The following is a 144179-nucleotide window of genomic DNA, read 5'->3' as shown; positions in this document are numbered from 1 at the left end:
TTAGGCCCCATTTAGATTATGCCGTGCTATAGAATGGATATAAATTCACTTGAACGTGTCCAGCATAAGATGACAAAGTTAATTCCCCAGATTAGAAATTTTTTATATGAAGAAAGATTAAGGAAGCTGATATTGCATTCACTGTAAAGGCGAAGCTAGACGTGACATGATAGAGGTTTACAAGTGGATGAATAGATATAACAAAGGATATTAATAAGGTTAAAAGTATCAACACAAGACAGATCACGAAACAATGGGTATAAATTGGATAAGTTTAGATTTAGGAAAGACTTGGGGTAAATACTGGTTCGGTAACAGGGTTGTTGATTTGTGGAACCAATTACCGCTTAACGTGGTGGAAGTGGGGTCCCTGGATTGTTTCTAACGTGGGTTGGACATGTATCTGAGTAGGACTGGGTGGATATAAATAGCAGTTGCCTCGTATGGGCCAAAAGACCTTCTGCAGTTTCTGCAGTTTTCTAATATTCTTAAGTATGTATTTCATTAGCGTGTGATATGAACATTGCTCCCCTTGTAAAAGGAAGAAAGTATATACGAGTCCGGATAGATGAAAGTAATGTATGATTGATAAGTAGAAAAATACCCAAATTAAAACTTTCGATGTTTGTTGTGATGGCTCGGTAACAAAGGACGGAAAGCCAGGATGTGGAGTCATGATTAAGGAGTACACTGACATTTTCACCGTAGTGGAAACAACATAATGGTGGACGATGTTAGTGGACACAACATAATTGTGTCAATTAAGTTTTGTGTAAATTAGATTCAGGACAGCCATTGAACTAGTTAGGAGCAAGGGAGGAATCCCGATCATATGTGGCATTCTTCCAAGAAAGGGAGTGGGAAATGAATGGATGTCGAGGGACAATTGGTGTCAATTGCCGGCTGGAAAGATATTGCAAATCAAATGCGAACTCGTTGGAAGAAGTGGTTAGAGGTGTTTGTTTGGGTTTAAACTGTTAGTAGATAGAGGTATGGGAATTGATTTGGAGGAAGGAGGTAATAAAAGTATGTGTTTGTGGGAGAAAGGAATTGGCAAAATGATCAGGGAAAGAGCAGGGCCTCAAAATAACAATTCACTTAGGGTATATTACACTAACAGTAGAAGTCTAAGAAATAAAATTAACGAATTAAATGCTCTTGTCTGCACATAAAAAATAGATATTATTGCACTTACCGAAACGTGGATGAATGTAGAAAATAGAGAACTATTAGCTGAATATCAAATAAATGGATTTAAACTATTTCACACAGATAGATATATTAGACGAGGAGAACATAAGAACATAAGAACAAAGGTAACTGCAGAAGGCCTATTGGCCCATTCGAGGCAGCTCCTATTCTATAACCACCCAATCCCACTCATATACTTGTCCAATCCGCGCTTGAAACAATCGAGGGACCCCACCTCCACCACGTTACGCGGCAATTGGTTCCACTAATCAACAACCCTGTTACTGAACCAGTATTTAGCCAAGTCTTTCCTAAATCTAAACTTATCCAATTTATACCCATTGTTTCGTGTTTTGTCCTGTGTTGATACTTTTAATACCCTATTAATATCCCCCTTGTTATGTCCATTCACCCACTTGTAAACCTCTATCATGTCACCCCTAACTCTTCGCCTTTCCAGTGAATGCAACTTAAGCTTTGTTAATCTTTCTTCATATGAAAGATTTCTAATTTGGGGAATTAACTTAGTCATCCTACGCTGGACACGTTCAAGTGAATTTATATCCATTCTATAATATGGCGACCAAAACTGAACTGCATAATCTAAATGGGGCCTAACTAGAGCAAGATATAGCTTGAGAACCACACCAGGTGTCTTGTTACTAACGCTGCGATTAATAAATCCAAGTGTCCGATTTGCCTTATTACGAACATTTATGCATTGATCCTTTTGTTTTAAATTCTTACTAATCATAACTCCCAGATCCCTTTCGCAATCCGACTTTGCAATCACAACACCATCTAGCTCGTATCTTGTAACTCTATCATCATTACCTAACCTCAGAACTTTACATTTATCAGCATTAAACTGCATCTGCCAATCCTTTGACCATTTCAAAACCCTATCTAGATCAACTTGAAGTGATAGTGAGTCCTCCTCCGAATTAATTTCCCTACCGATTTTCGTATCATCGGCAAATTTGCAAATGTTGCTACTCAAACCTGAATCTAAATCATTTATATATATTATAAACAACAGAGGTCCCAGGACAGAGCCTTGAGGCACTCCACTTACAACATTTTCCCACTCTGACTTGATTCCATTTATACTAACTCTCTGTTTCCTTTGGTATAGCCATGCCCTAATCCAGCTTAATATAGCACCCCCAATACCATGAGACTCTATTTTTTTAATCAGTCTTTCATGTGGCACTGTATCAAAAGCTTTGCTAAAGTCAAGGTATACAACATCGTAATCCTTACCACTATCAACTGCCTCAACAATGCTAGAATAAAAAGATAACAAATTTGTTAAACATGAACGGCCATTTATAAAACCATGTTGCGACTCAATTATTAATTTATGTTTTTCAAGATGAAGACGAATTTTATTTGCTATTATAGATTCGAGTAACTTTCCCACAATAGACGTTAGGCTAATTGGTCGATAGTTAGACGCAAGTGATCTATCTCCTTTCTTAAAAACTGGTATCACGTTAGCAACTTTCCAAAACTCTGGCACTCTGCCTGACTCTATTGATTTATTAAATATGGTTGACAGTGGGTCACAAAGCTCCTCTTTGCATTCTTTAAGCACCCTAGCAAACACTTCATCCGGCCCTGGGGATTTGTTTGGTTTGAGTTTTACTATTTGTTTAAGAACATCCTCCCTGGTAACTGCTAAACTCGTCAACCTGTCCTCGTCCCCACCCACATAGACTTGTTCGGCTGAAGGCATATTGTTAAGTTCCTCTTTAGTAAATACAGATACAAAATATTTATTAAAAATACTACTCATCACTTCATCACTATCTGTTATTTGACCTGTCTCAGTTTTTAGTGGACCTATCCTTTCCCTAGTCTTAGTACGATATAACTGAAAAAACCCTTTAGGATTTGTCTTTGCTTGCCCTGCTATGCGAACTTCATAGTTTCTTTTTGCTTTCCTTATCTCTTTTTTAACATTTCTAACCAGTTGTACGAATTCCTGTTCTAAAGTGACCTCCCCATTTTTAATCCTTTTGTACCAAGCTCTCTTTTTACCTATAAGGTTCTTCAAATTCTTTGTTATCCACTTTGGGTCATTAGTATTCGATCTATTCAATTTGTATGGTATACTACGTTCCTGTGCTTTGTTTAGAATATTCTTAAATAAGTTATATATTGAATCCACATCGAAATCCCCATTTAAGTCACCTATCGCTGGGTTCATGTCTCGCTCCAAGACCGGCCCCCACCCCATACCCAAGACTTTCCAATCAATTTGACCCAAAAAATTTCTTAGGCTATTAAAATCAGCTTTTCGAAAATCTGGCACTTTAACAGAATTTTCTCCTACTGGTCTATTCCATTCTATGCTAAATCTGATTTCTTTGTGATCACTGCTCCCTAGCTCACTCCCTATTTCGATGTCATTAATTTGCGTTTCCCTGTTAGTTAACACTAAATCTAAAATATTATTTTCCCGTGTTGGTTCCTTAATGTGTTGCGTAAGAAAGCAATCGTCAATTAATTCTAGAAAATCTTCTGCTTCACTATTCCCTGTTTTGTTCAACCAGTTTATTCCGCTAAAATTAAAGTCACCCATGACATAAATACTGTTAGATCTAGATGCTCTAGATATTTCATCCCATAGATGCTTTGCTTCCATTCTGTCTAAATTTGGTGGCCTATATATTACTCCTATTATAATATTATTAGCTTTTTCGTTTAATTCAATCCAAATAGTTTCTGTGTGTGGCTCTGTTTTGATTCCCTCTTTGAGACTACATTTCAAATTGTCCCTAACATATATGGCTACTCCACCTCCTCGTCTAATATATCTATCTGTGTGAAATAGTTTAAATCCATATATTTGATATTCAGCTAATAGTTCTCTATTTTCTACATTCATCCACGTTTCGGTAAGTGCAATAATATCTATTTTTTCTGTGCAGACAAGAGCATTTAATTCGTTAATTTTATTTCTTAGACTTCTACTGTTAGTGTAATATACCCTAAGTGAATTGTTATTTTGCGGACCTTCTCTTTCCCTGATCGTTTTGCCAATTCCTTTCTCCCACAAACACATACTTTTATTACCTCCTTCCTCCAAATCAATTCCCATACCTCTATCTACTAACAGTTTAAACCCAAACAAACACCTCTAACCACTACTTCTAGCGAGTTCGCAACAGCAACAACCCCAGCTCTCGATAGATGCACCCCATCACGAGCATACATTTCATTTCTTCCATAGAAGTGTTCCCAGTTGTCTATGAAAGATATTGCATTTGATTTGCAATATCTTTCCAGCCGGCAATTGACACCAAGTGCCCTCGATATCCATTCATTTCCCACTCCCTTTCTTGGAAGAATGCCACATATGATCGGGATTCCTCCCTTGCTCCTAACTAACTCTATGGCTGTTTTATACCTCTGAATCAGTTCCTCACTCCTGACTCGACCAACATCATTTCCTCCCACGCTAATGCAAATAATGGGATTGTTCCCATTACCAGCCATAATATCATTCATGTTGTTTATAATATCACCAATGCCAGCTCCGGGATAGCAAACCCTTAACCTGTTCCCCCTATCTCTAGCACAAAACGTTCTATCCAAATACCTTATCTGGGAATCTCCCACAACTAATGTTTGCTTAGGTACTTCCTTTACTTTCTGAGGGGCCTGCGCTTCCTTTCTCTTCGTTGCTTTCCCTTTTGCGCGATCCACAGTCTCTCCACAGCACTCGTCCTCCAAAACGTCAAATGAATTTGAAGTTGCTATGGCGTTTGAAGGCGGCTTTATCAAAGTCTTCTTAAGGCCCCTGTCTTTCGCAACTCTCCAAGACGAGGTCCCTTTACTGCTGGTCTCCTCCTTCGTTACTTCTCGTTGTTTTTTAAGCTGACGCACCTCCTCCCGCAGAGAGTCCAACTCTGTCCTCAGGGCTCCCACTAGAGTCACCAGGTCCTTCACTACAACTTCCATATTGCTATGATAATATAACAACACTCAGGAGCTCCGGTTAACACAACCTCTCACTGTGACTTCACCTGACCGACTGGTTCATGTTTAACAAATTTGTTATCTTTTTATTCTAGCATAGTTGAGGCAGTTGATAGTGGTAAGGATTGTGATGTTGTGTACCTTGACTTTAGCAAAGCTTTTGATACAGTGCCACATGAAAGACTGATTAAAAAGATAGAGGCTCATGGTATTGGGGGTGCTATATTAAGCTGGATTAGGGCATGGCTATACCAAAGGAAACAGAGAGTTAGTATAAATGGAGTCAAGTCCATGAGTCGCAACATGGCCATTTGTAAAACCATGTTGCGACTCATTTATTAATATATGTTTTTCAAGATGGAGACGAATTGTATTTGCAATTATTGATTCAAGTAACTTTCCCACAATGGACGTTAGGCTAATTGGCCGATAGTGTGACGCAAGTGATCTATCTCCTTTCTTAAAAATTGGTACCACATTAGCTACCTTCCATGACTCTGGCACTCTGCCTAACTCTATTGATATATTAAATATGGTAGACAGTGGCTCGGAAAGCTCCTCTTTGCATTCTTTAAGCACTCTGGCAAACACTTCATCCGGCCCTGGGGATTTGTTTGGTTTTAGTTTTTCTAATTGTTTAATTATATGAAGAAAGATTAACAAAGCTTAAGTTGCATTCACTGGAAAGGCGAAGAGTTAGGGGTGACATGACAGAGGTTTACAAGTGGGTGAATAGACATAACAAAGGGGATAATAATAGGGTATTAAAAGTATCAACACAAGACAGAACACGAAACAATGGGTATAAATATGATAAGTTTAGATTTAGGAAAGACTTGGGTAAATACTGGTTCAGTAACAGGGTTGCTGATTTGTGGAACCAATTACCGCGTAACGTGCTGGAGGTGGGGTCCCTCGATTGTTTCAAGCCCTGGTTGGACAAGTATATGAGTGGGATTGGGTGGTTATAAATAGGAGCTGCCTCGTATGGGCCAATAGGCCTTCTGCAGTTGACTGTGGATCGCGCAAAAGGGAAAGCAACGAAGAGAAAGGAAGCGCAGGCCCCTCAGAGGGTAAAGGAAGTACCTAAGCAAACATTAGTTGTGGGAGATTCCCAGATAAGGTATTTGGATAGAACGTTTTGTGCTAGAGATAGGGGGAACAGGTTAAGGATTTGCTATCCCGGAGCTGGCATTGGTGATATTATAAACAACATGAATGATATTATGGCTGGTAATGGGAACAATCCCATTATTTGCATTAGCGTGGGAGGAAATGATGTTGGTCGAGTTAGGAGTGAGGAACTGATTCAGAGGTATAAAACAGCCATAGAGTTAGTTAGGAGCAAGGGAGGAATCCCGATCATATGTGGCATTCTTCCAAGAAAGGGAGTGGGAAATGAATGGATATCGAGGGCACTTGGTGTCAATTGCCGGCTGGAAAGATATTGCAAATCAAATGCAATATCTTTCATAGACAACTGGGAACACTTCTATGGAAGAAATGAAATGTATGCTCGTGATGGGGTGCATCTATCGAGAGCTGGGGTTGTTGCTGTTGCGAACTCGTTAGAAGAAGTGGTTAGAGGTGTTTGTTTGGGTTTAAACTGTTAGTAGATAGAGGTATGGGAATTGATTTGGAGGAAGGAGGTAATAAAAGTATGTGTTTGTGGGAGAAAGGAATTGGCAAAACGACCAGGGAAAGAGAAGGTCCGCAAAATAACAATTCACTTAGGGTATATTACACTAACAGTAGAAGTCTAAGAAATAAAATTAACGAATTAAATGCTCTTGTCTGCACAGAAAAAATAGATATTATTGCACTTACCGAAACGTGGATGAATGTAGAAAATAGAGAACTATTAGCTGAATATCAAATATATGGATTTAAACTATTTCACACAGATAGATATATTAGACGAGGAGGTGGAGTAGCCATATATGTTAGGGACAATTTGAAATGTAGTCTCAAAGAGGGAATCAAAACAGAGCCACACACAGAAACTATTTGGATTGAATTAAACGAAAAAGCTAATAATATTATAATAGGAGTAATATATAGGCCACCAAATTTAGACAGAATGGAAGCAAAGCATCTATGGGATGAAATATCTAGAGCATCTAGATCTAACAGTATTTATGTCATGGGTGACTTTAATTTTAGCGGAATAAACTGGTTGAACAAAACAGGGAATAGTGAAGCAGAAGATTTTCTAGAATTAATTGACGATTGCTTTCTTGCGCAACACATTAAGGAACCAACACGGGAAAATAATATTTTAGATTTAGTGTTAACTAACAGGGAAACGCAAATTAATGACATCGAAATAGGGAGTGAGCTAGGGAGCAGTGATCACAAAGAAATCAGATTTAGCATAGAATGGAATAGACCAGTAGGAGAAAATTCTGTTAAAGTGCCAGATTTTCGAAAAGCTGATTTTAATAGCCTAAGAAATTTTTTGGGTCAAATTGATTGGAAAGTCTTGGGTATGGGGTGTGGGCCGGTCTTGGAGCGAGACATGAACCCAGCGATAGGTGACTTAAATGGGGATTTCGATGTGGATTCAATATATAACTTATTTAAGAATATTCTAAACAAAGCACAGGAACGTAGTATACCATACAAATTGAATAGATCGAATACTAATGACCCAAAGTGGATAACAAAGAATTTGAAGAACCTTATAGGTAAAAAGAGAGCTTGGTACAAAAGGATTAAAAATGGGGAGGTCACTTTAGAACAGGAATTCGTACAACTGGTTAGAAATGTTAAAAAAGAGATAAGGAAAGCAAAAAGAAACTATGAAGTTCGCATAGCAGGGCAAGCAAAGACAAATCCTAAAGGGTTTTTTCAGTTATATCGTACTAAGACTAGGGAAAGGATAGGTCCATTAAAAACTGAGACAGGTCAAATAACAGATAGTGATGAAGAGATGAGTAGTATTTTTAATAAATATTTTGTATCTGTATTTACTAAAGAGGAACTTAACAATATGCCTTCAGCCGAACAAGTCTATGTGGGTGGGGACGAGGACAGGTTGACGAGTTTAACAGTTACCAGGGAGGATGTTCTTAAACAAATAGTAAAACTCAAACCAAACAAATCCCCAGGGCCGGATGAAGTGTTTGCCAGGGTGCTTAAAGAATGCAAAGAGGAGCTTTGTGACCCACTGTCAACCATATTTAATAAATCAATAGAGTCAGGCAGAGTGCCGGAGTTTTGGAAAGTTGCTAATGTGATACCAGTTTTTAAGAAAGGAGATAGATCACTTGCGTCTAACTATCGACCAATTAGCCTAACGTCTATTGTGGGAAAGTTACTCGAATCTATAATAGCAAATAAAATTCGTCTTCATCTTGAAAAACATAAATTAATAATTGAGTCGCAACATGGTTTTATAAATGGCCGTTCATGTTTAACAAATTTGTTATCTTTTTATTCTAGCATTGTTGAGGCAGTTGATAGTGGTAAGGATTGCGATGTTGTATACCTTGACTTTAGCAAAGCTTTTGATACAGTGCCACATGAAAGACTGATTAAAAAGATAGAGTCTCATGGTATTGGGGGTGCTATATTAAGCTGGATTAGGGCATGGCTATACCAAAGGAAACAGAGAGTTAGTATAAATGGAATCAAGTCAGAGTGGGAAAATGTTGTAAGTGGAGTGCCTCAAGGCTCTGTCCTGGGACCTCTGTTGTTTATAATATATATAAATGATTTAGATTCAGGTTTGAGTAGCAACATTTGCAAATTTGCCGATGATACGAAAATCGGTAGGGAAATTAATTCGGAGGAGGACTCACTATCACTTCAAGTTGATCTAGATAGGGTTTTGAAATGGTCAAAGGATTGGCAGATGCAGTTTAATGCTGATAAATGTAAAGTTCTGAGGTTAGGTAATGATGATAGAGTTACAAGATACGAGCTAGATGGTGTTGTGATTGCGAAGTCGGATTGCGAAAGGGATCTGGGAGTTATGATTAGTAAGAATTTAAAACAAAAGAATCAATGCATAAATGTTCGTAATAAGGCAAATCGCACACTTGGATTTATTAATCGCAGCGTTAGTAACAAGACACCTGGTGTGGTTCTCAAGCTATATCTTGCTCTAGTTAGGCCCCATTTAGATTATGCAGTTCAGTTTTGGTCGCCATATTATAGAATGGATATAAATTCACTTGAACGTGTCCAGCGTAGGATGACTAAGTTAATTCCCCAAATTAGAAATCTTTCATATGAAGAAAGATTAACAAAGCTTAAGTTGCATTCACTGGAAAGGCGAAGAGTTAGGGGTGACATGATAGAGGTTTACAAGTGGATGAATGGACATAACCGGGGGGATATTAATAGGGTATTAAAAGTATCAACACAGGACAGAACACGAAACAATGGGTATAAATTGGATAAGTTTAGATTTAGGAAAGACTTGGGTAAATACTGGTTCAGTAACAGGGTTGTTGATTTGTGGAACCAATTGCCGCGTAACATTGTGGAGGTGGGGTCCCTCGATTGTTTCAAGCACGGGTTGGACAAGTATATGAGTGGGATTGGGTGGTTATAGAATAGGAGCTGCCTCGCATGGGCCAATAGGCCTTCTGCAGTTACCTTTGTTCTTATGTTCTTATGTTCTTATGTTCTTTGTTCTTATTGTGGAGGTGGGGTCCCTCGATTGTTTCAAGCATGGGTTGGACATGTATGTGAGTGGGATTGGGTGGTTATAAATAGGAGCTGCCTCGTATGGGCCAATAGGCCTTCTGCAGTTGCCTTTGTTCTTATGTTCTTAAGATATAGCTTAAGAACCACACCAGGTGACTTGTTACTAACGCTTCGATTAATAAATCCCAGTGACCTATTCGCCTTATTACGAACATTCATGCATTGATCCTTTTGTTTTAAATTCTTACTAATCATAACTCCCAGATCCCTTTCGCAATCCGACTTCGCAATCTCAACACCATCTAGCTCGTATCTTGTAACTCTATCATCATTACCTAGCCTCAGAACTTTACATTTATCAGCATTAAACTGCATTTGCCAATCCTTTGACCATTTCAAAACCCTATCTAGATCAACTTGAAGTGATAGTGAGTCCTCCTCCGAATTAATTTCCCTACCGATTTTCGTATCATCGGCAAATTTGCAAATGTTGCTACTCAAACCTGAATATAAATCATTTATATATACATTATATACAACAGAGGTCCCAGGACAGATCCTTGAGGCACTCCACTTATAACATTTTCCCTTTCTGGTGAGTGGAAAGTTAACTCTCTGTTTCCTTTGGTATAGCTATACCCTATTCCAACTTAATGTAGCACCCCAACACCATGAGTCTCTATCTTTTTAATCAGCCTTTCATGTGGCACTGTATCAAAAACTTTGCTAAAGTTAAGGTACACAACATCACTACTATCAACCACTTACCACTATCAACTGCCTCGACTGTGCTGGAATAAAATGATAGCAAATTTTTTAAACATGAACGGTAATTAGTAAAACCATGTTGCTAATCATTTATTAATTTATGTTTTTATAGATGAAGACTGAGTTGTATTTGCAATTATCGATTTATGTAACTTTCCCACAATAGACGTTACACTTTTATTAGTGGGAACCGCTATTATATACTTATATTAGTGTTAATATATTATTTTTCTTTATCTGGGTGTCACTTTTAGTTTTCCTTCACTGGGTACCACCAATATTTTTTTCCTTTACTGGGTACCGCTATTATTTTTTGTTTCTTGGTTGGAACTGAGAAAATCATTCACGAGTGAGGAGTCTGCAAATATTGCAGTCTGTGTGTGGTTTGGTCAACAGAGTTCGTAATATTTGCTTTTTTGTGATTGACACTGAAGATTTTTATCCATATATCAAGGTAAATACACATTTAATGATAATTATATTTTACATATTTAAAACTGGTTTTAAACTTTTTAACAGATATAATAATAAGCATTTGCATAACATATTTGCCTATAATATAAGCAAATATTACACATTTATATATAATGTACATATGTGTTTTTCATATTTTTGTACATAATAATATTGTAACCTTACTCTATTAGGAAGGAAAGTGTCAATATAAACAACAAGCATCTGGTGCTAAAGTGACTGGCTTTGTTCATATTCGCGAGGGAAGTGAAGATGCACTGAAGAAAGCTGTTGCCACAGTTGGACCAGTATCTGTTGCCATTGATGCCTCACACGGGTCAATCCAGTTTTACCATCATAAGAACATAAGAACAAAGGCAACTGCAGAAGGCCTATTGGCCCATACGAGGCAGCTCCTATTCTATAACCACCCAATCCCACTCATATACTTGTCCAACCCGTGCTTGAAACAATCGAGGGACCCCACCTCCACAATGTTACGCGGCAATTGGTTCCACAAATCAACAACCCTGTTACTGAACCAGTATTTACCCAAGTCTTTCCTAAATCTAAACTTATCCAATTTATACCCATTGTTTCGTGTTCTGTCCTGTGTTGATACTTTTAATACCCTATTAATATCCCCCCGGTTATGTCCATTCATCCACTTGTAAACCTCTATCATGTCACCCCTAACTCTTCGCCTTTCCAGTGAATGCAACTTAAGCTTTGTTAATCTTTCTTCATATGAAAGATTTCTAATTTGGGGAATTAACTTAGTCATCCTACGCTGGACACGTTCAAGTGAATTTATATCCATTCTATAATATGGCGACCAAAACTGAACTGCATAATCTAAATGGGGCCTAACTAAACTAAATGGGGCCTAACTAATCTAAATGGGGCCTAACTAATCTAAATGGGGCCTAACTAATCATGGTAAGTTTTTTTTATTGTAAATGTATACATAGATCACATTTTACTGCAGGTGATCAGTATATTTCTGCATGCTCATATAAACGTGAAATGTGCATCATGTGTGTATATAAATTGCTTTTATTGTATGAGACCTTTATTGTTCAACGATTCTCAGGTCTTTCTTAGATCTGCTGTGTTTTCTAAAGTCTTTGAATATATATCATACTTTCTTTCTCATGGTGCGTTAAGTATTCATCATGTTTTCTACCAGAAAGTGTCATGTTCACACACTGTCATGTCCACGTATACACACAATCATGTCAATGGGGTGGTGCGTCTCACTCACCATATCGACAATTCCCACGTTGTAGCACAGTATTTATTCTTCCATTTAATTTAATGCCTTTAAATTCGGAATCTTATTTATTTTGTAGGAATTATGAGTTTCGGAACAAATAATTTGTTAAATATTGTATTATTGAAGGATGAATATATATATAACAGGTGTTTATGACGAGCCAGAATGTAGTTCAACGAATCTTGGCCACGGTGTTCTGGTTGTGGGTTATGGCACTACGGAGGACGGAACTGACTACTGGCTGGTGAAGAACTCTTGGGGCACAACTCTGGGTGATGAAGGCTACATCAAGATGATGAGGAACCGTAGTAACCAGTGTGGCATTGCTACTGAGGCCTCTTTCCCCCTTGTATAAACTCGTGGGGGAACCAGCGTGGCATTGTTACTGCTGCCTCCTTCCCTCTTGTATCGTGGAGACCCAGCGTGGCATGATTACTGTTGCAACACTCGAGGAGTTGTAACACTCGAGGAGTTGTTGTAACACTCGAGGAGACCCAGTGTGCCAGTCTTGCTGCTCACTACTAACTTCCAGCATTAATTATGTGTCCACTTAGAACTGACATTTTATCTGCTGTCTAATTTTGTTGTTTTTCATCTGATTAATTTGAGAGATGTAATAAATTGAATCACTTTTGCCTCATGAAGGCAGAAATTAGGTAAATTAGGAAATTAGGTAATTTAACTCAGAGGACTCAGTTGGTGAAGTGAAATTTTCTGAGGTCATGTATTACTTTATATTCTTTCGTAATAAAAATAAGCCAAACATTTTTTATCATTATGAACCAATTCCTAAATCAATTATCGGAAATTCGGACACCAATTACTACTAACATTGATTTGCAATAGTTAGCCATACAAAATGGCTATTGTAAATGGTTACAATTATCTTGAGATGATTTCGGGGCTTTAGTGTCCCCGCGGCCTGGTCCTCGACCAGGCCTCCACCCCCAGGAAGCAGCCCGTGATAGCTGATTAACACCCAGGTACCTATTTTACTGCTAGGTAACAGGGGCATAGGGTGAAAGAAACTCTGCCCATTGTTTATCGCCGGTGCCTGGGATCGAACCCAGGACCACAGGATCACAAGGCCAGCGTGCTGTCCGCTCGACCGACCGGCTCCTGAAGTACTGAAATGAGGTCTTAACTATTGAAATGTTCCTACGTCACCTAATTTCTCTAACCCTGTAAAATTTATATCCAATAATTTTTAAAAACCAAAATGGTCAGGAGACCAAAATGGATAAAAAATGATTCTCCAGGACTGAATATAATTAAATCACAAATAAACCCAAGGTCTCCTTCACATTGTTGATAAAAGACTGTCAAAACCATTTCTTAGCGACGCATCCCCTGGAGCGTGAGAGAAGAGACTCCTTTAGCTTTGATGTCCATAGGGATTGGAAAGGATGGAGAGTTGAAATTCAGGAAGAGGATGCGGGTGTAGAGAGAGAGGAGGTTTGAAAGTTCGGTGGCCTGTCCACCATGGGTTGATATTTGTGTATGTTTGTTTGCGTATGTGTTATGTTGGGTTGTCAGTACATTGGCTGGGGGGCTAGTGTTTGTGACCTTGTTGGTGTCCTAAAGCACTAGAGCCGATGGAGCTGGCTGAAGGAGGTTAATCTTAGCAACATCAGGGTAGTTACACTTCTGATGCCACGACAAACGGTTTTTTTGGTTTTGTATTTTTTTTTGTAGGAGTTTTATTTTTTTTTCTTTATTTATTTCTTTTTCTTTATTCTTCATTTGGTGTAGATCGGGTCCGGGATGGGCCACTCATCTGGGTCGTCTGGCAGGCCGCTTAGTATTTGAGGTCTTGGGAAGGCCTCATCATGGATGTGTCTGATCACTTTTTGTAGGAGAGTGATTCTTCTGGTGCTGTGTGGTGGTTCGTGGATCTCGTAGCCGCTGGTGGTGTTTTCTGCTACGTAGGGATCTTCGGGGTCTGGGACATACATGTTCTTCATTCGGTACAGCTGTCTTCTGGCCAGGTAGCTGAGCCTGATGTTCATTGGCTTCATGTTGAGCGTCTCATGGATTTGGTCAGTTCTTACCCTGTCCATCAGAGTCGGGCCCTCCGCAAAGCGAAGTGCTTTGTTTTGTACTCGTTGGATCTTCAGAATGTTGGATTTGTTGGTGAGGTTCAGGGGGACATAAGGGTATTCCAGGCTATGAGACTCCGTTAATTATGTACATCAAGTGTTCTATGCGTGTTATATACTATTATGCTATATACTCAAATATAGACTATATTTATTATAAATGGCTTTATTTAGTTTATTATGTCAAGTGGTTAGAACGCATGGCAAGCCACCTGGAACGGATAAACTTTAATAACTAAATGAATTCTCCATAATATCTTGTCTTAACTATATCCGTTATATACTGGTCGCAGTTTATTACTGTTTATTACAGCCGTCATATATTGGTTGCAGTTTATTACCATTTAACTCGTATCTTGTAACTCTATCATCACTACCTAACATTAAAACTTAACTAAACTAACTTTAAAAAACTACATTTGTCTGCAGTAAACTGAATCTACCAGTCTTTTGACCACTTCAAACGCTGTGTAGATCGTCATGAAGTGATAGTGAATCTCTTCCGTGTTTATTTTGCCGATGAATAAAAAATCCCGATTTTTTTATTCATCAGGCAAATTTGCAAATATTGCTGCTCAAACCTAAATCTAAATCATTTATATATATTATGAATAATAGAGGTCCCAGACCAAAGTCTTGAGGTACTCCACTTACAACAATTTCCCACTCTGACAAAAATGACTCCAATTATAATTACTTTATTTCCTTTGGTATAGCCATGCTGTGATCCAACTTAATAGAACCCCCAATACCGTGAACCTCTTTCTTTTTAATCAGTATTTCATGTGGCACTGTATCAAAAGCTTTGCTAAAGTCAAGTTACTCAACATCTCAAACTTTACTATAATCAACTGGTCAACTATGCTGGAATAAAATGATAGCAATTTGTTTGCTATCATTAAAAACATTAAAAGCAATTTGCAAAACCATGTTGTGGATCATTTATTAATTTATATTTTTCAAGATGAAGATGAATGGTATTTGCAATTCAATTAACTTTCCCAAAAGACATTAAGCTAATTAGCCGATAGGATCACACTATCGTTTATAGTTTGTTTATTGTCTATAGTCTATAGTTATTCTATATTGTTAGACTATATATTATAGTCTATTGATTATTGACACTTTGACACAAGTGATCTATCTCCCTTAAAAATTGGTAATACATTAGCAACCTTCTACGGCTCTGGCACTCTGCCTGACTCTAATGATCTATTAAATATGGTAGATAATGGTTCGCAATGCTCCTCTTTGCATTCCTTAAGCACTCTGGCAAGCACTTCTTCAGGCCCTGGGGATTTGTTTGGCTTGAGTTTCACCAGTAGTAGGCATTTTTCAGTCTATTGACTATGGAGTCAATAGCCTGGGTGGGTAGGTATGGAGGAGAAGCTGTTACCCATGCAGCAGGTCCCCCCTCTCCACGTTCCTGAAATTATCCAATAGAAAGGCAAATGCCAATGCACATGGTTCCAGCAACGTCGCAGGAGCTGCCAGAACGAGGTCGACGTCAACAACGAACTGCCTTAGGGGCTCCAACTCCGGATTTTTCCTCGAGGTTGACTCCTGAAGCCTTTCCCCTAAAAAAGGAGTTTCACTATTTATTTAATAACATTCATCCTGGTAAAAGCTAAACTAGTCAACCTGTCCTTTTTCTCTACCCACACAGACCTATTCAGCTGAAGGCATAATGTCCTCTTTAGTATGTACAGAAATAAAATATTTATTCAAAATTCTACTCATCTCTTTGCCATTATCAGTTATCTGACCTATCTCAGTTTTTACTGGACCTATTTTTCCATAATACTTGTTCGATATAGCTGAAGAAAAAACTTTAGGATTTGTCTTTGCTTGCCCTGCCATGAAAACTTCATAGTTTCTTTTTGCACTCTTTACCTCTTTTTTTAACATTGCCTACGAGTTAAACGAATTCCTGTTCTAAACTGACTTCCCCTATTCTTAGACCTTTTGTACGAAGCTCCCTTTTTGCTTGTAAGGTTCTTCAGATCCTTTGTTATACATTTCCGGTCATTCTCATTCGATCTATTTAATTTATATTTCTACGTTCCTGCCATTTGCTTAAAATATTTTATAATAAGTTATATGTTGAATCCACATCAAAATCCCTTTTCACACCACTCATTGCTGGGTTCATGTATCGCTCCAATTCCGGTACCCCCCCCCCTCAACGCCTAGGACTTTCCAATCTATTTCAAAAACATTCCTTAGGCCATTAAAATCAGTTTTTAAAAAATTTGGTACAGAATTTTCTTCTACAATTCTATTACATTCTATGTTAAATCTGATTTCATTGTGATCACTGTTCCCTAGCTCATTTCCTATTTCGATGTTATTAATTTGCGTAACACTAAGTCTAAAATATTTTTTTCACGCATTGGTTCCTTAATGTTATCCATTATTATCAATTGTTATCAATTATTGTGCATTGTTATCCAGCCAGTACAGAAATAATATACAACTCATTATAGAAATCCACAATATATGACAAGAAGCACACAATTTAGGGCTGTCAATCTTCCCTAAATTGGATATCAAATCACACTGGCATGAATGGATTAATTCATGAATGTTCGTAATAAGGCAAATAGGACACAGGGATTTACTAATCGAAGTGGATGAATGAACATAACATAGGGGATATTAATAGGATATTAAAAGTATCAATACAAGACAGAACACGAAACAATGGATATAAATCGGATAAGTTTAGATATAGGAAAGACTTGGGTAAATACTAGTTCGGTAACAGGGTTGTTGATTTGTGGAACCAATTACCGCGTAACGTGGTGGAAGTAGGGTCCCTCGATTGTTTCAAGCGTAGGTAGGACATGTATATGAGTGGGATTGGGGGGTTATAAATGGGAGCTGCCTCGTAGGGCCAATAGGCCTTCTGCATTTACCTTCTTTCCAATGTTCTTATATCTTGCTCTGGTTAGGCCCCATTTAGATTATGCCGTGCTATAGAATGGTGTAGATCGGGTCCGGGATGGGCCACTCATCTGGGTCGTCTGGCAGGTCGCTTAGTATTTGAGGTCTTGGGAAGGCCTCATCATGGATGTGTCTGATCACTTTTTGTAGGAGAGTGATTCTTCTGGCTCTGTGTGGTGGTTCGTGGATCTCGTAGCCGCTGGTGGTGTTTTCTGCTACGTAGGGATCTTCGGGGCCTGGGACATACATATTCTTCATTCGGTACAGCTGTCTTCTGGCCAGGTAGCTGAGCCTGATGTTCATTGGCTTCATGTTGAGCGTCTCATGGATTTGGTCAGTTCTTACCCTGTCCATCAGAGTCGGGCCCTCCGCAAAGCGAAGTGCTTGTTTTGTACTCGTTGGATCTTCAGCATGTTGAATTTGTTGGTGAGGTTCAGGGGGACATAAGGGTATTCCAGGCTAAGAGACTCCGTTAATTATGGACATCAAGTGTTCTATGTCTGTTATATACTATTATGCTATATACTCAAATATAGACTATATTTATTATAAATGGCTTTATTTAGTATATTATGTCAAGTGGTTAGAACGCATGGCAAGCCACCTGGAACGGATAAACTTTAATAACTAAATGAATTCTCCATAATATCTTGTCTTAACTATATCCGTTATATACTGGTCGCAGTTTATTACTGTTTATTACAGCCGTCATATATTGGTTGCAGTTTATTACCATTTAACTCGTATCTTGTAACTCTATCATCACTACCTAACATTAAAACTTAACTAAACTAACTTTAAAAAACTACATTTGTCTGCAGTAAACTGAATCTACCAGTCTTTTGACCACTTCAAACGCTGTGTAGATCGTCATGAAGTGATAGTGAATCTTCTTCCGTGTTTATTTTGCCGATGAATAAAAAATCCCGATTTTTTCTATTCATCAGCAAATTTGCAAATATTGCTGCTCACACCTAAATCTAAATCAGTTTATATATATTATGAATAATAGAGGTCCCAGACCAAAGTCTTGAGGTACTCCACTTACAACAATTTCCCACTCTGACAAAAATGACTCCAATTATAATTACTTTATTTCCTTTGGTATAGCCATGCTGTGATCCAACTTAATAGAACCCCCAATACCGTGAACCTCTATCTTTTTAATCAGTATTTCATGTGGCACTGTATCAAAAGCTTTGCTAAAGTCAAGTTACTCAACATCTCAAACTTTACTATAATCAACTGGTCAACTATGCTGGAATAAAATGATAGCAATTTGTTTGCTATCATTAAAATCATTAAAAGCAATTTGCAAAACCATGTTGTGGATTATTTAATAATTTATATTTTTCAAGATGAAGATGAATGGTATTTGCAATTCAATTAACTTTCCCAAAAAAACATTAAGGTAATTAGCCGATAGGATCACACTATCGTTTATAGTTTGTTTATTGTCTATGGTGTATAGTTATTCTATATTGTTAGACTATATATTATAGTCTATTGATTATTGACACTTTGACACAAGTGATCTATCTCCTCCCTTAAAAATTGGTAATACATTAGCAACATTCTACGACTCTGGCACTCTGCCTGACTCTAATGATCTATTAAATATGGTTGATAATGGTTCGCAATGCTCCTCTTTGCATTCCTTAAGCACTCTGGCAAGTACTTCTTCAGGCCCTGGGGATGTCGGAAAGTCCGACACCATTTAATAATAATATCATACAGATAATAGCTGTATTGTATAAATAAGTTACCCATAGAAAACGTAACTTGTAGTGGAATTACCGTCTAAAGAAAACGGGATATCATCACCACATACTATTATAATTCACCAGCTATTCTGCTGGGAATTATTCTTAAATACATTAGTCTTTGGACTTTACCATCATAAAAACATCTTATATAAATTAACTTAATTATCAATATTAAAGTAGAGTAAATGTGACCCTTCTATCACTTTCTGAAATCTGGACAAAGTAGGCCAGGCGTCAGTGGGGAAGGAGGGCAGCCATTGTTATACGAGACCAGAGGCTCACACGGGAGCAAATTCGGCTCCTGTTAATTTTACTTGGACGTAGTGTTATGGATACCAAAGGTGTACCATCTGTCAACACGCTGTCAACAAATCAAGTTAAGTGTTCTTTCCGAAACCCATTATTTATCATTAGTGGCCATTAATGTCATTATATAGGGTGACCCGGTTAGATCACATGGAAGCCTCAAACTAAAGGTAATTAAGCCAGGTCTTCATGTTCCATGTACTGTTTTCTCTGATATACTTGTCATATATAGGTATCTGGCTTCACAGCTAGCGCACTTTTGACAGGTCAAGACGAGGAAGGAAGATTTGTGCACCAGTTACTGGGTGATATGGAAGCTACCTCAAAGAGGATAATTTAGTGTCTACACCCTAGTTATACCTGGTGGACTAACCTGCTGTACTATAAGATAAGGAACCTTTTCAATGTATGTAGTTACTGTAGTTTGATTGGCTGCATATATATAAATATAAACCCCCCCTAATGTGTAGAGGATCGATTTGTGAGATTATGAGATTATTGCAGAAATACAGTCCACTTATCATTATACAAATTGCTATCGAAGTATATAAATTAACGTAAATATAAATCCATATAAATTAAATAAATATAAATCTCACAGGTCGGTTCCCACAGGGGATTTGTTTGGCTTGAGTTTCACCAGTAGTAGGCATTTTTCAGTCTATTGACTATGGAGTCAATAGCCTGGGTGGGTAGGTATGGAGGAGAAGCTGTTACCCATGCAGCAGGTCCCCCCTCTCCACGTTCCTGAAATTATCCAATAGAAAGGCAAATGCCAATGCACATGGTTCCAGCAACGTCGCAGGAGCTGCCAGAACGAGGTCGACGTCAACAACAAACTGCCTTAGGGGCTCCAACTCCGGATTTTTCCTCGAGGTTGACTCCTGAAGCCATTCCCGTAAAAAAGGAGTTTCACTATTTATTTAATAACATTCATCCTGGTAAAAGCTATACTAGTCAACCTGTCCTTTTCTCTACCCACATAGACCTATTCAGCTGAAGGCATAATGTCCTCTTTAGTATGTACAGAAATAAAATATTTATTCAAAATTCTACTCATCTCTTTGCCATTATCAGTTATCTGACCTGTCTCAGTTTTTACTGGACCTATTTTTCCATAATACTTGTTCGATATAGCTGAAAAAAAAACTTTAGGATTTGTCTTTGCTTGCCCTGCCATGAAAACTTCATAGTTTCATTTGCACTCTTTACGTCTTTTTTTAACATTGCCTACGAGTTAAACGAATTCCTGTTCTAAACTGAATTCCCCTATTCTTAGACCTTTTGTACGAAGCTCCCTTTTTGCTTGTAAGGTTCTTCAGATCCTTTGTTATACATTTCCGGTCATTCTCATTCGATCTATTTAATTTATATTTCTACGTTCCTGCCATTTGCTTAAACTATTTTATAATAAGTTATATGTTGAATCCACATCAAAATCCCTTTTCACACCACCCATTGCTGGGTTCATGTATCGCTCCAATTCCGGTCCCTTCCCCCCCCCCCCTCAATGCCTAGGACTTTCCAATCTATTTCAAAAACATTCCTTAGGCCATTAAAATCAGTTTTTAAAAAATCTGGTACAGAATTTTCTTCTACAATTCTATTTCATTCTATGTTAAATCTGATTTCATTGTGATCACTGTTCCCTAGCTCATTTCCTATTTCGATGTTATTAATTTGCGTAACACTAAGTCTAAATTTTTTTTTTCACGCGTTGGTTCCTTAATGTTATCCATTATTATCAATTGTTATCAATTATTGTGCATTGTTATCCAGCCAGTACTGAAATAATATACAACTCATTATAGAAATCCAACATATATGACAAGAAGCACACAATTTAGGGCTGTCAATCTCCCTAAATTGGATATCAAATCACACTGGCATGAATGGATTAATTCATGAATGTTCGTAATAAGGCAAATAGGACACAGGGATTTACTAATCGAAGTGGATGAATGAACATAACATAGGGGATATTAATAGGATATTAAAAGTATCAATACAAGACAGAACACGAAACAATGGATATAAATCGGATAAGTTTAGATATAGGAAAGACTTGGGTAAATACTAGTTCGGTAACAGGGTTGTTGATTTGTGGAACCAATTACCGCGTAACGTGGTGGAAGTAGGGTCCCTCGATTGTTTCAAGCGGGGGTAGGACATGTATATGAGTGGGATTGGGGGGTTATAAATGGGAGCTGCCTCGTAGGGCCAATAGGCCTTCTGCATTTACCTTCTTTCCAATGTTCTTATATATTGCTCTGGTTAGGGCCATTTAGATTATGCCGTGCTATAGAATGGATATAAATTCACTTGAACGTGTCCAGTGTAAGATAACAAAGTTAATTCCCCAGATTAGAAATTTTTTATATGAAGAAAGATTAAGGAAGCTGATATTGCATTCACTGTAAAGGCGAAGCTAGACGTGACATGATAGAGGTTTACAAGTGGATGAATAGATATAACAAAGGATATTAATAAGGTATTAAAAGTATCAACACAAGACAGATCACGAAACAATGGGTATAAATTGGATAAGTTTAGATTTAGGAAAGACTTGGGGTAAATACTGGTTCGGTAACAGGGTTGTTGATTTGTGGAACCAATTACCGCTTAACGTGGTGGAAGTGGGGTCCCTGGATTGTTTCAAACGTGGGTTGGACATGTATCTGAGTAGGATTGGGTGGATATAAATAGCAGTTGCCTCGTATGGGCCAATAGACCTTCTGCAGTTTCCTTTGTTCTAATATTCTTAAGTATGTATTTCATTAGCGTGTGATATGAACATTGCTCCCATTGTAAAAGGAAGAAAGTATATACGAGTCCGGATAGATGAAAGTAATGTATGATTGATAAGTAGAAAAATACCCAAATTAAAACTTTCGATGTTTGTTGTGATGGCTCGGTAACAAAGGACGGAAAGCCAGGATGTGGAGTCATGATTAAGGAGTACACTGACATTTTCACCGTAGTGGAAACAACATAATGGTGGACGATGTTAGTGGACACAACATAATTGTGTCAATTAAGTTTTGTGTAAATTAGATTCAGGACAGCCATTGAACTAGTTAGGAGCAAGGGAGGAATCCCGATCATATGTGGCATTCTTCCAAGAAAGGGAGTGGGAAATGAATGGATGTCGAGGGCAATTGGTGTCAATTGCCGGCTGGAAAGATATTGCAAATCAAATGCAAACATAAGAACAAAGGCAACTGCAGAAGGCCTATTGGCCCATACGAGGCAGCTCCTATTTATAACAACCCAATCCCACTCATATACTTGTCCAACCCGCGCTTGAAACAATCGAGGGACCCCACCTCCAGCACATTACGCGGTAATTGGTTCCACAAATCAGCAACCCTGTTACTGAACCAGTATTTACCCAAGTCTTTCCTAAATCTAAACTTATCCAATTTATACCCATTGTTTCGTGTTCTGTCTTGTGTTGATACTTTTAATACCCTATTAATATCCCCTTTGTTACGTCCATTCACCCACTTGTAAACCTCTATCATGTCACACCTAAATCTTCGCCTTTCCAGTGAATGCAACTTAAGCTTTGTTAATCTTTCTTCATATGAAAGATTTCTAATTTGGGGAATTAACTTAGTCATTCTACGCTGGACACGTTCAAGTGAATTTATATCCATTCTGTAATATGGCGACCAAAACTGAACTGCATAATCTAAATGGGGCCTAAGATATAGCTTGAGAACCACACCAGGTGTCTTGTTACTAACGCTTCGATTAATAAATCCAAGTGTCCGATTTGCCTTATTACGAACATTCATGCATTGATCCTTTTGTTTTAAATTCTTACTAATCATAACTCCCAGATCCCTTTCGCAATCCGACTTCGCAATCTCAACACCATCTAGCTCGTATCTTGTAACTCTATCATCATTACCTAGCCTCAGAACTTTACATTTATCAGCATTAAACTGCATTTGCCAATCCTTTGACCATTTCAAAACCCTATCTAGATCAACTTGAATTTATAGTGAGTCCTCCTCCGAATTAATTTCCCTACTGATTTTCGTATTATCGGCAAATTTGCAAATGTTGCTACTCAAATCTGAATCTAAATCATTTATATATATATTATATACAACAGAGGTCCCAGGACAGATCCTTGAGGCACTCCACTTATAACATTTTCCCTTTCTGGTGAGTGGAAACTTAACTCTCTGTTTCCTTTGGTATAGCTTTACCCTATTCCAACTTAATATAGCACCCCAACACCATGAGTCTCTATCTTTTTAATCAGTCTTTCATGTGGCACTGTATCAAAAACTTTGCTAAAGTTAAGGTACACAACATCACTACTATCAACCACTTACCACTATCAACTGCCTCGACTGTGCTGGAATAAAATGATAGCAAATTTTTTAAACATGAACGGTAATTAGTAAAACCATGTTGCTAATCATTTATTAATTTGTTTTTATAGATGAAGACGAGTTGTATTTGCAATTATCGATTTATGTAACTTTCCCACAATAGACGTTACACTTTTATTAGTGGGAACCGCTATTATATACTTATATTAGTGTTAATATATTATTTTTCTTTATCTGGGTGTCACTTTTATTTTTCCTTCACTGGGTACCACCAATATTTTGCCTTTACTGGGTACCGCTATTATTTTTTGTTTCTTGGTTGGAACTGAGAAAATCATTCCCTGCACATTCACTAGTGTACTCTTCTACAGTGTACCATTCAATTGGGTACCATTCACTTGGGTACCTTTCACTATTGTACTATTCTACAGTATACCATACAATTGGGTACCATTCACTTGGGTACCATTCACTAGTGTACCATTCATTAGTGAACCATTCTCTTGTACATTCACTAGTGTACCAATTAGTGAACCATTCTCTACTACAGTCACTAGTAAACCATTTAACAGCGTACAACTAAAGAGTATACCCACTACATATTGTACCATCCTGTACAAGAATATTACATTCCATATTGAGAAAAAATATATTGATAAATTAGAACGTATTCAAAGTACAGCGGCAAAACTAACGCCACGAGAGCAATAAATTCTGGGATGGTTTCATAGAGCGAGAAACACCACTTTTCAGTTGCTCACCTCTGACCCTCATCCATCTCACCTCTGCCCCGCCTGCGCGTCCTCACTAAGTGTATATGTTTGTCATTATCGAGCAGCAGTGTTAGTCATTCAATCAACGTCGGCCAGAATTCCAGGCAAGGTAAGTGGAGGATTGAGTATTAACATGTTCCCAGATATATCATTAATGGGATTTACGTTCTCACATTTAAATTATTATACTGATTTATGGTCTATATCATAGCAATTATAATAATAATTACAATTGTTTAACATCAAATTGCATTCAAAACAAAATCGAAAATTAGAAAACGTGCTTCTGTTGAAAAAAAATATTAATATTTTTGGTTCTAGATTACTATTCACTTGTGAAAATTACTATTCACTTGTGAAAGTCTTTGAAAATTTATCTGTCATTTCCAACGTGTTACAGTCGCATCAGTCTGTTATGAGACTAAAGTGATGTTAATTATTATTGAAATTGTTACTATTATGATACTTATTTTTTCTTTCCCATTAGATGAAGTACTTGGCAGCATCAGTGTTGGTGGCCGCTCTTGCCGCAATATCTGCAGTACCTTACTCTTCTGTTGTGCAGGAAGAGTGGGAGACATTTAAGGTAAGAACGTTACCAACATTAATTATTTTTAAGAGTTCTTTAAGAAGAAAGCTTTAACATGTTTTAGGGGATAATAGTGTAACAGTTGCCATCATTTTACATTAGGTTAAAAATTAATGAGCGAACAATATGATAGCGTACCAGGTTTCATGTAAAGACTATTCTTGCAAAAAAAGAAGTTATATTTGATTCGCTGGTATCACTGGTCACTTCAGTGTCGAGGTCGGTGAAGAGATTTATTGAGTGCAGTCAGTAAAGTCAGGTGTGATGGATGCTACTAGTGGTGAACTAAAGCGTTCCTTGCCAACTTCTTGTCATTGTTTATGTCATTAAAAGCCGTTGCTGATGTATTTATCTGAAAAATTATTGTGCTTGTAACAACTGTATTACATCTTCATATATTCTTAAAATCATTTTTCTTGCCTCCCGAGATTGGGAGAAGAAATAGTGTAATAATCAAAAAATATTTTTTTAGATTGAACATGACAAGAAATACGCCACTGATGTTGAAGACTCGTTCCGCATGAACATCTATATGGAAAATAGACTCAAGATTGCTGCACACAATAAGCTGTATGCAACAGGACACAAGTCATACAGGCTCAGGATGAACAAGTTTGGTGACATGGTAAGTAGGATGAACCTCTAACGAGTAAACATTTGCATGAAAAAATCAGTAGGATTGAAGATAGAATCCTCAATGAAGGGGATTGTATCCTATGCGATGGATCCTCACAAGCACGCTCTAGGCACCGGAACATGGTCAAAATCATTGCAACCTGGGATTAAACTGAATCATCTGGTTTTCAGAGGATTCGAACCTCTCCTCATGGTTCCTACTGATTTTTTTGGTTGATGCATCACGTTAATGGTTTCTCATTGTGTATTGTCTGCATCTTGATTCCACTCAGAACAAAACTCATTTGTTAAATAACCCTTATTGCCCAGTGACTTACGTGATGTAATATTTCTTGCAGCTTCAGACGGAGTTTTTGTCAACAATGGCAGGTTTCCATACGAACCACACCGAAAGATACAGATTAAACAGCATGTACAATGGTTCCACATACATTGAGCCGGAAGATGATGTTATCCTTCCCAAGACTGTTGACTGGAGAAAGAAGGGAGCAGTCACCCCAGTAAAGGACCAAGGAAAATGTGGATCATGCTGGGCCTTCTCAGCTGTGAGTATTATCATCTAACTTATTTTGTTTGTAATGTAATTCTTAATCTAATGATTCCTATTTATAGTTATTAATATAGAACATTAATGACATCTTGGAAGTTCATTTGTAATGGTTTTATTATTATTATATAAAAATATTGATATATGAGCAAATATTAACATTTTCTCATATATTAATAATGATCATATAAAGAACTTACAAGTTTTGATGATGTTTTACAAAGTAATGTTTGTGTGGTCCACAGACCGGGTCACTGGAAGGTCAACACTTCCGCCAGACGGGTAAGCTGGTGAGCCTTTCTGAGCAGAACTTGATTGACTGTTCCACCAAGTACGGCAATGGTGGCTGTGACGGTGGACTGATGACCGCTGCCTTCAAGTACATTGAGGACAATGGTGGGATTGACACTGAAGATTCTTATCCTTACAAGAAGAAGGTAAATACACGTTTCATGATAATTATATTTTACCTGGGATGTGGTCTTGAACTTTTAAACAGTGAGTAGTTTGTAATATTTGCTGATGAGGAGTCTGCAAATATTGCAGTCTGTGTGTGGTTTGGTCAACAGAGTTCGTAATATTTGCTTTTTTGTGATTGACACTGAAGATTTTTATCCATATATCAAGGTAAATACACATTTAATGATAATTATATTTTACATATTTAAAACTGGTTTTAAACTTTTTAACAGATAGAATAATAAGCATTTGCCTATAATATAAGCAAATATTACACATTTATATATAATGTACATATGTGTTTTTCATATTTTTGTACATAATAATATTGTAACCTTACTCTATTAGGAAGGGAAGTGTCAATATAAACAACAAGAATCTGGTGCTAAAGTGACTGGCTTTGTTCATATTCGCGAGGGAAGTGAAGATGCACTGAAGAAAGCTGTTGCCACAGTTGGACCAGTATCTGTTGCCATTGATGCCTCACACGGGTCAATCCAGTTTTACCATCATGGTAAGTTTTTTTTATTGTAAATGTATACATAGATCACATTTTACTGAAGGTGATCAGTATATTTCTGCATGCTCATATAAACGTGAAATGTGCATCATGTGTGTATATAAATTGTTTTTATTGTATGAGACCTTTATTGTTCAACGATTCTCAGGTCTTTCTTAGATCTGCTGTGTTTTCTAAAGTCTTTGAATCATACTTTCTTTCTCATAGTGCGTTAAGTATTCATCATGTTTTCTACCAGAAAGTGTCATGTCGTATACACACAATCATTTCAATGGGGTGGCGCGTCTCACTCACCATATCGACAATTCCCACGTTGTAACAGTATTTATTCTTCCATTTAATATAATGCCTTTAAATTCGGAATCTTATTTATTTTGTAGGAATTATGAGTTTCTGAACAAATAATTTGTTAAATATTGTATTATTGAAGGATGAATATATATATTACAGGTGTTTATGACGAGCCAGAATGTAGTTCAACGAATCTTGGCCACGGTGTTCTGGTTGTGGGTTATGGCACTACGGAGGACGGAACTGACTACTGGCTGGTGAAGAACTCTTGGGGCACAACTCTGGGTGATGAAGGCTACATCAAGATGATGAGGAACCGTAGTAACCAGTGTGGCATTGCTACTGAGGCCTCTTTCCCCCTTGTATAAACTCGTGGGGGAACCAGCGTGGCATTGTTACTGCTGCCTCCTTCCCTCTTGTATCGTGGGGACCCAGCGTGGCATGATTACTGTTGCAACACTCGAGGAGTTGTTGTAACACTCGAGGAGACCCAGTGTGCCAGTCTTGCTGCTCACTACTAACTTCCAGCATTAATTACGTGTCCACTTACAACTGACATTTTATCTGCTGTCTAATTTTGTTGTTTTTCATCTTATTAATTTGAGAGATGTAATAAATTGAATCCCTTTTGCCTCATGAAGGCAGGCAAAACAATTAGGTTCTCTGCCATAATGGAGTCTTCAATGAATATAGGAAATTAGGTAATTTAACTCAGAGGACTCAGTTGGTGAAGTGAAATTTTCTGAGGTCATGTATTACTTTATATTCTTTCGTAATAAAAATAAGCCAAACATTTTTTTATCATTATGAACCAATTCCTAAATCAATTATCGGAAACTCTGACACCAATTACTACTAACATTGATTTGCAATAGTTAGCCATACAAAATGGCTATTGTAAATGGTTACAATTATCTTGAGATGATTTCGGGGCTTTAGTGTCCCCGCGGCCTGGTCCTCGACCAGGCCTCCACCCCCAGGAGTCAGCCCGTGATAGCTGACTAACACCCAGGTACCTATTTTACTGCTAGGTAACAGGGGCATAGGGTGAAAGAAACTCTGCCCATTGTTAACACCGGTGCCAGGGATCGAACCCAGGATCACAAGGCCAGCGTGCTGTCCGCTCGACCGACCGGCTCCCGAAGTACTGAAATGAGGTCTTAACTATTGAAATGTTCCTACGTCACCTAATTTCTCTATCCCAATAAAATTTATATCCAATAATTTTAAAAACCAAAATGGTCAGGAGACCAAAATAGATAAAAAATGATTCTCCAGGATTGAATATAATTAAATCACAAATAAACCCAAGGTCTCCTTCACATTGTTGATAAAAGACAGTCAAAACCATTTCTTAGCGACGCATCCCCTGGAGCGTGAGAGAAGAGACTCCTTTAGCTTTGATGTCCATAGGGATTGGAAAGGATGGGGGAAGTAGAGGGATGGGGAGTTGAAATTCAGGAAGAGGATGCGGGTGTAGAGAGAGAGGTTTGAAAGTTCGGTGGCCTGTCCACCATGGGTTGACATTTGTGTATGTTTGTTTGCGTTTGTGTTATGTTGGGTTGTCAGTACATTGGCTGGGGGGCTAGTGTTTGTGACCTTGTTGGTGTCCTAAAGCACTAGAGCCGATGGAGCTGGCTGAAGGAGGTTAATCTTAGCAACATCAGGGTAGTTACACTTTTGATGCCACGACAAACGGTTTTTTGGTTTTGTATTTTTTTTTTTTGTAGGAGTTTTATTTATTTATATTTTATATTTTTTTATTTTTTATTTTTTTATTTATTTATTTTTTCTTTATTTATTTATTTTTTTTTCTTTATTCTTCATTTGGTGCAGAACGGGTCCGGGATGGGCCACTCATCTGGGTCGTCTGGCTTGCCGCTTAGTATTTGAGGTCTTGGGAAGGCCTCATCATGGATGTGTCTGATCACTTTTTGTAGGAGAGTGATTCTTCTGGTTCTGTGTGGTGGTTCGTGGATCTCGTAGCCTCTGGTGGTGTTTTCTGCTACATAGGGATATTCGGGGTCTGGGACATACATGTTCTTCATTCGGTACAGCTGTCTTCTGGCCAGGTAGCTGAGCCTGATGTTCATTGGCTTCATGTTGAGCGTCTCATGGATTTGGTCAGTTCTTACCCTGTCCATCAAACTCGGGCCCTCCGCAAAGCGAAGTGCCTTGTTTTGTACTCGTTGGATCTTCAGCATGTTGGATTTGTTGGTGAGGTTCAGGGGGACATAAGGGTATTCCAGGCTAACAGACTCCGTTAATTATGGACATCAAGTGTTCTATATCTGTTATATAATATTATGCTATATACTCAAATATAGACTATATTTATTATAAATGGCTTTATTTAGTATATTATGTCAAGTGGTTAGAACGCATGGCAAGCCACCTGGAACGGATAAACTTTAATAACTAAATGAATTCTCCATAGTATCTTGTCTTAACTATAGCCGTTATATACTGGTCGCAGTTTATTACTGTTTATTACAGCCGTCATATATTGGTTGCAGTTTATTACCATTTAACTCGTATCTTGTAACTCTATCATCACTACCTAACATTAAAACTTAACTAAACTAACATTAAAAAACTACATTTGTCTGCAGTAAACTGCATCTACCAGTCTTTTGACCACTTCAAACGCAGTGTAGATCGTCATGAAGTGATAGTGAATCTTCTTCCGTGTTTATTTTGCCGATGAATAAAAAATCCAGATTTTTTTATTCATCGGCAAATTTGCAAATATTGCTGCTCAAACCTAAATCTAAATCATTTATATATATTATGAATAATAGAGGTCCCAGACCAAAGTCTTGAGGTACTCCACTTACAACAATTTCCCACTCTGACAAAAATAACTCCAATTATAATTACTTTATTTCCTTTGGTATAGCCATGCTGTGATCCAACTTAATAGAACCCCCAATACTGTGAACCTCTTTCTTTTTAATCAGTATTTCATGTGGCACTGTATCAAAAGCTTTGCTAAAGTCAAGTTACTCAACATCTCAAACTTTACTATAATCAACTGGTCAACTATGCTGGAATAAAATGATAGCAATTTGTTTGCTATCTTTAAAAACATTAACTGCAAATTGCAAAACCATGTTGTGGATCATTTAATAATTTATATTTTTCAAGATGAAGATGAATGGTATTTGCAATTCAATTAACTTTCTCAAAAGACATTAAGCTAATTAGCCGATAGGATCACACTATCGTTTATAGTTTGTTTATTGTCTATAGTCTATAGTTATTCTATATAGTTAGACTATATATTATAGTCTATTGATTATTGACACTTTGACACAAGTGATCTCCTCCCTTAAAAATTGGTAATACATTAGCAACCTTCTACGGCTCTGGCACTCTGCCTGACTCTAATGATCTATTAAATATGGTAGATAATGGTTCGCAATGCTCCTCTTTGCATTCCTTAAGCACTCTGGCAAGCACTTCGTCAGGCCCTGGGGATTTGTTTGGCTTGAGTTTCACTAGTAGTAGGCATTTTTCAGTCTATTGACTATGGAGTCAATAGCCTGGGTGGGTAGGTATGGAGGAGAATCTGTTACCCATGCAGCAGGTCCCCCCTCTCCACGTTCCTGAAATTATCCAATAGAAAGGCAAATGCCAATACACATGGTTCCAGCAACGTCGCAGGAGCTGCCAGAACGAGGTCGACGTCAACAACTAACTGCCTTAGGGGCTCCAACTCCGGATTTTTCCTCGAGGTTGACTCCTGAAGCCTTTCCCCAAAAAAGGAGTTTCACTATTTATTTAATAACATTCATCCTGGTAAAAGCTATACTAGTCAACCTGTCCTTTTCTCTACCCACATGGACCTATTCAACTGGAGGCATAATGTCCTCTTTAGTATGTACAGAAATAAAATATTGATTCAAAATTCTACTCATCTCTTTGCCATTATCAGTTATCTGACCTGTCTCAGTTTTTACTGGACCTATTTTTCCATAATACTTGTTCGATATAGCTGAAAAAAAAACTTTAGGATTTGTCTTTGCTTGCCCTGCCATGAAAACTTCATAGTTTCTTTTTTGCACTCTTTACCTCTTTTTTTAACATTGCCTACGAGTTAAACGAATTCCTGTTCTACACTGACTTCCCCCTATTCTTAAACCTTTTGAACGAAGCTCCCTTTTTGCTTGTAAGGTTCTTCAGATCCTTTGTTATACATTTCCGGTCATTCTCATTCGATCTATTTAATTTATATTTCTACGTTCCTGCCATTTGCTTAAAATATTTTATAATGAATCCACATCAAAATCCCTTTTCACACCACCCATTGCTGAGTTCATGTATCGCTCCAATTCCGGTCCCCCCCCCCCCCCCCTTCAACGCCTAGGACTTTCCAAACTTTTTCAAAAACATTCCTTAGGCCATTAAAATCAGTTTTTAAAAAATCTGGTACAGAATTTTCTTCTACAATTCTATTACATTCTATGTTAAATCTGATTTATAATAGCAAATAAATAGTTAAATCTGATCTATAATAGCAAATAAAATTCGTCTTCATCTTGAAAAACATAAATTAATAATTGAGTCGCAACATGGTTTTATAAATGGCCGTTCATGTTTAACAAATTTGTTATCTTTTTATTCTAGCATTGTTGAGGCAGTTGATAGTGGTAAGGATTGCGATGTTGTATACCTTGACTTTAGCAAAGCTTTTGATACAGTGCCACATGAAAGACTGATTAAAAAAATAGAGTCTCATGGTATTGGGGGTGCTATATTAAGCTGGATTAGGGCATGGCTATACCAAAGGAAACAGAGAGTTAGTATAAATGGAATCAAGTCAGAGTGGGAAAATGTTGTAAGTGGAGTGCCTCAAGGCTCTGTCCTGGGACCTCTGTTGTTTATAATATATATAAATGATTTAGATTCAGGTTTGAGTAGCAACATTTGCAAATTTGCCGATGATACGAAAATCGGTAGGGAAATTAATTCGGAGGAGGACTCACTATCACTTCAAGTTGATCTAGATAGGGTTTTGAAATGGTCAAAGGATTGGCAGATGCAGTTTAATGCTGATAAATGTAAAGTTCTGAGGTTAGGTAATGATGATAGAGTTACAAGATACGAGCTAGATGGTGTTGTGATTGCGAAGTCGGATTGCGAAAGGGATCTGGGAGTTATGATTAGTAAGAATTTAAAACAAAAGGATCAATGCATAAATGTTCGTAATAAGGCAAATCGGACACTTGGATTTATTAATCGCAGCGTTAGTAACAAGACACCTGGTGTGGTTCTCAAGCTATATCTTGCTCTAGTTAGGCCCCATTTAGATTATGCAGTTCAGTTTTGGTCGCCATATTATAGAATGGATATAAATTCACTTGAACGTGTCCAGCGTAGGATGACTAAGTTAATTCCCCAAATTAGAAATCTTTCATATGAAGAAAGATTAACAAAGCTTAAGTTGCATTCACTGGAAAGGCGAAGAGTTAGGGGTGACATGATAGAGGTTTACAAGTGGATGAATGGACATAACCGGGGGGATATTGGTAGGGTATTAAAAGTATCAACACAGGACAGAACACGAAACAATGGGTATAAATTGGATAAGTTTAGATTTAGGAAAGACTTGGGTAAATACTGGTTCAGTAACAGGGTTGTTGATTTGTGGAACCAATTGCCGCGTAACATTGTGGAGGTGGGGTCCCTCGATTGTTTCAAGCACGGGTTGGACAAGTATATGAGTGGGATTGGGTGGTTATAGAATAGGAGCTGCCTCGTATGGGCCAATAGGCCTTCTGCAGTTACCTTTGTTCTTATGTTCTTATGTATGTTCTTATGATTTCATTGTGATCACTGTTCCCTAGCTCATTTCCTATTTCGATGTTATTAATTTGCGTAACACTAAGTCTAAAATAATTTTTTCACGCGTTGGTTCCTTAATGTTATCCATTATTATCAATTGTTATCAATTATTGTGCATTGTTATCCAGCCAGTACAGAAATAATATACAACTCATTATAGAAATCCAACATATATGACAAGAAGCACACAATTTAGGGCTGTCAATCTCCCTAAATTGGATACCAAATCACACTGGCATGAATGCATGAATGGATTAATTCATGAATGTTCGTAATAAGGCAAATAGGACACAGGGATTTTCTAATCGTAGTGGATGAATGAGCATAACATAGGGGATATTAATTGGATATTAAAAGTATCAATACAAGACAGAACACGAAACAATGGATATAAATCGGATAAGTTTAGATTTAGGAAAGACTTGGGTAAATACTAGTTCGGTAACAGGGTTGTTGATTTGTGGAACTAATTACCGCGTAACGTGGTGGAAGTAGGGTCCCTCGATTGTTTCAAGCGTGGGTAGGACATGTATATGAGTGGGATTGGGTGGTTATAAATGGAAGCTGCCTCGTAGGGCCAATAGGCCTTCTGCATTTACCTTCTTTCCTATGTTCTTATATCTTGCTCTAATTAGGCCCCATTTAGATTATGCCGTGCTATAGAATGGATATAAATTCACTTGAACGTGTCCAGCGTAAGATGACAAAGTTAATTCCCCAGATTAGAAATTTTTTATATGAAGAAAGATTAAGGAAGCTGATATTGCATTCACTGTAAAGGCGAAGTTAGACGTGACACGATAGAGGTTTACAAGTGGATGAATAGATATAACAAAGGATATTAATAAGGTATTAAAAGTATCAACACAAGACAGATCACGAAACAATGGGTATAAATTGGATAAGTTTAGATTTAGGAAAGACTTGGGGTAAATATTGGTTCGGTAACAGGCTTGTTGATTTGTGGAACCAATTACCGCTCAACGTGGTGGAAGTGGGGTCCCTGGATTGTTTCAAACGTGGGTTGGATATGTATCTGAGTAGGATTGGGTGGATATAAATAGCAGCTGCCTCGTATGGGCCAATAGACCTTCTGCAGTTTCCTTTGTTCTAATATTCTTAAGTATGTATTTCATTAGCGTGTGATATGAACATTGCTCCCCTTGTAAAAGGAAGAAAGTATATACGAGTCTGGATAGATGAAAGTAATGTATGATTTATAAGTAGAAAAATACCTAAATTAAAACTTTCGATGTTTGTTGTGATGGCTCGGTAACAAAGGACGGAAAGCCAGGATGTGGAGTCATGATTAAGGAGTACACTGACATTTTCACCGTAGTGGAAACAACATAATGGTGGACGATGTTAGTGGACACAACATAATTGTGTCAATTAAGTTGTGTGTAAATTAGATTCAGGACAGCCATTGAATTAGTTAGGAGCAAGGGAGGAATCCCGATCATATGTGGCATTCTTCCAAGAAAGGGAGTGGGAAATGAATGGATGTCGAGGGCAATTGGTGTCAATTGCCGGCTGGAAAGATATTGCAAATCAAATGCAAACATAAGAACAAAGGCAACTGCAGAAGGCCTATTGGCCCATACGAGGCAGCTCTTATTTATAACAACCCAATCCCACTCATATACTTGTCCAACCCGCGCTTGAAACAATCGAGGGACCCCACCTCCAGCACATTACGCGGTAATTGGTTCCACAAATCAGCAACCCTGTTACTGAACCAGTATTTACCCAAGTCTTTCCTAAATCTAAACTTATCCAATTTATACCCATTGTTTCGTGTTCTGTCTTGTGTTGATACTTTTAATACCCTATTAATATCCCCTTTGTTACGTCCATTCACCCACTTGTAAACCTCTATCATGTCACACCTAAATCTTCGCCTTTCCAGTGAATGCAACTTAAGCTTTGTTAATCTTTCTTATGAAAGATTTCTAATTTGGGGAATTAACTTAGTCATTCTACGCTGGACACGTTCAAGTGAATTTATATCCATTCTGTAATATGGCGACCAAAACATAAGAACATAAGAACATAAGAACAAAGGTAACTGCAGAAGGCCTATTGGCCCATACGAGGCAGCTCCTATTCTATAACCACCCAATCCCACTCATATACTTGTCCAACCCGTGTTTGAAACAATCGAGGGACCCCACCTCCACAATGTTACGCGGCAATTGGTTCCACAAATCAACAGCCCTGTTACTGAACCAGTATTTACCCAAGTCTTTCCTAAATCTAAACTTATCCAATTTATACCCATTGTTTCGTGTTCTGTCCTGTGTTGATACTTTTAATACCCTATTAATATCCCCCCGGTTATGTCCATTCATCCACTTGTAAACCTCTATCATGTCACCCCTAACTCTTCGCCTTTCCAGTGAATGCAACTTAAGCTTTGTTAATCTTTCTTCATATGAAAGATTTCTAATTTGGGGAATTAACTTAGTCATCCTACGCTGGACACGTTCAAGTGAATTTATATCCATTCTATAATATGGCGACCAAAACTGAACTGCATAATCTAAATGGGGCCTAACTAGAGCAAGATATAGCTTGAGAACCACACCAGGTGTCTTGTTACTAACGCTGCGATTAATAAATCCAAGTGTCCGATTTGCCTTATTACGAACATTTATGCATTGATCCTTTTGTTTTAAATTCTTACTAATCATAACTCCCAGATCCCTTTCGCAATCCGACTTCGCAATCACAACACCATCTAGCTCGTATCTTGTAACTCTATCATCATTACCTAACCTCAGAACTTTACATTTATCAGCATTAAACTGCATCTGCCAATCCTTTGACCATTTCAAAACCCTATCTAGATCAACTTGAAGTGATAGTGAGTCCTCCTCCGAATTAATTTCCCTACCGATTTTCGTATCATCGGCAAATTTGCAAATGTTGCTACTCAAACCTGAATCTAAATCATTTATATATATTATAAACAACAGAGGTCCCAGGACAGAGCCTTGAGGCACTCCACTTACAACATTTTCCCACTCTGACTTGATTCCATTTATACTAACTCTCTGTTTCCTTTGGTATAGCCATGCCCTAATCCAGCTTAATATAGCACCCCCAATACCATGAGACTCTATTTTTTTAATCAGTCTTTCATGTGGCACTGTATCAAAAGCTTTGCTAAAGTCAAGGTATACAACATCGCAATCCTTACCACTATCAACTGCCTCAACAATGCTAGAATAAAAAGATAACAAATTTGTTAAACATGAACGGCCATTTATAAAACCATGTTGCGACTCAATTATTAATTTATGTTTTTCAAGATGAAGACGAATTTTATTTGCTATTATAGATTCGAGTAACTTTCCCACAATAGACGTTAGGCTAATTGGTCGATAGTTAGACGCAAGTGATCTATCTCCTTTCTTAAAAACTGGTATCACATTAGCAACTTTCCAAAACTCTGGCACTCTGCCTGACTCTATTGATTTATTAAATATGGTTGACAGTGGGTCACAAAGCTCCTCTTTGCATTCTTTAAGCACCCTAGCAAACACTTCATCCGGCCCTGGGGATTTGTTTGGTTTGAGTTTTACTATTTGTTTAAGAACATCCTCCCTGGTAACTGCTAAACTCGTCAACCTGTCCTCGTCCCCACCCACATAGACTTGTTCGGCTGAAGGCATATTGTTAAGTTCTGAACTGAACTGCATAATCTAAATGGGGCCTAAGATATAGCTTGAGAACCACACCAGGTGTCTTGTTACTAACGCTTCGATTAATAAATCCAAGTGTCCGATTTGCCTTATTACGAACATTCATGCATTGATCCTTTTGTTTTAAATTCTTACTAATCATAACTCCCAGATCCCTTTCGCAATCCGACTTCGCAATCTCAACACCATCTAGCTCGTATCTTGTAACTCTATCATCATTACCTAGCCTCAGAACTTTACATTTATCAGCATTAAACTGCATTTGCCAATCCTTTGACCATTTCAAAACCCTATCTAGATCAACTTGAATTTATAGTGAGTCCTCCTCCGAATTAATTTCCCTACCGATTTTCGTATTATCGGCAAATTTGCAAATGTTGCTACTCAAATCTGAATCTAAATCATTTATATATATATTATATACAACAGAGGTCCCAGGACAGATCCTTGAGGCACTCCACTTATAACATTTTCCCTTTCTGGTGAGTGGAAACTTAACTCTCTGTTTCCTTTGGTATAGCTTTACCCTATTCCAACTTAATATAGCACCCCAACACCATGAGTCTCTATCTTTTTAATCAGTCTTTCATGTGGCACTGTATCAAAAACTTTGCTAAAGTTAAGGTACACAACATCACTACTATCAACCACTTACCACTATCAACTGCCTCGACTGTGCTGGAATAAAATGATAGCAAATTTTTTAAACATGAACGGTAATTAGTAAAACCATGTTGCTAATCATTTATTAATTTATGTTTTTATAGATGAAGACGAGTTGTATTTGCAATTATCGATTTATGTAACTTTCCCACAATAGACGTTACACTTTTATTAGTGGGAACCGCTATTATATACTTATATTAGTGTTAATATATTATTTTTCTTTATCTGGGTGTCACTTTTATTTTTCCTTCACTGGGTACCACCAATATTTTGCCTTTACTGGGTACCGCTATTATTTTTTGTTTCTTGGTTGGAACTGAGAAAATCATTCCCTGCACATTCACTAGTGTACTCTTCTACAGTGTACCATTCAATTGGGTACCATTCACTTGGGTACCTTTCACTATTGTACTATTCTACAGTATACCATACAATTGGGTACCATTCACTTGGGTACCATTCACTAGTGTACCATTCATTAGTGAACCATTCTCTACTACAGTCACTAGTAAACCATTTAACAGCGTACAACTAAAGAGTATACCCACTACATATTGTACCATCCTGTACAAGAATATTACATTCCATATTGAGAAAAAATATATTGATAAATTAGAACGTATTCAAAGTACAGCGGCAAAACTAACGCCACGAGAGCAATAAATTCTGGGATGGTTTCATAGAGCGAGAAACACCACTTTTCAGTTGCTCACCTCTGACCCTCATCCATCTCACCTCTGCCCCGCCTGCGCGTCCTCACTAAGTGTATATGTTTGTCATTATCGAGCAGCAGTGTTAGTCATTCAATCAACGTCGGCCAGAATTCCAGGCAAGGTAAGTGGAGGATTGAGTATTAACATGTTCCCAGATATATCATTAATGGGATTTATGTTCTCACATTTAAATTATTATACTGATTTATGGTCTATATCATAGCAATTATAATAATAATTACAATTGTTTAACATCAAATTGCATTCAAAACAAAATCGAAAATTAGAAAACGTGCTTCTGTTGAAAAAAATTATTAATATTTTTGGTTCTAGATTACTATTCACTTGTGAAAATTACTATTCACTTGTGAAAGTCTTTGAAAATTTATCTGTCATTTCCAACGTGTTACAGTCGCATCAGTCTGTTATGAGACTAAAGTGATGTTAATTATTATTGAAATTGTTACTATTATGATACTTATTTTTTCTTTCCCACTAGATGAAGTACTTGGCAGCATCAGTGTTGGTGGCCGCTCTTGCCGCAATGTCTGCAGTACCTTACTCTTCTGTTGTGCAGGAAGAGTGGGAGACATTTAAGGTAAGAACGTTACCAACATTAATTATTTTTAAGAGTTCTTTAAGAAGAAAGCTTTAACATGTTTTAGGGGATAATAGTGTAACAGTTGCCATCATTTTACATTAGGTTAAAAATTAATGAGCGAACAATATGATAGCGTACCAGGTTTCATGTAAAGACTATTCTTGCAAAAAAAGAAGTTATATTTGATTCGCTGGTATCACTGGTCACTTCAGTGTCGAGGTCGGTGAAGAGATTTATTGAGTGCAGTCAGTAAAGTCAGGTGTGATGGATGCTACTAGTGGTGAACTAAAGCGTTCCTTGCCAACTTCTTGTCATTGTTTATGTCATTAAAAGCCGTTGCTGATGTATTTATCTGAAAAATTATTGTGCTTGTAACAACTGTATTACATCTTCATATATTTAACTTCATATATTCTTAAAATCATTTATCTTGCCTCCCGAGATTGGGAGAAGAAATAGTGTAATAATCAAAAAATATTTTTTTAGATTGAACATGACAAGAAATACGCCACTGATGTTGAAGACTCGTTCCGCATGAACATCTATATGGAAAATAGACTCAAGATTGCTGCACACAATAAGCTGTATGCAACAGGACACAAGTCATACAGGCTCAGGATGAACAAGTTTGGTGACATGGTAAGTAGGATGAACCTCTAACGAGTAAACATTTGCATGAAAAAATCAGTAGGATTGAAGATAGAATCCTCAATGAAGGGGATTGTATCCTATGCGATGGATCCTCACAAGCACGCTCTAGGCACCGGAACATGGTCAAAATCATTGCAACCTGGGATTAAACTGAATCATCTGGTTTTCAGAGGATTCGAACCTCTTCTCATGGTTCCTACTGATTTTTTTGGTTGATGCATCACGTTAATGGTTTCTCATTGTGTATTGTCTGCATCTTGATTCCACTCAGAACAAAACTCATTTGTTAAATAACCCTTATTGCCCAGTGACTTACGTGATGTAATATTTCTTGCAGCTTCAGACGGAGTTTTTGTCAACAATGGCAGGTTTCCATACGAACCACACCGAAAGATACAGATTAAACAGCATGTACAATGGTTCCACATACATTGAGCCGGAAGATGATGTTATCCTTCCCAAGACTGTTGACTGGAGAAAGAAGGGAGCAGTCACCCCAGTAAAGGACCAAGGAAAATGTGGATCATGCTGGGCCTTCTCAGCTGTGAGTATTATCATCTAACTTATTTTGTTTGTAATGTAATTCTTAATCTAATGATTCCTATTTATAGTTATTAATATAGAACATTAATGACATCTTGGAAGTTCATTTGTAATGGTTTTATTATTATTATATAAAAATATTGATATATGAGCAAATATTAACATTTTCTCATATATTAATAATGATCATATAAAGAACTTACAAGTTTTGATGATGTTTTACAAAGTAATGTTTGTGTGGTCCACAGACCGGGTCACTGGAAGGTCAACACTTCCGCCAGACGGGTAAGCTGGTGAGCCTTTCTGAGCAGAACTTGATTGACTGTTCCACCAAGTACGGCAATGGTGGCTGTGACGGTGGACTGATGACCGCTGCCTTCAAGTACATTGAGGACAATGGTGGGATTGACACTGAAGATTCTTATCCTTACAAGAAGAAGGTAAATACACGTTTCATGATAATTATATTTTACCTGGGATGTGGTCTTGAACTTTTAAACAGTGAGTAGTTTGTAATATTTGCTGATGAGGAGTCTGCAAATATTGCAGTCTGTGTGTGGTTTGGTCAACAGAGTTCGTAATATTTGCTTTTTTGTGATTGACACTGAAGATTTTTATCCATATATCAAGGTAAATACACATTTAATGATAATTATATTTTACATATTTAAAACTGGTTTTAAACTTTTTAACAGATAGAATAATAAGCATTTGCCTATAATATAAGCAAATATTACACATTTATATATAATGTACATATGTGTTTTTCATATTTTTGTACATAATAATATTGTAACCTTACTCTATTAGGAAGGGAAGTGTCAATATAAACAACAAGAATCTGGTGCTAAAGTGACTGGCTTTGTTCATATTCGCGAGGGAAGTGAAGATGCACTGAAGAAAGCTGTTGCCACAGTTGGACCAGTATCTGTTGCCATTGATGCCTCACACGGGTCAATCCAGTTTTACCATCATGGTAAGTTTTTTTTATTGTAAATGTATACATAGATCACATTTTACTGAAGGTGATCAGTATATTTCTGCATGCTCATATAAACGTGAAATGTGCATCATGTGTGTATATAAATTGTTTTTATTGTATGAGACCTTTATTGTTCAACGATTCTCAGGTCTTTCTTAGATCTGCTGTGTTTTCTAAAGTCTTTGAATCATACTTTCTTTCTCATAGTGCGTTAAGTATTCATCATGTTTTCTACCAGAAAGTGTCATGTCGTATACACACAATCATTTCAATGGGGTGGCGCGTCTCACTCACCATATCGACAATTCCCACGTTGTAACAGTATTTATTCTTCCATTTAATATAATGCCTTTAAATTCGGAATCTTATTTATTTTGTAGGAATTATGAGTTTCTGAACAAATAATTTGTTAAATATTGTATTATTGAAGGATGAATATATATATTACAGGTGTTTATGACGAGCCAGAATGTAGTTCAACGAATCTTGGCCACGGTGTTCTGGTTGTGGGTTATGGCACTACGGAGGACGGAACTGACTACTGGCTGGTGAAGAACTCTTGGGGCACAACTCTGGGTGATGAAGGCTACATCAAGATGATGAGGAACCGTAGTAACCAGTGTGGCATTGCTACTGAGGCCTCTTTCCCCCTTGTATAAACTCGTGGGGGAACCAGCGTGGCATTGTTACTGCTGCCTCCTTCCCTCTTGTATCGTGGGGACCCAGCGTGGCATGATTACTGTTGCAACACTCGAGGAGTTGTTGTAACACTCGAGGAGACCCAGTGTGCCAGTCTTGCTGCTCACTACTAACTTCCAGCATTAATTACGTGTCCACTTACAACTGACATTTTATCTGCTGTCTAATTTTGTTGTTTTTCATCTTATTAATTTGAGAGATGTAATAAATTGAATCCCTTTTGCCTCATGAAGGCAGGCAAAACAATTAGGTTCTCTGCCATAATGGAGTCTTCAATGAATATTGGAAATTAGGTAATTTAACTCAGAGGACTCAGTTGGTGAAGTGAAATTTTCTGAGGTCATGTATTACTTTATATTCTTTCGTAATAAAAATAAGCCAAACATTTTTTTATCATTATGAACCAATTCCTAAATCAATTATCGGAAACTCTGACACCAATTACTACTAACATTGATTTGCAATAGTTAGCCATACAAAATGGCTATTGTAAATGGTTACAATTATCTTGAGATGATTTCGGGGCTTTAGTGTCCCCGCGGCCTGGTCCTCGACCAGGCCTCCACCCCCAGGAGTCAGCCCGTGATAGCTGACTAACACCCAGGTACCTATTTTACTGCTAGGTAACAGGGGCATAGGGTGAAAGAAACTCTGCCCATTGTTAACACCGGTGCCAGGGATCGAACCCAGGATCACAAGGCCAGCGTGCTGTCCGCTCGACCGACCGGCTCCCGAAGTACTGAAATGAGGTCTTAACTATTGAAATGTTCCTACGTCACCTAATTTCTCTATCCCAATAAAATTTATATCCAATAATTTTTAAAACCAAAATGGTCAGGAGACCAAAATAGATAAAAAATGATTCTCCAGGATTGAATATAATTAAATCACAAATAAACCCAAGGTCTCCTTCACATTGTTGATAAAAGACAGTCAAAACCATTTCTTAGCGACGCATCCCCTGGAGCGTGAGAGAAGAGACTCCTTTAGCTTTGATGTCCATAGGGAATGGAAAGGATGGGGGAAGTAGAGGGATGGGGAGTTGAAATTCAGGAAGAGGATGCGGGTGTAGAGAGAGAGGTTTGAAAGTTCGGTGGCCTGTCCACCATGGGTTGACATTTGTGTATGTTTGTTTGCGTTTGTGTTATGTTGGGTTGTCAGTACATTGGCTGGGGGGCTAGTGTTTGTGACCTTGTTGGTGTCCTAAAGCACTAGAGCCGATGGAGCTGGCTGAAGGAGGTTAATCTTAGCAACATCAGGGTAGTTACACTTTTGATGCCACGACAAACGGTTTTTTGGTTTTGTATTTTTTTTTTTTGTAGGAGTTTTATTTATTTATATTTTTTTATTTTTTATTTTTTTATTTATTTATTTTTTCTTTATTTATTTATTTTTTTTTCTTTATTCTTCATTTGGTGCAGAACGGGTCCGGGATGGGCCACTCATCTGGGTCGTCTGGCAGGCCGCTTAGTATTTGAGGTCTTGGGAAGGCCTCATCATGGATGTGTCTGATCACTTTTTATAGGAGAGTGATTCTTCTGGTTCTGTGTGGTGGTTCGTGGATCTCGTAGCCTCTGGTGGTGTTTTCTGCTACATAGGGATATTCGGGGTCTGGGACATACATGTTCTTCATTCGGTACAGCTGTCTTCTGGCCAGGTAGCTGAGCCTGATGTTCATTGGCTTCATGTTGAGCGTCTCATGGATTTGGTCAGTTCTTACCCTGTCCATCAAACTCGGGCCCTCCGCAAAGCGAAGTGCCTTGTTTTGTACTCGTTGGATCTTCAGCATGTTGGATTTGTTGGTGAGGTTCAGGGGGACATAAGGGTATTCCAGGCTAACAGACTCCGTTAATTATGGACATCAAGTGTTCTATATCTGTTATATAATATTATGCTATATACTCAAATATAGACTATATTTATTATAAATGGCTTTATTTAGTATATTATGTCAAGTGGTTAGAACGCATGGCAAGCCACCTGGAACGGATAAACTTTAATAACTAAATGAATTCTCCATAGTATCTTGTCTTAACTATAGCCGTTATATACTGGTCGCAGTTTATTACTGTTTATTACAGCCGTCATATATTGGTTGCAGTTTATTACCATTTAACTCGTATCTTGTAACTCTATCATCACTACCTAACATTAAAACTTAACTAAACTAACATTAAAAAACTACATTTGTCTGCAGTAAACTGCATCTATCAGTCTTTTGACCACTTCAAACGCAGTGTAGATCGTCATGAAGTGATAGTGAATCTTCTTCCGTGTTTATTTTGCCGATGAATAAAAAATCCAGATTTTTTTATTCATCGGCAAATTTGCAAATATTGCTGCTCAAACCTAAATCTAAATCATTTATATATATTATGAATAATAGAGGTCCCAGACCAAAGTCTTGAGGTACTCCACTTACAACAATTTCCCACTCTGACAAAAATAACTCCAATTATAATTACTTTATTTCCTTTGGTATAGCCATGCTGTGATCCAACTTAATAGAACCCCCAATACTGTGAACCTCTTTCTTTTTAATCAGTATTTCATGTGGCACTGTATCAAAAGCTTTGCTAAAGTCAAGTTACTCAACATCTCAAACTTTACTATAATCAACTGGTCAACTATGCTGGAATAAAATGATAGCAATTTGTTTGCTATCTTTAAAAACATTAACTGCAAATTGCAAAACCATGTTGTGGATCATTTAATAATTTATATTTTTCAAGATGAAGATGAATGGTATTTGCAATTCAATTAACTTTCTCAAAAGACATTAAGCTAATTAGCCGATAGGATCACACTATCGTTTATAGTTTGTTTATTGTTTATAGTCTATAGTTATTCTATATAGTTAGACTATATATTATAGTCTATTGATTATTGACACTTTGACACAAGTGATCTCCTCCCTTAAAAATTGGTAATACATTAGCAACCTTCTACGGCTCTGGCACTCTGCCTGACTCTAATGATCTATTAAATATGGTAGATAATGGTTCGCAATGCTCCTCTTTGCATTCCTTAAGCACTCTGGCAAGCACTTCGTCAGGCCCTGGGGATTTGTTTGGCTTGAGTTTCACTAGTAGTAGGCATTTTTCAGTCTATTGACTATGGAGTCAATAGCCTGGGTGGGTAGGTATGGAGGAGAATCTGTTACCCATGCAGCAGGTCCCCCCTCTCCACGTTCCTGAAATTATCCAATAGAAAGGCAAATGCCAATACACATGGTTCCAGCAACGTCGCAGGAGCTGCCAGAACGAGGTCGACGTCAACAACTAACTGCCTTAGGGGCTCCAACTCCGGATTTTTCCTCGAGGTTGACTCCTGAAGCCTTTCCCCAAAAAAGGAGTTTCACTATTTATTTAATAACATTCATCCTGGTAAAAGCTATACTAGTCAACCTGTCCTTTTCTCTACCCACATGGACCTATTCAACTGGAGGCATAATGTCCTCTTTAGTATGTACAGAAATAAAATATTGATTCAAAATTCTACTCATCTCTTTGCCATTATCAGTTATCTGACCTGTCTCAGTTTTTACTGGACCTATTTTTCCATAATACTTGTTCGATATAGCTGAAAAAAAAACTTTAGGATTTGTCTTTGCTTGCCCTGCCATGAAAACTTCATAGTTTCTTTTTTGCACTCTTTACCTCTTTTTTTAACATTGCCTACGAGTTAAACGAATTCCTGTTCTACACTGACTTCCCCCTATTCTTAAACCTTTTGAACGAAGCTCCCTTTTTGCTTGTAAGGTTCTTCAGATCCTTTGTTATACATTTCCGGTCATTCTCATTCGATCTATTTAATTTATATTTCTACGTTCCTGCCATTTGCTTAAAATATTTTATAATAAGTTATATGTTGAATCCACATCAAAATCCCTTTTCACACCACCCATTGCTGAGTTCATGTATCGCTCCAATTCCGGTCCCCCCCCCCCCATCAACGCCTAGGACTTTCCAAACTTTTTCAAAAACATTCCTTAGGCCATTAAAATCAGTTTTTAAAAAATCTGGTACAGAATTTTCTTCTACAATTCTATTACATTCTATGTTAAATCTGATTTCATTGTGATCACTGTTCCCTAGCTCATTTCCTATTTCGATGTTATTAATTTGCGTAACACTAAGTCTAAAATAATTTTTTCACGCGTTGGTTCCTTAATGTTATCCATTATTATCAATTGTTATCAATTATTGTGCATTGTTATCCAGCCAGTACAGAAATAATATACAACTCATTATAGAAATCCAACATATATGACAAGAAGCACACAATTTAGGGCTGTCAATCTCCCTAAATTGGATACCAAATCACACTGGCATGAATGCATGAATGGATTAATTCATGAATGTTCGTAATAAGGCAAATAGGACACAGGGATTTTCTAATCGTAGTGGATGAATGAGCATAACATAGGGGATATTAATTGGATATTAAAAGTATCAATACAAGACAGAACACGAAACAATGGATATAAATCGGATAAGTTTAGATTTAGGAAAGACTTGGGTAAATACTAGTTCGGTAACAGGGTTGTTGATTTGTGGAACTAATTACCGCGTAACGTGGTGGAAGTAGGGTCCCTCGATTGTTTCAAGCGTGGGTAGGACATGTATATGAGTGGGATTGGGTGGTTATAAATGGAAGCTGCCTCGTAGGGCCAATAGGCCTTCTGCATTTACCTTCTTTCCTATGTTCTTATATCTTGCTCTAATTAGGCCCCATTTAGATTATGCCGTGCTATAGAATGGATATAAATTCACTTGAACGTGTCCAGCGTAAGATGACAAAGTTAATTCCCCAGATTAGAAATTTTTTATATGAAGAAAGATTAAGGAAGCTGATATTGCATTCACTGTAAAGGCGAAGTTAGACGTGACACGATAGAGGTTTACAAGTGGATGAATAGATATAACAAAGGATATTAATAAGGTATTAAAAGTATCAACACAAGACAGATCACGAAACAATGGGTATAAATTGGATAAGTTTAGATTTAGGAAAGACTTGGGGTAAATATTGGTTCGGTAACAGGCTTGTTGATTTGTGGAACCAATTACCGCTCAACGTGGTGGAAGTGGGGTCCCTGGATTGTTTCAAACGTGGGTTGGATATGTATCTGAGTAGGATTGGGTGGATATAAATAGCAGCTGCCTCGTATGGGCCAATAGACCTTCTGCAGTTTCCTTTGTTCTAATATTCTTAAGTATGTATTTCATTAGCGTGTGATATGAACATTGCTCCCCTTGTAAAAGGAAGAAAGTATATACGAGTCTGGATAGATGAAAGTAATGTATGATTTATAAGTAGAAAAATACCTAAATTAAAACTTTCGATGTTTGTTGTGATGGCTCGGTAACAAAGGACGGAAAGCCAGGATGTGGAGTCATGATTAAGGAGTACACTGACATTTTCACCGTAGTGGAAACAACATAATGGTGGACGATGTTAGTGGACACAACATAATTGTGTCAATTAAGTTGTGTGTAAATTAGATTCAGGACAGCCATTGAATTAGTTAGGAGCAAGGGAGGAATCCCGATCATATGTGGCATTCTTCCAAGAAAGGGAGTGGGAAATGAATGGATGTCGAGGGCAATTGGTGTCAATTGCCGGCTGGAAAGATATTGCAAATCAAATGCAAACATAAGAACAAAGGCAACTGCAGAAGGCCTATTGGCCCATACGAGGCAGCTCTTATTTATAACAACCCAATCCCACTCATATACTTGTCCAACCCGCGCTTGAAACAATCGAGGGACCCCACCTCCAGCACATTACGCGGTAATTGGTTCCACAAATCAGCAACCCTGTTACTGAACCAGTATTTACCCAAGTCTTTCCTAAATCTAAACTTATCCAATTTATACCCATTGTTTCGTGTTCTGTCTTGTGTTGATACTTTTAATACCCTATTAATATCCCCTTTGTTACGTCCATTCACCCACTTGTAAACCTCTATCATGTCACACCTAAATCTTCGCCTTTCCAGTGAATGCAACTTAAGCTTTGTTAATCTTTCTTCATATGAAAGATTTCTAATTTGGGGAATTAACTTAGTCATTCTACGCTGGACACGTTCAAGTGAATTTATATCCATTCTGTAATATGGCGACCAAAACTGAACTGCATAATCTAAATGGGGCCTAAGATATAGCTTGAGAACCACACCAGGTGTCTTGTTACTAACGCTTCGATTAATAAATCCAAGTGTCCGATTTGCCTTATTACGAACATTCATGCATTGATCCTTTTGTTTTAAATTCTTACTAATCATAACTCCCAGATCCCTTTCGCAATCCGACTTCGCAATCTCAACACCATCTAGCTCGTATCTTGTAACTCTATCATCATTACCTAGCCTCAGAACTTTACATTTATCAGCATTAAACTGCATTTGCCAATCCTTTGACCATTTCAAAACCCTATCTAGATCAACTTGAATTTATAGTGAGTCCTCCTCCGAATTAATTTCCCTACCGATTTTCGTATTATCGGCAAATTTGCAAATGTTGCTACTCAAATCTGAATCTAAATCATTTATATATATATTATATACAACAGAGGTCCCAGGACAGATCCTTGAGGCACTCCACTTATAACATTTTCCCTTTCTGGTGAGTGGAAACTTAACTCTCTGTTTCCTTTGGTATAGCTTTACCCTATTCCAACTTAATATAGCACCCCAACACCATGAGTCTCTATCTTTTTAATCAGTCTTTCATGTGGCACTGTATCAAAAACTTTGCTAAAGTTAAGGTACACAACATCACTACTATCAACCACTTACCACTATCAACTGCCTCGACTGTGCTGGAATAAAATGATAGCAAATTTTTTAAACATGAACGGTAATTAGTAAAACCATGTTGCTAATCATTTATTAATTTATGTTTTTATAGATGAAGACGAGTTGTATTTGCAATTATCGATTTATGTAACTTTCCCACAATAGACGTTACACTTTTATTAGTGGGAACCGCTATTATATACTTATATTAGTGTTAATATATTATTTTTCTTTATCTGGGTGTCACTTTTATTTTTCCTTCACTGGGTACCACCAATATTTTGCCTTTACTGGGTACCGCTATTATTTTTTGTTTCTTGGTTGGAACTGAGAAAATCATTCCCTGCACATTCACTAGTGTACTCTTCTACAGTGTACCATTCAATTGGGTACCATTCACTTGGGTACCTTTCACTATTGTACTATTCTACAGTATACCATACAATTGGGTACCATTCACTTGGGTACCATTCACTAGTGTACCATTCATTAGTGAACCATTCTCTTGTACATTCACTAGTGTACCAATTAGTGAACCATTCTCTACTACAGTCACTAGTAAACCATTTAACAGCGTACAACTAAAGAGTATACCCACTACATATTGTACCATCCTGTACAAGAATATTACATTCCATATTGAGAAAAAATATATTGATAAATTAGAACGTATTCAAAGTACAGCGGCAAAACTAACGCCACGAGAGCAATAAATTCTGGGATGGTTTCATAGAGCGAGAAACACCACTTTTCAGTTGCTCACCTCTGACCCTCATCCATCTCACCTCTGCCCCGCCTGCGCGTCCTCACTAAGTGTATATGTTTGTCATTATCGAGCAGCAGTGTTAGTCATTCAATCAACGTCGGCCAGAATTCCAGGCAAGGTAAGTGGAGGATTGAGTATTAACATGTTCCCAGATATATCATTAATGGGATTTATGTTCTCACATTTAAATTATTATACTGATTTATGGTCTATATCATAGCAATTATAATAATAATTACAATTGTTTAACATCAAATTGCATTCAAAACAAAATCGAAAATTAGAAAACGTGCTTCTGTTGAAAAAAATTATTAATATTTTTGGTTCTAGATTACTATTCACTTGTGAAAATTACTATTCACTTGTGAAAGTCTTTGAAAATTTATCTGTCATTTCCAACGTGTTACAGTCGCATCAGTCTGTTATGAGACTAAAGTGATGTTAATTATTATTGAAATTGTTACTATTATGATACTTATTTTTTCTTTCCCACTAGATGAAGTACTTGGCAGCATCAGTGTTGGTGGCCGCTCTTGCCGCAATATCTGCAGTACCTTACTCTTCTGTTGTGCAGGAAGAGTGGGAGACATTTAAGGTAAGAACGTTACCAACATTAATTATTTTTAAGAGTTCTTTAAGAAGAAAGCTTTAACATGTTTTAGGGGATAATAGTGTAACAGTTGCCATCATTTTACATTAGGTTAAAAATTAATGAGCGAGCAATATGATAGCGTACCAGGTTTCATGTAAAGACTATTCTTGCAAAAAAAGAAGTTATATTTGATTCGCTGGTATCACTGGTCACTTCAGTGTCGAGGTCGGTGAAGAGATTTATTGAGTGCAGTCAGTAAAGTCAGGTGTGATGGATGCTACTAGTGGTGAACTAAAGCGTTCCTTGCCAACTTCTTGTCATTGTTTATGTCATTAAAAGCCGTTGCTGATGTATTTATCTGAAAAATTATTGTGCTTGTAACAACTGTATTACATCTTCATATATTTAACTTCATATATTCTTAAAATCATTTATCTTGCCTCCCGAGATTGGGAGAAGAAATAGTGTAATAATCAAAAAATATTTTTTTAGATTGAACATGACAAGAAATACGCCACTGATGTTGAAGACTCGTTCCGCATGAACGAGTATATATGGAAAATAGACTCAAGATTGCTGCACACAATAAGCTGTATGCAACAGGACACAAGTCATACAGGCTCAGGATGAACAAGTTTGGTGACATGGTAAGTAGGATGAACCTCTAACGAGTAAACATTTGCATGAAAAAATCAGTAGGATTGAAGATAGAATCCTCAATGAAGGGGATTGTATCCTATGCGATGGATCCTCACAAGCACGCTCTAGGCACCGGAACATGGTCAAAATCATTGCAACCTGGGATTAAACTGAATCATCTGGTTTTCAGAGGATTCGAACCTCTCCTCATGGTTCCTACTGATTTTTTTGGTTGATGCATCACGTTAATGGTTTCTCATTGTGTATTGTCTGCATCTTGATTCCACTCAGAACAAAACTCATTTGTTAAATAACCCTTATTGCCCAGTGACTTACGTGATGTAATATTTCTTGCAGCTTCAGACGGAGTTTTTGTCAACAATGGCAGGTTTCCATACGAACCACACCGAAAGATACAGATTAAACAGCATGTACAATGGTTCCACATACATTGAGCCGGAAGATGATGTTATCCTTCCCAAGACTGTTGACTGGAGAAAGAAGGGAGCAGTCACCCCAGTAAAAGACCAAGGAAAATGTGGATCATGCTGGGCCTTCTCAGCTGTGAGTATTATCATCTAACTTATTTTGTTTGTAATGTAATTCTTAATCTAATGATTCCTATTTATAGTTATTAATATAGAACATTAATGACATCTTGGAAGTTCATTTGTAATGGTTTTATTATTATTATATAAAAATATTGATATATGAGCAAATATTAACATTTTCTCATATATTAATAATGATCATATAAAGAACTTACAAGTTTTGATGATGTTTTACAAAGTAATGTTTGTGTGGTCCACAGACCGGGTCACTGGAAGGTCAACACTTCCGCCAGACGGGTAAGCTGGTGAGCCTTTCTGAGCAGAACTTGATTGACTGTTCCACCAAGTACGGCAATGGTGGCTGTGACGGTGGACTGATGACCGCTGCCTTCAAGTACATTGAGGACAATGGTGGGATTGACACTGAAGATTCTTATCCTGACAAGAAGAAGGTAAATACACGTTTCATGATAATTATATTTTACCTGGGATGTGGTCTTGAACTTTTAAACAGTGAGTAGTTTGTAATATTTGCTGATGAGGAGTCTGCAAATATTGCAGTCTGTGTGTGGTTTGGTCAACAGAGTTCGTAATATTTGCTTTTTTGTGATTGACACTGAAGATTTTTATCCATATATCAAGGTAAATACACATTTAATGATAATTATATTTTACATATTTAAAACTGGTTTTAAACTTTTTAACAGATAGAATAATAAGCATTTGCCTATAATATAAGCAAATATTACACATTTATATATAATGTACATATGTGTTTTTCATATTTTTGTACATAATAATATTGTAACCTTACTCTATTAGGAAGGGAAGTGTCAATATAAACAACAAGAATCTGGTGCTAAAGTGACTGGCTTTGTTCATATTCGCGAGGGAAGTGAAGATGCACTGAAGAAAGCTGTTGCCACAGTTGGACCAGTATCTGTTGCCATTGATGCCTCACACGGGTCAATCCAGTTTTACCATCATGGTAAGTTTTTTTTATTGTAAATGTATACATAGATCACATTTTACTGAAGGTGATCAGTATATTTCTGCATGCTCATATAAACGTGAAATGTGCATCATGTGTGTATATAAATTGTTTTTATTGTATGAGACCTTTATTGTTCAACGATTCTCAGGTCTTTCTTAGATCTGCTGTGTTTTCTAAAGTCTTTGAATCATACTTTCTTTCTCATAGTGCGTTAAGTATTCATCATGTTTTCTACCAGAAAGTGTCATGTCGTATACACACAATCATTTCAATGGGGTGGCGCGTCTCACTCACCATATCGACAATTCCCACGTTGTAACAGTATTTATTCTTCCATTTAATATAATGCCTTTAAATTCGGAATCTTATTTATTTTGTAGGAATTATGAGTTTCTGAACAAATAATTTGTTAAATATTGTATTATTGAAGGATGAATATATATATTACAGGTGTTTATGACGAGCCAGAATGTAGTTCAACGAATCTTGGCCACGGTGTTCTGGTTGTGGGTTATGGCACTACGGAGGACGGAACTGACTACTGGCTGGTGAAGAACTCTTGGGGCACAATTCTGGGTGATGAAGGCTACATCAAGATGATGAGGAACCGTAGTAACCAGTGTGGCATTGCTACTGAGGCCTCTTTCCCCCTTGTATAAACTCGTGGGGGAACCAGCGTGGCATTGTTACTGCTGCCTCCTTCCCTCTTGTATCGTGGGGACCCAGCGTGGCATGATTACTGTTGCAACACTCGAGGAGTTGTTGTAACACTCGAGGAGACCCAGTGTGCCAGTCTTGCTGCTCACTACTAACTTCCAGCATTAATTACGTGTCCACTTACAACTGACATTTTATCTGCTGTCTAATTTTGTTGTTTTTCATCTTATTAATTTGAGAGATGTAATAAATTGAATCCCTTTTGCCTCATGAAGGCAGGCAAAATAATTAGGTTCTCTGCCATAATGGAGTCTTCAATGAATATAGGAAATTAGGTAATTTAACTCAGAGGACTCAGTTGGTGAAGTGAAATTTTCTGAGGTCATGTATTACTTTATATTCTTTCGTAATAAAAAAAAGCCAAACATTTTTTATCATTATGAACCAATTCCTAAATCAATTATCGGAAATTCTGACACCAATTACTAACATTGATTTGCAATAGTTAGCCATACAAAATGGATATTGTAAATGGTTACAATTATCTTGAGATGATTTCGGGGCTTTAGTGTCCCCGCGGCCTGGTCCTCGACCAGGCCTTCACCCCCAGGAAGCAGCCCGTGATAGCTGACTAACACCCAGGTACCTATTTTACTGCTAGGTAACAGGGGCATAGGGTGAAAGAAACTCTGCCCATTGTTTATCGCCGGTGCCTGGAATCGAACCCAGGACCACAGGATCACAAGCCCAGCGTGCTGTCCGCTCGACCGACCGGCTCCCGAAGTACTGAAATGAGGTCTTTACTATTGAAATGTTCTTACGTCACCTAATTTCTCTATCCCTGTAAAATTTATATATTTAAAAATGGTCAGGAGACCAAAATGGATAAAAAATGATTCTCCAGGACTGAATATAATTAAATCACAAATAAACCCAAGGTCTCCTTCACATTGTTGATAAAAGACAGTCAAAACCATTTCTTAGCGACGCATCCCCTGGAGCGTGAGAGAAGAGACTCCTTTAGCTTTGATGTCCATAGGGATTGGAAAGGATGGGGAAGGTAGAGGGATGGGGAGTTGAAATTCAGGAAGAGGATGCGGGTGTAGAGAGAGAGGAGGTTTGAAAGTTCGGTGGCCTGTCCACCATGGGTTGACATTTGTGTATGTTTGTTTGCGTATGTGTTATGTAGGGTTGTCAGTACATTGGCTGGGGGGCTAGTGTTTGTGATCTTGTTGGTGTCCTAAAGCACTAGAGCCGATGGAGCTGGCTGACGGAGGTTAATCTTAGCAACATCAGGGTAGTTATACTTCTGATGCCACGACAAACGGTTTTTTGGTTTTGTATTTTTTTTGTAGGAGTTTTATTTATTTATATTGTTTTTATTTTTTTTTATTTATTTATTTATTTTTATTTATTTATTTTTTTCTTTATTCTTCATTTGGTGTAGATCGGGTCCGGGATGGGCCACTCATCTGGGTCGTCTGGCAGGCCGCTTAGTATTTGAGGTCTTGGGAAGGCCTCATCATGGATGTGTCTGATCACTTTTTGTAGGAGAGTGATTCTTCTGGTTCTGTGTGGTGGTTCGTGGATCTCGTAGCCGCTGGTGGTGTTTTCTGCTACGTAGGGATCTTCGGGGTCTGGGACATACATGTTCTTCATTCGGTACAGCTGTCTTCTGGCCAGGTAGCTGAGCCTGATGTTCATTGGCTTCATGTTGAGCGTCTCATGGATTTGGTCAGTTCTTACCCTGTCCATCAGAGTCGGGCCCTCCGCAAAGCGAAGTGCCTTGTTTTGTACTCGTTGGATCTTCAGCATGTTGGATTTGTTGGTGAGGTTCAGGGGGACATAAGGGTATTCCAGGCTAAGAGACTCCGTTAATTATGGACATCAAGTGTTCTGTGTCTGTTATATACTATTATGCTATATACTCAAATATAGACTATATTTATTATAAATGGCTTTATTTAGTATATTATGTCAAGTGGTTAGAACGCATGGCAAGCCACCTGGAACGGATAAACTTTTATAACTAACTAGCCATATGCTGTATTGTGACTACCAATTTTTGTCAACTACCATTCAAGCTGTCATTGCAATCAATCTTATATTGTTTCTGCTGTATTGTGCCTACCAATTTGTTGTCAACTACCATTTTAAGCTGTCATTGCAATCAATCATAGCTACCTATGTGCTTTAATATACTGTACCTATAATTTTCTCTCATCTTTTTTTTTTTTTTTCATTCCATGTAATCTGTTATCATTTTTTTGTCTATAAATTTTGCAAGTATTTACCTCCTTAAAATTTTCTTAGATTAAGGACCTGCCCGAAACGCTGCGCGTGCTAGTGGCTTTACAAGACTGTAATTACCATAATTGTATCCTCACATTCCTTATGTACATTCTTGTATATGCATAAATAAATAAATAAAATAAATAAAATAAACTAAATGAATTCTCCATAATATCTTGTCTTAACTATAGCCGTTATATACTGGTCGCAGTTTATTACTGTTTATTTCAGTCGTTATATATTGGTTGCAGTTTATTACAATTTTACTCGTATCTTGTAACTCTATCATCACTACCTAACATTAAAACTTAACTAAACTAACTTTAAAAAAGTACATTTGTCTGCAGTAAACTGCATCTACCAGTCTTTTGACCACTTCAAACGCTGTGTAGATCGTCATGAAGTGATAGTGAATCTTCTTCCGTGTTTATTTTGCCGATGAATAAAAAATCCAGATTTTTTTATTCATCAGCAAATATGCAAATATTGCTGCTCAAACCTAAATCTAAATCATTTATATATATTATGAATAATAGAGGTCCCAGACCAAAGTCTTGAGGTACTCCACTTACAACAATTTCCCACTCTGACAAAAATGACTCCAATTATAATTACTTTATTTCCTTTGGTATAGCCATGCTGTGATCCAACTTAATAGAACCCCCAATACCGTGAACCTCTATCTTTTTAATCAGTATTTCATGTGGCACTGTATCAAAAGCTTTGCTAAAGTCAAGTTACTCAACATCTCAAACTTTACTATAATCAACTGGTCAACTATGCTGGAATAAAATGATAGCAATTTGTTTGCTATCATTAAAAACATTAACTGCAATTTGCAAAACCATGTTGTGGATCATTTAATAATTTATATTTTTCAATATGAAGATGAATGGTATTTGCAATTAAATTAACTTTTCCAAAAGACATTAAGCTAATTAGCCGATAGGATCACACTATCGTTTATAGTTTGTTTATTGTCTATAGTCTATAGTTATTCTATATAGTTAGACTATATATTATAGTCTATTGATTATTGACACTTTGACACAAGTGATCTATCTCCTCCCTTAAAAATTGGTAATACATTAGCAACCTTCTACGGCTCTGGCACTCTGCCTGACTCTAATGATCTATTAAATATGGTAGATAATGGTTCGCAATACTCCTCTTTGCATTCCTCAAGCACTTCGTCAGGCCCTGGGGATTTTTTTGGCTTGAGTTTCACTAGTATTAGGCATTTTTCAGTCTATTGACTATGGAGTCAATAGCCAGGGTGGGTAGGTATGGAGGAGAAGCTGTTACCCATGCAGCAGGTCCTCCCTCTCCACGTTCCTGAAATTATCCAAAAAAAAGGCAAATGCCAATACACATGGTTCCAGCAACGTCGCAGGAGCTGCCAGAACGAGGTCGACGTCAACAACGAACTGCCTTAGGGGCTCCAACTCCGGATTTTTCCTCGAGGTTGACTCCTGAAGCCTTTCCCCAAAAAAGGAGTTTCACTATTTATTTAATAACATTCATTCTGGTAAAAGCTATACTAGTCAACCTGTCCTTTTCTCTACCCACATAGACCTATTCAGCTGAAGGCATAATGTCCTCTTTAGTATGCACAGAAATAAAATATTGATTCAAAATTCTACTCATCTCTTTGCCATTATCAGTTATCTGACCTGTCTCAGTTTTTACTGGACCTATTTTTCCATAATACTTGTTCGATATAGCTGAAAAAAAAACTTTAGGATTTGTCTTTGCTTGCCCTGCCATGAAAACTTCATAGTTTCTTTTTGCACTCTTTACCTCTTTTTTTAACATTGCCTACGAGTTAAACGAATTCCTGTTCTAAACTGACTTCCCCTATTCCTAAACCTTTTGTACGAAGCTCCCTTTTTGCTTGTAAGGTTCTTCAGATCCTTTGTTATACATTTCCGGTCATTATCATTCGATCTATTTAATTTATATTTCTACGTTCCTGCCATTTGCTTAAAATATTTTATAATAAGTTATATGTTTAATCCACATCAAAATCCCTTTTCACACCACCCATTGCTGGGTTCATGTATCACTCCAATTCCGGTTCCCCTCCCCCCCCCCCCTCAACGCCTAGGACTTTCCAATCTATTTCAAAAAGATTAGGCCATTAAAATCAGTTTTTAAAAAATCTGGTACAGAATTTTCTTCTAAAATTCTATTCCATTCTATGTTAAATCTGATTTCATTGTGATCACTGTTCCCTAGCTCATTTCCTATTTCGATGTTATTACTTTGCGTAACACTAAGTTTAAAATAATTTTTTCACGCGTTGGTTCCTTAATGTTATCCATTATTATCAATTGTTATCAATTATTGTGCATTGTTATCCAGCCAGTACAGAAATAATATACAACTCATTATAGAAATCCAACATATATGACAAGAAGCACACAATTTAGGGCTGTCAATCTCCCTAAATTGGATACCAAATCACACTGGCATGAATGCATGATTGGATTAATGCATGAATGTTCGTAATAAGGCAAATAGGACACAGGGATTTACTAATTGAAGTGGATGAACGAACATAACATAGGGGATATTAATAGGATATTAAAAGTATCAATACAAGACAACACGAAACAATGGATATAAATCGGATAAGTTTAGATTTAGGAAATACTTGGGTAATAACTAGTTCGGTAACAGGGTTGTTGATTTGTGGAACCAATTACCGCATAACGTGGTGGAAGTAGGGTCCCTCGATTGTTTCAAGCGTGGGTAGGACATGTATATGAGTGGGATTGGGTGGTTATAAATGGGAGCTGCCTCGTATGGGCCAATAGGCCTTCTGCATTTACCTTATTTCCCATGTTCTTATATCTTGCTCTGGTTAGGCCCCATTTAGATTATGCCGTGCTATAGAATGGATATAAATTCACTTGAACGTGTCCAGCGTAAGGTGACAAAGTTAATTCCCCAGATTAGAATTTTTTTATATGAAGAAAGATTAAGGAAGCTGATATTGCATTCACTGTAAAGGCGAAGCTAGACGTGACATGATAGAGGTTTACAAGTGGATGAATAGATATAACAAAGGATATTAATAAGGTATTAAAAGTATCAACACAAGACAGATTACGAAACAATGGGTATAAATTGGATAAGTTTAGATTTAGGAAAGACTTGGGGTAAATACTGGTTCGGTAACAGGGTTGTTGATTTGTGGAACCAATTACCGCTTAACGTGGTGGAAGTGGGGTCCCTGGATTGTTTCAAACGTGGGTTGGACATGTATCTGTGTAGGATTTGGTGGATATAAATAGCAGCTGCCTCGTATGGGCCAATAGACCTTCTGCAGTTTCCTTTGTTCTAATATTCTTAAGTATGTATTTCATTAGCGTGTGATATGAACATTACAATACAATACAATACAATACAATACAATACAATTTTATTTAGGTAAGGTACATACATACAATAAATATTTACAAGGATTGTTTAACTTATAGGTATAGCTAGTACATACAATGCCTAAAGCCACTATTACGCAAAGCGTTTCGGGCATGATAAACTTAAATGACAAGCTTAATACTAATTGAGCATAATGAGTAGAATGAAAACAAGAAATGAAAACATAGATGAAAAAGCAGCACAAATACAATTATGTCGACAAACAGCGCTCTTTAAAGAAAAAAACAGACATTGTTTGACAATAGAAGGGTAAGGTAGGTTACAGGGAATTTATTAGGTATAGCTTCACTTTTAACTTAAACTGGTTGAGAGAGGTACAGTCTTTAACATGGTTGGGAAGGTCATTCCACATTCTGGGCCCCTTGATTTGTAGAGCATTTCTAGTTTGATTAAGTCGTACTCTAGGAATATCAAAACTGTATTTATTTCTGGTGTGATGCTCATGGGTTCTGATACAACCTTCTATGAAGCTTTTGAGATCAGGATTGGCATTATAGTTTAGCGTTTTATATATGTATAATACACATGAGAGAATGTGCAGTGACTTAATGTTTAACATATTCAGAGATTTAAGTAGGGGTACCGAGTGATGTCTGGGGCCAGAATTGGATATTGTCCTAATAGCAGCTTTGTGTTGAGTAATTAGAGGACGTAAGTGATTTTGGGTAGTAGAGCCCCAAGCACAAATACCATAGTTGAGATATGGATAGATAAGGGAGTAATAGAGAGTCACCAGGGCAGGGCGTGGTACATAATATCTGATCTTAGAAAGAATGCCCACAGTTTTTGAAACTTTTTTTGATATGTTTAGAATGTGTCCCTGGAAATTAAGCTTGTGGTCAATGAGAATGCCAAGGAATTTGCCATCTAATTTGTTACAAATTTGGGTATTGTTTATTTTGAGATTTATTTGATTAGAGGATTTATTGCCAAACAGAATATAAAAGGTTTTGTCAATGTTAAGGGTGAGTTTGTTGGCAGTTAGCCACAGATGGACTTTATTTAGCTCAGTATTTACTGTGGCATTTAGAGCAAGGGGATCAGGACTGGAGTAAATGAAGGTTGTGTCGTCAGCAAATAGAATTGGTTTGAGGTGTTGGGAGGCATTTGGAAGGTCATTAATGTAGATGAGAAAGAGGAGAGGGCCAAGTATGCTGCCCTGGGGAACACCAATGTTGATGGGTAGGGTGGGAGAAATTGTATTATTCACAGAAACATATTGGAGCCTGTCAGTAAGGTAGGATTTGAGGTATTGTAGGGAGTGTCCTCTGACTCCATAATGATGTAATTTAAGAAGAAGGTTTTGGTGGTTGACAGTGTCAAAAGCTTTACGCAGGTCCACAAACAACCCAACAGAGAACTCATTTTTATCAAGAGCTGTATGAATCGAGTTAAGCATACTAATAAGTGCATCGTTAGTGCTTTTTTTGGGTCTGAAGTCATATTGGCAAGGGCTAAGTATATTGAGTTTGGCTAGATATGAGTAAAGCTGCTTATAGATTAGTTTTTCAAAATTTTTTGACAAGTTTGGCAGGATAGATATAGGTTTGTAGTTGTTAACATCTGTGAGATTACCACATTTGTGGACAGGCGTTACTCTCGCTTGTTTTAGAATATCTGGGAAGGTTTGGAGTTCAAGTGACTTGTTGAAGAGCAAAGCAATAGCAGGGGCTAAAGATCTGGAGGCTTTTTTGTAAATTAAAGTTGGTATCTCCTCAAGGGCACATAAGAACATAAGAACATAAGAACAAAGGTAACTGCAGAAGGCCTATTGGCCCATACGAGGCAGCTCCTATTCTATAACCACCCAATCCCACTCATATACTTGTCCAACCCGTGCTTGAAACAATCGAGGGACCCCACCTCCACAATGTTACGCGGCAATTGGTTCCACAAATCAACAACCCTGTTACTGAACCAGTATTTACCCAAGTCTTTCCTAAATCTAAACTTATCCAATTTATATCCATTGTTTCGTGTTCTGTCCTGTGTTGATACTTTTAATACCCTATTAATATCCCCCCGGTTATGTCCATTCATCCACTTGTAAACCTCTATCATGTCACCCCTAACTCTTCGCCTTTCCAGTGAATGCAACTTAAGCTTTGTTAATCTTTCTTCATATGAAAGATTTCTAATTTGGGGAATTAACTTAGTCATCCTACGCTGGACACGTTCAAGTGAATTTATATCCATTCTATAATATGGCGACCAAAACTGAACTGCATAATCTAAATGGGGCCTAACTAGAGCAAGATATAGCTTGAGAACCACACCAGGTGTCTTGTTACTAACGCTGCGATTAATAAATCCAAGTGTCCGATTTGCCTTATTACGAACATTTATGCATTGATCCTTTTGTTTTAAATTCTTACTAATCATAACTCCCAGATCCCTTTCGCAATCCGACTTCGCAATCACAACACCATCTAGCTCGTATCTTGTAACTCTATCATCATTACCTAACCTCAGAACTTTACATTTATCAGCATTAAACTGCATCTGCCAATCCTTTGACCATTTCAAAACCCTATCTAGATCAACTTGAAGTGATAGTGAGTCCTCCTCCGAATTAATTTCCCTACCGATTTTCGTATCATCGGCAAATTTGCAAATGTTGCTACTCAAACCTGAATCTAAATCATTTATATATATTATAAACAACAGAGGTCCCAGGACAGAGCCTTGAGGCACTCCACTTACAACATTTTCCCACTCTGACTTGATTCCATTTATACTAACTCTCTGTTTCCTTTGGTATAGCCATGCCCTAATCCAGCTTAATATAGCACCCCCAATACCATGAGACTCTATTTTTTTAATCAGTCTTTCATGTGGCACTGTATCAAAAGCTTTGCTAAAGTCAAGGTATACAACATCGCAATCCTTACCACTATCAACTGCCTCAACAATGCTAGAATAAAAAGATAACAAATTTGTTAAACATGAACGGCCATTTATAAAACCATGTTGCGACTCAATTATTAATTTATGTTTTTCAAGATGAAGACGAATTTTATTTGCTATTATAGATTCGAGTAACTTTCCCACAATAGACGTTAGGCTAATTGGTCGATAGTTAGACGCAAGTGATCTATCTCCTTTCTTAAAAACTGGTATCACATTAGCAACTTTCCAAAACTCTGGCACTCTGCCTGACTCTATTGATTTATTAAATATGGTTGACAGTGGGTCACAAAGCTCCTCTTTGCATTCTTTAAGCACCCTAGCAAACACTTCATCCGGCCCTGGGGATTTGTTTGGTTTGAGTTTTACTATTTGTTTAAGAACATCCTCCCTGGTAACTGCTAAACTCGTCAACCTGTCCTCGTCCCCACCCACATAGACTTGTTCGGCTGAAGGCATATTGTTAAGTTCCTCTTTAGTAAATACAGATACAAAATATTTATTAAAAATACTACTCATCTCTTCATCACTATCTGTTATTTGACCTGTCTCAGTTTTTAATGGACCTATCCTTTCCCTAGTCTTAGTACGATATAACTGAAAAAAACCTTTAGGATTTGTCTTTGCTTGCCCTGCTATGCGAACTTCATAGTTTCTTTTTGCTTTCCTTATCTCTTTTTTAACATTTCTAACCAGTTGTACGAATTCCTGTTCTAAAGTGACCTCCCCTTTTTTAATCCTTTTGTACCAAGCTCTCTTTTTACCTATAAGGTTCTTCAAATTCTTTGTTATCCACTTTGGGTCATTAGTATACGATCTATTCAATTTGTATGGTATACTACGTTCCTGTGCTTTGTTTAGAATATTCTTAAATAAGTTATATATTGAATCCACATCGAAATCCCCATTTAAGTCACCTATCGCTGGGTTCATGTCTCGCTCCAAGACCGGCCCACACCCCATACCCAAGCCTTTCCAATCAATTTGACCCAAAAAATTTCTTAGGCTATTAAAATCAGCTTTTCGAAAATCTGGCACTTTAACAGAATTTTCTCCTACTGGTCTATTCCATTCTATGCTAAATCTGATTTCTTTGTGATCACTGCTCCCTAGCTCACTCCCTATTTCGATGTCATTAATTTGCGTTTCCCTGTTAGTTAACACTAAATCTAAAATATTATTTTCCCGTGTTGGTTCCTTAATGTGTTGCGTAAGAAAGCAATCGTCAATTAATTCTAGAAAATCTTCTGCTTCACTATTCCCTGTTTTGTTCAACCAGTTTATTCCGCTAAAATTAAAGTCACCCATGACATAAATACTGTTACATCTAGATGGTCTAGATATTTCATCCCATAGATGCTTTGCTTCCATTCTGTCTAAATTTGGTGGCCTATATATTACTCCTATTATAATATTATTAGCTTTTTCGTTTAATTCAATCCAAATAGTTTCTGTGTGTGGCTCTGTTTTGATTCCCTCTTTGAGACTACATTTCAAATTGTCCCTAACATATATGGCTACTCCACCTCCTCGTCTAATATATCTATCTGTGTGAAATAGTTTAAATCCATATATTTGATATTCAGCTAATAGTTCTCTATTTTCTACATTCATCCACGTTTCGGTAAGTGCAATAATATCTATTTTTTCTGTGCAGACAAGAGCATTTAATTCGTTAATTTTATTTCTTAGACTTCTACTGTTAGTGTAATATACCCTAAGTGAATTGTTATTTTGCGGACCTTCTCTTTCCCTGATCGTTTTGCCAATTCCTTTCTCCCACAAACACATACTTTTATTACCTCCTTCCTCCAAATCAATTCCCATACCTCTATCTACTAACAGTTTAAACCCAAACAAACACCTCTAACCACTTCTTCTAGCGAGTTCGCAACAGCAACAACCCCAGCTCTCGATAGATGCACCCCATCACGAGCATACATTTCATTTCTTCCATAGAAGTGTTCCCAGTTGTCTATGAAAGATATTGCATTTGATTTGCAATATCTTTCCAGCCGGCAATTGACACCAAGTGCCCTCGATATCCATTCATTTCCCACTCCCTTTCTTGGAAGAATGCCACATATGATCGGGATTCCTCCCTTGCTCCTAACTAACTCTATGGCTGTTTTATACCTCTGAATCAGTTCCTCACTCCTGACTCGACCAACATCATTTCCTCCCACGCTAATGCAAATAATGGGATTGTTCCCATTACCAGCCATAATATCATTCATGTTGTTTATAATATCACCAATGCCAGCTCCGGGATAGCAAACCCTTAACCTGTTCCCCCTATCTCTAGCACAAAACGTTCTATCCAAATACCTTATCTGGGAATCTCCCACAACTAATGTTTGCTTAGGTACTTCCTTTACTTTCTGAGGGGCCTGCGCTTCCTTTCTCTTCGTTGCTTTCCCTTTTGCGCGATCCACAGTCTCTCCACAGCACTCGTCCTCCAAAACGTCAAATGAATTTGAAGTTGCTATGGCGTTTGAAGGCGGCTTTATCAAAGTCTTCTTAAGGCCCCTGTCTTTCGCAACTCTCCAAGACGAGGTCCCTTTACTGCTGGTCTCCTCCTTCGTTACTTCTCGTTGTTTTTTAAGCTGACGCACCTCCTCCCGCAGAGAGTCCAACTCTGTCCTCAGGGCTCCCACTAGAGTCACCAGGTCCTTCACTACAACTTCCATATTGCTATGATAATATAACAACACTCAGGAGCTCCGGTTAACACAACCTCTCACTGTGACTTCACCTGACCGACTGACTTCACCTGACCGACTGACACCAGACTTGGTTTTAAGGGAAAGGATTATCTAATTGACGTCAGTGGAATTAATAGGCTTTAGGTACAGAGACTGTGGATAGTTACCTGAAAGATAGTCATTAATGTCTGTACTGGAAGATGGAATATCATTTGCAAGGGATGAACCAATGGAAGAGAAGAACCTATTGAACTCAGTAGCAGAATCAGAGGCTGAAAGCTGACCATCGTTATTAGACAGGAGAGTCGGTTTGTTATTTAAAGACTTCTTTGATCCCAATATTTGAGAAATTGTTCTCCAAGTTTGTTTAATGTTGCTCTTTATTTGGGTAAATTTATCTTCATAGTATTTAGTTTTGGCTCGTCTAATTATCTTAGACAGCAATAATGAGTAATTCTTTGAGAATTCTTTGGAGACAATTCCTAACCTATAACCATTGCTCCCCTTGTAAAAGGAAGAAAGTATATACGAGTCCGGATAGATGAAAGTAATGTATGATTGATAAGTAGAAGAATACCCAAATTAAAACTTTCGATGTTTGTTGTGATGGCTCGGTAACAAAGGACGGAAAGCCAGGATGTGGAGTCATGATTAAGGAGTACACTGATATTTTCACCGTAGTGGAAACAACATAATGGTGGACGATGTTAGTGGACACAACATAATTGTGTCAATTAAGTTTTGTGTAAATTAGATTCAGGACAGCCATTGAATTAGTTAGGAGCAAGGGAGGAATCCCGATCATATGTGGCATTCTTCCAAGAAAGGGAGTGGGAAATGAATGGATGTCGAGGGCAATTGGTGTCAATTGCCGGCTGGAAAGATATTGCAAATCAAATGCGAACTCGTTGGAAGAAGTGGTTAGAAGTGTTTGTTTGGGTTTAAACTGTTAGTAGATAGAGGTATGGGAATTGATTTGGAGGAAGGAGGTAATAAAAGTATGTGTTTGTGGGAGAAAGGAATTGGCAAAATGATCAAGGATGAAGTGTTTGCCAGGGTGCTTAAAGAATGCAAAGAGGAGCTTTGTGACCCACTGTCAACCATATTTAATAAATCAAGTCAATAGAGTCAGGCAGAGTGCCAGAGTTTTGGAAAGCTGCTAATGTGATACCAGTTTTTAAGAAAGGAGATAGAACACTTGCGTCTAACTATCGACCAATTAGCCTACGTCTATTGTGGGAAAGTTACTCGAATCTATAAAAGCAAATAAAATTCGTCTTCATCTTGAAAAACATAAATTAATAATTGAGTAGTCGCAACATGGTTTTATAAATGGCCGTTCATGTTTAACAAATTTGTTATCTTTTTATTCTAGCATAGTTGATAGTGGTAAGGATTGTGATGTTGTGTACCTTTTAGCAAAGCTTTTGATACAGTGCCACATGAAAGACTGATTAAAAAGATAGAGGCTCATGGTATTGAGGGTGGTATATTAAGCTGGATTAGGGCATGGCTATACCAAAGGGAACAGAGAGTTAGTATAAATGGAGTCAAGTCCATGAGTCGCAACATAGCCATTTGTAAAACCATGTTGCGACTCATTTATTAATTTATGTTTTTCAAGATGGAGACGAATTGTATTTGCAATTATTGATTCAAGTAACTTTCCCACAATAGACGTTAGGCTAATTGGCCGATAGTGTGACGCAAGTGATCTATCTCCTTTCTTAAAAATTGGTACCACATTAGCTACCTTCCATGACTCTGGCACTCTGCCTGACTTTATTGATTTATTAAATATGGTAGACAGTGGCTCGGAAAGCTCCTCTTTGCATTCTTTAAGCACTCTGGTAAACACTTCATCCGGCCCTAGGGAATTGTTTGGTTTTAGTTTTTCTAATTGTTTAATTATATGAAGAAAGATTAACAAAGCTTAAGTTGCATTCACTGGAAAGGCGAAGAGTTAGGGGTGACATGATAGAGGTTTACAAGTGGGTGAATGGACATGACAAAGGGGATATTAATAGGGTATTAAAAGTATCAACACAAGACAGAACACGAAACAATGGGTATAAATTGGATAAGTTTAGATTTAGGAAAAACTTGGGTAAATACTGGTTCAGTAACAGGTTGTTGATTTGTGGAACCAATTACCGCGTAACGTGCTGGAGGTGGGGTCCCTCGATTGTTTCAAGCGCGGGTTGGACAAGTATATGAGTGGGATTGGGTGGTTATAAATAGGAGCTGCCTCGTATGGGCCAATAGGCCTTCTGCAGTTGCCTTTGTTCTTATGTTCTTATTGTGGAGGTGGGGTCCCTCGATTGTTTCAAGCATGGGTTGGACATGTATATGAGTAGGATTGGGTGGTTATAAATAGGAGCTGCCTCGTATGGGCCAATAGGCCTTCTGCAGTTGCCTTTGTTTTTATGTTCTTATGTTCTTAAGATATAGCTTAAGAACCACACCAGGTGACTTGTTACTAACGCTTCAATTAATAAATCCCAGTGTCCTATTCGCCTTATTACGAACGTTCATGCATTGATCCTTTTGTTTTAAATTCTTACTAATCATAACTCCCAGATCCCTTTCGCAATCCGACTTCGCAATCTCAACACCATCTAGCTCGTATCCTGTAACTCTATCATCATTACCTAGCCTCAGAACTTTACATTTATCAGCATTAAACTGCATTTGCCAATCCTTTGACCATTTCAAAACCCTATCTAGATCAACTTGAAGTGATAGCGAGTCCTCCTCCGAATTAATTTCCCTACCGATTTTCGTATCATCGGCAAATTTGCAAATGTTGCTACTCAAACCTGAATCTAAATCATTTATATATATATTATATACAACAGAGGTCCCAGGACAGATCCTTGAGGCACTCCACTTATAACATTTTCCCTTTCTGGTGAGTGGAAACTTAACTCTCTGTTTCCTTTGGTATAGCTATACCCTATTCCAACTTAATATAGCACCCCAACACCATGAATCTCTATCTTTTTAATCAGTCTTTCATGTGGCACTGTATCAAAAACTTTGCTAAAGTTAAGGTACACAACATCACTACTATCAACCACTTACCACTATTAACTGCCTCGACTGTGCTGGAATAAAATGATAGCAAACTTTTTAAACATGAACGGTAATTAGTAAAACCATGTTGCTAATCATTTATTAATTTATGTTTTTATAGATGAAGACTGAGTTGTATTTGCAATTATCGATTTATGTAACTTTCCCACAATAGACGTTACACTTTTATTAGTGGGAACCGCTATTATATACTTATATTAGTGTTAATATATTATTTTTCTTTATCTGGGTGTCACTTTTATTTTTCCTTCACTGGGTACCACCAATATTTTTTTCCTTTACTGGGTACCGCTATTATTTTTTGTTTCTTGGTTGGAACTGAGAAAATCATTCACTAGTGTACGCTTCTACAGTGTACCATTCAATTGGGTACCATTCACTTGGATACCTTTCACTATTGTACTATTCTACATTATACCATACAATTGGGTACCATTCACTTGGGTACCATTCACTAGTGTACCATTCATTAGTGAACCATTCTCTTGTACATTCACTAGTGTACCATACATTAGTGAACCATTCTCTACTACAGTCACTAGTAAACCATTTAACAGCGTACAACTAAAGAGTATACCCACTACATATTGTACCATCCTGTACAAGAATATTACATTCCATATTGAGAAAAAATATATTGATAAATTAGAACGTATTCAAAGTCCAGCAGCAAAACTAACGCCACGAGAGCAATAAATTCTGCGAAGGTTTCAAAGAGCGAGAAACACCACTTTTCAGTTGCTCACCTCTGACCCTGATCCATCTCACCTCTGCCCCGCCTGCGCGTCCTCACTAAGTGTATATGTTTGTCATTATCGAGCAGCAGTGTTAGTCATTCAATCAACGTCGGCCAGAATTCCAGGCAAGGTAAGTGGAGGATTGAGTATTAACATGTTAATACTCAATAATACATTGAGTATTATCATTAATGGGATTTATGTTCTCACATTTAAATTATTATACTGATTTATGGTCTATATCATAGCAATTATAATAATAATTACAATTGTTTAACATCAAATTGCATTCAAAACAAAATCGAAAATTAGAAAACGTGCTTCTGTTGAAAAAAAATATTAATATTTTTGGTTCTAGATTACTATTCACTTGTGAAAATTACTATTCACTTGTGAAAGTCTTTGAAAATTGTTCTGTCATTTCCAACGTGTTACAGTCGCATCAGTCTGTTATGAGACTAAAGTGATGTTAATTATTATTGAAATTGTTACTATTATGATACTTATTTTTTCTTTCCCACTAGATGAAGTACTTGGCAGCATCAGTGTTGGTGGCCGCTCTTGCCGCAATATCTGCAGTACCTTACTCTTCTGTTGTGCAGGAAGAGTGGGAGACATTTAAGGTAAGAACGTTACCAACATTAATTATTTTTAAGAGTTCTTTAAGAAGAAAGCTTTAACATGTTTTAGGGGATAATAGTGTAACAGTTGCCATCGTTTTACATTAGGTTAAAAATTAATGAGCGAACAATATGACAGCGTACCAGGTTTCATGTAAAGACTATTCTTGCAAATAAAGAAGTTATATTTGTTTTGACTTCAAATTCGCTGGTATCACTGGTCACTTCAGTGTCGAGGTCGGTGAAGAGATTTATTGAGTGCAGTCAGTAAAGTCAGGGGTGATGGATGCTACTAGTGGTGAACTAAAGCGTTCCTTGCCAACTTCTTGTCATTGTTTATGTCATTAAAAGCCGTTGCTGATGTATTTATCTGAAAAATTATTGTGCTTGTAACAACTGTATTACATATATTTAACTTCATATATTCTTAAAATCATTTTTCTTGCCTCCCGAGATTGGGAGAAGAAATAGTGTAATAATCAAAAAATATTTTTTTAGATTGAACATGACAAGAAATACGCCACTGATGTTGAAGACTCGTTCCGCATGAACATCTATATGGAAAATAGACTCAAGATTGCTGCACACAATAAGCTGTATGCAACAGGACACAAGTCATACAGGCTCAGGATGAACAAGTTTGGTGACATGGTAAGTAGGATGAACCTCTAACGAGTAAACATTTGCATGAAAAAATCAGTAGGATTGAAGATAGAATCCTCAATGAAGAGGATTCTATCCTATGCGATGGATCCTCACAGGCACGCTCTAGGCACCGGAACATGGTCAAAATCATTGCAACCTGGGATTAAACTGAATCATCTGGTTTTCAGAGGATTCGAACCTCTCCTCATGGTTCCTACTGATTTTTTTGGTTGATGCATCACGTTAATGGTTTCTCATTGTGTATTGTCTGCATCATGATTCCACTCAGAACAACAAAACTCATTTGTTAAATAACCCTTATTGCCCAGTGACTTACGTGATGTAATATTTCTTGCAGCTTCAGACGGAGTTTTTGTCAACAATGGCAGGTTTCCATACGAACCACACCGAAAGATACAGATTAAACAGCATGTACAATGGTTCCACATACATTGAGCCGGAAGATGATGTTATCCTTCCCAAGACTGTTGACTGGAGAAAGAAGGGAGCAGTCACCCCAGTAAAAGACCAAGGAAAATGTGGATCATGCTGGGCCTTCTCAGCTGTGAGTATTATCATCTAACTTATTTTGTTTGTAATGTAATTCTTAATCTAATGATTCCTATTTATAGTTATTAATATAGAACATTAATGACATCTTGGAAGTTCATTTGTAATGGTTTTATTATTATTATATAAAAATATTGATATATGAGCAAATATTAACATTTTCTCATATATTAATAATGATCATATAAAGAACTTACAAGTTTTGATGATGTTTTACAAAGTAATGTTTGTGTGGTCCACAGACCGGGTCACTGGAAGGTCAACACTTCCGCCAGACGGGTAAGCTGGTGAGCCTTTCTGAGCAGAACTTGATTGACTGTTCCACCAAGTACGGCAATGGTGGCTGTGACGGTGGACTGATGACCGCTGCCTTCAAGTACATTGAGGACAATGGTGGGATTGACACTGAAGATTCTTATCCTTACAAGAAGAAGGTAAATACACGTTTCATGATTATTATATTTTACCTGGGATGTGGTCTTGAACTTTTAAACAGTGAGTAGTTTGTAATATTAGCTGATGAGGAGTCCGCAAATATTGCAGTCTGTGTGTGGTTTGGTCAACAGAGTTCGTAATATTTGCTTTTTTGTGATTGACACTGAAGATTTTTATCCATATATCAAGGTAAATACACATTTAATGATAATTATATTTTACATATTTAAAACTGGTTTTAAACTTTTTAACAGATAGAATGATAAGCATTTGCATAACATATTTGCTTATATTATAGGCAAATATTACACATTTATATATAATGTACATATGTGTTGTTCATATTTTTGTACATAATAATATTGTAACCTTACTCTATTAGGAAGGAAAGTGTCAATATAAACAACAAGAATCTGGTGCTAAAGTGACTGGCTTTGTTCATATTCGCGAGGGAAGTGAAGATGCACTGAAGAAAGCTGTTGCCACAGTTGGACCAGTATCTGTTGCCATTGATGCCTCACACGGGTCAATCCAGTTTTACCATCATGGTTAGTTTTTTTATTGTAAATGTATACATAGATCACATTTTACTGCAGGTGATCAGTATATATATGCATGCTCATATAAACGTGAAATGTGCATCATGAGTGTATATAAATTGTTTTTATTGTATGAGACCTTTATTGTTCAACGATTCTCAGGTCTTTCTTAGATCTGCTGTGTTTTCTAAAGTCTTTGAATATATATCATACTTTCTTTCTCATAGTGCGTTAAGTATTCATCATGTTTTCTACCAGAAAGTGTCATGTTCACACACACTGTGTGTGTCCACGTATACACACAATCATGTCAATGGGGTGGCGCGTCTCACTCACCATATCGACAATTCCCACGTTGTAACAGTATTTATTCTTCCATTTAATTTAATGCCTTTAAATTCGGAATCTCATTTATTTTGTAGGAATTATGAGTTTCTGAACAAATAATTTGTTAAATATTGTATTATTGAAGGATGAATATATATATTACAGGTGTTTATGACGAGCCAGAATGTAGTTCAACGAATCTTGGCCACGGTGTTCTGGTTGTGGGTTATGGCACTACGGAGGACGGAACTGACTACTGGCTGGTGAAGAACTCTTGGGGCACAACTCTGGGCGATGAAGGTTACATCAAGATGATGAGGAACCGTGGTAACCAGTGTGGCATTGCTACTGAGGCCTCTTTCCCCCTTGTATAAACTCGTGGGGACCCACCGTAGCATTGTTACTGCTACCTTCCCTCTTGTATCGAGGGGGGACCCAGCGTAGCATTGTTACTGCTGCTTCCTTCCCTCTTGTTTCGTGGAGATCCAGTGTAGCATTGTTACTGCGGCCTCCTTCCCTCTTGTATCGTGGGGACCCAGCGTGGCATGACTACTGCTGCCTCCTTGTAATACTCGAGGAGACCCAGTGTTCCAGTCCTGCTGCTCACTACTAACTTCCAGCATTAATTACGTGTCCACTTAGAACTGACATTTTATCTGCTGTCTAATTTTGTTGTTTTTCATCTGATTAATTTGAGAGATGTAATAAATTGAATCACTTTTGCCTCATGAAGGCAGGCAAAATAATTAGGTTCTCTGCCATAATGGAGTCTTCAATGAATATAGGAAATTAGGTAATTTAACTCAGAGGACTCAGTTGGTGAAGTGAAATTTTCTGAGATCATGTATTACTTTATATTCTTTCGTAATAAAAATAAGCAAAACATTTTTGATCATTATGAACCAATTCCTAAATCAATTGTCGGAAATTCTGACACCAATTACTACTAATATTGATTTACAATAGTTAGCTATACAAAATGGCTATTGTAAATGGTTGCAATTAGCTATTGAAATGTTCCTACGTCACCTAATTTCTCTTTCCCTGTAAAACTTATATCCAATAATTTTTAAAACACCAGTCAGGAGACCAAAATGGATAAAAAATTATTCTCCAGGACTAAATATAACTAAATCACAAATAAAACCAAGGTCTCCTTCACTTTGCTGATAAAAGACAGACTCAAAACTATTTCTTAGGGACGCATCCCCTGGAACATGAGAGTAGAGACACCGTTAAGTATGGACATCAAGTGTTCTATATCTGTTTGACTATATTTATTATAAATGGCTTTATTTAGTATATTATGTCAAATGGTTAGAACGCATGGCAAGCCACCCTGAATGGATAAACTTGAATAACTAAATGAATTCTCCATAGTATCTTGTCTCAAATATAGCCGTCATATATTAGTTGCATTTTATTACAACATCATTTAACTCCTATCTTTTAACTCTATCATCATTACCTAACCTTAAAACCTTTCATTTGTCAGCAGTAAACTGCATCTACCAATCTTTTGACCACTTCACACGCTATGTAGATCGTCATGAAGTGATAGTGAGTCTTATTCCGTGTTTATTACAATACAGATTTTTTATTCATTGGCTAATTTGCAATTGCTGCTCAAACCTAAATCTAAATCATTTATATATATTATGAATAATAGACAAGAGGACAGAGTCCCAGGACAGAGTCTTGAGGCCACTTTCAACATTTTCCCTCTCTGACAAAATATGACTCCAATTATAATTGCTTTATTTCCTTAGGTATAGCCATGCTGTAATCCAACTTGTGATTATACTATATTATTATACCCCCAATACCGTGAGCCTCTATCTTTTTAATCAGTCTTTCATGTTGCACTGTATCATTTTTGCTAAAGTCAAGTTACTCAAACATCTCAAACAGGTTTGCTAAAGTCAAGTTACTCAACATCTCAAACCTTACCATAATCAACTGGTCAAATATGTAGTTGACCAGTTGATGTAGTTGGCAGTACCCCTTGAGCAGATCGACCTTGGATACATATCTTGCACTACCCACCTGGTCGATGCAATCACTCACCCTTGGCATGGGGTGGGAATCTGCCACAGTGATGGAGTTCACCTTTCTGTAGTCTGTACAAAAGCGGAATGTACCATCGCTTTTCTTCACTAACAAGCATGGGGAACTCCACTCACTGTTCCTAGGCTCTGCAAAGTCGTTCTCAAGGAGATACTCCACCTCCTTCTCGCTTCTCTGGGCTGACCCTAAGAGCGCTCTGTTTGATGGGCCTGGCGTCCCTCACCTCTACCTCGTGCGTTACACTCTAGTGTCGTCGGGGCACGTCGGTAAAGAGAGAGGCATTTTCTCTTAACAGGTTCGTCAGGCCCTGTTACGGACCCGAATCCAGCGTCCGAGCCTGGAGCAGTGACGACCACGCCATCTGTGGGTCAGCTCCCGAAACCCCCTCCAAATGGACGACGACACCTGGTGAGGACGATGTGTACTGGCCACAAGGGCTAGTTTCCAGTCCTGATTAGCTCGTAACACAGCCTCTGCTGACCTCTGGTGAGGTGGAGCTTAGACAGCAACGCCATCTATGGAATGGATACGTCGGGCGTTTGTGTCTAAGCCAGTAAGTGAGGTGCTTTAGTGTGTCCCTGTTACTGATGACGTGTCTGATTACAGAGGCGACCTGGGACTGCTGTAATGGAAGTTGAGTCAGTCTACCCAAGGCAGTCGTCTTGTCTCCAAGTGTTTGCTGCAGCAGCTGTGAGTCGCCCCCGGATGAACACTGTGGTGTTAACCTACCTGTGAAGTGGCAGTTGAGGGATTGTCATATCCGGGACTGACTGGAGGAGACGCTTAACCACTGGGGAGTTGTGGCAAGGAGAGTGATCTGTGGTATCACACGAGGCTCCTGACTAAGGGTTCGCGACCTTAGTATCGATCGTGGAGTGACCTAGCCAGCGTCGCTGATTTGGAACCTGCCAGCTATCTGCTGGACTTGTGGTTGACGGCCTCCACGACGGTGCCCCCAGTGGAACTGTGCTTTGGCTGCCCTGTGGCGAGGGTAGACTCAAGATTCTCGAAGGATTAATCGTGAGGCCACAAGAGCACCAAGAACTTGGCATCGTGAACACCGTGAAGATCCAGAGTCTTCAGAAGAAGACAACAGTGTAGATAATAGTGTTTATACCCCCCCCCCCCTCGTGTAATCTTCTTATTAATTTATTGGTGACGGTAATTATATTATTAAGTTTTTGACTTTATTTCCCTTCCCCTTTAATTTACTTGCGTTACGGATCACATCCCTTGAAAGCCACTACTGGCTTGGGGCCGGATACCCTTCCTCTACCAACATCAGAGTAAGAACCCGGTTGCGACCCGAGAGGGCCGTAACATAATTGGCATCCCCAGCGGGATCCATCTCCTTGTCAAGTACGTTTGACAGGGGTGGTGAAGTGGCGTAATCCCTGTAAATAATTCCCCCTGTGTGTGACTATTAGGACGTTGTACGTCCAGTGCGGTGCTCAGAGTGACTAAGTGCAATATTGTGCAGTGCGGTGCTCGCTGTGATTAAGTGCAATATTGTGTAGTGCGGTGCTCGGAGTAATTACGTGCAATATTGGCAAGTGAGGCGCCAGGTGCGATAAAGTGCAATATTGACGTAGAACAGTGCTCGGTGTGTTAAGTGCTAAAGTGAAGCGGTGTGTTAAGTGCTAAGTGTTCTATCTGTGACAATGGCAGAAAAAGCTACCATCGATGATCTGGACGATGTTCAGGCTTTTCTGAACAGAGAGGACTGTCTTGCCAGATTGAAATATCTGGGAAAACAGGAACTCGTGTTAGTTAGTGCCTACCTGGAGATAAAGATACGTGCCAGTGATTCCCGTGTGGAGATCTTGTCCAAGGTTCACCGGCATTTGAAGGCCGAGGAGAAACAGGAAAGTGAGGCACAAGGTACAAAAGAAAGTGAGGAAGTAGCTTCCACTGGAAAGGAAGATAAAGGCAGTGACATTGACAGCGATGCAGGTGAGCTAAATATAAGTGTACTTACTGTGAAAATGCGTGAACTAGAGATCCATCGTGAAATAGAATGGAAAAAGCTAGAAATCGCTAAAGAGAGAGAAGAGAAAGCGAGAGAGAGAGAGAAGATAAGAAATTAGAAATGGAAAAAGAGAGACAAGAAATGGAAAGAGAGAGATTAGGAAAAGAATTAGAGATAAGGCGTTTAGAATTAGAACGGGAAAGAGAAAGAGAAGAGCGAGAAAGAGAAGAGAAACGAGAGAGAGAAGAACGAGAAAGAGAAGAAAGAGGAAGAGAAAGAGCAGAACGAGAAAGAGAAAGAGAAGAACGAGAAAAAGAACGAGAAAGAGAAACGAGAAAGAGAAGAACGAGACAGGCAAGAACGAAGAGACAGAGAGGAAAGAGAGAGACAATATGAGCTAGAAGTATTGCGGTTAGGCGGTGGTAGGAGGCAAACAACGGAAACAAGTAGTTTCGATCCGGTAAGGAACATCAAAATGGTCCCGAAGTTCAACGAGAAGGAAGTTTCGAAGTTCTTCGCGGCCTTCGAGAAAGTCGCTGCTTCTTTGGAGTGGCCAAGGGAGAATTGGGCCATCATGTCTTTGAGCCTTCCCAGTCAGTCTTGACTGGGAAGGCCCAAATCGCCTTCCACGTTATCCCTTGACGACTCCGGCGATTATGACAAGGTGAAGAAGGTCGTGCTCATGGCATACCAATTGGTACCTGAGGCTTACAGGCAGAAGTTCAGGAACCTGAAAAAGACCTCAGAGCACACTTTCACCGAATTCGCCACTATCAAGGAGCGACTTTTCCAGGAATGGTGTACCTCTCGGAAGGTGGAGACCAAAGAAGACCTCGAGCAGCTCATACTGTTAGAGGACTTCAAGGACTGTCTGTCTGGAGATCTGAAGACGTACTTAGAGGAACAGCAGGTAGAAACCTTGAGTGCGGCAGCCACCATGGCTGAGGAATACATCCTGACGCATAGGCCTTCTGCTAAGTACGTCTCGAGGAATTACCAACGCCGGTTTGACAAACCTCATGACGAAGAGGAGACCCCCGTCCCACGAAGCACTAAGAAGACGCCCCCAAGTAGCCCTCGAAGGACCAGTCCGAAACACCGGAGTCCGAGGAGGAATATGGTGTGCTGGACTTGTGGGCAAAAAGGGCACGTAGCTGCTATGTGCCGAGGCAGAAGAGGTAACGGCGCTCGTAGGGAGGTGATGTTGATGAGCTGTGTGACAACACCAGCAGGAAGCCAGTCTACGATTACGCAGGAAGAACCCAGATTGTTTTCCCCTCACACTTCAAGCGGGTATGTATCGAGTGATCATACTGGTAGGTCAGTTGTAGTGCTCAGAGATAGTGGAGCAGCCCAGTCCCTGATCGTGAGAAACTCGTTACCCGAGGGAATGAGTGTGGATGGGAGACCAGAGGTTGTCCTGGTTGGGTTTCCTAGGACACAGTACATCGCCCCCTTAGTGCCGGTACATCTCGACTCGCCTTACTTCAGCGGCACATGTGCGTTGGCAGTAGTAGATACCCTCCCTGTAGCTGGGATTGACGTGATACTAGCCAACGACTTGGTGACTGATTGGAGCAACAATCATCCCAAGGTCGCGGACGAGTCAGCCGGAACAGCAAGGTCAGAGGTAACAGGCAATGGTAATGTACAGGTAAAGAATTAAAGGATTAAATGTGTTTAATCCTTCCTCTCACCCGCAGATCAACCGCATTATAGCAGAGTCTCCTGATTTTTCTCCCGACGAGGAACATACGGTTACGATGGTAGAGGCAACTGAGCATGAAGAGAGGTCTCGTGTGCAAGTACCCACGGATACCAAAGAGTCTGGAGCGAAGGCGGATGTGTACTTGCGGTATGGCAAGTTACAGCGTGCATTGAACCGGCCAGAGATTCCCAGACGTCGGAGGTATGTGAGGTATGTGCGAAGGTTACAGTGCCCTCTTTGGTCCAAACCAGGCTAATGGATATAGCCGGCTACGGACATGACAGGCTCAGGAAGCTTATCCCTAAGTTAGCCAAATGTTTCTTAGCGGTGTTTTGTTTTGTTCTTATGTGTGTTCTCGGTAAGGACCAGTGGACGACCCGACAGATGATGGCTCCCTTGAACATTGCGAAAAGACCCCAGGGATTGGAGACGTGCACTGTGAGTAGTGCAGTCGAAGAAGGAACCTGGAAGGTGATGGTAGATACAGGAGGTACGAGATGTGATAATATGAGTGTCTGTTTCCGACAGGTTGACACCCCCCGCGTGATTGCTGAGCCTAAATGCAGCGTTATACGGAACGTTGGTCGACCTGACGGTGGCAGAGCGAATGCCATCTTCGGTGTGCAAGCAGCCCTGTTGGAACTAGGTGTGAGCCTAGTAGAGGCGTATGCTGTAAGTACTGACTTGCCAACTGTCACTGTGACTCTAAATAATCCGACCCCTGTATTCCAGGTTCCCGTCTCCCTGAAGGACTACCGGACCGGTACTAGAAATGCCGTCTGCGACCAGCCATCATCGGTGCCACGACACAGGGAAGTGTCGATTCACACCAAATCGCGTCGATGTCGATCCTTACTCGGGACACGTGAGATTATGCCCCTGCTTGACATCGCAGTGGAAAGGTGGAAGATTACATCAGGCAGATTATCGTCTTCCATCTTAAAGTTTCCTTCATGCCAGAGTTCCCCAGTAGTACAGTTCTGTGGACAAGACAGCCTCACCATTCCAGTTAATAGTGTACGTGAATCTGTGTGGAGTTGTATCCCCGTACTAATTTGGTTTGTCTTTTCTTTTATAGAACCCCAAACCAAATTCTTTTTGGTGGTAAGGTGTTACGGACCCGAATCCAGCTTCCGAGCCTGGAGCAGTGACGACCACGCCATCTGTGGGTCGGCTCCTGAAACCCCCTCCAAATGGACGACGACACCTGGTGAGGACGAGGTGTACTGGCCACAAGGGCTAGTTTCCAGTCCTGATTAGCTCGTAACACAGCCTCTGCTGACCTCTGGTGAGGTGGAGCTTAGACAGCAACGCCATCTATGGAATGGATACGTCGGGCGTTTGTGTCTAAGCCAGTAAGTGAGGTGCTTTAGTGTGTCCCTGTTACTGATGACGTGTCTGATTACAGAGTCGACCTGGGACTGCTGTAATGGAAGTTGAGTCAGTCTACCCAAGGCAGTCGTCTCGTCTCCAAGTGTTTGCTGCAGCAGCTGTGAGTCGCCCCCGGATGAACACTGTGGTGTTGACCTGCCTGTGAAGTGGCAGTTGAGGGATTGCCATATCCGGGACTGACTGGAGGAGACGCTTAACCACTGGGGAGTTGTGGCAAGGAGAGTGATCTGTGGTATCACACGAGGCTCCTGACTAAGGGTTCGTGATCTTAGTATCGATCGTGGAGTGACCTAGCCAGCGTCGCTGATTTGGAACCTGCCAGCTATCTGCTGGACTTGTGGTTGACGGCCTCCACGATGGTGCCCCCAGTGGAACTGTGCTTTGGCTGCCCTGTGGCCAGGGTAGACTCAAGATTCTTGAAGGATTAATCGTGAGGCCACAAGAGCACCAAGAACTTGGCATCGTGAACACCGTGAAGATCCAGAGTCTTCAGAAGAAGACAACAGTGTAGATAATAGTGTTTATACCCCCCCCCTCGTGTAATCTTCTTATATATATTTATTGGTGACGGTAATTATATTATTAAGTTTTTGACTTTATTTCCCTTCCCCTTTAATTTACTTGCGTTACGGATCACATCCCTTGAAAGCCACTTGGGGCCGGATACCCTTCCTCTACCAACATCAGAGTAAGAACCCGGTTGCGACCCGAGAGGGCCGTAACAGGCCCGCGCTCTGTTGTCCTTCTAGGTGTTGTAACTTGTCCTCAATCCTCGCCAAACTCTCGGAATTGGTGAGATGGGTGCCGTCCGCCCTGGACCACTTTCCTTCCTCCTCTGGAAGTTCCTGGTCCATCTGCATGCACAAAATCATCTTCTGCTGGGGGTCTCGAGTCATCGTACCGTTCTGCTCGGCGGCTCCTCCTTCCTCTGGGAAGGAAGGCTTCAGGCGGTCGACATGACACACCCGTGTCTTGCGGGGTCTATCCGGCTTACCGATTTCATAAGTTACAGGACCTAACCACCGTAGTACCCTGTACGGTCCCTCGAATCGTGATTCGGTCACTCGGCTCTTCCCTAGCAGCAACACTATAACCTGGGACCCAACCTGGAACTCTCTTGGCGTAGCTTTCTTGTCATACCATTCTCACATCTTATGCTGCGCCTCCTTCAGATGTTTTCCTGCTAGTTCCTTTGCTAAAGTGAGACGTTCTTTGAACTTCTGAACGTACTCGTTGACCGTTCTCACGGTCACTCCTGGTGTCCATTACTCTTTCAACATGGACAGAGGACTTCGTACCTCATGTCCATACACCAGCTGGAACGGTGAGAAACCTAACGACTCTACCACTGCGTTACGTATGGCAAACAACGCAGAGTACACAGCCTCATCCCACTCGGCTCCCTGCTCTGCACAGAACACTCTCAGAACGGTCTTCAGGATGGAGTGAAACCTTTCGATCCCCCCTTGCGACTGCGGTCGGTAGGGCGACTACCGAATCTGAGTCACTCCCCAATTTGTCACAGTCTGTCTGAACCATTTGGACTGGAATATACTTCCACAGTCCGTCTGAATTTCCCTGGGCATTCCCACCCAAGAGAAAAATCGCTGCAGCTGCCCGGCTACTCCTCCCGACGTCAAACGCCGCATCGGGACAGCTTCCGGAAATCTTGTTGACGCGCTGCCGCTCTGTCTCTGCCCCACTGTCTCTGACCCACTGTCTCTGACCCTCTACCTCTGCCCCACTGTCTCTGACCCACTGTCTCTACCCCACTGTCTCTGACCCTCTACCTCTGCCCCTCTGCCTCTGCCCCACTTTCTGTACCCCAATGTCTCTGACCCACTGTCTCTGACCCTCTACCTCTGCCCCACTGTCTCTGACCCACTGTCTCTGACCCTCTACCTCTGCCCCACTGTCTCTGACCCACTGTCTCTGACCCACTGTCTCTGCCCCACTGTCTCTGACCCTCTACCTCTGCCCCACTGTTTCTGCCCCTCTGCCTCTGCCCCACTTTCTGTACCCCAATGTCTCTGACCCACTGTCTCTGACCCACTGTCTCTGCTTCTCTGCCTCACAGTCTCTGCCCCACTGCCTCTGGCCCTTTGCCTCTGCCCCACTGTCTCTGCCCCACTGTCTGACCCACTGCCTCTGACCCAGTCTCTGACCCACTGTCTCTGCCCCACTGTCTCTGCCACACTGTCTCTGCCACACTGTCTCTGACCCTCTGCCTCTGCCCCACTGTCTCTGACCCACTGTCTCTGACCCACTGTCTCTGACCCACTGTCTCTGACCCACTGTCTCTGACCCACTGTCTCTGACCCACTGTCTCTGACCCACTGTCTCTGACCCACTGTCTCTGACCCACTGTCTCTGCCCCACTGTCTCTGCCCCACTGTCTCTGCCCCTCTGTCTCTGACCCACTGTCTCTGCCCCACTGTCTCTGACCTACTGTCTCTGCCCCACTGTCACTGCCCCACTGTCACTGCCCCACTGTCTCTGTCCCACTGTCTCTGACCCACTGTCTCTGCCCCACTGTCTCTGACCTACTGTCTCTGCCCCACTGTCTCTGCCCCTCTGTCTCTGCCCCACTGTCTCTGCCCCTCTGTCACTGCCCCACTGTCTCTGTCCCACTGTCTCTGACCCACTGTCACTGCCCCACTGTCTCTGCCCCACTGTCTCTGCCCCTACTGTCTCTGCCCCACTGTCACTGCCCCACTGTCTCTGCTCCTCTGTCTCTGCCCCTACTGTCTCTGCCCCACTGTCTCTGACCCACTGTCTCTGACCCTCTGTCACTGCCTCTGACCCTCTGTCTCTGCCCCACTGTCTCTGCTTCTCTGCCTCACAGTCTCTGCCCCACTGCCTCACGCCCTTTGCCTCTGCCCCACTGTCTCTGCCCCACTGTCTGCCCCACTGCCTCACGCCCTTTGCCTCTGCCCCACTGTCTCTGACCCACTGTCTCTGACCCACTGTCTCTGCCCCACTGTCTCTGCCACACTGTCTCTGACCCTCCGCCTCTGCCCCACTGTCTCTGACCTACTGTCTCTGACCCACTGTCTCTGACCCACTGTCTCTGACCTACTGTCTGACCCACTGTCTCTGACCCACTGTCTCTGACCCACTGTCTCTGACCCACTGTCTCTGACCCACTGTCTCTACCCCACTGTCTCTGACCCTCTGCCTCTGACCCACTGTCTCCGCCTCTCTGTCTCTGACCCACTGTCTCTGCCCCACTGTCTCTGACCTACTGTCTCTGACCCACTATCTCTGACCCACTGTCTCTGACCCACTGTCTCTGCCCCACTGTCACTGCCCCACTGTCTCTGTCCCACTGTCTCTGACCCACTGTCTCTGACCTACTGTCTCTGACCCACTGTCTCTGACCCACTGTCTCTGACCTACTGTCTCTGACCCACTGCCTCTGACCCACTGTCTCTGTCCCACTGTCTCTGACCCACTGTCTCTGACCCACTGTCTCTGCCCCACTGTCTCTGACCCACTGTCTCTGCCCCACTGTCTCTGCCCCTCTGTTTCTGCCCACTGTCTCTGCCCCACTGTCTCTGCCCCACTGTCTCTGCCCCTCTGTCTCTGCCCCTCTGTCTCTGCCCCTCTGTCTCTGCCCCACTGCCTCTGCCCCACTGCCTCTGTCCCACTGTCTCTGCCCCTACTGTCTCTTCCCCACTGTCTCTGCCCCACTGTCTCTGCCCCTCTGTCTCTGCCCCACTGTCTCTGACCCACTGCCTCTGCCCCACTGTCTCTGCCCCGCTGTCTCTGCCCCCACTGTCTCTGCCCCCACTGTCTCTGCCCCACTGTCTCTGCCCCTCTGCCTCTGCCCCACTGCCTCTGCCCCACTGCCTCTGCCCCACTGTCTCTGTCCCACTGTCTCTGTCCCACTGTCTCTGCCCCCACTGTCTCTGCCCCTACTGTCTCTGCCCCACTGTCTCTGCTGCTCTGTCTCTGCCCCACTGCCTCTGCCCCACTGCCTCTGCCCCACTGTCTCTGCCCCACTGTCTCTGCCCCACTGCCTCTGCCCCACTGTCTCTGCCCCACTGTCTCTGCTGCTGTCTCTGCTGCTCTGTCTCTGTCCCACTGTCACTGCCCCACTGTCTCTGTCCCACTGTCTCTGACCCACTGTCTCTGCCCCACTGTCTCTGACCCACTGTCTCTGCCCCTCTGTTTCTGCCCACTGTCTCTGCCCCACTGTCTCTGCCCCACTGTCTCTGCCCCTCTGTCTCTGCCCCTCTGTCTCTGCCCCTCTGTCTCTGCCCCTCTGTCTCTGCCCCACTGCCTCTGCCCCACTGTCTCTGCCCTTACTGTCTCTGACCCACTGTCTCTGCCCTTACTGTCTCTGACCCACTGTCTCTGCCCCTCTGTCACTGCCTCTGACCCTCTGTCTCTGCCCCTCTGTCTCTGCCCCTCTGCCTCTGCCCAACTGTCTCTGACCTACTGTCTCTGACCCACTGTCTCTGCCCCACTGTCTCTGCCCCTCTGTTTCTGCCCACTGTCTCTGCCCCACTGTCTCTGCCCCACTGTCTCTGCCCCACTGTCTCTGCCCCACTGCCTCTGCCCCACTGTCTCTGCCCCACTGTCTCTGCCCCTCTGTTTCTGCCCACTGTCTCTGCCCCACTGTCTCTGCCCCACTGTCTCTGCCCCTCTGTCTCTGACCCTCTGTCTCTGCCCCACTGCCTCTGCCCCTCTGTCTCTGCCCCTCTGTCTCTGTCCCACTGTCTCTGCCCCACTGTCTCTACCTCCACTGTCTCTGCCCCTCTGTCACTGCCTCTGACCCTCTGTCTCTGCCCCACTGTCTCTGACCCACTGCCTCTGCCCCCACTGTCTCTGCCCCTCTGCCTCTGCCCCACTGTCTCTGCCCCACTGCCTCTGCCCCTCTGCCTCTGCCCCCACTGCCTCTGCCCCACTGTCTCTGCCCCACTGTCTCTGCCCCCACTGTCTCTGCCCCCACTGTCTCTGCCGCACTGTCTCTGCCCCTCTGCCTGTGCCCCACTGCCTCTGCCCCACTGTCTCTGTCCCACTGTCTCTGCCCCCACTGTCTCTGCCCCACTGTCTCTGCCCCACTGTCTCTGCCCCACTGCCTCTGCCCCACTGTCTCTGCCCCACTGTCTCTGCTGCTCTGTCTCTGCTGCTCTGTCTCTGTCCCACTGTCTCTGACCCACTGTCTCTGCCCCACTGTCTCTGCCCCACTGTCTCTGCCACACTGTCTCTGCCCCACTGTCTCTGTCCCACTGTCTCTGACCCACTGTCTCTGACCTACTGTCTCTGACCCACTGTCTCTGACCCACTGTCTGTGACCTACTGTCTCTGACCCACTGTCTCTGACCCACTGTCTCTGACCCACTGTCTCTGCCCCACTGTCACTGCCCCACTGTCTCTGTCCCACTGTCTCTGACCCACTGTCTCTGCCCCACTGTCTCTGACCCACTGTCTCTGCCCCACTGTCTCTGCCCCTCTGTTTCTGCCCACTGTCTCTGCCCCACTGTCTCTGCCCCACTGTCTTTGCCCCTCTGTCTCTGCCCCTCTGTCTCTGCCCCTCTGTCTCTGCCCCACTGCCTCTGCCCCACTGCCTCTGTCCCACTGTCTCTGCCCTTACTGTCTCTGACCCACTGTCTCTGCCCCACTGTCTCTGCCCCTCTGTCACTGCCAATGACCCTGTCTCTGCCCCACTGTCTCTGCCCCTCTGTCACTGCCTCTGACCCTCTGTCTCTGCCCCACTGTCTCTGCCCCGCTGTCTCTGCCCCCACTGTCTCTGCCCCCACTGTCTCTGCCCCACTGTCTCTGCCCCTCTGCCTCTGCCGCTTAGTATTTGAGGTCTTGGGAAGGCCTCATCATGGATGTGTCTGATCACTTTTTGTAGGAGAGTGATTCTTCTGGTTCTGTGTGGTGGTTCGTGGATCTCGTAGCCGCTGGTGGTGTTTTCTGCTACGTAGGTATCTTCAGGGTCTGGGACATACATGTTCTTCATTCGGTACAGCTGTCTTCTGGCCAGGTAGCTGAGCCTGATGTTCATTGGCTTCATGTTGAGCGTCTCATGGATTTGGTCAGTTCTTACCCTGTCCATCAGAGTCGGGCCCTCCGCAAAGCGAAGTGCTTTGTTTTGTACTCGTTGGATCTTCAGCATGTTGGATTTGTTGGTGAGGTTCAGGGGGACATAAGGGTATTCCAGGCTAAGAGACTCCGTTAATTATGGACATCAAGTGTTCTGTGTCTGTTATATACTATTATGCTATATACTCAAATATAGACTATATTTATTATAAATGGCTTTATTTAGTATATTATGTCAAGTGGTTAGAACGCATGGCAAGCCACCTGGAACGGATAAACTTTTATAACTAACTAGCCATATGCTGTATTGTGACTACCAATTTTTGTCAACTACCATTCAAGCTGTCATTGCAATCAATCTTATATTGTTTCTGCTGTATTGTGCCTACCAATTTGTTGTCAACTACCATTTTAAGCTGTCATTGCAATCAATCATAGCTACCTATGTGCTTTAATATACTGTACCTATAATTTTCTCTCATCTTTTTTTTTTTTTTTCATTCCATGTAATCTGTTATCATTTTTTTGTCTATAAATTTTGCAAGTATTTACCTCCTTAAAATTTTCTTAGATTAAGGACCTGCCCGAAACGCTGCGCGTGCTAGTGGCTTTACAAGACTGTAATTACCATAATTGTATCCTCACATTCCTTATGTACATTCTTGTATATGCATAAATAAATAAATAAAATAAATAAAATAAACTAAATGAATTCTCCATAATATCTTGTCTTAACTATAGCCGTTATATACTGGTCGCAGTTTATTACTGTTTATTTCAGTCGTTATATATTGGTTGCAGTTTATTACAATTTTACTCGTATCTTGTAACTCTATCATCACTACCTAACATTAAAACTTAACTAAACTAACTTTAAAAAAGTACATTTGTCTGCAGTAAACTGCATCTACCAGTCTTTTGACCACTTCAAACGCTGTGTAGATCGTCATGAAGTGATAGTGAATCTTCTTCCGTGTTTATTTTGCCGATGAATAAAAAATCCAGATTTTTTTATTCATCAGCAAATATGCAAATATTGCTGCTCAAACCTAAATCTAAATCATTTATATATATTATGAATAATAGAGGTCCCAGACCAAAGTCTTGAGGTACTCCACTTACAACAATTTCCCACTCTGACAAAAATGACTCCAATTATAATTACTTTATTTCCTTTGGTATAGCCATGCTGTGATCCAACTTAATAGAACCCCCAATACCGTGAACCTCTATCTTTTTAATCAGTATTTCATGTGGCACTGTATCAAAAGCTTTGCTAAAGTCAAGTTACTCAACATCTCAAACTTTACTATAATCAACTGGTCAACTATGCTGGAATAAAATGATAGCAATTTGTTTGCTATCATTAAAAACATTAACTGCAATTTGCAAAACCATGTTGTGGATCATTTAATAATTTATATTTTTCAATATGAAGATGAATGGTATTTGCAATTAAATTAACTTTTCCAAAAGACATTAAGCTAATTAGCCGATAGGATCACACTATCGTTTATAGTTTGTTTATTGTCTATAGTCTATAGTTATTCTATATAGTTAGACTATATATTATAGTCTATTGATTATTGACACTTTGACACAAGTGATCTATCTCCTCCCTTAAAAATTGGTAATACATTAGCAACCTTCTACGGCTCTGGCACTCTGCCTGACTCTAATGATCTATTAAATATGGTAGATAATGGTTCGCAATACTCCTCTTTGCATTCCTCAAGCACTTCGTCAGGCCCTGGGGATTTTTTTGGCTTGAGTTTCACTAGTATTAGGCATTTTTCAGTCTATTGACTATGGAGTCAATAGCCAGGGTGGGTAGGTATGGAGGAGAAGCTGTTACCCATGCAGCAGGTCCTCCCTCTCCACGTTCCTGAAATTATCCAAAAAAAAGGCAAATGCCAATACACATGGTTCCAGCAACGTCGCAGGAGCTGCCAGAACGAGGTCGACGTCAACAACGAACTGCCTTAGGGGCTCCAACTCCGGATTTTTCCTCGAGGTTGACTCCTGAAGCCTTTCCCCAAAAAAGGAGTTTCACTATTTATTTAATAACATTCATCCTGGTAAAAGCTATACTAGTCAACCTGTCCTTTTCTCTACCCACATAGACCTATTCAGCTGAAGGCATAATGTCCTCTTTAGTATGCACAGAAATAAAATATTGATTCAAAATTCTACTCATCTCTTTGCCATTATCAGTTATCTGACCTGTCTCAGTTTTTACTGGACCTATTTTTCCATAATACTTGTTCGATATAGCTGAAAAAAAAACTTTAGGATTTGTCTTTGCTTGCCCTGCCATGAAAACTTCATAGTTTCTTTTTGCACTCTTTACCTCTTTTTTTAACATTGCCTACGAGTTAAACGAATTCCTGTTCTAAACTGACTTCCCCTATTCCTAAACCTTTTGTACGAAGCTCCCTTTTTGCTTGTAAGGTTCTTCAGATCCTTTGTTATACATTTCCGGTCATTATCATTCGATCTATTTAATTTATATTTCTACGTTCCTGCCATTTGCTTAAAATATTTTATAATAAGTTATATGTTTAATCCACATCAAAATCCCTTTTCACACCACCCATTGCTGGGTTCATGTATCACTCCAATTCCGGTTCCCCTCCCCCCCCCCCCCCCCCCCTCAACGCCTAGGACTTTCCAATCTATTTCAAAAAGATTAGGCCATTAAAATCAGTTTTTAAAAAATCTGGTACAGAATTTTCTTCTAAAATTCTATTCCATTCTATGTTAAATCTGATTTCATTGTGATCACTGTTCCCTAGCTCATTTCCTATTTCGATGTTATTACTTTGCGTAACACTAAGTTTAAAATAATTTTTTCACGCGTTGGTTCCTTAATGTTATCCATTATTATCAATTGTTATCAATTATTGTGCATTGTTATCCAGCCAGTACAGAAATAATATACAACTCATTATAGAAATCCAACATATATGACAAGAAGCACACAATTTAGGGCTGTCAATCTCCCTAAATTGGATACCAAATCACACTGGCATGAATGCATGATTGGATTAATGCATGAATGTTCGTAATAAGGCAAATAGGACACAGGGATTTACTAATTGAAGTGGATGAACGAACATAACATAGGGGATATTAATAGGATATTAAAAGTATCAATACAAGACAACACGAAACAATGGATATAAATCGGATAAGTTTAGATTTAGGAAATACTTGGGTAATAACTAGTTCGGTAACAGGGTTGTTGATTTGTGGAACCAATTACCGCATAACGTGGTGGAAGTAGGGTCCCTCGATTGTTTCAAGCGTGGGTAGGACATGTATATGAGTGGGATTGGGTGGTTATAAATGGGAGCTGCCTCGTATGGGCCAATAGGCCTTCTGCATTTACCTTATTTCCCATGTTCTTATATCTTGCTCTGGTTAGGCCCCATTTAGATTATGCCGTGCTATAGAATGGATATAAATTCACTTGAACGTGTCCAGCGTAAGGTGACAAAGTTAATTCCCCAGATTAGAATTTTTTTATATGAAGAAAGATTAAGGAAGCTGATATTGCATTCACTGTAAAGGCGAAGCTAGACGTGACATGATAGAGGTTTACAAGTGGATGAATAGATATAACAAAGGATATTAATAAGGTATTAAAAGTATCAACACAAGACAGATTACGAAACAATGGGTATAAATTGGATAAGTTTAGATTTAGGAAAGACTTGGGGTAAATACTGGTTCGGTAACAGGGTTGTTGATTTGTGGAACCAATTACCGCTTAACGTGGTGGAAGTGGGGTCCCTGGATTGTTTCAAACGTGGGTTGGACATGTATCTGTGTAGGATTTGGTGGATATAAATAGCAGCTGCCTCGTATGGGCCAATAGACCTTCTGCAGTTTCCTTTGTTCTAATATTCTTAAGTATGTATTTCATTAGCGTGTGATATGAACATTACAATACAATACAATACAATACAATACAATACAATTTTATTTAGGTAAGGTACATACATACAATAAATATTTACAAGGATTGTTTAACTTATAGGTATAGCTAGTACATACAATGCCTAAAGCCACTATTACGCAAAGCGTTTCGGGCATGATAAACTTAAATGACAAGCTTAATACTAATTGAGCATAATGAGTAGAATGAAAACAAGAAATGAAAACATAGATGAAAAAGCAGCACAAATACAATTATGTCGACAAACAGCGCTCTTTAAAGAAAAAAACAGACATTGTTTGACAATAGAAGGGTAAGGTAGGTTACAGGGAATTTATTAGGTATAGCTTCACTTTTAACTTAAACTGGTTGAGAGAGGTACAGTCTTTAACATGGTTGGGAAGGTCATTCCACATTCTGGGCCCCTTGATTTGTAGAGCATTTCTAGTTTGATTAAGTCGTACTCTAGGAATATCAAAACTGTATTTATTTCTGGTGTGATGCTCATGGGTTCTGATACAACCTTCTATGAAGCTTTTGAGATCAGGATTGGCATTATAGTTTAGCGTTTTATATATGTATAATACACATGAGAGAATGTGCAGTGACTTAATGTTTAACATTTTCAGAGATTTAAGTAGGGGTACCGAGTGATGTCTGGGGCCAGAATTGGATATTGTCCTAATAGCAGCTTTGTGTTGAGTAATTAGAGGACGTAAGTGATTTTGGGTAGTAGAGCCCCAAGCACAAATACCATAGTTGAGATATGGATAGATAAGGGAGTAATAGAGAGTCACCAGGGCAGGGCGTGGTACATAATATCTGATCTTAGAAAGAATGCCCACAGTTTTTGAAACTTTTTTTGATATGTTTAGAATGTGTCCCTGGAAATTAAGCTTGTGGTCAATGAGAATGCCAAGGAATTTGCCATCTAATTTGTTACAAATTTGGGTATTGTTTATTTTGAGATTTATTTGATTAGAGGATTTATTGCCAAACAGAATATAAAAGGTTTTGTCAATGTTAAGGGTGAGTTTGTTGGCAGTTAGCCACAGATGGACTTTATTTAGCTCAGTATTTACTGTGGCATTTAGAGCAAGGGGATCAGGACTGGAGTAAATGAAGGTTGTGTCGTCAGCAAATAGAATTGGTTTGAGGTGTTGGGAGGCATTTGGAAGGTCATTAATGTAGATGAGAAAGAGGAGAGGGCCAAGTATGCTGCCCTGGGGAACACCAATGTTGATGGGTAGGGTGGGAGAAATTGTATTATTCACAGAAACATATTGGAGCCTGTCAGTAAGGTAGGATTTGAGGTATTGTAGGGAGTGTCCTCTGACTCCATAATGATGTAATTTAAGAAGAAGGTTTTGGTGGTTGACAGTGTCAAAAGCTTTACGCAGGTCCACAAACAACCCAACAGAGAACTCATTTTTATCAAGAGCTGTATGAATCGAGTTAAGCATACTAATAAGTGCATCGTTAGTGCTTTTTTTGGGTCTGAAGTCATATTGGCAAGGGCTAAGTATATTGAGTTTGGCTAGATATGAGTAAAGCTGCTTATAGATTAGTTTTTCAAAATTTTTTGACAAGTTTGGCAGGATAGATATAGGTTTGTAGTTGTTAACATCTGTGAGATTACCACATTTGTGGACAGGCGTTACTCTCGCTTTTTTTAGAATATCTGGGAAGGTTTGGAGTTCAAGTGACTTGTTGAAGAGCAAAGCAATAGCAGGGGCTAAAGATCTGGAGGCTTTTTTGTAAATTAAAGTTGGTATCTCCTCAAGGGCACATAAGAACATAAGAACATAAGAACAAAGGTAACTGCAGAAGGCCTATTGGCCCATACGAGGCAGCTCCTATTCTATAACCACCCAATCCCACTCATATACTTGTCCAACCCGTGCTTGAAACAATCGAGGGACCCCACCTCCACAATGTTACGCGGCAATTGGTTCCACAAATCAACAACCCTGTTACTGAACCAGTATTTACCCAAGTCTTTCCTAAATCTAAACTTATCCAATTTATATCCATTGTTTCGTGTTCTGTCCTGTGTTGATACTTTTAATACCCTATTAATATCCCCCCGGTTATGTCCATTCATCCACTTGTAAACCTCTATCATGTCACCCCTAACTCTTCGCCTTTCCAGTGAATGCAACTTAAGCTTTGTTAATCTTTCTTCATATGAAAGATTTCTAATTTGGGGAATTAACTTAGTCATCCTACGCTGGACACGTTCAAGTGAATTTATATCCATTCTATAATATGGCGACCAAAACTGAACTGCATAATCTAAATGGGGCCTAACTAGAGCAAGATATAGCTTGAGAACCACACCAGGTGTCTTGTTACTAACGCTGCGATTAATAAATCCAAGTGTCCGATTTGCCTTATTACGAACATTTATGCATTGATCCTTTTGTTTTAAATTCTTACTAATCATAACTCCCAGATCCCTTTCGCAATCCGACTTCGCAATCACAACACCATCTAGCTCGTATCTTGTAACTCTATCATCATTACCTAACCTCAGAACTTTACATTTATCAGCATTAAACTGCATCTGCCAATCCTTTGACCATTTCAAAACCCTATCTAGATCAACTTGAAGTGATAGTGAGTCCTCCTCCGAATTAATTTCCCTACCGATTTTCGTATCATCGGCAAATTTGCAAATGTTGCTACTCAAACCTGAATCTAAATCATTTATATATATTATAAACAACAGAGGTCCCAGGACAGAGCCTTGAGGCACTCCACTTACAACATTTTCCCACTCTGACTTGATTCCATTTATACTAACTCTCTGTTTCCTTTGGTATAGCCATGCCCTAATCCAGCTTAATATAGCACCCCCAATACCATGAGACTCTATTTTTTTAATCAGTCTTTCATGTGGCACTGTATCAAAAGCTTTGCTAAAGTCAAGGTATACAACATCGCAATCCTTACCACTATCAACTGCCTCAACAATGCTAGAATAAAAAGATAACAAATTTGTTAAACATGAACGGCCATTTATAAAACCATGTTGCGACTCAATTATTAATTTATGTTTTTCAAGATGAAGACGAATTTTATTTGCTATTATAGATTCGAGTAACTTTCCCACAATAGACGTTAGGCTAATTGGTCGATAGTTAGACGCAAGTGATCTATCTCCTTTCTTAAAAACTGGTATCACATTAGCAACTTTCCAAAACTCTGGCACTCTGCCTGACTCTATTGATTTATTAAATATGGTTGACAGTGGGTCACAAAGCTCCTCTTTGCATTCTTTAAGCACCCTAGCAAACACTTCATCCGGCCCTGGGGATTTGTTTGGTTTGAGTTTTACTATTTGTTTAAGAACATCCTCCCTGGTAACTGCTAAACTCGTCAACCTGTCCTCGTCCCCACCCACATAGACTTGTTCGGCTGAAGGCATATTGTTAAGTTCCTCTTTAGTAAATACAGATACAAAATATTTATTAAAATACTACTCATCTCTTCATCACTATCTGTTATTTGACCTGTCTCAGTTTTTAATGGACCTATCCTTTCCCTAGTCTTAGTACGATATAACTGAAAAAAACCTTTAGGATTTGTCTTTGCTTGCCCTGCTATGCGAACTTCATAGTTTCTTTTTGCTTTCCTTATCTCTTTTTTAACATTTCTAACCAGTTGTACGAATTCCTGTTCTAAAGTGACCTCCCCTTTTTTAATCCTTTTGTACCAAGCTCTCTTTTTACCTATAAGGTTCTTCAAATTCTTTGTTATCCACTTTGGGTCATTAGTATACGATCTATTCAATTTGTATGGTATACTACGTTCCTGTGCTTTGTTTAGAATATTCTTAAATAAGTTATATATTGAATCCACATCGAAATCCCCATTTAAGTCACCTATCGCTGGGTTCATGTCTCGCTCCAAGACCGGCCCACACCCCATACCCAAGCCTTTCCAATCAAATTGACCCAAAAAATTTCTTAGGCTATTAAAATCAGCTTTTCGAAAATCTGGCACTTTAACAGAATTTTCTCCTACTGGTCTATTCCATTCTATGCTAAATCTGATTTCTTTGTGATCACTGCTCCCTAGCTCACTCCCTATTTCGATGTCATTAATTTGCGTTTCCCTGTTAGTTAACACTAAATCTAAAATATTATTTTCCCGTGTTGGTTCCTTAATGTGTTGCGTAAGAAAGCAATCGTCAATTAATTCTAGAAAATCTTCTGCTTCACTATTCCCTGTTTTGTTCAACCAGTTTATTCCGCTAAAATTAAAGTCACCCATGACATAAATACTGTTACATCTAGATGGTCTAGATATTTCATCCCATAGATGCTTTGCTTCCATTCTGTCTAAATTTGGTGGCCTATATATTACTCCTATTATAATATTATTAGCTTTTTCGTTTAATTCAATCCAAATAGTTTCTGTGTGTGGCTCTGTTTTGATTCCCTCTTTGAGACTACATTTCAAATTGTCCCTAACATATATGGCTACTCCACCTCCTCGTCTAATATATCTATCTGTGTGAAATAGTTTAAATCCATATATTTGATATTCAGCTAATAGTTCTCTATTTTCTACATTCATCCACGTTTCGGTAAGTGCAATAATATCTATTTTTTCTGTGCAGACAAGAGCATTTAATTCGTTAATTTTATTTCTTAGACTTCTACTGTTAGTGTAATATACCCTAAGTGAATTGTTATTTTGCGGACCTTCTCTTTCCCTGATCGTTTTGCCAATTCCTTTCTCCCACAAACACATACTTTTATTACCTCCTTCCTCCAAATCAATTCCCATACCTCTATCTACTAACAGTTTAAACCCAAACAAACACCTCTAACCACTTCTTCTAGCGAGTTCGCAACAGCAACAACCCCAGCTCTCGATAGATGCACCCCATCACGAGCATACATTTCATTTCTTCCATAGAAGTGTTCCCAGTTGTCTATGAAAGATATTGCATTTGATTTGCAATATCTTTCCAGCCGGCAATTGACACCAAGTGCCCTCGATATCCATTCATTTCCCACTCCCTTTCTTGGAAGAATGCCACATATGATCGGGATTCCTCCCTTGCTCCTAACTAACTCTATGGCTGTTTTATACCTCTGAATCAGTTCCTCACTCCTGACTCGACCAACATCATTTCCTCCCACGCTAATGCAAATAATGGGATTGTTCCCATTACCAGCCATAATATCATTCATGTTGTTTATAATATCACCAATGCCAGCTCCGGGATAGCAAACCCTTAACCTGTTCCCCCTATCTCTAGCACAAAACGTTCTATCCAAATACCTTATCTGGGAATCTCCCACAACTAATGTTTGCTTAGGTACTTCCTTTACTTTCTGAGGGGCCTGCGCTTCCTTTCTCTTCGTTGCTTTCCCTTTTGCGCGATCCACAGTCTCTCCACAGCACTCGTCCTCCAAAACGTCAAATGAATTTGAAGTTGCTATGGCGTTTGAAGGCGGCTTTATCAAAGTCTTCTTAAGGCCCCTGTCTTTCGCAACTCTCCAAGACGAGGTCCCTTTACTGCTGGTCTCCTCCTTCGTTACTTCTCGTTGTTTTTTAAGCTGACGCACCTCCTCCCGCAGAGAGTCCAAATCTGTCCTCAGGGCTCCCACTAGAGTCACCAGGTCCTTCACTACAACTTCCATATTGCTATGATAATATAACAACACTCAGGAGCTCCGGTTAACACAACCTCTCACTGTGACTTCACCTGACCGACTGACTTCACCTGACCGACTGACTTCACCTGACCGACTGACACCAGACTTGGTTTTAAGGGAAAGGATTATCTAATTGACGTCAGTGGAATTAATAGGCTTTAGGTACAGAGACTGTGGATAGTTACCTGAAAGATAGTCATTAATGTCTGTACTGGAAGATGGAATATCATTTGCAAGGGATGAACCAATGGAAGAGAAGAACCTATTGAACTCAGTAGCAGAATCAGAGGCTGAAAGCTGACCATCGTTATTAGACAGGAGAGTCGGTTTGTTATTTAAAGACTTCTTTGATCCCAATATTTGAGAAATTGTTCTCCAAGTTTGTTTAATGTTGCTCTTTATTTGGGTAAATTTATCTTCATAGTATTTAGTTTTGGCTCGTCTAATTATCTTAGACAGCAATAATGAGTAATTCTTTGAGAATTCTTTGGAGACAATTCCTAACCTATAACCATTGCTCCCCTTGTAAAAGGAAGAAAGTATATACGAGTCCGGATAGATGAAAGTAATGTATGATTGATAAGTAGAAGAATACCCAAATTAAAACTTTCGATGTTTGTTGTGATGGCTCGGTAACAAAGGACGGAAAGCCAGGATGTGGAGTCATGATTAAGGAGTACACTGATATTTTCACCGTAGTGGAAACAACATAATGGTGGACGATGTTAGTGGACACAACATAATTGTGTCAATTAAGTTTTGTGTAAATTAGATTCAGGACAGCCATTGAATTAGTTAGGAGCAAGGGAGGAATCCCGATCATATGTGGCATTCTTCCAAGAAAGGGAGTGGGAAATGAATGGATGTCGAGGGCAATTGGTGTCAATTGCCGGCTGGAAAGATATTGCAAATCAAATGCGAACTCGTTGGAAGAAGTGGTTAGAAGTGTTTGTTTGGGTTTAAACTGTTAGTAGATAGAGGTATGGGAATTGATTTGGAGGAAGGAGGTAATAAAAGTATGTGTTTGTGGGAGAAAGGAATTGGCAAAATGATCAAGGATGAAGTGTTTGCCAGGGTGCTTAAAGAATGCAAAGAGGAGCTTTGTGACCCACTGTCAACCATATTTAATAAATCAAGTCAATAGAGTCAGGCAGAGTGCCAGAGTTTTGGAAAGCTGCTAATGTGATACCAGTTTTTAAGAAAGGAGATAGAACACTTGCGTCTAACTATCGACCAATTAGCCTACGTCTATTGTGGGAAAGTTACTCGAATCTATAAAAGCAAATAAAATTCGTCTTCATCTTGAAAAACATAAATTAATAATTGAGTAGTCGCAACATGGTTTTATAAATGGCCGTTCATGTTTAACAAATTTGTTATCTTTTTATTCTAGCATAGTTGATAGTGGTAAGGATTGTGATGTTGTGTACCTTTTAGCAAAGCTTTTGATACAGTGCCACATGAAAGACTGATTAAAAAGATAGAGGCTCATGGTATTGAGGGTGGTATATTAAGCTGGATTAGGGCATGGCTATACCAAAGGGAACAGAGAGTTAGTATAAATGGAGTCAAGTCCATGAGTCGCAACATAGCCATTTGTAAAACCATGTTGCGACTCATTTATTAATTTATGTTTTTCAAGATGGAGACGAATTGTATTTGCAATTATTGATTCAAGTAACTTTCCCACAATAGACGTTAGGCTAATTGGCCGATAGTGTGACGCAAGTGATCTATCTCCTTTCTTAAAAATTGGTACCACATTAGCTACCTTCCATGACTCTGGCACTCTGCCTGACTTTATTGATTTATTAAATATGGTAGACAGTGGCTCGGAAAGCTCCTCTTTGCATTCTTTAAGCACTCTGGTAAACACTTCATCCGGCCCTAGGGAATTGTTTGGTTTTAGTTTTTCTAATTGTTTAATTATATGAAGAAAGATTAACAAAGCTTAAGTTGCATTCACTGGAAAGGCGAAGAGTTAGGGGTGACATGATAGAGGTTTACAAGTGGGTGAATGGACATGACAAAGGGGATATTAATAGGGTATTAAAAGTATCAACACAAGACAGAACACGAAACAATGGGTATAAATTGGATAAGTTTAGATTTAGGAAAAACTTGGGTAAATACTGGTTCAGTAACAGGTTGTTGATTTGTGGAACCAATTACCGCGTAACGTGCTGGAGGTGGGGTCCCTCGATTGTTTCAAGCGCGGGTTGGACAAGTATATGAGTGGGATTGGGTGGTTATAAATAGGAGCTGCCTCGTATGGGCCAATAGGCCTTCTGCAGTTGCCTTTGTTCTTATGTTCTTATTGTGGAGGTGGGGTCCCTCGATTGTTTCAAGCATGGGTTGGACATGTATATGAGTAGGATTGGGTGGTTATAAATAGGAGCTGCCTCGTATGGGCCAATAGGCCTTCTGCAGTTGCCTTTGTTTTTATGTTCTTAAGATATAGCTTAAGAACCACACCAGGTGACTTGTTACTAACGCTTCAATTAATAAATCCCAGTGTCCTATTCGCCTTATTACGAACATTCATGCATTGATCCTTTTGTTTTAAATTCTTACTAATCATAACTCCCAGATCCCTTTCGCAATCCGACTTCGCAATCTCAACACCATCTAGCTCGTATCCTGTAACTCTATCATCATTACCTAGCCTCAGAACTTTACATTTATCAGCATTAAACTGCATTTGCCAATCCTTTGACCATTTCAAAACCCTATCTAGATCAACTTGAAGTGATAGCGAGTCCTCCTCCGAATTAATTTCCCTACCGATTTTCGTATCATCGGCAAATTTGCAAATGTTGCTACTCAAACCTGAATCTAAATCATTTATATATATATTATATACAACAGAGGTCCCAGGACAGATCCTTGAGGCACTCCACTTATAACATTTTCCCTTTCTGGTGAGTGGAAACTTAACTCTCTGTTTCCTTTGGTATAGCTATACCCTATTCCAACTTAATATAGCACCCCAACACCATGAATCTCTATCTTTTTAATCAGTCTTTCATGTGGCACTGTATCAAAAACTTTGCTAAAGTTAAGGTACACAACATCACTACTATCAACCACTTACCACTATTAACTGCCTCGACTGTGCTGGAATAAAATGATAGCAAACTTTTTAAACATGAACGGTAATTAGTAAAACCATGTTGCTAATCATTTATTAATTTATGTTTTTATAGATGAAGACTGAGTTGTATTTGCAATTATCGATTTATGTAACTTTCCCACAATAGACGTTACACTTTTATTAGTGGGAACCGCTATTATATACTTATATTAGTGTTAATATATTATTTTTCTTTATCTGGGTGTCACTTTTATTTTTCCTTCACTGGGTACCACCAATATTTTTTTCCTTTACTGGGTACCGCTATTATTTTTTGTTTCTTGGTTGGAACTGAGAAAATCATTCACTAGTGTACGCTTCTACAGTGTACCATTCAATTGGGTACCATTCACTTGGATACCTTTCACTATTGTACTATTCTACATTATACCATACAATTGGGTACCATTCACTTGGGTACCATTCACTAGTGTACCATTCATTAGTGAACCATTCTCTTGTACATTCACTAGTGTACCATACATTAGTGAACCATTCTCTACTACAGTCACTAGTAAACCATTTAACAGCGTACAACTAAAGAGTATACCCACTACATATTGTACCATCCTGTACAAGAATATTACATTCCATATTGAGAAAAAATATATTGATAAATTAGAACGTATTCAAAGTCCAGCAGCAAAACTAACGCCACGAGAGCAATAAATTCTGCGAAGGTTTCAAAGAGCGAGAAACACCACTTTTCAGTTGCTCACCTCTGACCCTGATCCATCTCACCTCTGCCCCGCCTGCGCGTCCTCACTAAGTGTATATGTTTGTCATTATCGAGCAGCAGTGTTAGTCATTCAATCAACGTCGGCCAGAATTCCAGGCAAGGTAAGTGGAGGATTGAGTATTAACATGGTAATACTCAATAATACATTGAGTATTATCATTAATGGGATTTATGTTCTCACATTTAAATTATTATACTGATTTATGGTCTATATCATAGCAATTATAATAATAATTACAATTGTTTAACATCAAATTGCATTCAAAACAAAATCGAAAATTAGAAAACGTGCTTCTGTTGAAAAAAAATATTAATATTTTTGGTTCTAGATTACTATTCACTTGTGAAAATTACTATTCACTTGTGAAAGTCTTTGAAAATTGTTCTGTCATTTCCAACGTGTTACAGTCGCATCAGTCTGTTATGAGACTAAAGTGATGTTAATTATTATTGAAATTGTTACTATTATGATACTTATTTTTTCTTTCCCACTAGATGAAGTACTTGGCAGCATCAGTGTTGGTGGCCGCTCTTGCCGCAATATCTGCAGTACCTTACTCTTCTGTTGTGCAGGAAGAGTGGGAGACATTTAAGGTAAGAACGTTACCAACATTAATTATTTTTAAGAGTTCTTTAAGAAGAAAGCTTTAACATGTTTTAGGGGATAATAGTGTAACAGTTGCCATCGTTTTACATTAGGTTAAAAATTAATGAGCGAACAATATGACAGCGTACCAGGTTTCATGTAAAGACTATTCTTGCAAATAAAGAAGTTATATTTGTTTTGACTTCAAATTCGCTGGTATCACTGGTCACTTCAGTGTCGAGGTCGGTGAAGAGATTTATTGAGTGCAGTCAGTAAAGTCAGGGGTGATGGATGCTACTAGTGGTGAACTAAAGCGTTCCTTGCCAACTTCTTGTCATTGTTTATGTCATTAAAAGCCGTTGCTGATGTATTTATCTGAAAAATTATTGTGCTTGTAACAACTGTATTACATATATTTAACTTCATATATTCTTAAAATCATTTTTCTTGCCTCCCGAGATTGGGAGAAGAAATAGTGTAATAATCAAAAAATATTTTTTTAGATTGAACATGACAAGAAATACGCCACTGATGTTGAAGACTCGTTCCGCATGAACATCTATATGGAAAATAGACTCAAGATTGCTGCACACAATAAGCTGTATGCAACAGGACACAAGTCATACAGGCTCAGGATGAACAAGTTTGGTGACATGGTAAGTAGGATGAACCTCTAACGAGTAAACATTTGCATGAAAAAATCAGTAGGATTGAAGATAGAATCCTCAATGAAGAGGATTCTATCCTATGCGATGGATCCTCACAGGCACGCTCTAGGCACCGGAACATGGTCAAAATCATTGCAACCTGGGATTAAACTGAATCATCTGGTTTTCAGAGGATTCGAACCTCTCCTCATGGTTCCTACTGATTTTTTTGGTTGATGCATCACGTTAATGGTTTCTCATTGTGTATTGTCTGCATCATGATTCCACTCAGAACAACAAAACTCATTTGTTAAATAACCCTTATTGCCCAGTGACTTACGTGATGTAATATTTCTTGCAGCTTCAGACGGAGTTTTTGTCAACAATGGCAGGTTTCCATACGAACCACACCGAAAGATACAGATTAAACAGCATGTACAATGGTTCCACATACATTGAGCCGGAAGATGATGTTATCCTTCCCAAGACTGTTGACTGGAGAAAGAAGGGAGCAGTCACCCCAGTAAAAGACCAAGGAAAATGTGGATCATGCTGGGCCTTCTCAGCTGTGAGTATTATCATCTAACTTATTTTGTTTGTAATGTAATTCTTAATCTAATGATTCCTATTTATAGTTATTAATATAGAACATTAATGACATCTTGGAAGTTCATTTGTAATGGTTTTATTATTATTATATAAAAATATTGATATATGAGCAAATATTAACATTTTCTCATATATTAATAATGATCATATAAAGAACTTACAAGTTTTGATGATGTTTTACAAAGTAATGTTTGTGTGGTCCACAGACCGGGTCACTGGAAGGTCAACACTTCCGCCAGACGGGTAAGCTGGTGAGCCTTTCTGAGCAGAACTTGATTGACTGTTCCACCAAGTACGGCAATGGTGGCTGTGACGGTGGACTGATGACCGCTGCCTTCAAGTACATTGAGGACAATGGTGGGATTGACACTGAAGATTCTTATCCTTACAAGAAGGTAAATACACGTTTCATGATTATTATATTTTACCTGGGATGTGGTCTTGAACTTTTAAACAGTGAGTAGTTTGTAATATTAGCTGATGAGGAGTCCGCAAATATTGCAGTCTGTGTGTGGTTTGGTCAACAGAGTTCGTAATATTTGCTTTTTTGTGATTGACACTGAAGATTTTTATCCATATATCAAGGTAAATACACATTTAATGATAATTATATTTTACATATTTAAAACTGGTTTTAAACTTTTTAACAGATAGAATGATAAGCATTTGCATAACATATTTGCTTATATTATAGGCAAATATTACACATTTATATATAATGTACATATGTGTTGTTCATATTTTTGTACATAATAATATTGTAACCTTACTCTATTAGGAAGGAAAGTGTCAATATAAACAACAAGAATCTGGTGCTAAAGTGACTGGCTTTGTTCATATTCGCGAGGGAAGTGAAGATGCACTGAAGAAAGCTGTTGCCACAGTTGGACCAGTATCTGTTGCCATTGATGCCTCACACGGGTCAATCCAGTTTTACCATCATGGTTAGTTTTTTTATTGTAAATGTATACATAGATCACATTTTACTGCAGGTGATCAGTATATATATGCATGCTCATATAAACGTGAAATGTGCATCATGAGTGTATATAAATTGTTTTTATTGTATGAGACCTTTATTGTTCAACGATTCTCAGGTCTTTCTTAGATCTGCTGTGTTTTCTAAAGTCTTTGAATATATATCATACTTTCTTTCTCATAGTGCGTTAAGTATTCATCATGTTTTCTACCAGAAAGTGTCATGTTCACACACACTGTGTGTGTCCACGTATACACACAATCATGTCAATGGGGTGGCGCGTCTCACTCACCATATCGACAATTCCCACGTTGTAACAGTATTTATTCTTCCATTTAATTTAATGCCTTTAAATTCGGAATCTCATTTATTTTGTAGGAATTATGAGTTTCTGAACAAATAATTTGTTAAATATTGTATTATTGAAGGATGAATATATATATTACAGGTGTTTATGACGAGCCAGAATGTAGTTCAACGAATCTTGGCCACGGTGTTCTGGTTGTGGGTTATGGCACTACGGAGGACGGAACTGACTACTGGCTGGTGAAGAACTCTTGGGGCACAACTCTGGGCGATGAAGGTTACATCAAGATGATGAGGAACCGTGGTAACCAGTGTGGCATTGCTACTGAGGCCTCTTTCCCCCTTGTATAAACTCGTGGGGACCCACCGTAGCATTGTTACTGCTACCTTCCCTCTTGTATCGAGGGGGGACCCAGCGTAGCATTGTTACTGCTGCTTCCTTCCCTCTTGTTTCGTGGAGATCCAGTGTAGCATTGTTACTGCGGCCTCCTTCCCTCTTGTATCGTGGGGACCCAGCGTGGCATGACTACTGCTGCCTCCTTGTAATACTCGAGGAGACCCAGTGTTCCAGTCCTGCTGCTCACTACTAACTTCCAGCATTAATTACGTGTCCACTTAGAACTGACATTTTATCTGCTGTCTAATTTTGTTGTTTTTCATCTGATTAATTTGAGAGATGTAATAAATTGAATCACTTTTGCCTCATGAAGGCAGGCAAAATAATTAGGTTCTCTGCCATAATGGAGTCTTCAATGAATATAGGAAATTAGGTAATTTAACTCAGAGGACTCAGTTGGTGAAGTGAAATTTTCTGAGATCATGTATTACTTTATATTCTTTCGTAATAAAAATAAGCAAAACATTTTTGATCATTATGAACCAATTCCTAAATCAATTGTCGGAAATTCTGACACCAATTACTACTAATATTGATTTACAATAGTTAGCTATACAAAATGGCTATTGTAAATGGTTGCAATTAGCTATTGAAATGTTCCTACGTCACCTAATTTCTCTTTCCCTGTAAAACTTATATCCAATAATTTTTAAAACACCAGTCAGGAGACCAAAATGGATAAAAAATTATTCTCCAGGACTAAATATAACTAAATCACAAATAAAACCAAGGTCTCCTTCACTTTGCTGATAAAAGACAGACTCAAAACTATTTCTTAGGGACGCATCCCCTGGAACATGAGAGTAGAGACACCGTTAAGTATGGACATCAAGTGTTCTATATCTGTTTGACTATATTTATTATAAATGGCTTTATTTAGTATATTATGTCAAATGGTTAGAACGCATGGCAAGCCACCCTGAACGGATAAACTTGAATAACTAAATGAATTCTCCATAGTATCTTGTCTCAAATATAGCCGTCATATATTAGTTGCATTTTATTACAACATCATTTAACTCCTATCTTTTAACTCTATCATCATTACCTAACCTTAAAACCTTTCATTTGTCAGCAGTAAACTGCATCTACCAATCTTTTGACCACTTCACACGCTATGTAGATCGTCATGAAGTGATAGTGAGTCTTATTCCGTGTTTATTACAATACAGATTTTTTATTCATTGGCTAATTTGCAATTGCTGCTCAAACCTAAATCTAAATCATTTATATATATTATGAATAATAGACAAGAGGACAGAGTCCCAGGACAGAGTCTTGAGGCCACTTTCAACATTTTCCCTCTCTGACAAAATATGACTCCAATTATAATTGCTTTATTTCCTTAGGTATAGCCATGCTGTAATCCAACTTGTGATTATACTATATTATTATACCCCCAATACCGTGAGCCTCTATCTTTTTAATCAGTCTTTCATGTTGCACTGTATCATTTTTGCTAAAGTCAAGTTACTCAAACATCTCAAACAGGTTTGCTAAAGTCAAGTTACTCAACATCTCAAACCTTACCATAATCAACTGGTCAAATATGTAGTTGACCAGTTGATGTAGTTGGCAGTACCCCTTGAGCAGATCGACCTTGGATACATATCTTGCACTACCCACCTGGTCGATGCAATCACTCACCCTTGGCATGGGGTGGGAATCTGCCACAGTGATGGAGTTCACCTTTCTGTAGTCTGTACAAAAGCGGAATGTACCATCGCTTTTCTTCACTAACAAGCATGGGGAACTCCACTCACTGTTCCTAGGCTCTGCAAAGTCGTTCTCAAGGAGATACTCCACCTCCTTCTCGCTTCTCTGGGCTGACCCTAAGAGCGCTCTGTTTGATGGGCCTGGCGTCCCTCACCTCTACCTCGTGCGTTACACTCTAGTGTCGTCGGGGCACGTCGGTAAAGAGAGAGGCATTTTCTCTTAACAGGTTCGTCAGGCCCTGTTACGGACCCGAATCCAGCGTCCGAGCCTGGAGCAGTGACGACCACGCCATCTGTGGGTCAGCTCCCGAAACCCCCTCCAAATGGACGACGACACCTGGTGAGGACGATGTGTACTGGCCACAAGGGCTAGTTTCCAGTCCTGATTAGCTCGTAACACAGCCTCTGCTGACCTCTGGTGAGGTGGAGCTTAGACAGCAACGCCATCTATGGAATGGATACGTCGGGCGTTTGTGTCTAAGCCAGTAAGTGAGGTGCTTTAGTGTGTCCCTGTTACTGATGACGTGTCTGATTACAGAGGCGACCTGGGACTGCTGTAATGGAAGTTGAGTCAGTCTACCCAAGGCAGTCGTCTTGTCTCCAAGTGTTTGCTGCAGCAGCTGTGAGTCGCCCCCGGATGAACACTGTGGTGTTAACCTACCTGTGAAGTGGCAGTTGAGGGATTGTCATATCCGGGACTGACTGGAGGAGACGCTTAACCACTGGGGAGTTGTGGCAAGGAGAGTGATCTGTGGTATCACACGAGGCTCCTGACTAAGGGTTCGCGACCTTAGTATCGATCGTGGAGTGACCTAGCCAGCGTCGCTGATTTGGAACCTGCCAGCTATCTGCTGGACTTGTGGTTGACGGCCTCCACGACGGTGCCCCCAGTGGAACTGTGCTTTGGCTGCCCTGTGGCGAGGGTAGACTCAAGATTCTCGAAGGATTAATCGTGAGGCCACAAGAGCACCAAGAACTTGGCATCGTGAACACCGTGAAGATCCAGAGTCTTCAGAAGAAGACAACAGTGTAGATAATAGTGTTTATACCCCCCCCCCCCTCGTGTAATCTTCTTATTAATTTATTGGTGACGGTAATTATATTATTAAGTTTTTGACTTTATTTCCCTTCCCCTTTAATTTACTTGCGTTACGGATCACATCCCTTGAAAGCCACTACTGGCTTGGGGCCGGATACCCTTCCTCTACCAACATCAGAGTAAGAACCCGGTTGCGACCCGAGAGGGCCGTAACATAATTGGCATCCCCAGCGGGATCCATCTCCTTGTCAAGTACGTTTGACAGGGGTGGTGAAGTGGCGTAATCCCTGTAAATAATTCCCCCTGTGTGTGACTATTAGGACGTTGTACGTCCAGTGCGGTGCTCAGAGTGACTAAGTGCAATATTGTGCAGTGCGGTGCTCGCTGTGATTAAGTGCAATATTGTGTAGTGCGGTGCTCGGAGTAATTACGTGCAATATTGGCAAGTGAGGCGCCAGGTGCGATAAAGTGCAATATTGACGTAGAACAGTGCTCGGTGTGTTAAGTGCTAAAGTGAAGCGGTGTGTTAAGTGCTAAGTGTTCTATCTGTGACAATGGCAGAAAAAGCTACCATCGATGATCTGGACGATGTTCAGGCTTTTCTGAACAGAGAGGACTGTCTTGCCAGATTGAAATATCTGGGAAAACAGGAACTCGTGTTAGTTAGTGCCTACCTGGAGATAAAGATACGTGCCAGTGATTCCCGTGTGGAGATCTTGTCCAAGGTTCACCGGCATTTGAAGGCCGAGGAGAAACAGGAAAGTGAGGCACAAGGTACAAAAGAAAGTGAGGAAGTAGCTTCCACTGGAAAGGAAGATAAAGGCAGTGACATTGACAGCGATGCAGGTGAGCTAAATATAAGTGTACTTACTGTGAAAATGCGTGAACTAGAGATCCATCGTGAAATAGAATGGAAAAAGCTAGAAATCGCTAAAGAGAGAGAAGAGAAAGCGAGAGAGAGAGAGAAGATAAGAAATTAGAAATGGAAAAAGAGAGACAAGAAATGGAAAGAGAGAGATTAGGAAAAGAATTAGAGATAAGGCGTTTAGAATTAGAACGGGAAAGAGAAAGAGAAGAGCGAGAAAGAGAAGAGAAACGAGAGAGAGAAGAACGAGAAAGAGAAGAAAGAGGAAGAGAAAGAGCAGAACGAGAAAGAGAAAGAGAAGAACGAGAAAGAGAAGAGAAACGAGAAAGAGAAGAACGAGACAGGCAAGAACGAAGAGACAGAGAGGAAAGAGAGAGACAATATGAGCTAGAAGTATTGCGGTTAGGCGGTGGTAGGAGGCAAACAACGGAAACAAGTAGTTTCGATCCGGTAAGGAACATCAAAATGGTCCCGAAGTTCAACGAGAAGGAAGTTTCGAAGTTCTTCGCGGCCTTCGAGAAAGTCGCTGCTTCTTTGGAGTGGCCAAGGGAGAATTGGGCCATCATGTCTTTGAGCCTTCCCAGTCAGTCTTGACTGGGAAGGCCCAAATCGCCTTCCACGTTATCCCTTGACGACTCCGGCGATTATGACAAGGTGAAGAAGGTCGTGCTCATGGCATACCAATTGGTACCTGAGGCTTACAGGCAGAAGTTCAGGAACCTGAAAAAGACCTCAGAGCACACTTTCACCGAATTCGCCACTATCAAGGAGCGACTTTTCCAGGAATGGTGTACCTCTCGGAAGGTGGAGACCAAAGAAGACCTCGAGCAGCTCATACTGTTAGAGGACTTCAAGGACTGTCTGTCTGGAGATCTGAAGACGTACTTAGAGGAACAGCAGGTAGAAACCTTGAGTGCGGCAGCCACCATGGCTGAGGAATACATCCTGACGCATAGGCCTTCTGCTAAGTACGTCTCGAGGAATTACCAACGCCGGTTTGACAAACCTCATGACGAAGAGGAGACCCCCGTCCCACGAAGCACTAAGAAGACGCCCCCAAGTAGCCCTCGAAGGACCAGTCCGAAACACCGGAGTCCGAGGAGGAATATGGTGTGCTGGACTTGTGGGCAAAAAGGGCACGTAGCTGCTATGTGCCGAGGCAGAAGAGGTAACGGCGCTCGTAGGGAGGTGATGTTGATGAGCTGTGTGACAACACCAGCAGGAAGCCAGTCTACGATTACGCAGGAAGAACCCAGATTGTTTTCCCCTCACACTTCAAGCGGGTATGTATCGAGTGATCATACTGGTAGGTCAGTTGTAGTGCTCAGAGATAGTGGAGCAGCCCAGTCCCTGATCGTGAGAAACTCGTTACCCGAGGGAATGAGTGTGGATGGGAGACCAGAGGTTGTCCTGGTTGGGTTTCCTAGGACACAGTACATCGCCCCCTTAGTGCCGGTACATCTCGACTCGCCTTACTTCAGCGGCACATGTGCGTTGGCAGTAGTAGATACCCTCCCTGTAGCTGGGATTGACGTGATACTAGCCAACGACTTGGTGACTGATTGGAGCAACAATCATCCCAAGGTCGCGGACGAGTCAGCCGGAACAGCAAGGTCAGAGGTAACAGGCAATGGTAATGTACAGGTAAAGAATTAAAGGATTAAATGTGTTTAATCCTTCCTCTCACCCGCAGATCAACCGCATTATAGCAGAGTCTCCTGATTTTTCTCCCGACGAGGAACATACGGTTACGATGGTAGAGGCAACTGAGCATGAAGAGAGGTCTCGTGTGCAAGTACCCACGGATACCAAAGAGTCTGGAGCGAAGGCGGATGTGTACTTGCGGTATGGCAAGTTACAGCGTGCATTGAACCGGCCAGAGATTCCCAGACGTCGGAGGTATGTGAGGTATGTGCGAAGGTTACAGTGCCCTCTTTGGTCCAAACCAGGCTAATGGATATAGCCGGCTACGGACATGACAGGCTCAGGAAGCTTATCCCTAAGTTAGCCAAATGTTTCTTAGCGGTGTTTTGTTTTGTTCTTATGTGTGTTCTCGGTAAGGACCAGTGGACGACCCGACAGATGATGGCTCCCTTGAACATTGCGAAAAGACCCCAGGGATTGGAGACGTGCACTGTGAGTAGTGCAGTCGAAGAAGGAACCTGGAAGGTGATGGTAGATACAGGAGGTACGAGATGTGATAATATGAGTGTCTGTTTCCGACAGGTTGACACCCCCCGTGTGATTGCTGAGCCTAAATGCAGCGTTATACGGAACGTTGGTCGACCTGACGGTGGCAGAGCGAATGCCATCTTCGGTGTGCAAGCAGCCCTGTTGGAACTAGGTGTGAGCCTAGTAGAGGCGTATGCTGTAAGTACTGACTTGCCAACTGTCACTGTGACTCTAAATAATCCGACCCCTGTATTCCAGGTTCCCGTCTCCCTGAAGGACTACCGGACCGGTACTAGAAATGCCGTCTGCGACCAGCCATCATCGGTGCCACGACACAGGGAAGTGTCGATTCACACCAAATCGCGTCGATGTCGATCCTTACTCGGGACACGTGAGATTATGCCCCTGCTTGACATCGCAGTGGAAAGGTGGAAGATTACATCAGGCAGATTATCGTCTTCCATCTTAAAGTTTCCTTCATGCCAGAGTTCCCCAGTAGTACAGTTCTGTGGACAAGACAGCCTCACCATTCCAGTTAATAGTGTACGTGAATCTGTGTGGAGTTGTATCCCCGTACTAATTTGGTTTGTCTTTTCTTTTATAGAACCCCAAACCAAATTCTTTTTGGTGGTAAGGTGTTACGGACCCGAATCCAGCTTCCGAGCCTGGAGCAGTGACGACCACGCCATCTGTGGGTCGGCTCCTGAAACCCCCTCCAAATGGACGACGACACCTGGTGAGGACGAGGTGTACTGGCCACAAGGGCTAGTTTCCAGTCCTGATTAGCTCGTAACACAGCCTCTGCTGACCTCTGGTGAGGTGGAGCTTAGACAGCAACGCCATCTATGGAATGGATACGTCGGGCGTTTGTGTCTAAGCCAGTAAGTGAGGTGCTTTAGTGTGTCCCTGTTACTGATGACGTGTCTGATTACAGAGTCGACCTGGGACTGCTGTAATGGAAGTTGAGTCAGTCTACCCAAGGCAGTCGTCTCGTCTCCAAGTGTTTGCTGCAGCAGCTGTGAGTCGCCCCCGGATGAACACTGTGGTGTTGACCTGCCTGTGAAGTGGCAGTTGAGGGATTGTCATATCCGGGACTGACTGGAGGAGACGCTTAACCACTGGGGAGTTGTGGCAAGGAGAGTGATCTGTGGTATCACACGAGGCTCCTGACTAAGGGTTCGTGATCTTAGTATCGATCGTGGAGTGACCTAGCCAGCGTCGCTGATTTGGAACCTGCCAGCTATCTGCTGGACTTGTGGTTGACGGCCTCCACGATGGTGCCCCCAGTGGAACTGTGCTTTGGCTGCCCTGTGGCCAGGGTAGACTCAAGATTCTTGAAGGATTAATCGTGAGGCCACAAGAGCACCAAGAACTTGGCATCGTGAACACCGTGAAGATCCAGAGTCTTCAGAAGAAGACAACAGTGTAGATAATAGTGTTTATACCCCCCCCCCCTCGTGTAATCTTCTTATATATATTTATTGGTGACGGTAATTATATTATTAAGTTTTTGACTTTATTTCCCTTCCCCTTTAATTTACTTGCGTTACGGATCACATCCCTTGAAAGCCACTTGGGGCCGGATACCCTTCCTCTACCAACATCAGAGTAAGAACCCGGTTGCGACCCGAGAGGGCCGTAACAGGCCCGCGCTCTGTTGTCCTTCTAGGTGTTGTAACTTGTCCTCAATCCTCGCCAAACTCTCGGAATTGGTGAGATGGGTGCCGTCCGCCCTGGACCACTTTCCTTCCTCCTCTGGAAGTTCCTGGTCCATCTGCATGCACAAAATCATCTTCTGCTGGGGGTCTCGAGTCATCGTACCGTTCTGCTCGGCGGCTCCTCCTTCCTCTGGGAAGGAAGGCTTCAGGCGGTCGACATGACACACCCGTGTCTTGCGGGGTCTATCCGGCTTACCGATTTCATAAGTTACAGGACCTAACCACCGTAGTACCCTGTACGGTCCCTCGAATCGTGATTCGGTCACTCGGCTCTTCCCTAGCAGCAACACTATAACCTGGGACCCAACCTGGAACTCTCTTGGCGTAGCTTTCTTGTCATACCATTCTCACATCTTATGCTGCGCCTCCTTCAGATGTTTTCCTGCTAGTTCCTTTGCTAAAGTGAGACGTTCTTTGAACTTCTGAACGTACTCGTTGACCGTTCTCACGGTCACTCCTGGTGTCCATTACTCTTTCAACATGGACAGAGGACTTCGTACCTCATGTCCATACACCAGCTGGAACGGTGAGAAACCTAACGACTCTACCACTGCGTTACGTATGGCAAACAACGCAGAGTACACAGCCTCATCCCACTCGGCTCCCTGCTCTGCACAGAACACTCTCAGAACGGTCTTCAGGATGGAGTGAAACCTTTCGATCCCCCCTTGCGACTGCGGTCGGTAGGGCGACTACCGAATCTGAGTCACTCCCCAATTTGTCACAGTCTGTCTGAACCATTTGGACTGGAATATACTTCCACAGTCCGTCTGAATTTCCCTGGGCATTCCCACCCAAGAGAAAAATCGCTGCAGCTGCCCGGCTACTCCTCCCGACGTCAAACGCCGCATCGGGACAGCTTCCGGAAATCTTGTTGACGCGCTGCCGCTCTGTCTCTGCCCCACTGTCTCTGACCCACTGTCTCTGACCCTCTACCTCTGCCCCACTGTCTCTGACCCACTGTCTCTACCCCACTGTCTCTGACCCTCTACCTCTGCCCCTCTGCCTCTGCCCCACTTTCTGTACCCCAATGTCTCTGACCCACTGTCTCTGACCCTCTACCTCTGCCCCACTGTCTCTGACCCACTGTCTCTGACCCTCTACCTCTGCCCCACTGTCTCTGACCCACTGTCTCTGACCCACTGTCTCTGCCCCACTGTCTCTGACCCTCTACCTCTGCCCCACTGTTTCTGCCCCTCTGCCTCTGCCCCACTTTCTGTACCCCAATGTCTCTGACCCACTGTCTCTGACCCACTGTCTCTGCTTCTCTGCCTCACAGTCTCTGCCCCACTGCCTCTGGCCCTTTGCCTCTGCCCCACTGTCTCTGCCCCACTGTCTGACCCACTGCCTCTGACCCAGTCTCTGACCCACTGTCTCTGCCCCACTGTCTCTGCCACACTGTCTCTGCCACACTGTCTCTGACCCTCTGCCTCTGCCCCACTGTCTCTGACCCAATGTCTCTGACCCACTGTCTCTGACCCACTGTCTCTGACCCACTGTCTCTGACCCACTGTCTCTGACCCACTGTCTCTGACCCACTGTCTCTGACCCACTGTCTCTGACCCACTGTCTCTGACCCACTGTCTCTGACCCACTGTCTCTGCCCCACTGTCTCTGCCCCACTGTCTCTGCCCCTCTGTCTCTGACCCACTGTCTCTGCCCCACTGTCTCTGACCTACTGTCTCTGCCCCACTGTCACTGCCCCACTGTCACTGCCCCACTGTCTCTGTCCCACTGTCTCTGACCCACTGTCTCTGCCCCACTGTCTCTGACCTACTGTCTCTGCCCCACTGTCTCTGCCCCTCTGTCTCTGCCCCTCTGTCTCTGCCCCACTGTCACTGCCCCACTGTCTCTGTCCCACTGTCTTTGACCCACTGTCACTGCCCCACTGTCTCTGCCCCACTGTCTCTGCCCCTACTGTCTCTGCCCCTACTGTCTCTGCCCCACTGTCACTGCCCCACTGTCACTGCCCCACTGTCTCTGCTCCTCTGTCTCTGCCCCTACTGTCTCTGCCCCACTGTCTCTGACCCACTGTCTCTGACCCTCTGTCACTGCCTCTGACCCTCTGTCTCTGCCCCACTGTCTCTGCTTCTCTGCCTCACAGTCTCTGCCCCACTGCCTCACGCCCTTTGCCTCTGCCCCACTGTCTCTGCCCCACTGTCTCTGCCCCACTGTCTGCCCCACTGCCTCACGCCCTTTGCCTCTGCCCCACTGTCTCTGACCCACTGTCTCTGACCCACTGTCTCTGCCCCACTGTCTCTGCCACACTGTCTCTGACCCTCCGCCTCTGCCCCACTGTCTCTGACCCACTGTCTCTGACCTACTGTCTCTGACCCACTGTCTCTGACCCACTGTCTCTGACCTACTGTCTGACCCACTGTCTCTGACCCACTGTCTCTGACTCACTGTCTCTGACCCACTGTCTCTGACCCACTGTCTCTACCCCACTGTCTCTGACCCTCTGCCTCTGACCCACTGTCTCCGCCTCTCTGTCTCTGACCCACTGTCTCTGCCCCACTGTCTCTGACCTACTGTCTCTGACCCACTATCTCTGACCCACTGTCTCTGACCCACTGTCTCTGCCCCACTGTCACTGCCCCACTGTCTCTGTCCCACTGTCTCTGACCCACTGTCTCTGACCTACTGTCTCTGACCCACTGTCTCTGACCCACTGTCTCTGACCTACTGTCTCTGACCCACTGCCTCTGACCCACTGTCTCTGTCCCACTGTCTCTGACCCACTGTCTCTGACCCACTGTCTCTGACCCACTGTCTCTGCCCCACTGTCTCTGCCCCTCTGTTTCTGCCCACTGTCTCTGCCCCACTGTCTCTGCCCCACTGTCTCTGCCCCTCTGTCTCTGCCCCTCTGTCTCTGCCCCTCTGTCTCTGCCCCACTGCCTCTGCCCCACTGCCTCTGTCCCACTGTCTCTGCCCCTACTGTCTCTTCCCCACTGTCTCTGCCCCACTGTCTCTGCCCCTCTGTCTCTGCCCCACTGTCTCTGACCCACTGCCTCTGCCCCACTGTCTCTGCCCCGCTGTCTCTGCCCCCACTGTCTCTGCCCCCACTGTCTCTGCCCCACTGTCTCTGCCCCTCTGCCTCTGCCCCACTGCCTCTGCCCCACTGCCTCTGCCCCACTGTCTCTGTCCCACTGTCTCTGTCCCACTGTCTCTGCCCCCACTGTCTCTGCCCCTACTGCCTCTGCCCCACTGCCTCTGCCCCACTGTCTCTGCCCCACTGTCTCTGCCCCACTGCCTCTGCCCCACTGTCTCTGCCCCACTGTCTCTGCTGCTCTGTCTCTGCTGCTCTGTCTCTGTCCCACTGTCTCTTACCCACTGTCACTGCCCCACTGTCTCTGTCCCACTGTCTCTGACCCACTGTCTCTGCCCCACTGTCTCTGACCCACTGTCTCTGCCCCTCTGTTTCTGCCCACTGTCTCTGCCCCACTGTCTCTGCCCCACTGTCTCTGCCCCTCTGTCTCTGCCCCTCTGTCTCTGCCCCTCTGTCTCTGCCCCACTGCCTCTGCCCCACTGTCTCTGCCCTTACTGTCTCTGACCCACTGTCTCTGCCCCTCTGTCACTGCCTCTGACCCTCTGTCTCTGCCCCTCTGTCTCTGCCCCGCTGTCTCTGCCCCTCTGCCTCTGCCCAACTGTCTCTGACCTACTGTCTCTGACCCACTGTCTCTGCCCCACTGTCTCTGCCCCACTGTCTCTGCCCCACTGCCTCTGCCCCACTGTCTCTGCCCCACTGCCTCTGCCCCACTGTCTCTGCCCCTCTGTTTCTGCCCACTGTCTGCCCCACTGCCTCACGCCCTTTGCCTCTGCCCCACTGTCTCTGACCCACTGTCTCTGACCCACTGTCTCTGCCCCACTGTCTCTGCCACACTGTCTCTGACCCTCCGCCTCTGCCCCACTGTCTCTGACCCACTGTCTCTGACCTACTGTCTCTGACCCACTGTCTCTGACCCACTGTCTCTGACCTACTGTCTGACCCACTGTCTCTGACCCACTGTCTCTGACTCACTGTCTCTGACCCACTGTCTCTGACCCACTGTCTCTACCCCACTGTCTCTGACCCTCTGCCTCTGACCCACTGTCTCCGCCTCTCTGTCTCTGACCCACTGTCTCTGCCCCACTGTCTCTGACCTACTGTCTCTGACCCACTATCTCTGACCCACTGTCTCTGACCCACTGTCTCTGCCCCACTGTCACTGCCCCACTGTCTCTGTCCCACTGTCTCTGACCCACTGTCTCTGACCTACTGTCTCTGACCCACTGTCTCTGACCCACTGTCTCTGACCTACTGTCTCTGACCCACTGCCTCTGACCCACTGTCTCTGTCCCACTGTCTCTGACCCACTGTCTCTGACCCACTCTCTCTGCCCCACTGTCTCTGACCCACTGTCTCTGCCCCACTGTCTCTGCCCCTCTGTTTCTGCCCACTGTCTCTGCCCCACTGTCTCTGCCCCACTGTCTCTGCCCCTCTGTCTCTGCCCCTCTGTCTCTGCCCCTCTGTCTCTGCCCCACTGCCTCTGCCCCACTGCCTCTGTCCCACTGTCTCTGCCCCTACTGTCTCTTCCCCACTGTCTCTGCCCCACTGTCTCTGCCCCTCTGTCTCTGCCCCACTGTCTCTGACCCACTGCCTCTGCCCCACTGTCTCTGCCCCGCTGTCTCTGCCCCCACTGTCTCTGCCCCCACTGTCTCTGCCCCACTGTCTCTGCCCCTCTGCCTCTGCCCCACTGCCTCTGCCCCACTGCCTCTGCCCCACTGTCTCTGTCCCACTGTCTCTGTCCCACTGTCTCTGCCCCCACTGTCTCTGCCCCTACTGCCTCTGCCCCACTGCCTCTGCCCCACTGTCTCTGCCCCACTGTCTCTGCCCCACTGCCTCTGCCCCACTGTCTCTGCCCCACTGTCTCTGCTGCTCTGTCTCTGCTGCTCTGTCTCTGTCCCACTGTCTCTGACCCACTGTCACTGCCCCACTGTCTCTGTCCCACTGTCTCTGACCCACTGTCTCTGCCCCACTGTCTCTGACCCACTGTCTCTGCCCCTCTGTTTCTGCCCACTGTCTCTGCCCCACTGTCTCTGCCCCACTGTCTCTGCCCCTCTGTCTCTGCCCCTCTGTCTCTGCCCCTCTGTCTCTGCCCCACTGCCTCTGCCCCACTGTCTCTGCCCTTACTGTCTCTGACCCACTGTCTCTGCCCCTCTGTCACTGCCTCTGACCCTCTGTCTCTGCCCCTCTGTCTCTGCCCCGCTGTCTCTGCCCCTCTGCCTCTGCCCAACTGTCTCTGACCTACTGTCTCTGACCCACTGTCTCTGCCCCACTGTCTCTGCCCCTCTGTTTCTGCCCACTGTCTCTGCCCCACTGTCTCTGCCCCACTGTCTCTGCCCCACTGTCTCTGCCCCACTGCCTCTGCCCCACTGTCTCTGCCCCACTGCCTCTGCCCCACTGTCTCTGCCCCTCTGTTTCTGCCCACTGTCTCTGCCCCACTGTCTCTGCCCCACTGTCTCTGCCCCTCTGTCTCTGACCCTCTGTCTCTGCCCCACTGCCTCTGCCCCTCTGTCTCTGCCCCTCTGTCTCTGTCCCACTGTCTCTGCCCCACTGTCTCTACCTCCACTGTCTCTGCCCCTCTGTCACTGCCTCTGACCCTCTGTCTCTGCCCCACTGTCTCTGACCCACTGCCTCTGCCCCCACTGTCTCTGCCCCTCTGCCTCTGCCCCACTGTCTCTGCCCCACTGCCTCTGCCCCTCTGCCTCTGCCCCCACTGCCTCTGCCCCACTGTCTCTGCCCCACTGTCTCTGCCTCCACTGTCTCTGCCCCCACTGTCTCTGCCGCACTGTCTCTGCCCCTCTGCCTGTGCCCCACTGCCTCTGCCCCACTGTCTCTGTCCCACTGTCTCTGCCCCCACTGTCTCTGCCCCACTGTCTCTGCCCCACTGTCTCTGCCCCACTGCCTCTGCCCCACTGTCTCTGCCCCACTGTCTCTGCTGCTCTGCTGCTCTGTCTCTGTCCCACTGTCTCTGACCCACTGTCTCTGCCCCACTGTCTCTGCCCCACTGTCTCTGCCACACTGTCTCTGCCCCACTGTCTCTGTCCCACTGTCTCTGACCCACTGTCTCTGACCTACTGTCTCTGACCCACTGTCTCTGACCCACTGTCTCTGACCTACTGTCTCTGACCCACTGTCTCTGACCCACTGTCTCTGACCCACTGTCTCTGCCCCACTGTCACTGCCCCACTGTCTCTGTCCCACTGTCTCTGACCCACTGTCTCTGCCCCACTGTCTCTGACCCACTGTCTCTGCCCCACTGTCTCTGCCCCTCTGTTTCTGCCCACTGTCTCTGCCCCACTGTCTCTGCCCCACTGTCTTTGCCCCTCTGTCTCTGCCCCTCTGTCTCTGCCCCTCTGTCTCTGCCCCACTGCCTCTGCCCCACTGCCTCTGTCCCACTGTCTCTGCCCTTACTGTCTCTGACCCACTGTCTCTGCCCCACTGTCTCTGCCCCTCTGTCACTGCCAATGACCCTGTCTCTGCCCCACTGTCTCTGCCCCTCTGTCACTGCCTCTGACCCTCTGTCTCTGCCCCACTGTCTCTGCCCCGCTGTCTCTGCCCCCACTGTCTCTGCCCCCACTGTCTCTGCCCCTCTGCCTCTGCCCCACTGCCTCTGCCCCACTGTCTCTGTCCCACTGTCTCTGCCCCCACTGTCTCTGCCCCCACTGTCTCTGCCCCCACTGTCTCTGCCCCACTGTCTCTGCCCCACTGTCTCTGCCCCACTGTCTCTGCTGCTCTGTCTCTGCCCCACTGCCTCTGCCCCACTGTCTCTGCCCCACTGTCTCTGCTGCTCTGTCTCTGTCCCACTGTCTCTGACCCACTGTCTCTGACCCACTGTCTCTGCTCCACTGTCTCTGCCCCACTGTCTCTGCCCCACTGCCTCTGCCCCACTGTCTCTTCCCCACTGTCTCTGCCCCACTGCCTCTGCCCCACTGTCTCTGCCCCACTGTCTCTGACCCACTGTCTCTGACCCACTGTCTCTGCCCCACTGTTTCTGCCCTCTGTTTCTGCCCACTGTCTCTGCCCCACAGTCTCTGCCCCTCTGCCTCTGCCCAACTGTCTCTGACCTACTGTCTCTGACCCACTGTCTCTGCCCCACTGTCTCTGCCCCTCTGTTTCTGCCCACTGTCTCTGCCCCACTGTCTCTGCCCCTCTGTCTCTGCCCCACTGCCTCTGCCCCACTGTCTCTGCCCCACTGCCTCTGCCCCTCTGTTTCTGCCCCACTGTTTCTGCCCACTGTCTCTGCCCCACTGTCTCTGCCCCACTGTCTCTGCCCCTCTGTCTCTGACCCACTGTCTCTGCCCCACTGCCTCTGCCCCTCTGTCTCTGCCCCTCTGTCTCTGTCCCACTGTCTCTGCCCCACTGTCTCTGCCCCACTGTCTCTACCTCCACTGTCTCTGCCCCTTTGTCACTGCCTCTGACCCTCTGTCTCTGCCCCACTGTCTCTGACCCACTGCCTGTGCCCCCACTGTCTCTGCCCCTCTGCCTCTGCCCCACTGTCTCTGCCCCACTGCCTCTGCCCCACTGTCTCTGCCCCTCTGCCTCTGCCCCCACTGTCTCTGCCCCCTCTGCCTCTGCCCCACTGTCTCTGCCCCACTGTCTCTGCCCCCACTGTCTCTGCCCCCACTGTCTCTGCCGCACTGTCTCTGCCCCTCTGCCTCTGCCCCACTGCCTCTGCCCCACTGTCTCTGTCCCACTGTCTCTGTCCCACTGTCTCTGCCCCCACTGTCTCTGCCCCACTGTCTCTGCTGCTCTGTCTCTGCCCCACTGCCTCTGCCCCACTGTCTCTGCCCCACTGTCTCTGACCCACTGTCTCTGCTGCTCTGTCTCTGTCCCACTGTCTCTGCCCCACTGTCTCTGACCCACTGTCTCTGTCCCACTGTCTCTGCCCCACTGTCTCTGCCCCACTGTCTCTGACCCACTGTCTCTGCTGCTCTGTCTCTGTCCCACTGTCTCTGACCCACTGTCTCTGACCCACTGTCTCTGCCCCACTGTCTCTGCCACACTGTCTCTGCCACACTGTCTCTGCCACACTGTCTCTGCTCCACTGTCTCTGCCCTACTGTCTCTGACCCACTGTCTCTGCTGCTCTGTCTCTGTCCCACTGTCTCTGCCCCACTGTCTCTGCCACACTGTCTCTGCCACACTGTCTCTGCCACACTGTCTCTGCCCCACTGTCACTGCCCCACTAGCTGTCTCTGCCCCACTGTCTCTGCCCCACTGTCTCTGCCCCACTGTCTCTGACCCACTGTCTCTGACCCACTGTCTCAGACCCACTGTCTCAGACCCACTGTCTCTGACCCACTGTCTCTGACCCACTGTCTCTGCCACACTGTCTCTGCCACACTGTCTCTGCTCCACTGTCTCTGCCCCACTGTCTCTGCCCCACTGTCTCTGCCCCACTGTCTCTGACCCACTGTCTCTGCCCCACTGTCTCTGACCCACTGTCTCAGACCCACTGTCTCTGACCCACTGTCTCTGCCCCACTGTCTCTGACCCACTGTCTCTGCCCCACTGTCTCTGCCCCACTGTCTCTGACCCACTGTCTCTGCCCACTGTCTCTGCCCCACTGTCTCTGCCCCACTGTCTCTGACCCACTGTCTCTGCCCCTCTGTCTATGACCCACTGTCTCTGACCCACTGTCTCTGCCCCACTGTCACTGCCCCACTGTCTCTGCCCCTGTGTCCCACAGTCTCTGCCCCACTGTCTCTGCCCCACTGCCTCTGCCCCACTGTCTCTGCCCCACTGCCTCTGCCCCTGTGTCCCACAGTCTCTGCCCCACTGTCTCTGCCCCACTGTCTCTGCCCCTGTGTCCCACAGTCTCTGCCCCACTGTCTCTGCCCCACTGTCTCTGCCCCACTGTCTCTGCCCCACTGCCTCTGCCCCACTGTCTCTGCCCCACTGCCTCTGCCCCTGTGTCCCACAGTCTCTGTCCCACTGTCTCTGCCCCACTGTCACTGCCCCACTGTCTCTGCCCCACTGTCACTGCCCCACTGTCTCTGCCCCACTGTCACTGCCCCACTGCCTCTGCCCCTGTGTCCCACAGTCTCTGCCCCACTGTCTCTGCCCCTGTGTCCCACAGTCTCTGCCCCACTGTCTCTGCCCCACTGTCTCTGCCCCACTGCCTCTGCCCCACTGTCTCTGCCCCACTGCCTCTGCCCCTGTGTCCCACAGTCTCTGCCCCACTGTCTCTGCCCCACTGCCTCTGCCCCTGTGTCCCACAGTCTCTGCCCCACTGTCTCTGCCCCTGTGTCCCACAGTCTCTGCCCCACTGTCTCTGCCCCACTGTCTCTGACCCACTGTCTCTTCCACACTGTCTCTGCCCCACTGTCTCTGCCCCACTGTCTCTGACCCACTGTCTGACCCACTGTCTCTGCCACACTGTCTCTGCCACACTGTCTCTGCTCCACTGTCACTGCCCCACTGTCACTGCCCCACTGTTTCTGCCCCACTGTCACTGCCCCACTGCCTCTGCCCCTGTGTCCCACAGTCTCTGCCCCACTGTCTCTGCCCCTGTGTCCCACTGTCTCTGCCCCACTGCCTCTGCCCCCACTGTCTCTGCCCCACTGCCTCTGCCCCTGTGTCCCACAGTCTCTGCCCCACTGTCTCTGCCCCTGTGTCCCACAGTCTCTGCCCCACTGTCTCTGCCCCACTGCCTCTGCCCCACTGTCTCTGCCCCACTGTCTCTGCCTCACTGTCTCTGCCCCACTGTCTCTGCCCCACTGTCTCTGCCCCTGTGTCCCACTGTCTCTGCCCCACCGTCTCTGCCCCACTGTCTCTGCCCACTGTCTCTGCCCCACTGTCTCTGCCCCACTGTCTCTGCTCCACTGTTTCTGCCCCACTGTCTCTGCTCCACTGTCTCTGCCCCACTGTCTCTTCCCCACTGTCTCTGCCCCACTGTCTCTGCCCCACTGCCTCTGCCCCTGTGTCCCACAGTCTCTGCCCCTCTGTCTCTGCCCCACTGCCTCTGCCCCACTGTCTCTGCTCCACTGTCTCTGACCCACTGTCTCTGCCCCACTGTCTCTGCCCCACCGTCTCTGCCCTACTGTCTCTGTCCCACTGTCTCTACCCCACTGTCGCTGCCTCACTGCCTCTGCCCACTGCCTCTACATTTATCCTCTGCCTCTGCCCTTCTGCCTCTCTGTCTCTGCTTCTCTCTCTCTCTCTGTCTCTGTTTCTCTCTCTCTCTCTCTCTACTCTATTTATGTCTCTCTCCCCTCCTCTCGCTTCTGTTTCCCTTCTCTCTCTTCTTATCTCTCGTTTCTTTTTATCTCTCCTCTCACTCCCCCTTGTCGCCTCTAACTCTCTTTCTCCCCTCACTCTTTTTTCCTCCCCTCTCTCTCTCTCTCTCTCTCTCTCTCTCTCTCTCTCTCTCTCTCTCTCTCCTCTCTGTCTCTCGTCTCTGTCTCTCGTCTCTATCTCTCCCCCTCTCTCTGTCTCTTACCCTTTCTCTTCTCTCTCTCCTCTCTCCTCTTTGTCTCCCTTCCGTATCTTTCCAAATGCAATAAAGATAATTATACCTGTTAATTCCAATAATTAATAATTATAATTAGCGTTTTAAAACCTTTGCTCCAAAGCGTTATTTCATAACATTTAAAACACGTTTTATTAAATCGTTATGACCTCACGTTTTATACTCGTCTTTAGAAATTCTCAAAATACTTATATTTAATATAATTTAAAAGGAGCTCAAAACAACTGAATTTCGTTTTTAGCATGTTTAAAAATGTGAAAATCTTTGGTGGGATATGCCGCTTTCCTTGTCTGTATGATCTAGCACACAGTGTAGATCAAAAACCAGCTACAAGTCAATTCAACATCCACCTCACAGGACTGCTAGTTATACATGGAATCAAGAGAGAACAAGAAATGTAAGGCTGATATAGCAGCCCCCCCCCACTACCAAAATCTGGGTACAGCACAAGAATGTCTTCCAATATTCTTGAGTGTATGAAGTAATTACAGAGCTCAAAGTACCTCTTACCATTTGGTCTGAAGTCACTGATAACAGGTCAATCACAGATATAGTGTTGGAGAGTATGTCCTCTCAAGTAGGGCTGAAAACATGTTTTTCACCCAAAGGGTTATAAACCCATGGAACTGCCTACCCGCTGAAACCGTAAATGCCAAAATTCAGCTAGAAAACATCATTAGGAAAATTGGCAGAACCTTTAACAAGCTGCCAGCTTTCTGTCCTCGTCGAGGCCACTAAATAGTTAATGGCCCTTGGGTAAACTCAGGTACATATATACAATAATTGTCAGCGCATCTTCCGAGAAACAAGGAAAGCTACACAATATCTCTTAGAATTACGCAGGTAAACATTAGTTTATCTGCGTAATTAGTAACATCCAGGTATTAAGCACCTGGATTAGTAACATCCAGACGTACCAGCATTACCATTGCTGATAGTAACATCGGCAATATAAATAATGTTAAGTTCCTTGTCTATACATAGACAAGATACTCAACTTCAGCACACTCATACATCACAACCATAAAGCCTCAAAAACTGTTGGTATATTGTCTAAAGTCAGATTTTATGTTCCAAACTCTGCTCTCTTCTCATTATTCTACTCGCTAATCTATCCCTATCTTACATACTGTATCTGTGAATGGGGTTTAACCACTGGCCTCAAGCTCATCATAACTCAGCAAAAATCTGCTATCAGAACAACAACAAACTCTGTTGCAGACAACACACAGCCCCTCTGTTTAGGTCCCTTAACATGCTAAACATACACTCACTCCACACATTCTCATATGCTATTTACATGTGCAAAACCTTGTTCCTAAATGCTATTTTGATCTGAAACTTTTCCTTCATAGGTATAATAGAACCCATGCACACCATACCAGAAATAAATATCTCTTTGATATCCCCCAGAGTCAACATAAATCTATGCAAACACTCCATGTAAATTAAAGGACCCAGTCTATTGAACTCACTCCCTAACGAATTAAAAAATTGTCGATACTCTCCTAGGCTATTGTTGTAGGGACTACAACATGTACTGTTGTGGGGGACTACCTCCAGAATGGTGATGGTTGGCTCTCTGACTCTCGCACATATGCTCCTCTGGCTTCTACTCTTTTGGATCGCCTTAAAACTTACTTCAACCGCAAACTAAGACAGCTCTGTAGTCTTTGTCCTCCTGACTTCAAATCTACTAAAACGTTTCTGTGTCATCTGCCTTTCTCTTCCTTACTTCTATGATCTACCTAAGACTCATAAACCTGGTGTTCCTCTTCGTTCTATCATTTCTTCACGGGGCTCTGTCGGCTATCCTCTTGCCTCCTGGCTTGCTAAAACTCTGACTCCTTATTTAGGCACTTCTTCTCCTGCCCACCTAAGCATCTACTGTAAGATGCTTAGTCTTGATGTCGAGAGACTGTTTACTAATGTTCTCCTTGATGATGTTCTCTCTTAGTCATAATGCAACCGAGGGGCCTTCTTAATTAATCTCCTGCTTCCCACTGACGTGTACCTTTAACTCATCAGATTCTGTGTTGACTCTTAACTCCTCTGTCAACGGAAAATACTTCTTAAAAACTTTGTGTTGCTATGGGTTCCCCTCTCTTTCCTGTTCTTGCCAATCCCTATATCTAATATTTCGAAACTGTTCTTCCCACTATTGATGCTCGTTCCATTCTCTAGTTTCGCTATGTAATGACATTTTTGCTTTATGGCCTCATAACCTTGGGCTTTTCAAGCCTTTCCTCTCCTCTCTTAACAATCAAGTTCCAGCTATCCATTTCAAAGTTGAATGGTAATCTAATTACCACCTTCCTTTTCTTAACGTTCAAGGTCACAGCTCTGTGTCTGGGTTCTCTTTCTCTGTCTATTGGCAAACTCATGCATAGTGATATGTACATTCACTTCTTTTCCTACCATCCTCCTTTTGTTAAGAAAATGTTCTCTCTCTCTCTCTCTCTCTCTCTCTCTCTCTCTCTCTCTCTCTCTCTCTCTCTCTCTCTCTCTCTCTCTCTCTCTCTCTCTCTCTCTCTCTCTCTCTTCTTCTTCTGCTCTACGCATCAAGGACCCCTCACCAGAAAAGAAATTTCCTTTTTTTTTAAATCTTTCTCTCGCCTTGGTTATCCCTAACATTTTATCAACTGTGCCTATTCTTAAACTAAACAAAATTTCTTTCATCCCAAACCTGTTTCCAACACTAGTACCACTGTGCTCTGCCTTCCCTTCATATCTCAATTAAAAAATCTCACTAATACCCTTCGTCCTCCTAACATTAAGCTCGCCTTTCAACAAAACTAACACTTTTCATAGTAATCTGGGTCACACTGCTGCTCCTGCTTCTAATGCTGCTGGTGTCTACTCTATTTCCTGTTCGTCTTGTCCTCTCTGATACTTTGGGGAAACTGGCCGTACACTAAATGACAGACTTAAGGAACACAAAAGAAGTGTTAAGTCTGCAGACACAAAACAATGGTCTCTTCTGTCATGTTAGGGATTCAAATCATCCTATTGATTATCTTTTCAAATAATCTTTCCTGTCTCTATTCTTCATAGATACCCTCTTGTCGAATCGGCTCTGATAGATAATGTAAATACAGCACTGGATTCAAATGTAATAGTCACTTCATTCCTGCAAACAACAGATATTTTAAATGTCAATGTTGTTACCACTTATCAATTCATAATGTATACTAATGAGTCTTTTTGAATAATATAAAATACACGGAGAAACTCTAAGTATTAACCGATAAATTAATATTTTAATGGATATGTTGAGCAAGTGCCAGATAGCGCCGTGACTTCACAAAAACGATGATGAAGTGTGATGGATAATAACTCAACAATTAACACTGTACTTTAGCTTGACACGAGTAACAAGGATTTCATGCTGAGCAAGGGGGAACTTTCAACCATGTGTGTTTAAACGTCCCACTGGGCAGGATGGTATTTCCAATATGCAGTAGTTAATCTAGGTTAATCGCCTAAAAAATCTGTTTCAAGAGATGATGTGAACCAGGAGGCAAAAAGAGACTGAAACAAAGACACAGCTCTAGAATGCCTCCACATAGACTTGTGTGGGTTCAGGGTCACCCACAATCTGTACATCAATGTGACTACTGTGCAGATATTGATTCACAATAACGTGGCTAAAGTTATGGTGACCAAACCACACATCAAAAGGTGGAAAAATAACAAAGTTTCGATCCGTCCTGGACCATTATCTATCCTCTGACTCTCTGGTCCATTGTCTTGATAATGGACCAGAACAGACTAAAACGTCGTCGTTTCTTCATCTTCTGCTATGTACTCACCTAATTGTGCTTGCAGGGGTTGAGCTCTGGCTCTTTGGTCCCGCCTCTCAACCGTCAATCAACAGGTGTACAGGTTCCTGAGCCTATGAGCCTGAGTGGTTTGGTCATCATGTGACAACTGTAATTTAGAAAGACAGCAGTTGCTTCCCATTCCTATTACTTCCCTGGAAACACAAACCGTAACTGTCTTTATTTTCTGCTTGTTACAACTTGTAATAAAGTTGTTACATCTTGGCTTAACGTGTTTATGACGTATTAGAACGTTGTTACAACTTGCTATATTGGTTGTTATAACTGGTTAGGAGGTGTTAAAACTTGTTCGAACGTTGTACCAACATCGTAGTTTCGGTGTGTGTTTAGCGGGTTAAGTCCTTGTGCCAAGCTAGTATTGAAGTCATTACCAATGGTTGTTGAATGACCACTGTGTGCACATTAACTAGTAATATCGTAATCAAAAGATTTCTGAAACATTATAATTATTACTTTCTCATCTGTTTTAATTTCATTAATCATTGCTTCCTCACTTTTCCCTAATAACTTAGAAGGAATAAAATTATGATGAGAAAGCACTGAAATATATGAAGATAAAGAGCTGGGATATGAAGAAGAGATGCAAGGCACGATGGCATTGCTCTGCTGTTAAGTCCAGATGATCAAAATTATGACTTACGGTATATAATAAAAAACCTGCAAGGATAAATAACATTGTTACATTAAGCACATTTGTTTATTAATTGATAGAATGCACTTAGTTACAGTGACCTTTTTATGTAGAGATAACCGTCAAGTTCTCTATAATAATTAAAGGGCCATGAGTAAGGACCAACTATTATGCTTTATTCTAAAAATATAAATTAATAATAAACAATAACTACTGTATATTATTCACATACATCAAAATAAAAAAAAATTCAACTGTAAATCAAGTGCAAATAGTAAGGTAAGGTCAGGTAATTATCAGGAGAAAGTAAGTAATTATCAAAAGAAGGCACCAAACTGGGAAGGCTATGTAGCACCATCAAATGTGCGGAATAATCATAGGGCGCTAAATATCACCAAGGATGCCAATACGAGAACAAAAATGCATAAGGCGAACGATATCAAAAGTATCCGATTCACCAAGAATTCCATGGAGGGACAAATGACCGTGAGGAACAGTCGGAAAACAAGACACGCTCGTCCTGGAAGTCAGGACATTCACCGAGGATATGCACGACCGTAAGAGGAACAATGCAATTTGGATAATAAGGAGCAGGGCGGCGCTCCATTAAGTAACCGCGAGTTAAGCATGTATGCCCAATACACAACCACGCCAAACCCGTTTCCCATCGCCGGTTATGGTAGTCAGAGGACGGCCACGAGGACACAACTCTTAAGAGTACGCAGTTTGTTACCAGTAACAGAAGACCAACAAGCCTGCCAACGGGTAAGGTTGGAGGAATGGATAACTGGATAAAAGTCGGAATAAGGAATATCTTTACGAGAGATGGGACAAGGGCGGACAGCTTCCTTGGCGTTTCAGAACCATAGGAGGGGTAAAAGCTTTAGTGATGCTGGTTAAGGATGTACAAAACTGCGGAAGGAGGACTCTCCACTGGAGCAAGGAAGGAACAACACGAGGAGATATCAGGAGAAAGCAATACGCCATTACAACTATTTAGCACTTTGAAGGAGTATGAGGTTAAGTGTTTGGAATAAGATGGAGGAAAGGAATGATACCCAACCACTTGGGCAGTCGAGGATTGAACGCTGACCTACAAGAAGTGGAACATTGCTGTACCGTCCAGTCCAGTCCAAGTGGGTGAGTAAAGTCACAATAATGTGGTTGAAAATTAAACACCCAACCTACACATCTGAAATACAAGATGTCTTAACATTTCAGTCCATTCTGGACAATTATCTAGTTTTAATAATGGTCCAGGACCGACTGATATGACTTCACTTCCTTTATTTTAAGATGTGTGAATTAGGTGATAAATCAAATCAATATTGGCTACTTAAATACCTGGCAACACACAGGCCTATAGCTTATGATTATATGCCTATGTAGTCAACATTTAAACTTAAGAGCTATATTTATAAATTGACATCACTTTTAATAAAAAGTAAATATCCTTGTAATTAATAGTTTATAAATAATTACATGAATAATAATAGCAATTAGGCCTAGTCTAAGGTACTACCATGAAATAAATGTTACCAGGATAATACAAATTCCAGTCAGATTAAATATAAATGTTCCCATGTATAATGCACATTCTGGTCAGGTTAATATAAATGTTCCCTATATAATACACATTCTGCTCAGGTTAATATAAATGCTACCTGTATAATACCAATTCTGGTCAGGCTAATATAGATGTTCCTTGTATAATACACACTCTGGTCAGGTTAATGTAAATATTCCATGTAAAATACACATTCTGGTGAGGTTAATATAAATGTTCCATATATGGTACACATTCTGCTCAGGCTAATATAAATGTTCCATGTATAATATACATTCTGGTCAGGTTGATAGTGACGTTTCCTGCATAATACACATTCTGATCAGGTTAATATAAATGTTTTCTGTAAAATACACATTTTGCTCAGGTTTTTTTTTTTTTTTTTTTTTTTGAGATATATACAAGAGTTGTTACATTCTTGTACAGCCACTAGTACGCGTAGCGTTTCGGGCAAGTCCTTAATCCTATGGTCCCTGGAATACGATCCCCTGCCGCGAAGAATCGTTTTTCATCCAAGTACACATTTTACTGTTGCGTTAAACAGAGGCTACAGTTAAGGAATTGCGCCCAGTAAATCCTCCCCGGCCAGGATTCGAACCCATGACATAGCGCTCGCGGAACGCCAGGCGAGTGTCTTACCACTACACCACGGAGACTGAAAAGGTTAATATAAATGTTCCCTGTATAATATACATTCTGATCAGGGGGAAGTACATTATACAGGTTCCCTGTGTAATACACATTCCTGGGGGGGGAGCCACTTGCGGGGAAGGGGGGAGCCAAAAATACCAAATCCTAAGAAAAGCCAAATGATCCTTTGACCATAAGGAAAAGAAAGTACAGTGGTACCTCAGCTTTTTAATTTATTCTGTATCCAGAGAAGATTCGAAAACCGGAATAAATTTTCCCATAAGAAATAATGTAAATTGAATTAATATATTCCACACTCCCAAAAATATTAACTAAAAAAACAGCGTTCAATGTAATGAAACACCATTTTCTGGGTGAGACCCGGAGGCTCCCCGGAGCTATCCAGGCTTATATTGCTAATGTCAGACTTTGGCATCAATCATGTGTATGGGGTTCTTTAGGCCTACTGGGGACCACAAGCCAGAACCTGGCCCCCTCAGAGAGGCACGAGGAGCAATGGCCTATAGAAACCCCCGTATGGTTGAAAGTATTCTATGTCTGCCATCTACCGGGGATAGGCACCCAGAAGGGTAAGCACCCCAAAACAAACCCCTATTCTGGTTAAAATTACTACAAAATGCCAAACTAGTGGACAAAACTCCCCAAACAGAAACGAGCAATCTAGCATGACGTCACACATCGCCGCACCGCTGTCTGCGCAGCTCCTCCCTCCCCAAGAGAAGAGAAGGGGGAGCCCCAGACCCCAGCACTGGCAATCCACATCCCAGTTCTTAGGCTGGATATCAAAACATATGAAAAACTGCTGACCAAGGGGTGGGAGGGTTGCCGGGGAGCCTCTGGGTCTCACGCAGAAAATTGCATTTCGTTACATTCAACACTGGTTTTCTGGGGGGAGCCCCGTTGGCTCCCCAGAGCTACCTACCAAAAGATGAAACCCAGAGGGACTTACCCGGGAGGCTGTCGCCACTCACACCTCAATACGAAGATGAGACAACTGCTGCAACCTACGACCCAAAGCGACACATGCCCGATTAGGCCAAGGAACGTTTACCAGGTTTTGTGCAGCCAAGACCCCTGTTCAACCTCCAAAAACCGCGCGCCAGAATGTCAACCTAAGACATGTTACCGAAAACAGCAGCAAGTTCAGCAAACTTACGAACGTCATGGGCACGGGGATAGACTGCAGGCTGACGGGACCGAAGAACCCTGCAGACGACCTAGGAGACCCAAACCCTGGAACAGGGAAGAAGGGAAACCGGATCAACCCATAGCGCATCCCCGGTCATGTAGTCCGTGGAATGCAAATAATGGCGGAGAGCCGCAACCGGACACAACACATGATGCACCTCTGGCCAAACAAATCAAGCATCAACAACCCAAGGACCCCTCAGGAAAGCAGCAGTCTCATTCTTCGCCAGAAAAGGAGACGGCTGAAACCAAACAAACCTACCACCAGGACCAAACGAGCAGAAACCCCTGCGCCGGAGGAGAGCGTGAAGCTCCCTGACTCGACCCCCAAAGGCCAGTGCCAAAAAGAAAAGAGCCAAAGGAGCCAGCACAAACTGAGGAAAAGTGAGATAAGAGGGCACCCTGTCCAACAACCAGGATGGCTCAAGCAGTGCACGAGCAGGCCGGAGGTGAAACAACGCACGTGACAGCTTGCAAAACGGTGCAGAAGTAACATCAATACTGAAAGAAAGCTGCAGCGGCTCCACCAGCGCCGCACGATAGGCGACAGTATTCGGCATAAGACGATGATCCTGGAATAACCAAGAAAGAAAGGACAAGACAACCTTGACAGACAGCGAAGTACACCTACGAAGCAAAAGAAAGAAATTGAAGGACCACTAGGAGACTTCATTCTGCTACCAAGATGAAGCCTGCAGGTGGGACACAATCAATGAAGCCACCTGATCACCATATAGATGATGATAGACTCAAATAAAAAATACCATACACAAAGACTCAAAGATCGAACCAGCCACGTAATGTACCGAACCGATCTGCTGAAAAAAGCGGAGCCACGGGAAAACCTCTGGGTTCGGACACCAAGCAAGCAGGACCTGAAACCAAGGCTGGGTCGGCCACCACGGGGCCAAGAGGCCTACTCTCCTCTGGTAAGTCTCCAAGCGAGTCAGGACCTGGAACAACAGCGGAACTGGGGGAAAGAGGTACAGGAACCCCCCACCTTGACCAGTCCTGCCAAAAGGCATCAACCCCGATGGCTTCACAGTCGGGGAAGGGCGCCACATATATCGGAAGACACCACGACCACGCTGACGCGAAGAGGTCCACCTCCGGGCACCCAAACATCTAGTAGAGCCAACTGAATGAGTCGGAGTCGACGGTCCATTCCGTGGACAGAGGAATGAACTGAGACAGGCCGTCCGCCAGAACGTTGGACACCCCTCGAACGTGAACTGCCAGGAGAGCCAAACCACTAGAACTCAGCAGATGAGTCACCCGAAGCGACCAGCCCCAAAGAGCCACGGACTGCATCGAACCCCCTCGGTTTAGACAATGAACCACCAAGGAGCTGTCCGAATGGAGCCTGATTGTCAATCAACTGGCGACTGAACCCTCCGAAGAGAAAACCACACTGCTGCGAACTCCTACACCGTGCTGTGGGATCGACGGAAGGTTGGACCCCTCCGCCCGTGGCTGGCCTGGTGAGCACTGGTCACAAAGCCCCCAGCCGAGCGATGACACGTTCGTGAACACATCGAGCGAGGGCTCGGGTAGGCGCCAAGGCACAGAACCCCGGAAAACCCGAAGAGGAAGCCGGTGACGCAGCAACCGACGCAAGGCCCCCAGGGGTCGTGAGAGAGGCGGAAGGGACGTCCCCAAAGGAACCAGAACAGCCGACGAAGTCAAGCCCGACCCAGTGGGTACACCATCATCACAAAGTTCAGGCTCCCGCACAGACCCTCGAGCAACCGCCGGGGTGACCCGGGAGCCCTCCAGAAAATGGCAAAGGCGGGAACGCAGGTGAAGCAGAGATCCAGAAGGGAGAGACAAGGAAGCGGTCCAAGAGTCCCAAACAAGACCCAGCCAAGTCCAAACCTGGGAGGGGACCAGATGGGACTCCCACCAGTTCATCGAGAACTCGAACCCGGCGAGCTGGGAAAGACCCAAATTCCTGGCGAGCAGACAAGGGGACCGGGTGGGAGCCCATACCAGCCAGTCGTCGAGGTAGGCCAGCATCCGAACACCTACAAGATGCAGACGGGCCACCGCAACCCGGGTAAGGCATGTGAAAATGCGAGGTGCCAGGTTCAACCTGAATGGGAGACAACAAAAGCGGTAACCGACGCCCCCCACAACAAAACCGAGTCAGTCCCTAAACCCCGGATGAATCAAGATGTGCCAATACACGTCCCAGAGGTCCAGGGACACCATCCAAGCACTCGGCTCCAACAGCAGCGAGACCTGGGCCAGAGTAGTCATCTAGAAGGAGGGGCAATGAACCCAGAGGTTCAGACAGGACAAGTCCAGAATGAACCTCAGGTCTGCACAGTCCCATTTCGGGACTGGGAACAGATGGGAAACCCATCTGAGAGATGTCATTGTTTCGACCACACCCAAACGAACCCACTCCAAGATAACCCGATAGAGCGCAGGAGAAGAGAAGTCCTGCTAGCCCCGAGTCCCCTGAAGGAGGACGAGACACCTAACGCCACAGCAGACCATCGGAAACGACCCAAAAAGCCCAGGAATCGTGGGACCAGCCATGTGTGAACAGAGCAAGCCTCCCCCCCAATTGCTCCGTCAATGGGATGCACCATGAGAGGGCCGGTGCCCCTTACAAGAACCTGAGCCTTGCACAGAGTGAACACCGCGAACCAGATGAAGATGGTTCCAAAGCCTGTGCCGGCACCGAAACTGGTACCAGTGGCAAATCTGACGAGCAGAACCCTGAACCCTGGCACGACCCCTCCGGGAAGGCTCCCCCCTCCCCGGGACCCTTGAGAACCAACAAACCTAGACCCAAACAGAATGAAATGAAGACCCAGACCTGAACGAAGACGGGTCTATAATAAAGTCGTAATCCGGGTCGCACAGGAGGTAAGCCGCAAGGGAAAGGCTGGCGCACCTGTAGAAGCTGGACAGAAGGGGGCCCCACCAATCAGACCCACGCTTCACCAGGGGGAATGACTCGTATGCCTCTGTGGCCACTCCAGAAAGGGCATCCCCCGAGACTGACCAAGTCTCAAGACCCTCTAAACCCTGCCCCGACTCCAAAACCCTCAAACGTTTAAGAGGCGGAAGCAGAGGAAAGGGGGGGGGGGGACCAGATCGAATCACAACAGGGAAAGGACGAGGGAGTGAAGACTGAACTAAGGCCGAAGCGACCAACACCCCTAAGTCCGGGTCCCTACAAGCAAAACAGGGCAGCCTCAGGGCCCCTATCAGTGCAAACTGCCTCTTACCTTAAGGTGAACCAGGGAGCCAGAACACCCATAGCACACAAAGGGCGGCCGAAAACCAAGCAAAAAACGACCAAGCAGAGGCAGATCTATTGAACTTGTGAAAGGTGGCCCCAAGGGCAGTACTTACCGGGCACCTAGGGAAGGGAACCCTAGGTGCATGCAGCCCGAGTACTTTAGAAATACTACTGGCTTGTGCATCCCCTATAAGAAAGCTGCCTCCACACCACAAGTCACAGAGCTGAGACTAGATCTGGAGCCAAAGCACATATGACTTCTGCCTAGCGCATCAGCCTCAGAACTAGGGTGAGGATTGCTGGCACGGGGGTCTGGGGCTTTCCCTTCCCGCTCCAGGGGAGGGGGGCTGCACAGACAGCAGCACAGCTATGTGTGACATCATGCTCGTTTGCACGTTTCTGTTTGGGGAGTTCTGTCCACTAGTTTGGGTTTTTGTAGCAATTTTAACCAGAATAGGGGTTTGTTTTGGGGCGCTTACCTTTCTGGGTGCCTGACCTGGTTGATGGCAGACACAGAATGCTTCCAACCAAACGGAGGTTTCTATAGGTCATTGCTCCTCGTGCCTCTCTGAGGGGGGCCAAGTTCTGGCTCGTGGTCCCCAGTAGGCTGAAGGAACTCCATACACATGACTTAAACCAAAGTCTGACATTAGCAATATCAGCCTGGATAGCTCCGGGAGCCGACGGGGCTCCCCCAGAAAATACATTTTATACAGAATAATACTCGTAGGTACCTTACCAATATTGAAGACTCTTGTTGGTGTATGGGAGACAGCGAGGAAAGGGGTAGCAGAAGAGATGTTAGTGTTTGGATGGGGAGTCCCCTTCCATTATTACCGTAGAGATGACATTTCCGGGGTACTCTCTCTCAAATTTTGCATGCATACCACTAGGACCTGGTTATGGCTCACTGCTTGCTTGTCTTACTAAGAATTTGTCAAAAGACACTTGTTTTTCCCTATGTTTTTCTTAGGTTGAGCTTTACCACTGACTTTCTTGGAATCCATGGCGTGATATATAATAAGAACTCTAATGTTCAGAAACAAAAAAAAACAAAAAACAATGAAATTCTTTTCAAAGAATTCAAGCACGGTCATCACTAGTTGGGAGGCATTGGTAAACTTATGTGCGCCATGTGCTTAGTTTGCCCATACGTGTATCAACAAACTCGAGCACCGAGGCAAACTTCCAGCACCGAGTCAAAACTTTTCGAAGAAATTGAGCTCGAGAACCAAAAAATTTGAAAACCGAGATTCCACTGTAGTTATTCAACTGTACAAGTTTGTGATGCACCACCATTTGGAGAGTTGTATTCAGGAAAGAAGACCTAAGCTTAAGAAGGACATATCTGCTTTGGACAAAGTTCCACATTGTAACAAAAACCATCCCAGAACTCGGTCTATCTAGGGTGGTGGAAAATGTCTTGACTCACAACCGTTTGTCACTGAATGGGTTCTGTTACTTTTGTACTTTGCAACTATTTAGAATGACTACATTTAAATTGTGTAAAGTCACTAAAAGTAATGCTATTGTTTTTCTACATAAAGCTCATGTGTCTTACTAAACTTAATTTACATCCAAACAGTGATATGGTTTTTCTTCTGTATGATTCCTCATGAGTATTTTTAGAATTCTTTTCCTGAAAAATCTTTAACCCTTTAACTGCGCAGCCTATAAATATGACACCCCACCCCCCTCCCCCCAGTGAGCAGGAAATAAATTATCTTGAAAAAATTCTTTTGTTTTTTAAAGTGTCAAAAACCATTCCCTCAGTATGGGTATGTCAAAAAAAATTCGAACTTGTACTTACTTTGGCTGCTATGGGGTCCGTAAGTTGGCGCGTGACGTCATCATTCCCTATTCGCCTGTGACGTATGCTCTCGGGGGCCAGTAGGGTGCCCGGGGCGGGGCACGTGAGTTGACGTGTATATATTTTTGTTTATTTTTTGCTCACAGTTCCAAATACATTTTATTTGTTTTTACATGCTAATCCTATGTATAATGAACCCGTACACTATATTATGGCAGTAAAACATCCGTACTGTCCGAGGACACTGTGTTACGTGCATGACACTTGTGTACATATATGTTGCACATATTTACCATGTATCATGCTAATTTATATATATATACAATCTATTTACACACTATACACTGTCACACACTATATAAATTCACCATCAACACATTCAGAACACAGCGAGTGTAAGCAGCCACACCCAGCCAGCCCTCCCTCACTCCTCCAACATTGTATTCACCAACATTGCTCCTCCCTTCATACAGTTATTCACACCAATGTTTCATGTTCATTTATGCATATTTACAAAATATGTACACACTATACACTGTCACACACTATATACATTCACCATCAACACACTCAGAACACCACGAGTGTGAGCAGCCACCCCCAGCTAGCCAGTCCTCCCTTACTCCTCTAACATTGTATTCGCCACCATTCCTCCTCCCACCATACTGTTAATGTTTTTATTACACTATTTATACATGTTATATATACCTATCTACATGTTTTATTTACCAGAATCATGCAAGTAAGCCAGTATTGTGTCCAAACAGTACAGTGGCCACCATACACTGCATGACAAATCACACAGCAGACAGCAGACAATGCTACGATTACGACGTCACCTCCCTCACCAAAATAGCTCCTCTCAACATACTCCTGATGCTGTTATTGCACTATACACACATACACTGTATGTACACATGTAGATGTGTGTTCCCCATAGCGAACCACGAAGCTAGTATGGTGAGCAAAACAAGAGTGGCTGCCACACAGTGAGGCTACCTCAATTCTTTCCCTCCCTCCCTCCCTCACCAAAATTCCTCCTTCCAGAATACTACGCACAATGCTAATTATAACCCACAATCTTGGTCACTAATTTCTGTAAATGAATAATTGACCACATGTATATTTTGAAAAGGAACCTATAAAGTCGTTTGAAGATTCCTAAATGGACGAAATAATGCTGTGGTGCTGTGGCTAGCGCTGTGAACATCGTGAACAGCATTGAATAACTGATATTTGAACATTGTACTCAGTCATTATCACACTCAGGCTCTTCTATAATACTATCATGGCTAAATAATACAGATTATATATATATATATTTTGACATTACTAGGCGATGCTGTGGTCACACGCTGAACAGCACTGCTGTGTGCTCATACTGCAAGCACTAGCCTTGGTTGCTCACTCACTACTCAGGATCCCACACCCGGGAATGTGGTCCACGATTTTTTTTAAAGATGGCATCTGTTTACAAGAGCCCTGAGGAAACTGATGTGAACCCCATGTAGCCGCGGGAGTATTGAATGGAACGTGAAAAATACAAATAACTGGAGGCGCATAGCACGTCCCAGGCGTGGGCCTGTAGGCGCAATGCGGAGTTAAAGGGTTAAGACACTCTGATCAGTGATATGGTTTCTCTTCTGTATGAATCTTCATGTGAGATATTAGATGTGATTTTTGTGAAAAATCTTTTAGACACTTTGAACAGTGATATGGTTTCTCTCCTGTAAGAATCCTAATGTGTCTATCAAGACTTGATTTTTGTGAAAAATCTTTTAGACACTCTGAACAGTGATATGGTTTCTCTTCTGTATGAATCCTAATGTGAGATATTAGATGTGATTTTTGTGAAAAATCTTTTAAACACTCTGAACATTGATATGGTTTCTCTCCTGTATGAATCCTAATGTGTCTATCAAGACTTGATTTTTGTGAAAAATCTTTTAGACACACTGAACAGTGATATGGTTTCTCTTCTGTATGAATCCTAATGTGAGATATTAGATGTGATTTTTGTGAAAAATCTTTTAGACACTCTGAACAGTGATATGGTTCCTCTCCTGTATGAATTTTCATGTGAGATATTAGATGTGATTTTTTTGAAAAATCTTTTAGACACTCTGAACAGTGATATGGTTTCAATCCTGTATGAATCCTAATGTGAGATATTAAAAGTGATTTTTGTGAAAAATCTTTTAGACACTCTGAACAGTGATATGGTTTCTCTCCTGTATGAATCCTAATGTGTCTATCAAGACTTGATTTTTGTGAAAAATCTTTTAGACACTCTGAACAGTGATATGGTTTCTCTCCTGTATGAATTTTCATATGAGTTATTAGATGTGATTTTTGTGAAAAATATTTTAGACACTCTGAACAGAGATATGGTTTCTCTCCTGTATGAATCCTCATATGTGATTTTAGAGCTGATATTTTTGAGAAGTCTTTTAGACACTCTGAACAGTGATATGGTTTCAATCCTGTATGAATCCTAAAATGAGATATTAAAAGTGATTTTTGTGAAAAATCTTTTAGACACTCTGAACAGAGATATGGTTTCTCTCCTGTATGAATCCTCATATGTGATTTTAGAGCTGATATTTTTGAGAAGTCTTTTAGACACTCTGAACAGTGATATGGTTTCAATCCTGTATGAATCCTAAAATGAGATATTAAAAGTGATTTTTGTGAAAAATTCTTTAGACACTCTGAACAGTGATATGGTTTCTCTCCTGTATGAATCCTAATGTGTCTATCAAGACTTGATTTTTGTGAAAAATCTTTTAGACACTCTGAACAGTGGTATGGTTTCTCTCCTGTATGAATCTTCATGTGAGATATTAGATGTGATTTTTGTGAAAAATCTTTTAGACACTCTGAACAGTGATATGGTTTCTCTCCGGTATGAATCCTCATATGTGATTTTAGAGATGATATTTTTGAGAAGTCTTTTAGACACTCTGAACAGTGATACAGTTTCTCTCCTGAATGGGCACTCATATTTAGCTTTGGAGTATTTCTGAACATAGTTTTAAACAATGAATATTTAACACAGATTTTTTTCTTTGTATATTTTTTGTAGGCTATTATATGAGACGTTTTAATATAATATTTTTGAACATTCAACACTGATTAGATTTTTCTTTTGAAGAAACATTTGTACTGTTTAAAGATTTATAAATTCAAGTAAAGTTAGTTGATCCAAAAACCTAAGTATTATTATCTAAAGAAACTTACTACATTTGATTACTGAAGTCTTGCAGATAATGATGATTATTATTATTATTATTATTATTATTATTATTATTATTATTATAAATAAATTCTTGTATGCTTTATAAATATTACAGAAAATTCTAAGTAATACATATTTATGATATAGTTTTTTAAAATGCAGTTTTTGTGTATTATTAAAGGAAATGTTAAAAGGTGCCAAATACTTGGATTTTGGGATCTGTAAATAACACAAGTTACAACACTGTAGCCAGCAGAGACAATCAGGTTATAGTGGTACCTCTGTTGTCAACAGATAGCCCAGAATATCAAATAAGCTACAGAGAAAAATCCAATTTGGTAGAAATATAAAGCAACTGAATTGTCAAGACATACGAGAATGGAAAATCTGATTTGTAAATTGATGGTATGGTTGATTCATAAATAGTAAAATATTGTGCTTATTATATTATAAAATATGCTAAACTTAAAATATACTATACAATATGTCCTGTGAGTTATCAAGTGCAAAACATATATACAGTACATATGTACTCCTCTACACGTAGTTGCTAACAGGAGATTTAGTGTATGTAAAACTTTGTAAATATGTAAAACAAGCACTGTGGCAAGTTTGTTCAAGATTTTTCAATGTCACTGTATCACTTCTAAAGATGTATATATATATATATATATATATATATATATATATATATATATATATATATATATATATTTATAGAAGAGATATATATTACCCATACATACATATATAGAGACATGTATGTAGAGTGATTGGAATGAAAGTGTGTTTACTGCAATGGGTGATAAGGAAACACATGACTATTCTATCTGAAAAGAGTTGAGTAAACATCCATCCACAGGATGTCGAGGATGTGGATGTAACAATCAGGATGTTGAAATTGGCTCAAGACAAAGTTTTATCCCAATTCATGAAGAACAGTTTTTCTGACACTGTAATGAGTTTCATGACACTGCTGATGACAACCACCATGTATTCAGTCTATCTGACAGTGTTATGCTTCATGACACTACTCACACTATGATGTATATGCAGTCAATCTGACAGTGTTGTGCTTCATGTCACTTACTGCTCACACTATGATGTATATGCAGTCTATCTGACAGTGTTGTGCTTCATGACACTGCTCACGCCATCATGTATACAGCATTGTTGACACACATGATCTCTAAGCCTAATGGTTGGTGGCAGTGCAGGTGACAGTCTTCTGATGACAGTAGGAGCTACAAAAGAAACAATTGAGAAATATTGAGGTCTTTAGGACAACAAATATCAAATACATAATCTTTGGTATTTAATAAAGCTTTCTCATAATAGGCAATCTATATTTTCAGGACTGCAGAGTTTCTTCTGCAATGAATATATGGGTAAAAAAGGCTATACTATATACTAAACTATACAACAGTACATATTAATGAAATAAATTATGAATCAGAGTTTAGTGTAAACTGGTCAATCTGTACTATTTCACTCCACAAAACAAGAACTTCATATTGATTTTACCTTTTTTGTTTTTTGCTAAATATATTAAACACACTTTTGCATATTTATATAGAACATATACATACAGACATTTTAATAATATAATTATAATCAAACATATAATTAATAACCTCTTTCTTGTACCAGAGTGAATATAAATAAATAAAATGATACGGCAGCACTGATAGCTGGTACACCACCTCAACACTGATAACTGGTATACTACCTCAGCAATGATAGCTGGTACACTACCTCAGCACTGATAGCTTGTACACTACCTTAGCACTGATAGCTGGTACACTACCTTAGCACTGATAGCTGGTACACTACCTTGGCACTGATAGTTGGTACACTACCTTAGCACTGATAGTTGGTACACCTCAGCACTGATAGCTGGTACACTACCTTAACACTGATAGCTGGTACACTACCTTAGCACTGATAGCTGGTATACTACCTTAACACTGATAGCTGGTACACTACCTTAACACTGATAGCTGGTACACTACCTTAACACAGATAGCTGGTACACTGACACTGACCAATAAGCAAGCAGCGATCAGCTTCTGGCAACAGACGATCAGCAATGGACAGAAATATAATGCCACGACACCAAATATACCAGTCACTGACCAATAAGCAAGCAACAATCAGTCAAATCAAGAAGGAGGCATGTATCAATTTCAGTAGTGTGGCATCTTGTTGTGACAGTAGGTCACCTGAGTGACAGCCAGGTTTTGGCTCCAGTTACTCAAACTAACAGATGTCAGTAACCTAAGATATATCCAGGAACCAAAGAGGAATCCTCTCATTGTTGATCTAGATGTGTTCTACCAGTTGCAGCCACGTCTACACCTGCGATCCAAGAGCTCAAGTCTACAGCATGCCTACCTCCCTCACACTCCCCTCCATTGGTCTGGTAAGTCCTGACAGGTCAAGCGGAACAGTTCTGGGAGCGACCCTCAAGGTGTGAGGCTTGTTGTAGGTTGTAATATCTCCTGCAGTATTGAACAAGTGGAGAACAATCACCACTTGTGTCATTAGTTACAGGATACACTGTTGTTTTCAGTTAGCTAGTAGCCCCACTTGGATTTTTACAGAGTTCAATGTACCATGTACTAAGAAAAATTTACGTAAATTCTTCAAATTTATATGAATTTTTCTTTTCTCCTTGTCACCCCGGGAAGGGGAATTATGTAAGAGAGAGACCCTTGTGTAGGAAGAAATAGCAGTGTTGAATGTTGAAAAACAGTCTGGTACTTTACCCCTACAGATATACAGATCATCATCTTAGCAGGAAAAGGTCATCTTCTAAAAACCAATGTAAACAAAACTGATAAAATAGTTAAAAAGCATATTCAATGCAAGAAAATATAAAGAAACAACAGTGTTAAATGTAGAAAAACTGCCTGGAACATTATAAGACATATAAATGAACTATTGGGAAATATGTATGACATGTATAGGGATGAGACATTATTGGAACCGGGCAGGAAGCACATGGGCAAGGCCTTCTTAGGGACTTGGGAGAGAGAGGCAGTGAGGACAAGACCAATATCTTGGATGGTCTTCCACAAATACGATAAGTGCAGTATTATAGATGGTTATAGCGGTGCTTCCCCTTTTTGTATAAGTTAGAGACAGGAATTTGTAGAAATAAGGATTTTAGAACCCTGTGTGTAGGAAGAGTGGTGTGTTGTTAATTCAGATAGTGTGTCATCTGTGACACACACACACACTGTGTCAAGATACTGTGACACACAGTTCAGCTGTGTGTCACATGGGGTTATCCACATTAACTTTATACATCCATTTGTGTATTGTGGTCAGAGTAGTGTATTGTTAAAACCCATGCCCTTTGTAGTGACCCAAGAAGAGTGGAATGGAGTAATGACCTTAAGTCCCAGTTGGTAGAGGCCTAAATCGTTGTGTGGTCCCTTGTGCCAGTAGTCTCCTGAGGTGTGTGTTAGTGGGAAGGAACCTCCCCCACCCCCCTTTTGTTTGTATCAATCCTGTGGTGGATCCAAATATTCCCCCCCCCCCCTGTTCTAATCAGTGTGAGGAAATCTGGTATTTTTTTAAATAAAAACTATTTTGTAAAATTGTACCCCCCAAGATGTATTTCTTGTCCCATGTAGTTAGAACTTGTGATTATTGCTATATAGATCCCTGCACTTTCATTATTTATAAGAAAGTAAAAGCGGGTGTTGTTAGCGATACTCTAGGATACGGCTTTCAATCCTGTACCTTACATTGTCTGCTGTGTCTCTTGTCATGCAATTTTGTTGTGGCCACTATGTTGTTTGGACACCATACCAGCTTAGTTGTACAGTTGTGGTGAATAAGATATGTAGATACTTATATATGTGTGTATATAGTGTAAAACAGCACAAATAGTATAGTGGGAGTAGGAATGTTGGCAAGTGATGGAGGGAGCGTCAGCTGACTGTGTGGTGACCTCAATTATTGTCTTGAATCCCCATACCAGCTTAGTTGTACAGTTGGTTCACACATTTTATTATAGAAATATATCACACTACACTCTACTGAATAATATTACTGTAAAAAAACTGAAAAAATCAAGGACATTGAATTAATTAAGTAACATCATCACCCAACTTCTCAACTCATTTACGTCATTAGTAAGTACAATTAATATTTTTTCTTTTTCTCGTGCTCAGGGAACACAAATGAACTCTTTTATAAAAAAAAAAAAAATTTTGTTGTTGCGCCTGGAGGTGTTGAAGGCTATTAATAGTGGAGCAGCATAAAGGTTAACCGGTTATCAACACTTTGCCCGGGCTTCCCATAGCAGTCAGCCTGCAGGTCCTGGGAAAACCCTGTTGGGGCTCAGTGAACCTATGGATGCATCTTCAGAATTCCAGCCCTCCTTGTGCAGGTTTGAAGGTTACTGTGTGCCCTTGTCTCTGGGTGACTGTCACCTTCTTTGCCTCTGTCATGCTGCCTGTTTAGTCAGTGACACTTTTGACCCACGAGTCTTGTAAGTCATGTTCTCTGCTTGTTTTCCAATACTATTCTGATGACATTACTGTTAGGGTACAGGCAGCATCCGCGTCGCATGCTAGGTTTAGGTTGCTGCAACGCATTAGGTTGGTTCCCAGCCAGATGCACCACTTTGGTTATACAGACCCGGACCTGGGGGCGTTAGTCACTTCTACTTTGGTTCAGTCTGTGCTCTGTGATCCTTCTGTTGTTCATCCTGCACCTTCCCTTCCTGCTTCCGGCTCCCAAACGTCTGAGAGTTTTGGGGGTTGGGGCAGGGTTTAGTTGGTAATGAGACTCGGGCAGCTTCGGGGACTGCCCCGTTCGGGTTGGGGATGGAAGCATTCAAGCCAGTTCCTCCTACTGACGCTTCTGGGTCCCACCAGCAGGCACCCTTCTTTTCAGTCTTTCTCCTGGAATCTTGCCTTTTCTTCAGGGGTAGAGGGTATGGAGGACAGCTCTGCCCCTGGTCCCGACTTGGGGGAAGTCCCAGGGCTGGGGAGGAGTTGACCTGGGGGCCTTGGGCCCCCTTTAACCCTGCTTGAGTGTTGGTACTCTCTTTGTGGAGCTTGTTGTTACAGGGGTAGGTTTTTTTTTACCCCTCTTCCCTGTATGAGTGTGATTTGGGGTCGGCTCCTCCCCGAGTTCAGTTCCGGGCTCCCTTGGGTTCCTTGGCCCCAATTTCTGGAGGTTTTCTGCCTCTCAAATCTCACCTAAGGAGGTTCAGGAGGCTCTCTCTGCGTATCTCTTGCGAGACCCGGATTCCGCCTCCATGATGGATCTGTCCTTGTTTGAGTTCGGTTCTTCCCTGTATTGGGTGCATTTGGAGGTTCCGGAGTCTTTCTGGCTGGCAGACTGCCCATTCTTTTTGTTGGGGGCGTGGCATGGGTTCTATCAGATCCGCACGCTTGAGTGGCAACAAACTTCTACTGTTCTGCAGGTTTACCTAGGGGGGGGGGGGGCACAAGTTTGAGCACCTTAATGCGTGCTTGTTCGTCTCTGTGCTTTCTCGAGATGTTGACCTTGTGTAGGTGCACAAGCAGGTTCCTACCCTTTTGGCATCCTTGGTTGCGGAGGATTTGTGCACCTGTGAGCATTGGGTTTCGGTCTTGCGCGTTCCTTTCCCTTCTCGAGCTGTCTTCGGCCTGGCTTGAGGAGAATGTGGAGGCATTAAGTGCTGGTCCTTCATCTGGGTGTGCTGGCCTCAGCGGCTAGGGCATTGGCTGTGCTGTTGAAGCTGTTTGCACCAATCCTGAAGGAGGCGGTCTCTCTGATCTTTGCTTCTTCCCCTGCGTGCTGTCAGGCGGTGCTTGCTCTCTCTTTGGAATTTGCTTGGGCCCCTGGCTCTTAGGTTTTCATTGCCATTTTGTCCGTTGCCGTTTGTGGAGTCTGCTGTCACACAGTTTCTGCAGTCAGCTTCGTCTAGTTGTCGTCCTATGTCGGACTTGTTGGTTCTCCAGGGTGGCCGTTCTCGGTCTTCTCAGAGGGGTCATGCGAGGGCTGGTTGGGGTGGGCCACTGGTGCCAGCTTCTGAGCCGGTGTCGTCTGGTCAGCGCTGTGATCACTCTGTTCGTTGGCTGGCTTCTCGTAAGGGGCATTAGCTCTTTCACAGTTCGCCCCATTGACAAGGCGATTGAGGCTCGCGCTGTTTGCTCACACTTGGTCCCACTATTCATGGGCATTTCGGGTTGTGTTCTCCGGCCTGTGGTGGTGTTGGGTGGCTCCTCTTCCTTAGGGGGTTCAGGGCTGGCATAGCATGCCTCTTCCTCTGCACTTCGACAAGTCATCTCGGAGTGGGTGCACTTGAGCGTTGTCGAAACGACCCTGTCCCTCAGGTGGGTTTCCTGCCTGTTTCCAGTGCCAAAATGGGACTGTGCGGATCTGAGGTTCATTCTGTTTTTGTCTCATCTGAACCCCTGGATTCCTTGCTCCTCCTTTTGAATAACCACTCTGTCTCAGGTCTGGCTTTGTTTGGAGCTGTGTGCCTGGACCTCAAGGACGCATATTGGCACGATCTTATTCACCAGGGGTTTAGGGACTGCTTAGGTTTTGTGGTGGGGTGTCAGGCTCACCGCTTTCGTTGCCTTTCACTTGGCTTGAATCTGGCTCCTTGTGTATTCACGCATCTTACCCAGGTCGTAGTGACCCATTTGCGTCTTCTTGGGGTTCAGAAGGTCTTGGCCTAACTCGTCAACTGGCTGGTGTGGGCTCCCAGTTGGTCCACACCACTCCCAGTGGTATGGTTCTTTCCCAGCTTGCTGGGTTCGGGTTCCTGGTGAACTGGAGGAAGTCCCATTTGGTTCCGTCCCAGGTTCGTACCTGGCTGGGTCTTGTTTGGGACTCTCAGACTGCTTCCATGTCACTCCCTCCGGAGATGTTGCTGCGGCAGCAGTCCCGCATTCAACTGTTTCGGGAAGGAGTGGGGGGGTTCCAAGTCACTTGGCAGTTGCTCGACGAGTTGTGATGGAGTCTGAACTTCACCGGTCCTGTCAGCCCTCTGGGTCGGGTTTGGCTTTGGTGTCTGTTCTGGTTCCTTCATGGATGCCCCTTTTGCCTCTCTTGCAAGGATTGTCTTCTATTTCTGATCGGGTCTTCTTGTCCTTTCTTGGCTTTTTCAGGACCGTCATTTCATGCTGAATACTGTCATCTCGTATTGTGCAACGCTGGCGAAGCCACTTCAGCTTGCGTTTGGGGTGAATGTCACTTCCACCCCATTCCATAAGCTTTCTCATGCTCTGTTTTACCTCCAGCCTGCTCATGCACTACCTGAGCTGTCCAGGTCTTTGGATAGAGTGCTTTCCTTTCTCTCTTCTCCTCGGTTCGTGGTGGCCCCTTCAGCTCAAGATTATTTTTCCAAGACTCTCTTTCTGTTGGCATTGGCCTCTGGGAGGATCAGGTTGGTGAGCTTCATGCTCTCCTCCAGCGCAGGGGTTTTTACTCTTTTCGTCCTGGTAGTCCGTTTGTACGGTTGCAGCCTTCTTCTTTTCTGCCGAAGAGACGGTGGCTTTCCGAAGGAATCCTTGGGTCATTGATGCTTAGTTGGTCAGGCTGGGGGGTGCATCATGTGTTGTGTCCGGTTGTGGCTCTTCGCCGTTACTTGCGTGCCTCAGCTTCAGTGGCCAGGGATGTGCTTTGGGTTGATTCGGTTTCTCATGCTCTCTGTTCCCGGGCTCAAGTCTTCCAGGTTGTCCACAGGGGTTATTAAGTCTAGCCAGCTTGCAGTCTATCATCATTCCCATGATGTTAGGAAGTTTTCTGCTTTGACTGTCGTGTTTGGCAACATGTCTTGGGCTGATATTCGGGCGCAGGAATTTTGGAGGTTGAACAGGGTCTTGGCTGCCCGATATTTGGTTAACCCCTGGCTGCTCTTGTGATTATAGCCTGCAACACGCCCAGGTGCAAGAAAAAATATAAAAATAATCGTAGGTGACATATTTTGGCCGCAACAAGGTGGGGAAGTCTGGCAAAATTGAGGCGGTCTGCTCCGCTCGAGCTGTCAGGCGGGAGTTGCCACAAACACTTTCCCACACCGATGTCGTGAGTGTCGTCATCCGTTTTTCTCCCTATTGTGAATGAATGACAATCCTTGTGTCATCTATTAACTCTTTAGTTGCGCAAGACTTCATATGATGCGTTGAGTGACTTGCAGTAACTTGCGCTCGGCATCATATGATGTTTTGGAGTACTACACAAGATTTAAATGGCCTGCGGATACACAGGGTTCACCACACCTTCATCAGGGCTCTTGTAAACAGATGCGATTTTTTTTTTAAATTGTGGGCCAAATTCCTGGGTGTGAGGGGGGCCTCAGTATTGAGTGAGCTACCAAGCCTGAAGCACGCAGCATGAGCTCACAGCACTGCTGTTCAGCTTGTGACCACAGTATCGCCTAAGAATGCCATAATATACATTTGCATGC

General features: G+C 41.9%; 7 protein-coding genes and 1 pseudogene across 7 annotated transcripts; 6 read left to right on the top strand and 2 right to left on the bottom strand.

The window, feature by feature from the left end:
- Positions 1-10505: 10505 nt before the first annotated feature.
- On the top strand, positions 10506-12686 carry LOC138356622 (cathepsin L-like). Its single transcript, XM_069312811.1, has 3 exons — positions 10506-10571; positions 11250-11392; positions 12458-12686. The coding sequence occupies exons 1-3, from the start codon at positions 10506-10508 to the stop codon at positions 12684-12686; spliced, it is 438 nt and encodes a 145-aa protein (XP_069168912.1).
- Positions 12687-25057: 12371 nt separating this feature from the next.
- LOC138356592 (procathepsin L-like) lies at positions 25058-28080 on the top strand. Its single transcript, XM_069312779.1, has 6 exons — positions 25058-25156; positions 25632-25784; positions 26134-26340; positions 26588-26779; positions 27150-27315; positions 27772-28080. Exons 1-6 carry the CDS (start codon positions 25058-25060, stop codon positions 27978-27980), a joined length of 1026 nt encoding a protein of 341 aa, XP_069168880.1. The 3' UTR covers positions 27981-28080.
- Positions 28081-39044: 10964 nt separating this feature from the next.
- On the top strand, positions 39045-42081 carry LOC123774093 (procathepsin L-like). The gene is made up of 6 exons (XM_045768225.2): positions 39045-39143; positions 39633-39785; positions 40135-40341; positions 40589-40780; positions 41151-41316; positions 41773-42081. Exons 1-6 carry the CDS (start codon positions 39045-39047, stop codon positions 41979-41981), a joined length of 1026 nt encoding a protein of 341 aa, XP_045624181.2. The 3' UTR covers positions 41982-42081.
- An 8004-nt stretch (positions 42082-50085) lies between these two features.
- LOC123774094 (procathepsin L-like) lies at positions 50086-53024 on the top strand (annotated as a pseudogene).
- Positions 53025-68730: 15706 nt separating this feature from the next.
- Positions 68731-71716, top strand: LOC138356591 (procathepsin L-like). The gene is made up of 6 exons (XM_069312778.1): positions 68731-68829; positions 69325-69477; positions 69830-70036; positions 70284-70475; positions 70859-71024; positions 71508-71716. The coding sequence occupies exons 1-6, from the start codon at positions 68731-68733 to the stop codon at positions 71714-71716; spliced, it is 1026 nt and encodes a 341-aa protein (XP_069168879.1).
- A 26801-nt stretch (positions 71717-98517) lies between these two features.
- Positions 98518-101500, top strand: LOC138356590 (procathepsin L-like). The gene is made up of 6 exons (XM_069312777.1): positions 98518-98616; positions 99112-99264; positions 99617-99823; positions 100071-100259; positions 100643-100808; positions 101292-101500. The coding sequence occupies exons 1-6, from the start codon at positions 98518-98520 to the stop codon at positions 101498-101500; spliced, it is 1023 nt and encodes a 340-aa protein (XP_069168878.1).
- Positions 101501-108662: 7162 nt separating this feature from the next.
- On the bottom strand, positions 108663-120500 carry LOC138356621 (uncharacterized transmembrane protein DDB_G0289901-like). The gene is made up of 5 exons (XM_069312809.1): positions 120489-120500; positions 118056-118711; positions 117049-117519; positions 110230-110501; positions 108663-108742 (listed from the first exon to the last, which is right to left on the bottom strand). The coding sequence occupies exons 1-5, from the start codon at positions 120498-120500 to the stop codon at positions 108663-108665; spliced, it is 1491 nt and encodes a 496-aa protein (XP_069168910.1).
- A 13563-nt stretch (positions 120501-134063) lies between these two features.
- On the bottom strand, positions 134064-135853 carry LOC138356524 (zinc finger protein 271-like). Its single transcript, XM_069312687.1, has one exon. It carries the CDS (start codon positions 135544-135546, stop codon positions 134140-134142), a length of 1407 nt encoding a protein of 468 aa, XP_069168788.1. The 5' UTR covers positions 135547-135853; the 3' UTR covers positions 134064-134139.
- Between the last annotated feature and the right edge of the window lie 8326 nt (positions 135854-144179).

The sequence above is a fragment of the Procambarus clarkii genome, chromosome 73, assembly GCF_040958095.1.
Source record: "Procambarus clarkii isolate CNS0578487 chromosome 73, FALCON_Pclarkii_2.0, whole genome shotgun sequence".
NCBI lineage: Eukaryota > Metazoa > Arthropoda > Malacostraca > Decapoda > Cambaridae > Procambarus > Procambarus clarkii.
This window is presented reverse-complemented; position numbering and strand designations above follow the sequence as displayed.

Coding starts and splice junctions, on each gene's coding strand:
- LOC138356622 (XM_069312811.1), top strand. CDS start 10,506: ATGAGTCTCTATCTTTTTAATCAGCCTTTCATGTGGCACTGTATCAAA. Junction 10,572..11,249: donor AAAACTTTGCTAAAGTTAAG/GTACACAACATC, acceptor TTACTCTATTAG/GAAGGAAAGTGTCAATATAA. Junction 11,393..12,457: donor GCCATTGATGCCTCACACGG/GTCAATCCAGTT, acceptor GTATTATTGAAG/GATGAATATATATATAACAG.
- LOC138356592 (XM_069312779.1), top strand. CDS start 25,058: ATGAAGTACTTGGCAGCATCAGTGTTGGTGGCCGCTCTTGCCGCAATA. Junction 25,785..26,133: donor TGAACAAGTTTGGTGACATG/GTAAGTAGGATG, acceptor TATTTCTTGCAG/CTTCAGACGGAGTTTTTGTC. Junction 27,316..27,771: donor AATCCAGTTTTACCATCATG/GTAAGTTTTTTT, acceptor TATATATTACAG/GTGTTTATGACGAGCCAGAA.
- LOC123774093 (XM_045768225.2), top strand. CDS start 39,045: ATGAAGTACTTGGCAGCATCAGTGTTGGTGGCCGCTCTTGCCGCAATG. Junction 39,786..40,134: donor TGAACAAGTTTGGTGACATG/GTAAGTAGGATG, acceptor TATTTCTTGCAG/CTTCAGACGGAGTTTTTGTC. Junction 40,781..41,150: donor CTTATCCTTACAAGAAGAAG/GTAAATACACGT, acceptor TTACTCTATTAG/GAAGGGAAGTGTCAATATAA.
- LOC138356591 (XM_069312778.1), top strand. CDS start 68,731: ATGAAGTACTTGGCAGCATCAGTGTTGGTGGCCGCTCTTGCCGCAATA. Junction 68,830..69,324: donor AAGAGTGGGAGACATTTAAG/GTAAGAACGTTA, acceptor ATATTTTTTTAG/ATTGAACATGACAAGAAATA. Junction 70,037..70,283: donor CATGCTGGGCCTTCTCAGCT/GTGAGTATTATC, acceptor TGTGGTCCACAG/ACCGGGTCACTGGAAGGTCA.
- LOC138356590 (XM_069312777.1), top strand. CDS start 98,518: ATGAAGTACTTGGCAGCATCAGTGTTGGTGGCCGCTCTTGCCGCAATA. Junction 98,617..99,111: donor AAGAGTGGGAGACATTTAAG/GTAAGAACGTTA, acceptor ATATTTTTTTAG/ATTGAACATGACAAGAAATA. Junction 100,260..100,642: donor ATTCTTATCCTTACAAGAAG/GTAAATACACGT, acceptor TTACTCTATTAG/GAAGGAAAGTGTCAATATAA.
- LOC138356621 (XM_069312809.1), bottom strand. Junction 110,502..117,048: donor GAGACAGTGGGTCAGAGACA/GTGGGACAGAGA, acceptor ACATTGGGTCAG/AGACAGTGGGGCAGAGGCAG. Junction 108,743..110,229: donor GCAGAAACAGTGGGGCAGAG/GTAGAGGGTCAG, acceptor CTTCTTCTGAAG/ACTCTGGATCTTCACGGTGT.
- LOC138356524 (XM_069312687.1), bottom strand. CDS start 135,546: ATGTTCAGAAATACTCCAAAGCTAAATATGAGTGCCCATTCAGGAGAG.